Source organism: Pteronotus mesoamericanus, unplaced genomic scaffold (genome assembly GCF_021234165.1).
Source record: "Pteronotus mesoamericanus isolate MK-2021 breed Mesoamerican mustached bat unplaced genomic scaffold, CSHL_Meso_final contig_2, whole genome shotgun sequence".
NCBI lineage: Eukaryota > Metazoa > Chordata > Mammalia > Chiroptera > Mormoopidae > Pteronotus > Pteronotus mesoamericanus.
This window is the reverse complement of record NW_026555084.1, coordinates 657,285-787,503: the sequence shown is the minus strand read 5'-3', so window position 1 is coordinate 787,503 and position 130,219 is coordinate 657,285. Positions and strand designations below refer to the sequence as shown.

Below are 130,219 nucleotides of genomic sequence, written 5' to 3'. Positions count from 1 at the left end.
CACCGTAACTGGATCAGCTTTCACAGACGCAGAGTTTGTCGGGGTTGGAAAGGGCCAGAGAGCGCATCATGTCCAACTTACAGTTGAATATTCAATTCTAACAGCCCCCGGGGCTCCTGTCTGATGGCTGACCTCACCCGAAATGGGTAGAGAGCTTTCAGGAAAAGAAAGCAAGACAGCATTCTATTTAAAATTAAATATTAGAAGGTGCATCCTGCCGCCCCAGTTTCTGAGCGCTCGCTGTTGTCGGTGGTGGCCGTGAGGGTCTGACACATGCGCCGTGGCAGGGGGGCGCCACGAAGGGGGCTGCACGAGGCTGGTGCTCGAGAGCCGGGCAGGAATCCGCGCCCGCCCGCTCAGGTGGTCCCCGGAGCTCGGGGCAGGGGTGTAACTCAGAGACGGCACCTGCAAGATGGCCTGGAAGTGCTTCCAACACCAAGACCCTGGTGGAGGCAGGAGCTCCGCAGATCACTCAGGAACAGCTCATTCCCAAGTCATACAAACAGAGTTAACTAAGAGAACTTGTTGGCCCCTGCAGCGGAGAAGTCCAGGGCGGGAGAGTTTTCAGCAAAGCTCAGTTAGCAGCTCAGTGGAATCTCCAAGCCCTTTTTTCATCTCTGCACGCCGCCTTCTGCCCAAGTCTGCCCAGCGTCAAGGCTGCCTCACCTCCTCGCCACAAGGTGGCTGCCAGCAGCGGCGAGGGCGTCTCGGTCCAGTGAGAAAAAAAGAGCTCCTCCAAGATAGCTCCTACGAAAGGGGAAAAAAGGCTTCCTTCCCCAGCACCCTTGGCCATCCCTGAGACCAGGCTATTGAGCTGTGAGCACGTGCTCCGGGCCGACCAGGGTCTACTTCCTGCAGCTGGGACCTGGGCCTGCTTCCCCCGGAAAGACAAGAGCCATGTGGGAGACAGCCCCCAATCGCCCCCACTGGGATGCCGATGCCAAGACAAAGGGGGAGGGGGCGGCGGACAGCCAAGGGAGGCATGTGCGAATCACCATCAGCACTTCGCCCCCCGCGTGTCCCGCACCCCCTGCACATGCGTCGGCGCTTCTGCTGGGTCCCTGTTCTCCTGTCCAGGGAAGGCAGACGCAGACCCGACTCGCTCACCTTTCTCAGGGCAGACAGGGCTCCTTGAGGGACTGATGTGTTGGAGGAGGGGGCCCAGGCCGCCCCACGGCCTGTGTCTGGGGATGGAGTTGGTAAAATAGGCCAGGCTCCAGGTTCCCTTCTACCGTAAGTTCACGCATCCGACCCTGGCAACCCGTTAAAACGGGTCTGCGACACCCACTCATTATTTGCAGGCTGGACCCTGGTCTTTGACCCTAACCCCACATCCTGTGCAAACGCCGAGTCCTCTGCCATCCAGAGCCCGATTGCCTGCTTGTGAGCAACCTCAGTCCTCAGTCTGTGTCCCTCAGGTTTGCCCCCCTCGGGGCCCTGAGCAGACCCCTAGCCCTTCTGGGTCACAGCAGCACCGCCGCACACAGATGGTCCTCACTGTCCCTGAGCCAGCCTGGCAGCAGCCTGCTGCCACCATGTCCTATCTGTGGGACCTTGGAGGGGGGCGCTCACTTTACGTCTCTCAGCCTCAGCTTTTCTCTCATTTAAATTGCAAGGACGATCTTCAGTTTATACCAACAAAAACGCTGTTCACTGGGCACTGGATTGACGACTACACTTGCAGAATCTCTCTTTTTATTATCAATAATCACTAGAACTGCTTGACCCGATCAACATGAACGTTAACTGTATCCAGGCGCCATTAAAAGAAAAAAAACCAACAAAACAACAACAACTCTTTATAAAGGGAATTCGAGGCCCCTAAAGGCAACACGTGCACTAAGTGGGCCGGGCGGCCCCGGCTGGCTCCCCAGAGCTCCGTAACTTTCCAGAGCCTCCCCAAATAGGACGCTTAACTACGTCCCCGTTCCAAAGCTGGGCCTGCTTACAAACCTGCCTGCCCCTCGGGACTGCTTTCCGCGGCTGCTGCTGGCAGCAACTTTGAAAGCTGACTGTGATGTGGACGCCCATGTCTTTCCGCTGCTGCTCCGACCCTCCTGCCTTGGGAGCCCGACTGCCGTGCTCGACCAAGGCCCCGACAGTGAGCAGAAAGCCACACTGAGGAAACCCACCCACCTATCACCCACCTACCCACCCAGCCTTGCTGACAGCTACGCGGGCGGCCCCTCCGTGGCTGAGGCTGAGGAGAGGAGAACGGGGAGCTATGTGATTGTGTCGCTGCAAGGGACCCCCAAATGCCTGGATCCTGCCTTTTACCCGCACCCCACCCTCCCTCAGCGGGAGCCCAAGGAGCAAGGGCAGGAGAGAAACAGAGGAACCATTTCAGAAACAGCATCTCAGGTGACCCTTAGGAAATGCAGAGCACCCTAGACCGAGGTCGGGGTCAAAGTAAGGCCACCTGTCTCTACTTCACATCTTAATATCATCATATCAATGCATGCTGAGGATAAGTACCAGAGAGAGGGGGAAGGATGGGGGGTGGAGGGCAGAGGGGAGAGAGAGAAAACCACCATGAGAACAAACCAGGCACCATGAAAGGGCCCCACACAGGCACGGAGAGGAAAAGGAAGGCAAGGAAGAATGTGCCCTGACCCCCGGCACCAGGCCAGGCTCACTCAGGAACGTGTGATGAAACTGACCAGGCGGACGAGGCAGGAAGAGCCTCCCAGGACCCCAGCTCAGCACGTGCACAGATGCGGAGGGCGTGAAGCATGCCCAGGGAGCGCACGGGGTCTTGGGAGCTCCAGCAGAGGGGCCGGGGAGCGGAGAGGCGGCCAAGGCCTTCAGGGCCCAGGGAGCAGAGGGTGCGTTCCACAGCCCCGCTCTGCCGTGGCCCTCGGGGTCCCTTCCCTCTGAGGCTAACCCTGTGACTTGCTCTCCCCTGCGGACGCTAGCAGGCGTAAGGGGAGCAAAGCCTTGAACTGTGCTTCCAAAATCAGGGCTGCACTATTTTCCTCCTGCCTTTTGCCATGAGAAGAACACACTTCAGGCAACTACCAGCCCAAGGAGGAGGAGACATGTGAGACAGACCTGGGACTCAACACACAGCCTGGCATCAGGCCCATTCAGGCCCAGCCAACATCGGCAGCATCCCAGCCAACCCCCGGATGCATGAGCAAGAGGAATAAATGCTGCCCTGGCCAGGCGGCTCAGCTGGTGAGTGTCGTCCTGTATACCAAAGGTTGTGGGTTCGATTCCCAGTCAGGGCACATACCTCAGGTGCGGGTTCAATCCCTGGTCAGGGCACATACAGAGGTTGTGAGTTTCATCCCTGGTCAGTGTGTGTAGGGGAGGCGACTGCTCGATGTTCCTCTCTCACATTGATGTTTCTTTCTCTCCCTTCCTCCTTCTCTGAAGGCAACAAACATATCCTCCGGTGAGGATTAAATTAATTAATGAATCAGCGCTTACTGTGGAACACCACGGAGGTTTTGTGGTTATTTGTTACACAGCAAATGCTAAGTGACTCAGCCTTGTATGCTCAGGTAAGACATCTGGAATTTCTCCGGGGTTCAGAAGAAAATCACGTCACAATATTAGGCGGACGGCCCTGTCGCAGCCTTCCCAGTTAACCCTGGGGTAGGAGAGTCACTCGCTACTGCGCCCCGGGAACAGTGCCAGGCCGGTGGAGCCTGCACCCTGAACCCTCGTGAGAAGCTGACCGAATTGTGTGCTTTTGCTCAAGCTGGTCCTTCTGCCCAGAAACGCCACCCATCTCAGCCGCCCAACAGACGCTTTCACCTTCGGCACCCTGTCCGGCCCTCACGGAGCCTCCGCCTGGCTGGGCTAGGAGCTCCAGCTGATGCCACGCTATTGATTTGGCTTCTCCTCTTCTAGAGTGTGAGCCCCGCAAGCGCTGGGACAATGTCTCTTTGCTCTCGGTTCCCCAGTGCGTGGGACAGAGCCTGCAGAGTGTCAGTGCCTGCGAGATGTTTGCTGAATGAGTGAACAGATGAGCTTCCCAAGAGCTCTGAGCACAAAGCTAGGCCGGCGGCCCTCATGCAATGAATACTTGGCTGCCGGGCTGCCAATGTTTGTCCTAATTAATTCCCTCGCCTGTTCTTTCTTTCTTCTCTCCTGCAGAATCACGGACTCCCTCCCATGGGCTCCTCAGCCTCTGCTACAGTAACCTCTTTATTCCATTTTAATAATACCTAGACTATGGACAGAGTGACATAAAGGAAACCCGTGAGTCAAAACATCTATGGTAGGAAAAATCCAGGTGACCTATAAAGTACTTCACCAACTTTCCTGAAGACTTCATGTTTGGACCTTATAAATCATGGGCGCCTGTCCCGCACAGGCTGGGCCAGCGCGCTGCAGCGAGCTGCCCATCTTTAAGAAGCCTGGTGACACAATGGCTTGTTGATGCCGGGTATTTATACAGAATTTCCCACATCAATCTTGGGGTAAAAAGGGAGGTGATGTCATCCAGCGGTGAAACAACTGTCATCTGTAGAAAACGCTCAGCTGTCTCTGGGACAGAGTCACGCCTGTTTATTTATTTAAGGGGGTGTGGATTGTAAGAGGAACACCGAGGCGGGGCTACAAAGACCGGGAGCTCTCTACACGTGGCCATGCCCTCTGACCCAGGAATTAGTCCCCTTCTAGGAATCTGCCCTAATAAAATCGTCAGGGAGGTGCTCGGAGAGTTGTGTTCATGGTTTGATTCTCGGGATGGTAACTAGATTAGGAAAAAGCACGTATGCACCATCTCTACTTAATATGGCCGGGAGGGGTGAGCAACTAGATTGCACCTGCTTCATGCCGTGGTCGGCAGCCGCGAAGCACAATCACTAGGTCCTTTCCCTTCCCTTCCTACTGAGGCCTGTCTAGAAACCGTTAGGTGTGGCTGAGCAAGGCGGGTGTCTTCGGAAAGGCTGGGCAGGGCAGGGGGGTAGTTTCAAAGCTGAGCACCGTGAAGAGTGTGTCTGTGCAGGGTGGTGGCAGTGGCAGCGGTGGCCCAGCCCAGGGTGTTGAGGCACAAGTGTCCATGCAAGAGGGTGGCCTGGCACAAGCTCTCTCGCCGAGCAGGTCAGAAGGGGACCCCTGCAAGGAAGTGGCGGCAGCAGCCTGGTGTGGGGGCTCGGAGCCCGAGGAGGAGGGGAGGCAGGCTCCCTGGGAGCCTGGGGCAGGGCGGGCTCCCGTGCGGGCAGAGGGAGATGAGCCCCGCACATCGGGTCGGAACCCAAGGGCTTAGGACCTCACCTGTGTGACGGAGGGCGAGGAGCAATGGCAGTGATGAGCCTGCAAGAGCATCAGGCAAGTGAGTACATCTATTCGGGGTTTCTCATCGCCAGAGAAGAGTGTTACATATATGAAAAGGCAGAAGACGGGAATGAACCTGTGGTATTGGGGTGGAGGTGTTAGTGCGGACTCATGGAGACAGACGGACAGACAGACAGGCGAGAGAGAGAGAGAGAGAGAGAGAGAGAGAGAGTGTGTACATATGTTTCCTAGCTCTTGTCTTCTGAGAGCATCTAGGAGCAATAATGGCTCAATAGCGAGGAGCATACCTAACAAGCGATCCTCCTGGTTTCTGAACACCGTTCTCCACTAAAAGAGCCCAGGGGTCTGTGGAGAAGTGGCTGCTTGAAAGAGGCCATTTGCTGCAGGCCTGAGCCGCCTCCCCACCCCCGCATATCCTTATGTGGTGGCTCAGAGGGGCAGATGTTTTTAATTGGTCGCCCAGCAGCTGCTCACAGCTCTCTTCTTTCTTGTTTTCCTCTTCTAGCAAAGCTAGGGACAGTTCGCCTTGCCAGACTCCTTTGCAGCTGAGAGCGACCACGTGACCCAATTCTGGCCAACAGAATGGAAGGGAAATTGTTGGACTGGGCTTTGTAGGGACGTCCAACCTTTTGGTGTCTCTGGGCAACACTGAAGAAGAAGAGTTCTCTTGAGCCACACATTAAATACATTGTGACACATAATCACAAAAAGTCTCCTAACATTTTAAGTGAACTTACAGTTTTGTGTTGGGCCGCATTCATAGCCATCCTGGGTTGCATGCGGCCCATGGGTCACAGGTCGGACACCCCTGCTGGGGCTTTTTAAAACATAGGCTCAGCTGACAAAGGAAGACAATTAAACTTTTCCTTTAAAAAATACCGAAAATATTACACCCCAAGCTGGAGCTTCCTTTGACCACCCCTCAACTCTAGCCTCATACCCTCCCCTCCTCTCCTGTTACCAGTTTGACATACACCCTCCCAGACCGTCCTCATGCGCCCTGTACTTTCATATGTTTGTATGTGTGTATATATGATATAGAATATCATGTCAGGGGCTGCATAAATGATCTCATACTGAGAGTATCGTTCCGCAGCTTGCTTTTCTCATTCAACAATATACTGCACAGATATTTTCATGCCATACTTATAGAACCACCTCATTCTCTTTAACCGCTTCATAGTTTTCCGCAACATGGATGCTCCACAATTTGTTTAGCCATTTTCAAAACCGACGAGCATTTAGAATGTTTCCAATTTCACTGTGTACTCCTTGCCCTTAGAAACAATGCTGGAATGAAAATCCTCGTCCGCGGCTCTTCGCGCACACGTGCAAGTATTTCTCTAGGGTAGACACTCAAAAGTGTAATAGCTGGGTCATAGGCTATGCACATTTTTTATTTTTATGTCCTTTTAAAATTTTAATAGATCCTGCCAAATTTCCCTCCAAAGTGGCAGTACAAATTTATAGTCTCTCAGCCGTGCATGAGAATTCCCCACACTCTCACCAACTTAATTTTTTTTTTTCCAATCTGATGTGTAAGAAATGGCTTCTGGTTGTGTTGCCTTGCAATTTTCTGGTGAGCAGTGAGTTTGGCTTCATTTTTCTGACTCCTCTCTCAGTGGGGACTTGTTCTGGCCCCAGCCGCTCAGTGGGTTCAGGTCAAGGATCTGCTCCGTGAACAGGGAGGGCCTCTGCAGAGGGAGCCACCGGACTTGGGCCCAGCGCCTCCGCTGCAGTAACTCGGGGGCGCGAATGAACCTTCCTGGTCCCAAAAGCAGCGCGGGGATGAGACGAGACAATGCCTAGAAGGGACGTAGCCCAGGGCCTGGCACAACGGACCTCCCAATAAGGGCTGGAATTCCCACTACCATCTCCGCTTTTCTGGGGTGGGCTAGGCAGCTCTGACAGGGCTCTCGGCGATCCTCCCTCTTGGTGTTGCATTCACACCCTCATGTCATCTCCTCTTCCAGAGCGCGGGCGGGACCTAGCGACCGGCTCCTGCCATGCCAGAGCAGCCCATGTGGCGAGGAACTGAGAGGGCCTCAGGCCATGAGCCAGCGAGAAACTGAGGCCAACGGCCCATGGGAAGTGGAAAGCTGCCAACAACCGTATGAGTGGCCTTGAAGGCAGACCCCCAGTCAGCCCGTCCGAGGACGACAGCCCCGGATGACACTGTGCCAGGCCCTGCGCGGAGGACCCAGCAAAGCTGCACCCAGCTTCCCAACCTACAGAAACTGTGAGAGAATAGATGCTGCTATCTCAAGACACTACTTTTGAGGGTAATTTGTAGCACGGAAACAGATTCTTAATACACAATATAAGTTTCCTAGGGAAACAGGGTCCATGGACACCCTTCTTGATCAGGAGCAGGAAACGCAGCATCTCCCCCAAAACATGGCGATCATGTGGAGTGGACTGAAAAGAAACCCGGTGAATAGCTCCTGAGATGGGGAGATGCAGTGTGTTATTTCAGAGGAAAAGGCTGCTGGGTGGTTTCATGGCCATCGGCCTGGCTGGCCATCCTGAGCTTACAGAGATGGAAGTCAACGCACAGCCTTGGCAGTCAGATGGGCATCGAGCCCAACTCCGCCACTTCCTACCTGGGCCGCCCCAGGCACGTCACTTCTCCTCTCTGAGCCCCCGTTTCCTCACCTGTCAGAAGAAATTGAAAAAAGGAAACAGCCACACTGACTTCACAGGGTTCCACTGTGGGGACACAGAGATCCACGGCCTGGCTGGCACGCGGCAGGCACGGAAACACTACTCTTCTTCCTCGACTGCTTTGGCCTTGAGATTTCTGCGCCTTCACAAGCATGGAAAACTCTAAAGAAACCACACCACTGTCATGATGAAGAAGACATATCAGCTTTGTCGAGTTTGAATGAAAAGAAGGGAGGCCCAGGAATGGACGGCGTTGTAAGGGGATGTTATCAAAATCGCTGTAGACGTTTGCCCTCTCTTCAGCCTTGGAGAGGGAGAGAGTGTAGAGTGGTACCTAAAAGGGTGAGAGTTGCCTTTTCTTCTAGCTTCTCATCTTTTCAATCACTTCCTAAGTAACCAACGGCCGAGAAGCACAAGTCTGCTGGCTTTGGAGGCACTTATCCGGGGTGCTTTTCCTTCTTTTTTCCACAAACCTGCACCTCTTTCCCTTGATTTCAGGACCCCCCAAAATGATGGGGTTTTTTTCCAATGAGTAGATGCTTTTCTTTCTAAACTTGATCTGAAGCCAAAGCTTGACAGCTAAAATAATTGTTTTCTCTCACCTCCCTCCCTGCACAGAAAGATAAGAAAGAGAAAGAAATGTCCACTCTTCTTACCTTTTGTTCATATTGCATTGTGAAAATGCAAGCTTTTCCTTCCGTGGAAGCACGCAGCCCTTGAAATCGAAGCAAGCAACAGCCCCAGGCTGACTCTGGCGGCGACCCAGTCAGGCGAGGCGGAGGGCGGCTTGGGCAGATGGGCGGTGATGGCTTGGGTTTCGGCGTTGGCCAAAGCCCGCTTCTGCCTGCCCTCCTCCCCGGCGAGAGCCTCGAGCCCTGTCTAGACGGTCGGCCGTGGACTATTTCCATTTCAGCCCAGCTCCTTCCTTCACCTGCCCCCGCGTGACAGGGACTCATTGGTAGGGACTTCAGGGCTCTTTCAAATCGACCCCTGGGCTCTCGGCCTCCAGGATGACCCGGCGGGGAAGGGGGGTGGGGAGGCGTCCTTTGCGCTTTGAAAAGTGGGCCCCGAAAAGGAGTGACCATGTGAGCCATTCCTACCACCCAGGCCCCCTCTGGGGCAAAGCAGCTATGGAAACAGTCACGCAGGTGACTTTTTAAAAAGGGGATGTTTTGAAGAATGGCAGCTGATATTTGCCTTTCCTGGTGATTCTACATCCAACGACACAATCAGTCCAATCACCTGAGACCGGCCTTCTTACCATAGAAATGGAAGAAGTGCCTGCCCACCGACCCCAGGCAGAGCACAGCCCTCTGGAGAACGAAGAAAAACACAGGATGCCGTGTTAAACTTGAGTTTTGGGCAAACAAGCATTTTTTTTTCTACTAAAGATAATTTTTTAAAATCTGAGATTCAGACTTCACTGGGTGCCCTGCATCGTATCCAGCAACCCGGCTGGGGGAGTAGGACTCAGAGGCAGGCGTGAAAGGTCCCATCACTGGGCGTGGGCTTCCCTGTGCCTCAGTTTCCCTCTTCCTGCCCAAGGCTCATCCCGCCCCTCCCTCTGGATTCTCAAAGCTATCTGAGACTCAGCCAAGAAATTCCTTTCCTGAGCATGCATTTAAGGGAAATTAAAGGGCTTTATTTCTTTATTTTTAGAGGGAGGGGAAGGGAGGGAAAGAGGGAGAGAAACAGCAGTGTGTGGTCGCCTCTCACGCGCCCCCTACTGGGGACCCGGCCCGCAACCCAGGCCCGTGCCCTGACAGGGCACCGGAGGAGGGCCTTTCGGTTCGCAGGCCAGCATGCAATCCACTGAGCCACACCAGCCAGGCCTGAGCATGCATTTTTAATTGTAGTTGTCCCAAATGTACATCCTTTCTCAGTTAAAAAAAATATGGAAGACGACGTGCATGTCCACCTCCGCCCCCGGTCAGCAGGGAGCGCAGTCGCCGCCTGGGCTGAACCTGCAGCCCCTCCCTTACCCTCCCCCCACCCCACTCTGTGCTGGGAGACGTCGGCCCTGCCGCATAAATGCCCTGGTTGGCCAGGCCACCTTCTTCTTTGCTGTTTGTGGGTTCACAAGGAAAGAGGCCATTTATGGGGTGGATTATAGTGCAACTGGGCGCTGCCATCCCAACACCAGCACGTTTTATTCGCCTCAGAAGGCCGGTGCTGGCAGGGGCAGGGCGGGCTCTGTTCTCCACCCTCCGCCCGTAAAAAGCCCCTCGGGCCCCCTTGTGACTGAGAACAGGTCAATCAAGCCACTTGCTAAAGAATTCAGTGGGGCACCGAGCAGCGGGGTGCAGCACCCGCCAAAAGCGAGGGGCCCCTGTCCCTGCGGCTCACGCCGGCGGCGGTCGCTCCGCAGCTGCGGTTTGGGGGGCGGGGGTGCATATTCAGGTCTGAATCCAGCCGTACGACTCCCTGGCCGTGTGATCTGTCACTGCGCCTCTAAAACGCAGGTAAGAAACGGATCCAGGCCTGGCTATGGTAAGGACGCGGTGGAATGGTGCCCGCGAGGCGCATCCCCAGTGCTCGGGACACCCCGGCTCCGCCTGCGGAATCAGGGCTCTCCCCAGGTCAGCCGGCTGGTCAGGCCCAGCGCCCTGAGTGAGTGCTGCCTGCCTCAATCCACGAGGCCCTGAGCTACTGCCAGAAGGACCACCCCCCAACATCCCCAGAGGCAGCCGCAGCCTAGGATACGGCAGGCCCCTCGAAAACCCTCCCTGTGAGAATGGCGATCTAGAGAGAACGGCAGCAATAAAAGCCAAGGGGAAGTCGGGGCGTTCGCTTCATGACCGAAGGAGCTAGATGCCCAACACCCTGCTCACCCTCTTCTACTTTTCTCCCTGTTTCTGGGTGGCCAGTGGGGACTGCCTCAGCCCCCCCCCCGCCCCCCGCCCCATGAAGTCGCAGGAAACCAGACCCAGAGGAGCCTTTGTTTGGCGACTCCTGCCTGCCAACTGCTGGAACAAGGCCACCGAGTTCTCTCTGGGCATCTCCCAGCAGCCCCTGCCAACCTGCACAGTCGTGTCTCGGGCTCCTTCTTCACAGTGTTTTTGAAAGGATTTCTTCCATTTTTGAAGGTCATTCTAGGCCCAAACTACCTTCTTACCTTTCCCTGCCAGCACCCCAGCCTGCCCGACACATTCGGGATGCTGGGTAAAGGAAGTTTCTCCAGCTCAGAGCCTCTCGGCTGCGGGGACTCCTGCCACGTGGGCAGAGGCCGGCACCGACTGGGCCTGTGTTGCCTCTGTTTGCTACCTCTAGCTCTTGGGATGGGACAGACAAGTACTATCTTTGTGAGTTGTAATTTAATTACAGGCAGACTATTTAATAGTTTACTAACTGGTTCCCTTGTATATTGCTCAGGAATGTTAGGTGAAACAAGTAACAGAAAAGCAACTCAACTAGTTTAAGAAAAAAGGGGGAGAATGGGGCTTAGGTACTTATTGGCTCATAAAACTCAAGAGAACTCAAGAGTCCAGGATAGTATTAGATTCTCCTTCAGGCACAGCTGGATCCAGGAGCTCAAGTAAGTTAGGACTCAACGTCGTAGTCTGTGTATGTGTTTTCCTGTGTCGTCTTCTGTTACACACTCGACTGTGTCTCCCCCCAAATTCACAGGCCGCAGTCCTAATCCCCGGTACCTCAGAACGTGACTGTATTGGTGATGGAGTCTTTAAGGAGGTGATTAAGGCACACTGAGGTCACATGGGCGGGCCCTAACCCAACGTCACTGGTGTTCTTATAAGAGCTTAGAACACAGACACGTACAGAGGGGCGACCATGAGAAGAAACCGGAAGGAGACACCCATCTGTAAGCCAAGAAGAGAGGCCTCAGAAGCAACCCACCTTGTGAGCCCTGACCTCAGCTTTCCAGCCTCCAGAACTGTGAGGAAATAAATTCCTGCTGTTTCGGCCGCCCAGCCGGTGGGGCTTGGCCATGGCTGCTTTGGCCAAACTAACGGGCAGACTCTTCTCCCACAGTGACAGTGCGGTCCCCACAGTTCCAACTCAGCCACCTCGGTAGAGAGAGTCTCTCTTCCCTCACAGGTCTAATAAAAATCCCAGAGTTGAGTCTCATTGGCCTGACCTGGGTCACATATCCATCCCTGAGCCAATCCCGGTGGCCAGGGGAGTGGAAGGGGCAGGCTGGCTGGTTAGACCTGAGTCATGTGCCCACCCCCCAGGTCCAGCTGGAGTCCCCCAATTCACTGGGCCTGCGAGCAAGGGTGGGCGGTGGTCCCTGGGGACGGGCAGGGCAAGCAGGTGAAACTGCAGGTGCCCATTCTGCCCGGTCCTGATCCACCGCACCCACCTCCATTCTCCGCTGCCCGAGACTCTCCCTTCATTTACAATCAGACCACATCAGCCGTCCTTCAGCACAGCCTCCTTCTCTGGCCCCGCTGCCTCTCCACTTCCCCCCTCAAGGACACACCCGCCCCTGCAGCTCCCAGCCCGTGGCAGCACCCTCAGCTCTGGGACGTCTAGGTGCTTCCTCCTCTAGGCTGACATTTTTTAAATCCCCCCTCTGGGACTCTTCCCCTTTCGAGGCGGGCCCACGTCATTCCCAAAGCCGAGCCGGGGAGCCTGGCTGTAAACGTGAGACAGACTATCACGTGCAGGTCTGTTTGCTGTGTGACCTCGGGCAAGTTGCTTACATCTCTGTGCCTCCACTTCCCCAGCACCCAGCTCCTGGGATTGTTGACAGAAATAAGTGGCTTCATACATGGAAAGTACTTGGAGCACTGTCTGGTACATGGAGGATGCCTAATAGGCGTGAACTATTATTGCCTCGTGTTGTTTGGACACACCCCTATAGGGAACCCTTACAGAGCCTGGGCTGTCCTCGGAAGGAGGGTGTGCCATACACCCCCTTGGGTCCCTGGGACTCAGTAGGAAGGCTGTGTCCCCAGCACATAGAAGGTATTTACGATTTCAAAACCCTGAATGAGTGAAGGAACAAGTAAGCCAGCGAGTGAACGCACACAGCCGAAGAGCTTCCCACAACGGATGGAACATCCTCCCTCCTGCGCAAACAGCCACCTGTCCCTCCCTGGACGGGGCTCCCCTCTGAGCCAACCCCACCCCTTTCTCCTCGAAGCCATCTTTCCTCCTACCCCCTCCTCCTACTTCATTCCGTCGAAGTTCAAGTGCAAACCACCAGGAAAAACCAAAGAACGCTCATCGGATAAATCACCCGATTACTAATCAAGTCCACCCCGGGGCCCCCCCTGTCCCCGCCACCCCTCAACCACTATTTCCCCTGCGAAAAGCAAACACGCCTCCTCCCCACAGCCTGACAGCGAAGCCATTAAACCCAGGAAGGGTGTGGCTCCACAGCAGCCCAGAAACAACTTGAAAGTGGAAAAATACGGTGGATTCGGTGATTCAGTGATCGTTAAGATAGCCAAAATGTTTGGTTTCAGCTTTGGCTCTCCCCTATTTTGTCTCTTCTAAGATCAGAGGGGCGGAGCCTTGGAAGACACCTGAACAGGTTTGACGCCTTTGTCTTCCCCTAGGTGGGTTTGACAAGCCCTTGCGTTTCTTCCTGATTTGCCCCCTTCCCATGGGACTGGGCCTGGAGGTAGGTGCCCAGAGGTGCTGACACGGGCAGATGAGCCTGAACAGCGCCCCCTGGAGGACGCCAGAGAGAGAGGCACTTGAGAAACCAGGGAGCACGGCCCCCAGCACTTGGGCGACACATTTGGCTCTGGCTTCTGGCAGCTAAGGCAGAAAGAGAAACACATTGGGTTGCATAGTTTTCATTTTCCGACAACAGAAAGCATGTTCAGACCTCGGCAGAGACAACATTTTTACTGGAACCAGCCTCCAGAAGGAATGTATTGGGTCGCTGCGGGGATAAAGGACACTGGGTGACAAGGCGGGTGAGCCCGGCAGCTGCGGTTTCACTTATCCCCACACCGGTCCCTTCACTCTCAGAACAAACGCCTGCTGAGCCCGCACGCTGGGGTCCGGGGCCACAGACAGGGCACGGCACACTGCCTGCCGCACGCTGCCCGCTGCCCGCCGCCCGGGGCTTCAGGCTCCCCCTCCACCTTCAGAGCGGAGGTGCCCACCCCCGCTCTCCCATCAGAAGCAGCCAGGACGGCACCACTGCTCTTCGGGCTGGGCCAGACTTCCCGCCTCACTTCCGGGAGGTCGCTCCTGGAAGAGAAGATGGGACCGGGAGTAGCCCACGCACCAAGGCGCTCCCCACGCCCACTTCGTCTTTGCTAACATGACGCCCCTCTCGGTACACGTGCCCTAGCCCTAGCGTACACATGATGGACCTAGGAAAGCCAGGGCGCCCCCACTCCCTTCTGTTGTATTAAATACTCACTTTCCCATCCCTGGCAGCCGAGGCTGACCGTGAACCCAGTTCTGGTCAGAGAGATGTCTACTGGAGTTCTTTTCTCCCTGATCAATGGGAAGCCCCCACTTTCCACCTTATACTTTGTAAAGACTTGATGCTCTGAGCTCTGGCAGCCATCTGGAGACTATGAGGTAACAAGGCTGGATTCTTAAAGGGCTCTGTAGAGGACCGCAGAATAGAGAGTCTGTGGTGTTAACCTTGATTCCCCGAGTCAGCCTGGGGCCAGCTGCCTGCTGGCGGACATCTTCATCGCGCACAGTCTTGGACTCCCAGGTCTCTGCCTAGACGGCCCTTCCCCTTTGCCCTCCCAGTCTCCCTGCTCCCCCAGAGATGTCCCCTTCCCTTTCCCGCTCGTTGCCATGCAGGATCCTGGCCTCGGCGAGTTCAAACTGTCCAGCTCCTGAGGCCGCCCCCACCCCAGGGCCAGCAGCTCGTGCTGGTGCTTCCGTGAACCCCACACCAGGCAGTGCAGGGCGCGGCCAGGCCTCGCTGCCTGGCCAACATGGCTCTGAGCCAGCGCAAAGCCGCAGAGAGAGGTGGCAGCCTGTTTGCATGCAGAGGGCGTGTTTTGGAAGAACATTTTTTAGACATGGGGGGAAAGGGAGCGGGCTTGGGCCAGGCTGTGGGGAGGGGCCGCAGGGATGGAGAAGGGCCACAGTGGCCACCAGAGTCTCTGAGACAGGGACTAGCCTGCCCCACCCTAGGCAAACAGGAAGCAGGCTTTAGGTCCTGGCTTTGTGCCCAAGGAGAGGGTGTTCACACCTGCGCGTCCCATAAGCGACTTCCTCGCCCAAGAAAGGGGGAAAAGCTCTTCTTCCTGCTGAGGAGAAGGGCTCGCTAGCTTTTGGTAGAGAAATAATGACATCCAGTGGACGTCCACGTCATCCTCAGACTCGCGGTGGCTTCCCCAGCCGGAAGGCCTTCCAGGTCTGGGACGGGGACCGGGAGCTGAGCTCTGGGAAGCTAAACTCTGATCCCGATTCTGCCCCCCACCTGAGTGACCTTGGGCAAGTCGCTTCCCCTCCCTGGGCCTCTGGTTCCTCCAGGCAAATTGGGGAGGGGGGTTCCAAAAAGCTTGTCTTCTGAACTGTTAAGCACGTAAGTGTTTTCCTGCTCTCCGAACGTGGGTTTCCTGTAACAGCAGGCTCCAGGCACTACCACCTAGAAACAAGCATTCGAATCAGACGGCCCCCGTTTTGAGGGCCGAACCCCCGACTGAACGACCTGAAGGGAACAACCATCTCCCTGAGCACTTAGTTCTGCAGAACGGGTTCCTGGCTGTGTTCGAGCCCTGGGGCCTCCAGCAGACCTCCAGCCACGCCGGGGGTGTGCCTGGGATCTCACAGGGCTCCGAGGTCAGCACCAGCTGGAGGGCAAGTGTGCCATTTGGTAGAAGAGTCACCAGGCTGGAGAGAGGTGGACCTTCCCCCGACCACCCCCCGGAACCTGGCAGGGAGGGCCAGTCAGGTCTGGAGGGGACTGTTTGTAACCCCCTCAACAAGGCTGAAATCGCTGTCCTGGAGCAAGGCTGGAAAATGACAACATTAAATGGCCTGCGTTCTCGCAAACAGGACTATATTTTCCCGTGCCTGAGTTAGAACCTAAGAAATTAATACTCTTCTTTTTCTGTTTTGACTCTCACCCGAGGACCTTTTTAAACTGCTTTTAGAAAGAGAAGAAGAGAAAGAGAAACATCGACTGGTTACCTCCTACACACAAACCGGCCAGGTATTGTACGTGCTAGGACGAGGGATGAAACTTGCAACCTAGGCGCGTGTCCTGACTGGGAAAGGAACCCGCAACCTTTTGGTTTACAGGACAACACTCCAACCAACTGAGCCACGCTGGCCAGTGCAGAAATGAATACTCTTGATGGAGGCAAAGCACATGGACTTCGCAGGCCCCAAAAGGAGGTGGCCTGCCTCTCTCCTTCCTTCTTTCCGTGAGATGAGCTCCCGATCATGTAGAGCCACCGCCCGGCCCCCCAGTTACACAGGGCTGCTGCCTGTGGGCGTTGTGGAGGCCCCTTCCCATTCATCGACCTCCTGCAGGGAAGGAAACCTGTGTGTGATCCCGGCCCCTCCGGGCCCAACCCCAGCCTGGGCAAGAGACAAGGTCCCAGCACTGACGATAGCCCTCCCTAGGGGCGCAGCCAGCCTGCAAGGGGGTGTCAGCCTCACCCCACCGAGGGCGCGATGTTGCCCACGTCACGCAGGCAGGAAGCTGAGGGGCTGGAATTTGCACCGGCCTCCGGCTGCTGCCTCCGGGAAGGACTCTGGGTGGTGTTTGCAAGACCTCCTGTCAGGACTTCCGAGTGAAACAGAAAAAGTTAACCGTTTGTCCAGCAAGTATTGCATGCCATGCCCCGTGCTTACTGCATCATGTCATTCGCTCCTGCCAAAATTCCTATGGACCGCTCTTCCCTCGCCGCACCTGCTCCCATTGTGCAGATGAGGAAACTGAGGCTTGTGAAGGTTATCTGTGACTCACTATGGGTCACTCATCTGGTCAGCAGCAGGGCCAGGGCTCAATCTGCAAATGGCAATGTCCTCACGCTTATCTGCTCATGATTCCGGGGCGGGGGGGGGCAGGGAGCCGTCAAGCTGTGACAGCAGCCTGGGAACAGGGGGACCGGTGTCCGCGCGCCGGAACTTCCGGGCCGCCACATGCCTTCCAGTCACCATCCTCATCATCATCCTGGTGCTTGGCATATCCTTATGCTGTAAACCACATGATGTATTTCTTTTCTCTTCCCTTCTTCGGTAGCTCTGTGACACTGGACACATGCCTCTGCCTCTCTGAGCCTCAACGTTCTCACGTGTCACATGGGGCCAGTAGGTCCCATTTACACACATGTGTTAAGCTGTTGTTTTTATCCCAAATCACTCTCCTCCCTTAGCACACCTGGGCAGTGCCCTCTACCCACCCCCCGCCCTCAGGGCCTGGAGTCCAGCCCCCAGCTCCTCGGTCCTGGCCCTCAACGCGGGGCCCCTGCAACAGGCCAGGCCATCGGCCTGAGGACGCCCCCGAACCCTGCGCCCAGCCACGGCCCTGCCAGCAAAGAGTTTAAACAAACAGCCGGCAGGACCAGAGTGGGCCGTCAGCTGGCGAGGGCTGCGCCGCGCGCCACCGGGCTCGGGTTTCACGATAATCCTAGCGACGGGTCTCCTGAGGAGGGCTGGGAAGAAAGTGGCCGGGGGCTGGGGAGAGGGGAAAAAACAGCCCTGTACCCAAGGCAAACACCGCCAAGCAAGTGGGCCCCGATGGTCCATAAACTGAAGGTGGGGGAGGAGAGGGTGAGCAGGGCACTCACGGGAGGAAAGAAGTGGGGCTCTCTCCAGGTGCTCCGGTGCCTAAGTCAGAGACCTTCCCACTGAGGCCGTGCAGAAAGGCCACCAGCAGCCTTGTCCCACTGAGGGCAGAGCTGGGGCGGGCACCTTCACGGGGAGAGGGGGCAGCAAGTTCAAATGCGCTCGGAGGCCATGCAAGGAAAGCGCGAGAGCAGAGAGAAGACAGCACACACGCAATGCGCCATGACAATGACGCCGGGCTTCGGTGGCGGGGAGGCAATAGGGAGTGGTGGGAACTGCGGCGCTGGGGACAGCTGGGCCTGAGCTGCCAGCTCCTGCCAGTCTCTGCCCGGCAGGAACGCAGGCCCCATATTGCCCATCTTGGGATGTTTTTTTTTTCCCCCTCAAGAGAAGTTGAAAAGAACCGACTTTGTTTTTAAATGTGCAGTTTCCCAATTTTTAAACATGGGCGACCAGTACAAATGTTTTTTGAAGTGCGGGGTGGGCCAAACAAAATATACCCGTAAGGCAAATTTGACTCTTAGGCCAGAGAGCCCTGTGCCGGTGCTGAGTCCTGCGTGACGGTCCAGGCGGTGGGATGTGCCTGGGTTCAAACCCCACTTCTGCCGTCTGCTGCAGGGTGGCCTAGCCTCTCCAAGCCTCGGTTGCTTCATCTGTAAAATGGGTGTAATAGTAGCATCTACTTGTTATGATATATGAGGAAATTACATAAAATTATGTCATGGACAGTCCTTGGATTAATGCCTAGGACGTGCTAAGTCCTGGAGGAATGTTAGTTCTCAGGAATAACGCACCCAGGGGGACGAGCTAGAACAGCAGCAGCAGCGGAGGAAGAGGAAGCCAGGACACAGCCGAGCAGGCGAAACATGTCCCGGCCTGAAAACGCTGACGAGGCCCTCCCCATCCTGCTGCATCCGAGTGGCCCTCCCTTAAGGGACTCTTGTCACAAACTGGCATCAAACTGACGAGCGGATTTTGGACGGGTTGGATGGTCACCCGGAGGGTGATGGCTCTCCACTATCCCTCTACCTCCTTCCAGAGTTAGCACCAAAGGGACCTTGTGAAAACTTCAGTTTGTTGCAGCGCAACACGTGGTGAGGGAGGGTGCCCTGCTGCACAGGCGCTGGCCTACGGCTCGGAACCGGCCCAGCTCTGCGACCGGCAGTTGTGCCGTTTCTTCTCCCTCTGAGACTCTACTCACCCATCTGCGAAATGGACAATCTGGCCACCTCTCCGGGTCCTCGTGGGAAACAGGAATAATGCTCATAGGGTCTGGTACAGAGCTCACGTTAACAAATGGGGGCCGCCATTAGTGGGGACCGCGGTTATCATTTCTATTAGTCACGGGGCAGTAGAGGTGCTTGCCTGACCAGCTTCCAGTGACCTCTCTTCAAGTAACAGTCCCAATTTTCCTCCAGGGAGCCATCCCTGCCCCTTCCTCACTGAACAGTCCCACCCGACAATCCAGGGACAGGTGCGTGAGTCAGGCAGGACCAAGGAGAGCAGCAGAGCCTCCCAGGCCAGTGAGGGTCTTAGCCAGGACTTCCGTCCAAGCTGCGAGGGATGAGAATCTTTCCCTTTTCCCCTGGACTGGCTGGAGCGACGAGGAGGCCGGAGCTGCTGGCAAAGGTCTCACTCCCACATGCGAAGAGCCTAAGAATGAAGCCAATGTCAGGAAGATGAGAGCAAAGAGTGGGGAAAAAAGTCTTCATTCTTGAGACCCTTGCTTAAGCACCTGGATCCAGCTATGCCTGAAGTTCACCCTATGCTGGACTATTCCATTACAGGAGCCCAAAACTCCTCCTTTGCTTAGGCCGTTTTTGATCAGGTTTTCTGTCGCTTGCAACTGAGACCCGCAGCAGACACCTGAGCCTTAAGGATGCGTTATTTAATGATGCCTCAAAAGAAGAGCGTAATTGGTTGGCAGGCCTTACAGGCTCCTAGGCCATGCTCCCAGCGGGACAGCGCTCCTTTCCTTCTCCCGAGGGGATGCCAATATCCTCTGATAGCCTCTCTCACGTTAGTGAAACATTCTCTAAAGCAATGGTTCTCCCCCGGAGGCCGCTTTGCCCCCAGAGGACATTTGGCAACGTCTGGAGACATTTTTGGTTGTCATGACTGGGCAAGGGAGTCTGTGCAGAGGGCCTTCAGGAGGAGGGGCCAGGGATGCTGCCAAACCTCCCTCTTCCCAACCCAAACGACCCCATCCAAGCGTCAGCGAGAGAGGCTGAGAAGCCCAGAGGGAATCCATCCTCCACTGCTGTCCCCCTACCAGCCCCCCGTAGCAACCACGGCTTCCCGGGGCTCTGAAAGCACCACACACACACTGGGGGACAGAAGCCGGGCTGGTCGGGGGACTTCCCACGCTTCGCGGTGTTCTCTCCAAGCAGGCGGGGCTGTGGCACAAGCACAGCTCCAAGAAGCTGCCCCAAGTTGACACACAGGTCATACATGATCCCCCCCCAGGTCTGCAGCCCCCCATCACCATGACAACCACAGCCCACCATGGCTGGACCACCAGGGAGAGCAGGCCACCTCTCTGAAGACAAAGGGTCTCGACCAGAGACACACGATGTCCTCCCACATCCAGCAGTGGTGGGTCAGACCAGGAGGCGAATCATACCAAACTCGTATGCCTCCTGAAGGGGAGGCCAGCAGGCCCCTTCTGTCTAGAGGAGCATTTCTCATGTGTTGCTCCTTAGAACTCTAGTCCCGTGAGACCCTCTTGGAGGTAAAAGTGATTCCAAGGTCAAACACAAATATCTCCGTGACCTAAGGGCATACAGTAGCACCTTAAAGGCCCTGATAAGTCCAGCAGTAAAAAAAAAAAAAAAAAAAAAAAAATCCTACTTAACTTTTTTTAATTGAGTATTTCCCAAACTCACTTATGATCCTTACTTAATAGTCTATGGAACAATTGTCCTACGGGACACACATCGGGAAGCATTCAAGGGAACTACGGGAAGATGGAATATTAATGAGATGTGAAAATGGATCCAGGGAAACCAGGCGATAGCGCAGGTAGACCAAGGCCCCCTGGCAGAGATCTCTGCCTTCGGCTTTCAGGACGGCTCTCCCTAATTCCATGTGAGCAGCCCTACCCATCTATGGCTACTTCAAAAACATCTCTCAAAGGTGGGCCAAGCATCAGGCACTGGGTTTTGGGGACAAGTCAGAGTCCAGCAGACACTGCAGTGAGGGGCCGGGGCTGAGGAGGCTGCTGCAGAGGGATGGGGGGGCTCTGCGAACGCGGGCCTTCCCGGAGAGCCAGCTCATGTGACAAAGAACGGGGCATTGGCCCCTTCAACCGTAAGACCTCCAAGCAATTTCAGGAGCATGAAATCCCTACAGACCAGTCGGTTATGCGGACCTTGTTAAGTCATTAAGGAGCTGAGCGGGGTTGGGGGCTGGGAGGAGCCACATTGAAGTGCCCTCCTGAGGGAAATCACCCCACCCAAGGCCACAGTGGAGGGAAATTGCTTTAGGCTGTGTTTGAACAAGGGGCAGCCAAGGATTGGACCAAAGATGGGCACCAGACCCAAGGGCAGCCCTTCCATTGGCTGATTGGTGACCTACAAGGAGGCCAGGGCAAAAAAAGTCCCGCCCAATAGTTTCAAGTAATTGAACTGAGCAGGTTCTGTCTGTCCCTAGGGGTTTACGTAGGCAACGGCAGTGAATCAGCAAGTCCGTGGCAGAAGAAAGGGAAGGTGACATTGGAGAGGGAGAGTGAAGACTGGTGACCCCTTGCTGGGACTAAAACCCAAAGCTGTCCAGTTTCTGACCTCAGGGCGCTCACAGGCAGAGGCACGAGTCAGGCCCAGGCTGGCGACCTGGAGACCCAGCGGCCCACAGTCCCGGCTCCGGGGCGGGGGCCGGCACAGGGAGACCAGGATTCTGCTGTTGCGGCCGCAGCCATCCTCGCCCAAGGAAAGGCAGTTTCAAAGCCCACCGCACTCAGGAGAACGGGGACCACAATGGTGACGGAGGGGTCCGAATGCCGGCTGGGACGGGCCTGGCCTCTGGCGGGAAGCCCCCTGGCCTGCCAAGGCACCTTCGCAGCCTAGGACCATTTGAACGTCAGTGTTCCTTTCTTCCCAAGAGTGTGTCATGAGATGTGATGGCTAAAGTCACCCCCGGGGGGTTGACAGGACTGTCCCAGAAATCCCGTGAAGAGCATTGCAAAAACAATACGAAGCCTTGTTCCTGAAATAACAATGCTATGGTGCTCTTGAGGGTTGGGAAGCTTTCTGGTTTTTGGTGGGCAGGGATGGTCAAGGTCATGGCCTTGTCCTGACAACGCAGTGATGCTAACCAAGACTCAGGAGAAAGGGGCCAAGGTCAACTTCCCTTGGCCTGAATTCTGCTCTGTAGCCAACAGGGAGCAGCAGCACTGCATCGCGTGCCCTTGAATTTCACCCCAGGCTTCGGGACCGAAGCGGCAGCGATCCACGCCTCGGGCCAGGAGTGTGGAGCCAGCTTGTACGGCCGCCAGTGGGAGACAGAGGCAGCTGGGCCAGACCTCCGGGGCAGCAACCTAGGGAGCCGGTCTTCGTCGGACCACCGAGCGAGACTTGGGCTCCGTCCCCCACACTCGCGGCGCCCCCACGCCGGGCCGCACGCTGTCCTCGGTGCACTTACACACAGGATCACATTCGTTCTTCCATAACAAACAAGTCTCTTGACACATATTAAAGTTATAGAATAAAGCTGCATACGAAGCCAGAGTGGAGTGAAACTTGCAGGCGATTAAAAATTCAGAATTCACCCTTTTCGCTTCTCCTTTTTCCCCTTCTCGCCTTCCGATAGTTATTTTAAGAGCAGAAGCATCTGAATGACCAAGTGGCTGCACTGAGACTTTTCTCGTCTCCCCCTTGGCCAGCTGGGTGCTTCTTACGCCCTGAGTGGGTGTTAGGACACAGCGCTGGGCCACTGAGCACACGCCCCGTGCGTTCCACTCCCCACACTTCAGAGGTTTGCAGAGTCTTCGACTCTGTGGTTTTTCACCTGAAGTGCTCACCTTGGAATCTGAGGGCCACGAAGGGGGACCCTATTATACCCGGACAGTTCCGGAATCCAGGGCTTTGCCCCTTTGACACGCATTTGTCAGTACGTGTGATGGGGCTGGGGGCACAGGGATGAGCCAGGATGGGCACTGGTGTGAAGGAAACCCCCTGGGGAGCCCAGGCTGGGCCTGCTTCGTCTCACTGAAGGCTCAGGACAGGCCCAGGAGGGAGCAGTGACTAGAAAGCAGTGCCTTGTCCGTGGTAACCCGACCAATGAAGAGCAGATATGAGGTTTGAACCCAAACCATCTGACCCCAAAGGCGGGCGCATGCACTCCCTCCTCTGGGTCCTCAGGTGTGCGCATTAACAGCTCCCACACTGGGGGGCGGCGGGGGAGGCGGGGGAGGCGTGGAGAATGTAGCACCTGCTCGGTGGGACAAGGAGGAGCTGACATTTGAGCTGAGCCTTGAAGGACGCGCAGAGTTAGTCATTTCCCGTGGGGAAAAGGTGTGCCTGGTGACAGGAACAGAGGACTCTGTGTTTTGTCTCCCCACTCTCCAGTCCCCTTCTTTGTGGGCCTCAGTGCCTTGATCTCCCTTTGGGGATCTGCCTCCCTTCCCTTCTCATCGGGTTGGTGTGGGGTGGATCCCAACCCCAGGCTCCACGGTGGCCATGAGACCTGGGCCTGGCCAATCAGAGCTGAGACCTGCACGCGCAGGAAACAGCCAGGCAAACAGCTGGGGCAATGCATTCTAAGCAGCAGGAACAGCACATGCAAAGGTCCTGAGGCAGAAATAATGAACAAAAAGAAAGCCGGGCAGCTGGCCTGGGAGGGACAGAGGGAAGCATGATACAAAATGACTGCAGAGGAAGACAGGGGCGGGGCTACATCGTTGCGAACAATACCAAGCAGTTTGAACTTGATTCTCACTAAGCACCATGGGCAACTACTGCAGAAAGTTGGGCACAGCAGTGACAGGATGTGACATATGTGTTCAAGAGATCTCTCTGCCCATTGTGTGGTAGAAGGATTCCATCAAGGAAGACAACAACATACGTCACACACAGACAGCACCTGGCACAGAAAGGGTGTTCTGTAAACAAGAAACGTCCACTGCTATTCCGATGCCACAACCATGAAAGCGTACCCTCTGTTCCGGGGTTCCTGGCCAGAGCCAGACCAAGAAAGGGGTCGGGGCCCTCTCTAGCTCCCCTCTGCGGACTGTGAGGGTCCGGGTAAAGCCAACAGGCTCCACTCCAGCGGAGGGGGGACCTTCCCCTATCTGACCACAGCTACAACCCAGGAGCAGAGAGAAGGAGGGGCGGGTGGGGCCGTGGGATGGGAGCCTTCTGTGAGATGCGGGGTTGCTCCCAACATACTTTTCAAACATTCGTTTGCTTTTGCCCAGTCTCCTCCGTAAGAGACATGCTTTCGGATGTGTTTTGAAAAATATTCCATATGCTAATGGAATGTCACCATCTGCCAAAGAAGGCAGAGCTGTTTTTAAAGGAAAAACTATTACAGAACCGAGGTATTCACAGAGCGGCACTAAAGAGCCCAAACGTCTCTGACCCCGGGCTGACCTGGGCCGCCTCCTGTTACCAACATGAAAAGGGAGCGAGGAAATCTGAGGCCAATTACCTTCTCTCTCTCTCTCTCTTTCTCTCTCTCTCTCCCTCTCTCCACTCCCCCCCTTCCCCTCCCCTTCTTGGAGACATGATGAAATTTCCTGAAACAAAAACTCACAGCCCGTTCTATAAAATGCTTTCGCCTTTGGTGGAAAAAGCCCCGATGGTCCCTTTTATCTCCTCATTCCTGAGGCGCAGACCTGGCCGCGGTCTGTTTGTGCAGATGGGCTGCAGGGAGCGCGCCCAAGGCCAGAGGGGCAGGGGCGCGGCGCGGGGGTGCGGCGCTGGCCCGGAGGGGAAGTGGGAGCGGGCGAGGTGGCCTGCAGCCTCCGATGAGTGGACCGGCATTGTTCCCCCGGAGGCCCCGGCAGTCGGGGGTGGGGGCGGAGTGTTTGGAAGGAGCGGTTTCCCCGCGTCGGGGAGCCCCACCCGGCCCCGCCAAGACTGCGGGTTATCACGTCCCTACCTTTCCGGCTGCTCCCGCCACCGCCTTCGCCGCTGGCTGTCGTCCTGTGCCCTCTTCCTGAACACGGTGCATGTCCTTCTGGCGGCAGCATCAGGCCCCAGTCAGCGCCCCTCGGCGGTCTCTCTGGCACCTGCGATGTCCAGATCCAAATGCGTCACCGGCGATCGCCTCAACTCACCCTCCTTCCCTTCCTGGGGGTCCAGGTGCCCTCCGGCCACACAGGTCCAGGGCATCCCCACCTTGAGGTCTTTGCGTCTCCATAGCCTCCGCCTGGGACTGCCTGGCTGGCGCCTGCTTGTCCTTGAGGCCCTGGCACAAATGGCCCCCTGCCCCCTGCCGCCATCCACCGTCCCGTGTCCTCTGTTCACAGCCTCATCACGCTCTGAGTTTACCCTGCGGACTCGTGCGTACCTGGCCGCGCGCTGTACGTTGCCTGTCTCTTTGGGAAGGTAAGCCTCCTGAGAGCAGGGGCGGGCTCCCCCCGCGCCCCGCACGATGGCTGCTCCCACCCCCAGCCACCGCGGCACCTGGGAGACACCACACTAAACAGCCCCTCTGAGCCCCTCAGCCAACTCCCGTAGTTCCGCCCTGCTGCAGCGCCCCTCAAAACTACCCCTCCCTGGGACCACCCCAGGTTCTCCTTCCCCAGACCCTGACCTTTCTCTCCTGCATCTCCCTACCTGCTCACTCCCAGCCTAAAGCCCGCAGAGGCTGCCCACTGCGCCTGGGACAGAGGCCCCACTCCCGGGTCAGCTGGGCGCATGGGGCGGCCCCAGGCACCCGACCAGCCCAGTTCCGTTTGCAGCCTGTGCGTTGCCGGAGCCACACCGTGTACACTTATTAATGAGCAAAGGACAGGTGACAGTGGGAGAAGAGAGAGACGTGCAGAGGGTCTGTTAAAGAGAGGGGACTGTCCAGTCGGAGGTCTGGCTCCTCGGGGAGCCTGCTGGCACCTCCGTGCCCACGGAGCTCGGAGAGGTGGGGGCACCCCCCCTTCCCTGCCCCACCCCCACCCTGGCCCCAACGCCGAGGACATGAAAGTCTCTCCTGTCTACTTTGGAGACACTCATTTGCTGAGGGTGGTGGCAGATAGAGGTCTCAATCCCTTCCCAGAAACACATCTTAATATGATTTTAAAACTGGATTATTCTTAATAACAAATAACTCGGTATAAACACTGTTCACCTGGCCCATCTCCCTCTCTCCCACCCACTGAAGAGCCCAGGCCCTGGTCCCTAACTTCAGTCCTCACTGGGACAGGTCCTCGCCGGGGACAGGAGTGTGTTCGCTCAGAAGCTCAGACAAGCCCCAGGCTGCCTGCGCACACCACTGTCTCATCTCGCTCCACCCAAACCCTGCCAACCCTTCCGGCTTTCTCTGGGCTGGACATTCCGTTCCACCTGTTTAAATGCCACCTTTGAAGCCACCAAGTACCTGCTACGTGCCAGTCACTGTAGATTATGTCGTTTAACCGCATCCCCTCGATGAGGAAGCTCAGGTTGAGGGCAGAAAGGCGCTCGCCCGTGGGGCCCGCTGCCCGTGGGGCCTGCTGCCTGTGGGAGGCAGAGCTCCAATCCCCAGCCCGATGGGCCAGCCCCGACGGGTGCTCCTTCCTGCCATCTGCTGGACAGGGACCCCCGCGGGCTGGTCTCCATTCCCCCCCCCACCCCAACAGCTGCAGTGCCGGAGGGGCCTTCCTTCCCAGCCCCCGGAGCTTCAGGGTGTTTGGGAGGAAAACAGCCTTTCGAGAACAGAAAGGTCTGTGGGGTTGAAGGAGGGGAAGGGCGGGATGGGGGGACTTACACTGTCCTCCAAGATGTCATCAGAACAGCCGCTTCAAGCTGTCCCCAAGGCGCGCCCACTGCAGAGGAGCCTCTGGCTTTGTCCCTCCCAGTTTCCCTGCGTACCTTCTCCGAGCAAAACGCTGAGGTAGGGTTTCAGTGCATCTGGTGTGTGGGGCGCACCGTCGTGTCCTCAGGCAGGTAAACACCTGGGCAGTCACCCGCTTAGTCATCCTGCAGATGCCTGTTGGTTATCTCTGAGGTCACAGACCCAGTTTTGTGCGAGAAAACAAGCTGGAGCTCTGAGACCTTGGAGCTCCCAGAGTCCTCTCCAGCCGGAGTCCATTTTAGGCCTAAATCCTGCCTAATGTGAAATCAATTCCAGCTCCACGGCAGGCAGCTGGTCTCTACACTCAGCGATTGAAGGCCAGGGCTGCCAGCTCTTGGCTCTTTCTCCTCCTCTTGTCTTTTCAACCACCTCCCCTTTTAGGCCATTTTCATAAATGTATCGATCGATCAATGTGCGCTGGTGGCTCTGTCACAAGGCACGCCCTTTGTTCCATTTCTCTGGAATCACTTCTGTGCTTCAAGCCTTCTGTCACCAAACTCGGGCACAGTGCTTCAACAGGTCACTACTACAAATGCTTAAAATCGTGTTAGTTCAGAGATAGCAAACGGGTGCCCCGCCATTTATTTAAAAAAAAAAGAAAATCCCAACTTTCCTGAAGTGGGAGTCTACATAATGCAGATTTCCACCTTTTTAGAAAATGTAGACCTGCCACCCCTGGGTCTCCATTCCACAAGGCAACACACTGTCCGGAGCTGGGGCCTGCGCCCTCCAAGACCGAACGAGTGAAACCTTTTCCACGTGAGATTGCTGAGACCCCAGAGGGGGTGTGGCCACACGGCTAATTAGTAACAGCAGTATCGGCCAGACAGCCCAACTGCTTTTCTCCTTAGTAACGGGAAAATAAATAGGCCAACGTGGCAAAGCACCACTGGCTTCTGATTAGAGGTCCAAATCCTCCAAAACCTCTCTTAGAACCTCTGTCATCATTATGGGATGCATTCAGAGCTGTGAATTCCTTGCGGTAACACCTCACCTATCAAGGAAGAAAACTAGTATTTACTGAGCACCAACTCTGTGAGGGTAGAGACGACCAGAGATGTGATTGAGGTCCAGCCCAAGTCTGAGGGTCTTCCCGCTCTGCGGTGATTGTGAACAGCTGCTAAGCTTTAGCCCAATCACCCGGCTTATCTTGCCGAGAGCAAGCAGGGAGGGGAAGACCTGGGCCAATGGAGAGAAAAAGGCAGGGCCCCTCCCGATTCTCCACCCTCAAGGAACTAGCTAAGAACTCGTGGTGCATCCTTATACCCCAATACTAGGCAGCCATGAACAAAAATGACAAGAGAATTAGGCCTACTGACGTGGAATGCTCTCCTGAAGCACATCAGACACAGCAGCCAGGGGCAGCTGTTGCACAGCACACTACCGTTAACGGCGAAAGGCAGTGTGGGGGGCAGGGAGGGCAGGGGGCATGATGCACAAACCCTTCTCTGCAGAGTATTATCCATTGTGGGATACGCCAAAAATTGGTTAACAATGATTGGGGCCGAGAGTCAAGGGAGAAAACCACTTCTAACCTTTTGTTTATGGTTTATAAGTTGGTTTTAACCATATGCAAGTTATGTATTTTTAAAACTTTTTTAACAACAAAAAAAGAACAGGCAGGGGCAACACTATCATACAGAAATACTCTAGGTTCACCCCCGAAGTCCACAGGACCACAGCGGCCGACTAGGGGGTGGGTGGTGAGGGCCAGTTCTCCGGGAAACTCTCGCTACCTCGCAGGGCGTCCAAGCACAGCCTGCAGACCCGGACCCATGTCCTTTCCGACCTAGGACTCAAGCAGTGACGTGTGAACCTGCAAACTTGCAAAAAGGGAGTCACCGTAAGTGTACTTCTCACACCTCCACCCTCTTCACCAGAGCCACCTGGGGACGTCCCAGGGGCCTTTTCCTACCCTTGCAGTGACTTGGGAAGCAAGGCAGTGCTTGTGGGAAGTGGGTTTGCAGGAGGAGCTCTGAGCTGGCCGGCTCCCGCGGCTCCGCCAGCGCTCACAAAAGACCCCATGGGCAGACTGGCGGGACGTGGTCGTCACAGGCCAAGAGCAGTTTGCTTTCAACCTCATTGTACAGAGCAGATGAATTTTTTAATCTATAAACTTTAATTGGATGTCACTGAATTACTAATAGCACACAACAGGGTTTCTTTTTTTATTTTGGAAAAATTTCTTAACAGAACACCGGAATATTGCAACACTTTATTAAGAGTATTGGCTTTGAATTAGTAGCTGAAGTAACAATTGCATGAAGCCAGATTAGATGTACTGCATTAATACTCATACTTGATTTATTGACATTACTTAGCAATTTAATGGACAAAGGTCAACTTTTTGTTTTTTATTAAGCACATTCCACAGTACAAAGCTGTCATGAATAATATCTGTACAATTTAACAGTTTCAATAGCTGTTCAGACACAAATTTATTTCAAACAGATAATTGGCAAACATAATTAATTACAAGTTAGAATCAGACTATCCCAGTGCTTTAAAACATTAATATAGCAGTAATTTACAGTTGCTCAATTATGGGTTAGCAAAATAAAGTCCCGAGTACGGCTGGGAATTACTACTATAATCCCAGAAAGTCTGAATTCCTTGGGTGCCAGAGTCCCCTGCTATAGTTTAGTAGGCACAATTCAAAGGTTGTGTGCATATTCAAAGGCCATGATCTCCCAAGGAACGAGAACTTTTATATTAAACATGCAAAAACAACAGAAAGTCCATTCGTTCGGAACTGCCTCCGCCCGCCCCTCCCGGGCTCCCTAACCAGTCTGCTGGGGGCGCTGTGAGACGCGGGCGGTGAGAGTCACACCGCTTTCGTGGCCGCTGGCAGGCTTACGACACCCGCCTTACAAGTGGGGGCTCACTTTTTTTTTACATTTTGAGGCTCAATTTCTCAGAAACAGAAATTTAGTAACGTGGGAGGGAGGGGATGTATTCAAAAAAGGAAAAAGCAAAGCCAACCCGAGAGACGAATCACATACACACATTGATCCCCACACCGTTCTCAACGCGAAGACGACACAGAGCCCAGGGACCTTGTCTTTAGTAGTAGAGTGTGCTTCCACGGGAAGAGGTTTCGCAACAGGAGGTTCGCATTGGTCCTTGAAAATGCTATCGACATTCCATGATCTTTGGAAACAATGGCGGGGCAAATCAAAACCTGATCGTGGACAAGGGAGACGGAGTGCCAGCCGGTGCCCAGGCCCTTCCCACGCACGGTCAGCACGACAGAGCCGTTCACACACCCCGGCTGCCCACACTCGGAGCGCCCTGAGAGCCTGCCGGGCCGCAGCAGCAGGCAACGCCAGAGACGACGGGACGCGTGAGCGCGAGGCCCTGCGCCCCGCAGGAGCGCCCTTCCGCGCAGGGCGGGCCCCCGGCCAGCCTGCCCTGCACGCGGGCCCCACGCGCGCGCCTTCTTGTTCTTCCCTCCCCAGGGTTACCGATGCACAGAGTAACAGTTCGGACAGCGAAGTCACACGAACACTATGGGAAGTGACTGCCAGTACTGAGTTCTTCTGAGGAAAAGATGAAAACGATGTTCAGGTACCTCTCTATCGTATATGCTGCACAACAAATAAAACATTGTGAGAAACTCGAGGAATTACATTTTAAAACAAGATTCCCATTAAAAACACACACCACACGCACACACAAATGACAATGACAAACTAAAAACACCGTATGAACACTGCAGGAAGGGCCCTCGGCCATCCGCACCGACCCGGTGCCCGGCCCTGGAGCCCCGCCCGCGGCCGAGTGCGCGCACACTCCGAGTTAGTGTCTCGGGCGCGGGGCCCTGACTCCGGCGACCTTGAGGTTCGACTGTTATGTACATTGTATCTACATGCGGATACAGGGATTTAAATTAGGAGGCGAGCGCGCGTGTGAAGGTGTTACCCTACCACATACCGGGAGGCGGCTGGGCGCAGAGGACAGTTAATGAAAGAGCAAGGTTACCTGTGGGGAGGTAATACGACCTGGCTTACAGTCCTTTAAATTAAGAGAAATGGTACAGAAAGGAAGTATAACCCCAAAAATGTTACTAACACAACCCAGAGAAACTTTCCCATAGTCCGGCACGTCCCTAACACGAGTCAGAATTCAGAATGACGTGGACAGTCAAAAGGAAACTTCTGCAAAGGAAAGCCCTGGACATTCTGGGTAGGTGTTTGGCACCCAAAATTTCACCAAAGAACGCTGTGTCTTAGTATCAGATCAAAGTGCAAAGCAATATAAATTAGAGGCCAAGTCTTCTCTTGACTGCCAATTTACTCCTGGAGAACTGCCTGTGTATTCCTTTCACTTGAACAATTTACATGGGAAGCATTCGATTGTTTTCACTGATGGGGGAGGAAATGGGCTTCGCGGTCCTGCTTGGAGTCGGTGAAGCTAAGGTGTCCTTCTCAAAGTGGAGGCCGGAATCGGAGGTGGGGAGGTCGGTGCTTGAAGAGTTAGGCTGCTTTGCATCTACCCAGCGTCTAGAACCAATTCCAGCTTCGTAACTCAGCTGTGAAGAACTCCCTTAGGCATTTGGTAGCCATGTTGCCAGTAGTTCAAGAGGAAGAAACCCTGGGAAAAAAACAAAAACAAACCCAATGTGAGTAAGGATGGCCACACTGGTTAGCCACGGAGCGCACCTCAACCCATCCGCAGACACATACTTGTACACACGTAACATGTTACTGATTTTCAAGTAACACCAAAAAGAGAAGCTGCAAGCTGTTTTCTGTGTACTACATACCAGGTATCTTACTCATTTAAACCGCACAAACACCTTGTCAGGTAGAAACTGTTATAACCACATCACAACTGAGATCCCTGTGGCTCAGTTCAATTTATCAGTCGTTAAGAGAGAGGATTCAGGGCAACGCCTGAGCCTATAGCCTATCATCTCTCAGTGCTGTTGCTAGAAAGTACACCTATAACAAAATATGCTCCATGTCAGACTTCCTATTTAGCATAACCTTTTATGACATCCACGGCCTACACGGGCCTGCCTCCTACCCTCCTGAAGGCGCCATCTATCACTGTGAAAAAAATGTGCAAAGCTAGGGAATAAAGTCACTGTGCTAAATAGAACGCTCATTGTCAGAAACTGCAGTAAGTCACTAGTAAAAGGACAACAGTATAGAGGAAAAGACTACTGAAGGGTCCGTATTTTTAACCGTGACTTTGAGTCAGGTAACCCATTTCAATCAGAGCCTTGGCCTTCACCCGTGTGTGTAAATGCAACGCACATGCCCCACCCTCCCCCGCCACAGGACAGCCAGGAAACAAGGCTCATCCTTGCCGGGCATTACAAGGCAGGCTGGCGTTTTCTCTTCAAAATTTCACCCAAGTCAAATTCCATTAAAACGGTTTCATAATCACGAATGCGTCACGACCCTTTCCAAATACCGCACTAAACCACTGGTCGAGAAGATCTAAAAGTCAGAGGCCTGACATTCTGTTGGGGAGGAGGAGACTGATTTTTTAAAGGGAAACTTTCCTAAAAGGCTGTCAATTTTCATAAATATCAAGAATTCAAATAAGCTTTCTCAATGAGTCCAAGAAAGATTCCATTTCATTTGCCACTGTTTTCCCATGAACGGTATTTAAGAGTGCCTGAACGTTTTTAGATGAACACCCAGCGCCAAGCAGCAGGCCCACTCAAACGCTGCTGGTGCGAAGGAAAACCGAGGACAACGTGACTCTACGTATCAAAAGCGTTTTCATGTCTTATCTTTTAACCCGGGAACTCAAGATATTTCCAGAAGTTCTATCCAAAGGTAAAAAAGGTTGGGCAGAGATTAAGTTTAAAAAAAATCAGTAATGTGTTTTATAACAGCTAAAAGCTGGGGAGAGGGGCACCAAATATCTAACAACAGGATACATCCTAACAATCAAATTTTATTTTGCAATTAAGAATGATAATTTAGGCAAACACTGCCACTACTGACATGCAACCATTTCACAACAAAGAGAAAAAAAGCATTTAAAAATGTGTGGTTATCAACCATATTTTTAAAAGTCTGAAAGGATACATATAGCAGAGTTAACAATAGTGAACCTTGAATAGAATTTTATTTCCTTCTTTTGGCTTATCTGTTTTTTCCCCTAATTTCCTAAATGATCTTATATTGTCTTGCTATAAGAGAAATGGGAACTACTGTATCTATAGCTCTTAAGAACTAGTAATTTTTAAAAATGACTTGGCAAATAAATCTATTGCGGGGCTTTCTGACATAGCAGTGCTCTTACCTAATATTTCAGGGGCGAGTATTTTACTGCAAGGTTAAATCATCATTAGGGTAGTGTTTCTTATGATGCATAAATCTTACAGTATCACATGGTAATAATTTTTTTCATGTTACAATAAATGAAAAGAATTTGGAAAAGAGCAATAAAAACCATGAAGTTGACTGCCAACGTTGTCAAAAGTAATTTACTTTGAAGAGACAAACACATTTGAGGTTTCGTTGCTTGTGCTGCTTAAAAAGCAGATAAGATTTTTCCATTGGTTTATAATTGTGGATCAGAACCAGGCCGTCGTTCCTAGGCTCCCGAAGAGGGCCCGGGAGCAGGGCCTGGAAGAAGTGCCACCAACTTCCTTCCCATGCGGCCAAGGGCAGAAAGCGCACTGCGGGTCCCCGCTTCATCCCCCGGCCGCAGGGCCCGGCTGCAGGGCCCCTTTACCTGCCATAGACAAGGTGCGTCTGACTTAGGAACATTCGCTACCTGCTGCAATTCACCCATTACACGTGCTGGGCGACGGACACACTGGGGAAGCCTTGAACCCTATCCCGTGCCTCTTTCGACACGCATCCACCACGCGGCGGGGGCGCCGAGGCCGCCCACAGCACCCCCGACGCGCCCGAGCCTCGCTGCCCAGTGGTCCGGCTGTAGCTCTGCTTGTCCACCTTCCGCCTGACGTGCTGCCCGCGGGGGGAAGCGTGAGCAGTGGCCGGTCGGCTAAAGCGACGCACAGAAGGAAATGCACAGCTCATAAAAGAAAAAATGAAGAATGGAATAAATTTAACAGAAGGTGTGTGAGACTTCCAGAAAAAGCGTGCAAAACACCGCCTCCAAGAAGGCGAAGACGACCTAACTAACAGAGACAGGCCATGTTTATGGGCGGGAGGACGCAACAAGTGTTCAGAGGAAAATTCTCCCCCCGACGGACTCTCAGAGGCCGCGCGGCCCTGCTCCTGGCCCCAGCAGTCGCCTGCGCGGACTCTGACAAGCGAATTCCAAACTGAATGTGAAAACCTAAAGGACCTAGAGTAGTTACAAAGTATTTTTTTTAAAGTTGAAAGATTTATTATATAATATGGTACTGGCGGAAGGACAGCCACAGAGCCACACAGCAGAAGAGAGTCCAGAAACAGGAGTACAAATAAGTAAACAACTGATTTTTTGACCAAGGTGCCAAAGCAATTCAATGGGAACAGGAAAGTCTTTTAATCAAATGGTGCTGGAACAACTAGCTAACTGCATAAAAACAAGGGCTTTGCTGTTCTTACTTCACGCTATACACACAAGTTAACTCCAAATGGAGCAGAGGCCTAAATGTAAAAGCTAAAAACATAAAACTTGTAACTACACTGGTCCAGAAGAGGCCATTAGAAAAATTAAATGTTTAATATGTTTAAATAAAATATAATTAAATACAATTAAAATCGAATTAATTTCAATGAAAATATAATAAAAAATTCAGTTCCTAAGTTGCACTGGCTGCATTTTGAGACCCCAGAGCCCCTGGTGGTGGCTGACTATGTCGCAGGGCTCCGTGTGGCTCTGCAAAACGGAAACTAACCTCGCGGCGGAGGGCGGGGCTTGCCAAGGCCGGGGTGGGGGTGCGCTTGGCGACACAAGGGAACTTTCTGGGGTGATAGAGATGTTTTCGCCTTGACTGTGAGGCAGTCGCAGGGATGTATACATTTGTAAAAACTTATCAAACAGTACACTTTAAATCGAGACAATCTATTTTACACAAATCACGCCTCAATTAATTGATTAAGAAACCCACTAGAGAGGCTTAGTGAAGGCAAAGGGGCAGGGAGGTGTGCACATCTGGGCACCTGCCTATGGAAGGAAGACAGCCAGCCGGCAGCGGACTCTGCCAGTTTGGACGACTGGTTCCAATGTCTTACTGAGCCATCTTCACGTTTGCTGAAGCAGCTACATGAAGGCGCTGGAGTGCCACACACGCTTCTTAACGGACACGTTCCTGGGGGCCCCACAAGAAAGGGCGCAGATGTGTCCTGCGGCCCCGAGTGCCGCCTGCCGAACGAACACCCACGAGCGCCTGGCCCACAGCATGTGCTCCACTGGACACAAACAGGAGTTCCACGGCCTGGTGAGGGGAACAGGCCTGCAGACCGTTTCAGCACCAACCCCTAAACTAAGCCCAAGGAAGGAGAGGGGGCAGCGGAGCACTGGGCGCGCCTGCCCAGCAGGTGCACCACAAGCCGGGGTGGGGTGCGGGGAGGTGGTGGAGGTCTGCGCTGCCCAGCTGTAAGGGGAGAAATTCTACAGCGCCCGTCTGGCGGGAGCCCCGGGCCTGGGGAAGGAGTAACCGGCAAGGAGGCTAGCTGGCAGGAGGCACAGGGGGGAAGAGGTCGATGCTGAACCCCGTCGGGTAAGTGACGCGTAGCCCCGGGGCTGCGGACAGCAGAGTGCAGCGAGGCAGAGGCCAGCCGAGGCAGGCGGAGGCGACCCTGCTGGTGCAGGACGGGAGGTGGGCTGAGGGGGGCGGAGAGACCCGGAGGAGCCCAGCTCTCATCGGGGCCCCTTCCCCCTTCCCTCTGTTTTCTTAAGCTTTTTGGGAAGGGAGGTTGAGACAGGGAGGAGCAATCATTCAAGAGATTCTTGCCGCCTTCTTCTGTAACTCCCTACAATGTCTATTTTAATACTACACTCAATAAATGTAAAAATCCTGCCACAGGGGTTTTCCAACTGACCTAAGAATTTATCCAGAGAGAAAGCAGCAAGGGAGATAGTCACCACCATAAGACACAGTATGAACACACGAGACCAGGAAGAGCAATTACGTAGTGACCTATCGGTCACAGTGTGGCTCACCTCCCACACCCAGGTAGACAGAACCAACACATCATGGCTCTTACTCATTCTGGGTCCACATGGGGCCCCAATTCCTTCCAAAGGAAGCACCCCAGCCAGTCATTACTGATCAAACTGAGTTGTCATAAAGAAAAAACGAATCCACCATTCCGGCTGCAGAACCCTTGGTTTATCACTAAGAGATGGAACGGGGGCAAGACCAGAGGTCAGCGAACGTTTTCTTAAAGGGCCAGATAAACATTTAAGATGGCCCGGGCCATATGGTCTCTGTTGAAAGTGCTCTGCCCCTGAAGTGTGAAAACAGCGACAGATAATACAAGAACAAATGGGCATGGCTGTGTTCCCATAAAACTTGATTTATGGGCACTGGAATTTTAGCTGCCTACAATTTTCACGTGTCACGAAATATTCTTTTAATTTTTTCAAGTATCAAGAGTATAAAAAAACTACTCAGCTTTCTGTGGCAGGGGAAAATCAGGAGGTGGTTTCCCTACCTTCTCATCAAAAAAGTTCACGGTTCTGCACTTTGACTTTCCTTATGTTTTATGTAGTTGGTGAACAGGAACACATATAATGATAAAAAGCTACTAAGCATTAAGTAATGCTTTTCAATAAAAATGAATTTTATTACTCAGTCTTTACATAGATACACACATACGTACATACATAGTACTACAATTAGGTACCTTCCATTTACAAAGTTTAATATACACAGAATTCACTGGCTCACTCGCAAATTCTCAGAGTTGGGGATAGACTCCAAATAGACAGGTCGTCTGGTCCTAGGGCACAGCCAAGCAAGGTTACTTGTGCTCGAGGCTGGACGCCCTTAGCTGGCAGAATGTGCCACCATCCATGCCCCCTAAGTCTCCCTGCAGACAGAGCAGAGGGCTTGGCTTGCAGAGCATCTGCAGTGTCCAGTAGACGAGGAGGGAGTTTTAGGAGCTCTCTCAACACACACTCGTCTCTGAGGCCTCTGCCAGGGAACAGGGCTTGCCGGGGGCGCTGCGATGGCAGAGCAGGCACTTCTGAATGTTGGTTGATGGTGGGGTTTTTTGTTGTTTTTTTTTTTAAATTAAGGACAGAACTGAAGGACAGGAAAGAAAAAGGAGATTCTTACACCCCAACACAGAGGACTTTACTGGTGTTGTTGGTATGACAGGAGAAATCATTTAAAAACAGTTTTTAAAAATGGGAACTAACTTGCCTGTCATTACAAAAACCAACAACACGCAGGATTCTGACACAGACCTCATTTCAACGAGACCATAAAGATCTAGAGGCATCTGATAAAGATGAGCCCCCTGGGTTCCCACCGCCGAGGCAGAAGCCCACCCACAAAGGCCCCCACGGAAGGTGACCTCCGACAGCGAAACCCCACGTGGGCCGCACTCACCTGAGACGGGTAAAGTGCAGACTGTTATCTGGAGATGTACGTGTACGTTCTGGAGGGAGAGCGGGTCTCGCTCTGGGCGCTGGGAGGCACATTTAAGAAATCCCAAATCAAAATAGTGTCATCATGGGAGCTGCTGATGATCTGAAATTCATCAAACTGTAGCCGAAACACCCGTCCAGAATGTTCCTGTGGAAATAACAGCTGGCTGACTATAGCGAGACCTTCATAATCCCTCCTATCTCGCCCTCAGGGATTCGGCACAGGCAGGCAGTGCCGCTCCTCATCCAGGCTTCCCAACAACCTTCCAGAGCTTCTGAGCTCTGGCCTTCACCCCAGGAACAAATACTCTGCTTTTCCTTCTAGGCCTTTTCTTTCATTAGACTTTGTGTCCCAGATCCCGGTCCATTCATCTGACAAAGAAAAACTATGTGATCATATCACAAAGGATCTCAGAAAGGTAAACTATTTAATACCCATTCTTGATATGCTGTAAAAACTAGAAGCAGGACAGTGTTTTGAATGTGACTAAGGCTATCTTCAACGACAGCCAACACTAAAATCAATGATGACTTATCAGAAGCATTCCCATTAAAATCAAGAAAATAAGAATGGCTGTAACTATAGTCCTGCATGTTCTAGTCAATGCAAGAAGCCAAAATACAGAAATAAAAGGTCTAACTATTGAAAGGAAGAAAAATCTACCAATATTTTCAAGCAACTATCTCTTCAAAAATACAACAAAAGCAAGGAGACTATTAGAAATGGTGTGCTTGGTGAAGTTACGAAAGCAAGATTAACATATAAAAATAAAGTATTCCTGTATGTCAAAGCAATAATCCATAGATTATGGACTATGGGGGAATTCCACCCTAACAGTACAGAAATGTGCTGTTATAAAAGGGTAACATAATCAGATACCCACATTAAGAAATCTCCCCCACCTATGGGAAGGAAATACTTTTTGCTCTACAAGGAAATCAGTCCACCTATAAACGAGGAAGCCTGCTTTCATTTCGTAAGTTGTATAAATACTCCTTAGGGAAGAGCTCACTGTAGTGGACATGTCAAGGACTCTGATTTTGGCTAAACAAAATGACCACACAGACCCCTTGGCGACACACCCGGGGGCCTGTGCGCCCCAGCCACCCCCAGCACAGGAACCGCCTCCCGTGCCCACAGGTCACATACCACCAAGGTGCGCAAACACAACGTGCTTGCTGGGGCTCGGGGGTCGAGGGCAGCTTGCAAGTCCCAAACTTTAATTTTCCTGGAAAGGGCAACAAGATTGCGATGAGCAGACAAGTTAACATTTCAGATGCTGCGGAGCAATCCCCTGACAGAAAGGAGAGCATCCGAACAGCCTATTATCAAAGGCTGGGGGGGGCATGCTGTGTTCTTATCTTACACGTTTCTTAAACCTATTAAACTTAATTTTGAAAAAGATAAGAACCTACGCATTCTAAGACTTGCTGAAATGATAAAGAAGTATTCTAAGGGAGACAGAAAACAACTTCAGGTCATCTGGGTTCAATTCCTGACTGGCCGGCCTATAGCACCAAAGCCACCCATCAGGGGCTCTCTGGGGCTGGGCCGGCACTGCCGACGGAAGCCGGGGCTCTCTGCGTCACTCCACGGGCGCCGTTCCCCAGCCAGGCAAAGTCTCAAGTTAGTCACGGGTGTCAGCGGGCCAAGTGACCATCTGTGAGGCACACAGAAGGTCATCTCGAAAGGTTTACAGATGCCAATTGCTCATTTAGAAGGTCAAAGAGGATTTGTTCAATTCACCAAAAGAGGGAAAGAAATTTATCATGGAACTGGAGAAAGGAAAACATCCATGCCTGGTTTAAGGGCTAGGGCAGAGAACCGAATTCCTGCACAGCCCAGCTACTCTGTTTACGGTGGTCAAAAGCACACGTTTAGGAGCCACAGAGGCTGTGCCACTGTGGCACGTGTGGCCTGAGTGGCCTCACTTGACCAAGCGGTGTAATAGCGTTCGTCATCCATCAACACAGAGAAACCGCCTAGCGCAGGACCTGGCACGGACTCCGCTGCGTGGTCTCCAGTACCCCCCAGCCCCCGACCTCGCTGCGGCAGGGCACCTGCAAGGGGACACACGCACCCGTCGTAGGCGCCGCTGACAATCCTCTTGTTGTCGAACCGGATGCAACGCACCAGTTCTTCATGGCCTTCTAGAACTCTTAGACAGGCGCCACATTCGATGTCCCAGAGCCTGGCATGAAAAACAAATCTCTGTGAGACAACTCCTTGCACGGGATCACACGTCCTTTCCCTCTGTCCTTACGTGACTCTCACTATTCTGGAACTTTATTTCCATCTCACTCCTGGTCCACACTATGCACATAATATGTACACTTATGCCATTTGTGCGTTGAGCACTAACTTGGGAGGGAGCCTTACTTTTCATTTTACATAGTCTGAAAGTTTAAAAATCACACGTGTATATTACTAATTAAGTAAGGTCAAGAAGTAAGAGAATTCCATCCCAGGCACTTCTGGCCTGGACCCCACGAGGCCCACAGAGGCTGGAAGCAGCATAGTGGTCCCTCCCCTGCGGAGGCCCGGGGATGCCCCTGCTCAGACACAGACCGCACCCTGGGGCTGTCCAGGCCACAAGGCCGCAGCGGGAACCCGTGAAGTGTACACACGGTCCTGGAAATACAAACCCAGTATCTAAGTACACACAGCCAGCCTTTTTCTCTGTACACAATTTATGTAACAGTTCTGGAAATAAAATTTCTTCTATCATCATTGATTTTTCCACATTTTTTTGCAAAAAGAAATCATAGCAACCTAACAGGCACGAAACAAAATTAGCAAACTAATGCTATAAGGAACTTTCCTTGGCCTCTCCACCAGCAGCTCCTATCATACATCTAAACTGTGTAGCCACACACGTTGTTATTCTGTAAAGCCTCTAGAGGGTCCAGCGAGGAAGCTCTGAGTAATGCAAAGCATGATGAATACAATAGAATAAAGATTCCAGTACTAAAGTGACTTTTATGATCTCTTAAAAGAAAACTTATAGCAGTTAGAGTACCTCCCTCCCTTTCTCAAATAATCTTGAGCCCAATCTTAATTTTGCCCAAACATTAGGCAGTTTGGTTATTTAAAAAAAGCTACTAGCATGTACTGGGACAGGGTAAAAATGACTTAGGATAGTTAAACAGATATTTAAGGCAAGCTCTAATAAGATATAAAGTGTTTAAGGATGGTTATATTGATTAGAAAGCAAGGACACTGAATGTCGGGAAGAGAAAAGGAATTAAAATACATGACCAAACCAGAGTGGATGATTTTGTAACCCAATCCTGGGAGAGACAAAGTGGCGGCCCCCCCCTCCCAACCTCGCCCGCCGCAGGCAGGGGCTGGGGATCAGGGAAAGCATAGACAGGCTGGAGCGCCCCGGGGCCTACAGAGTTCCGGCACCAGGTGGTCTCGGGCAGGGCCCAGGTCGAGAAACCCTGTGTCCTGGGGGGACCCTGGAGGGCCATAGAGTTCACCACTTGAGTGGGCAGGGCCAAACAGATTAAAGTCTTCTTATCTGAAGCATCCCCAAAGATTGTGCCTTTTGAGCCTTGGGACTGGGGGGCAAGCCAAACTGTGGCGCCAGCAGAGCCGCCCGCCCGCCCGCCCCGCCCCCACCCACCTGATGGTGTTATCTGACGATCCACTGACAACCAGCCGGTCCCTGTACTGGAGGCAGGCGATGCCTCGCTTGTGCCCATTCAGAGTGCGCACGAATTCACAGGTGCTCGTGCTCCAGACCTGCAACAAATGAGCGATGTTTTAAAGGGTGAATGCAGAGCAGTCCCCGCACGGTGTACCTTTTTTAAAAATTCAGAGCTCCTAGGAATGATCACACTACTTGATTACGAGATACGGTTGGGAGGCTGGGGGACAGGCTGGACGGCATAAAACTTTCTGGGCTGCTGAGTGAGAAAACTGGAGTGAAATACAGAGGGAGGCTGTCAAGTCTCCAAACCCTGAGACCTTCACGAAGAGAACATCTCCTGGATGGTTCCGACAGTCAGTTGCCCAGAGGGAAGAGTCTGGGCCAGATTTTATGTTTTTTACCAGCTGACTTGTCAAACCCAATGTAAGTGATGTGAGCGAGCTTCACCTTTCACATCTTCCTCTTTTCGGCAGTTTCTTGAACAGCTCTATTTGCTCTGACACATCATTCCTAATATTATAAATGTGGAATAAATAATCCCTCTTTTGTGAAACCATCTGCAAGACTTAGATGTTCATAGACACACAATATATTACCAGCCGAATAAGGAGACGCAAAGCAGCCACAGTGCCTTGAATTATTTTACTGGCGGCACTTGCAGCTGAATGGGCTAAGTAGGTGTCCACATGCAAAAGAACGAGGTGAACCCCTACCTCACACTCCATACAAAAATTTAATTCGAAATGGATCAAAGACTGAAATGTAAGAACATCAACTATAAAGCTCTTAGAAGAAAACGCAGGAGTAAATCTTTGTGGCACTGGATCAGGCAGAGATTCCTTAGATGTGACAACACAGCAACGAGAGAAAAAAACTGATAAAATGGACTTCATCAAAATTAAAATTGTTTTGTGTTTCAAAGAAAACCATCAAGTAAAAACATTTTAAAAAAAGGAAAAAAAAGGAATGAAAACAACCCACAGATGAAAGAAAATACTTGCAAATAATTATCTGATAAGGACCTTATTATCAGAATACATAAAGAACTTTTGCAACTAAACAATAAAATGACAAATAATTCAATTTGTTAAATGAGCAAAAGACTTTTCCACATAAAAGAGTTTCTCCACATAAAAATGGCCAATAAGCACATAAAAAGATGCTCAGCATCATTAGTCATTAGGGAAATGAAAAGCAAAATCACAGACACACCCCCGCACGCCCGCTAGGATGACTGTAATGAGGGGGCAATAACCAGCACTGACGAGGCCACGGAAAAATCTTCCAGGCTGACATTGCACAACCGCTGGTTCAGGCCCAAACCCTCTCGACTTCCAGGCACTGACGGGTCTTGTACCAACTGGGGTGGGTGAGCGATGGATGAATTATCACATAGGAATCCTAGCTGTTCAGCTCCCAGACCACCCATCGACACTCTGATGCCACCTACCCTGTGATCTGGGGGGTGACATGCTAGAATGCTGCCTAGTGCTGTCACTAAAAGGTTTTTCTGAGCCAAGTCCCAACATTCATCCATTGCTGGTGGGACTGTAAAATGCTGTGGCCACTTTGGAAAACAGCTTGGCAAAATGTTAAACAGAGTTATCATCCAAGAGAATTCCAAATATATGCACACACAAATGTCTACAGGAGCACTATTCATAATAGATAAAAGTGTAAACAACCAAAATGTCCGTCAACGTGAACAGACAGACAAAATGTGGTGCACACAACCAACTGAATCTCATTCGATCATTAGAAGACGTGAAATATTGTTATGTGCTACAGTGTCCATGGATGGACCTTAAAAACAGTAATACACTAAATGAAAGAAACCAGACACAGAAGTCATGTGTGGTACGACTCTATCTACATGAAATGTCCAGAACAGGCAAACCCACAAACAGAAAGTCGATTAGGGGTTACCAGGGAGGGACAGGGGAAGAAAACAGGTTGACTACTAACAGATATGAGGCTTTTTTGAGGGGGACTGAAAATGTTCTGGAACTATTTACTGTCACACAACATTGTGAATATACCAGGGGCCACTGAACCGTGTGGTTTAAAATGATCAATCTTAAAGGTATGTGAATTATAAAGCTGCTATAAAACTTAAGAAAGCAAAAATTTTTTAAATTAGACGGATAATCAGAACTGCATTTGCCACCTCCTGGGGATCACCCTCGGCCACAAAAGCCGCCTGTCGCGCATCTGCCGCCCACCGCGGGCAGGGCTTATCGGAGGCGGGACACCTGCCGCTCAGCGCCACACCTCTAGCACCCAGGCCAGGGTCTGTGGCTGGCAGGCTCTCAAAAATCAGGTGAATCCGTCCAGTCTCAGCTCTGCCGCTAGCCAGCGGGGCGGTCTCCGGTGCAGCTCGTCACCCTCAGGGTCACATCTGTGCAAGGGAGGCACACCTACTCGACAGAGCGCCCAGAGGGGACGCGAGGCGGTAATGGAAGAAGAGCTCCGAGCACCCGGGATGTGCTCAGCAGGTTAGTCCTCCTCCCCGAGTCAAGGACACCAACAGCGTCGTTTCCTGAAACAGGACTGCTCTCTGTCCTGGTCCCCAGGCCCTTTCCTTCTCCCCTGCCTGTAACTCCAGAAGCACAGAGAGCGGGTTGCTTCAAGGGCTCCTGAGCGCACACAGAGGAGAGGACCCAGGCTGGCGGAAGCCGCTTCCACTCCCTCTCCTTCCCGAAGGCACAGGAGGAAGCAGACACACTTACCTTGATGGTTCTGTCCCCAGAGGCGGACACGATGTACTTGTCATCAAAGTCTACCACATTAACAGCAGCACGGTGGCCAACCAAGACGCGGCGCAAAGTGATATCGGTGGCAGAAGCCATGTCCCACACAGCGATGGAGCGGTCCTTCGAACAGGTCACCATGAGTCCATTGCTGAAGCGCAAGTGCAGGACAGCCTCATTGTGGTGGATCAACGTGTTCAGGACTTCGCCCGTGTTCACATCCCAGACTCTAGATGAAGACAGAGAAGCACAACACTGAACTGCTGAGACAGCCGGGAAAAGATCGGGGCACCTGTGCACTGGGCACTCCCCCAACCTTCTTTTGAAAGATTTTTATCTATTTATTGTTAGAGAGAAGGGAAGGAGAAAGAGAGGGAGAGAAACATCCATGTGCAGGACACACATCCATCGCTTGCCTCTCACACACTCCCACCTGGGGACCAGGCCAGCAACCCAGGCATGTGCTCTGACCAGGAACTGGACCAGTGACCCTTTGGTTCGCAGGCCGGCGCTCAACCCGCTGAGCCACAGCAGCCATGGCTGGACCCACTCTTAGCAGTAGCCCGGGGAGGTGTGGACCTGACACCTAAGTACAAGCCTCAAAGGGGCAATTTCTCTTTTTGCTGAGAAGTGTTTCAAAAAAGCAGGCCGAGCCCACTCAGGTTCAAGGCTATTTTTTTTTTAACAGTCAGGTATTCACAGACTGTTTGCCAGCTTGTGCTGATGGCAAAAAAAAAAAAAAGAAAGAAAGAAAGAAAAAGAAAAAGAAAAAAAAATCTTCAAGAGTGGGCTCTGCAGTGAGTTTGAGATGACAGGGGAAAGGAGGCCTGGTGGCTGGAGGACTGAGGACAGTCCAGAGCTTTTTGTCCTTGGACAGGCCTCTCAATCTACAGACTGAAAGTCCTGGTGTCTCACGAGTTCCCACACCCACTATTCGCCCAACTGCCTCACGGGGCGCTGGGGGACGGCGCTTTCACATCACAGCTCCTCTGTGACCCCAGCCTCCCCGGAACACAGGTGCTGCAGAGCCAACGAGGGAAGACTCGGGCTTCTCGGGCTGAGACAGGACATGGGCAGCAGGGGAGGCAGGAACGCGCTGGGCTGGGGACAGGCCACGAGGCAGGCTAGTGACTACTGCGTCCCTTAGGTGCGCCTGTGAACCCAACCCCTTCCGATGACATGCTTTCCCCAGCCCCCAGCAGTCCAGCTACAGCTTCGCTGCGTGACCCCCGGGCTCTGATGGACTCACCACACCCAAACCAAAGCCAGCTGGGGTGGCAACGTCCTTGTCCCTGCATTTTGGGAGTGATCCCAACAGTGTTTCCCTTCTGCTCTCCCCACTCCCACCCAGCAGTTATTGCTTCACTTCTGCCATGGAACAGAGCCATTTTCTGTGTCACCTCCGCCTCGGGGGTGGCATCTGAACACTTGCGTCTCCGTGACTGGAAAGGCTTCATACTATGAAGATGGTCTTGAATGACACAAATTCAAAGTACAAAATTAACTATGTGACTCTGAGTAAACTACTCAGCCTTTCTGATCCCGGCTTCCTTATACATCTATACAAAGGAAGGTACGATCCACCTGCTGAGAAAGGCTGGTGTGAGAATCCAACAGAATGACATTCTGCAGAACCTCTAGCACTCCGTCCCTCAAAAGGTTTTGCGACAATAGCCCCTGATTCCTCTCTATGTGCAGGTGACTGCCCGGCACACCTCCCTGCAGAACCTTCCCCTCCGCTCTGGAGCGCGGGCTCCCAGCGGGAGGGAGCCGGCCGGTACCAGGCCCTGCGCCTTCGGAGGAAAGCCCGTGGCCGTCTCTGCACTACACGGCCAGGGGAATAGGACCTAGGTGAGGAAGGTTAGCTCTCCTACCTACTTAGCTCAAATGCGCCTACACCCACACCTGAGGTGGGTCTGAAACACAGCGCACAGAACCCACACACAGAGAGGACGGCGCGCATCTCGCCTCCTCAAGGAAGGGCCGCAAGTTCAGACCATGAAGCCAAATCACTCACCTCACTGTAGAGTCTGAAGAGCCGGTCACAATGACGCGCTCGTCATACTGGAGACAAAGGACAGAGCCCGTGTGCCCCGTTAACACCTTCAAACATTCCAAGCTGGTTTTATCCCAAATCTATTGAGACAAGACCAACCACAAACAGCGAGTTAGCACATCATGTTCTGATCAATGTTTCTGTCTCACCTTATTTCCTGAATCACAAAATAAAACAAACCTGTTATAGTAAATAAGAGAATTAAACATCACACAGGTGGGAAATGACAAGAAGGGAAGAGGCAACACTGAATAACTTTCAGGACAGATGTACCATTTTGTTTACTGGACTCACACTTAACAGCCTTATAAGGGGAATTTAAAATTAAACTCTATGAAAAGAGTTGGCTTGCCTTCTGGAAAACAATGTGACAGTATCTATTCAGAGCCTTTAAAAATGCATACCCTGAACCCCGTATGTTTGTTTACAAAAATGTTCAACATTTCAGGGAAAAAATTCAACATAAACTATGAAGTTTTTAATGACAAAATACAGTATTTTATTACAGAGATGTGTTTTTTAAAAATCAAAATAAAAATTGTCTATAATGACATAACCACTATGTAAATTTTAAAGAAAAATATTAAAAGGAAGTAAAATGTTAACAATTGCTGATTTTGTAGTCTGAGTGCTCTTTTTCTCACTTCTTTTGGTTAAAAAAAAAAAAAATTCTGTGGACCTGTTTCTTCCCTTGTAAAATAATATCATAATTTGCAGTGTCCCTAACATTTCCTGCAAATGGCCAACATACTGCCGAGTGCTCTAGGCATTTAAGTGACTTTCAATAACATAGCAAGGCTTGCTTTTAATTTCTGACCTAGCAGAACCACAGTGACTTTGAAGAACCGATTAGTGATCAAGGACTAATGCACAATAAAGTACCAAACGTTTCCAATGCCTGGAACGACAGCTGGATCTAGAAACCTTGGATGCTCTCTCCGGAGTGCGTGTCTGCTCTACCATTCTGTGTCTTATAAATCAAGTGTAAGCTAAATTTAAACGTGGGTGTGCCTCTCTAAAGAGAACTCTTCAGAAACACATCCAGTGCAAATGAAATGCAAGCCCATGGCCAGCCTACAGTCTGACAAGGTCCCTATAAACCATTCTTATCTATTTCTTAAAGGAGAATTGCCAAACTAAATGGCAGGATATGCCCCCTTCCTAGAGCACACATGTAGCCACGCGTTAGGGCAATCAGTAACTGTAACATAAAAACAGTTCTGCCGCCAAACACATCTGGGAAGTTGGGAAACACTAGGCTTTTCTGCTGCAGATCTCCTCCGAGCCTTTTTATCCTGTATCCTGTGAATGTCTAAGGAGATAGGGCGTGTTTTCTACACTTCTTTGAAGGGAATCACCCTTAAAATGAACATTCGTTAGATTCACATCCATTGCCAAACAGAGAAAACCAGAGAAACAGTTTCTTTATATGCTTTAATTCAGAGATCTTTCTGCCCTAAGCTATCTGATTTACTGTAATTCCCTATTACTTTATATACTCTCCATATATAAAAAAACAAAAAACAAAAAAGATGCTTTAACTCACCCAAAGTAAAACAATACAGAAAACAGGGCCAAGAGGGAGAAAGTACTACAGATGATCTTCCCAGTTGATTATCATGAAAAAACTTGAGAGAAAAAAACACAAAAGCCACTGGCTGAGGACGAGGGGAGGGGCAGGAGGGAGGGAGCAGGGGGCCGCGCGCCCGCCCAGGCGGGCGCACGGTGGATGGACAGTTCTCCTGGTCCCGCACCTCCGCCTGCCGTGACTCTGACCCAGAGGTGAGCCTGGGCCAGGGCACCGCACAGCCAGCCAGCAGCAGAGGGGTCGAAGTTCTGAGGGAAACTGCTCCTCCGGACAGAAGGGCCAGAGAAAGGGGTCCCTGGGGGCCAAAGAATGTGTGGAGGACCCCATGTCCCCCTCTTTCCTCACACAGCTCAGATTCAAGGACAGGTCCCAGTCATGCAGATGCACCACAGAGCGGTGGCACAGATGACTAAATTCTAAGAGAAACTCCATTCTCCTGGCCAGAGAAAAAGGTAAAAAAGGATTCCCGAGGGCAGGAGAGACATACGAAAATCTAAAAGAGAGAAGACCTGGAGAAAAAGGACCCCTTAATTCTTCATGAAGACCCACACAACGCGGGACTGCGGCACCGGACAGACGGAGCCAGCGTAGCAAAGGCTACAAAAAGCAAGCTGACGCTTAGACCGCTGCTGACGTCTCCGGCCAAGCAGGGCAGCGCAAGCCCTAGACAGACCCAAACTAGGTGACAAAGGCCCTGAGAAGCAAAAGCGATCAGAGTCCCTCTCCACGTTCTAACCCCCACCCCACCCCAGCGCCCTCTGCTGAAGTCACAACAGAACTTGGTTCTGAGCCTAACTAGAGAAATCCCCTGCTTCAAAACACACCACACGTTTTCTCTGGAGGGTTACAACAATGACAGGACCCTTAGTCTTTACTGTAACAACCATAATGACAAGAGAATCTGAAATCGCTGAACACCAGGAAGACCGGTTCTCAGGGGAGGAGACAACCAACAACACACAACCAGCTGGAGATGAGCCAGGTGTCACCGACGTCACAGCAGCTGCTGTAACTCCTCCCGGAAGCACAGATCACTGTGGCTGATGTGAACGAAGAGACGTCCTCGGCAAAGAAACAGACCCTACTGGTGAAGAGGAACTATCTGAAAAAGTAAGAACTGAAAACTTCTGAAATTTGGTGACTGAAAGATACACATTGACCGATTCAAAAAGCTCAGCAAAAGCCTTCTCAGCGATAACATTAAAAGCATGATTAAAGAAAAAAAACTGAGACTTGATTTCATCAAAATTAAAATGTACTATTAAAATGAAAAGACAAGTCCCTGATTGGAAGCAAGTATTTGCAAAATATACTTAACAAAGGACTTGCATGCAGAATATATAAATTCTCCAAACAATATGAAACTAAAAAAACGATCTGAAAAATAGACAAAAGATCTGAACAGAAACTTTACCAAGGAATCTATGGATGGTAAACAGGCACCAATAAGTGAAAAGTTGCACGTTATCATCAGTGCTTGTGGAAATAAAACAAGGCGCATCTCCATACCTATTAGAATGGCTGATATAAAAAACCAAAATGATAACACCATGGCCGGACAAGGAGGTGGAACACAAGGAACTTTTATACCTTGCAGAAGGGAACGTAAAAATGGTACTGCCGTTTTGGAAGACAGCAGTTTCTTAGCAAATTAAAACATAACACTTACCATATGAGTCAATAATCTTACTCCTAGGTTTTTACTCAAATGAACTGAAAACTTATGCTCTCCCAAAAACGTGCATACAAATTTACAGTGACTTTATTCATAATTGTGAAAAACAAAAAACACAAATGTCCTTCAACCGCTAAATGGATAAGCACATTGTGGATACCCATAGAAGGGACTACTGTCCAGCAATAAAAAAGCATCAACTATCGCTAAATGCAACAACACAGATGAAACTCAGGGGGGCTATGCTAATTAGAAGAGGCCAGACTCAAAAGGTTGCACACTACGGGAGCCCACTTATGGAGCATTCTCAAAAGGGCAAAAGGACAGGGACAGAAAGAAAGGTCAGTGGTGGCCAGTGCCTGGGGGAAGGGCGGGAGGTGCTGAACACAAAGGGGCGGAGCCAGGGGACTTTCGGGGACAACCAAACCCTTCTGCCTCTTGAATGCTGTCACAGTTACACAATCGTTTGTGCTTGTTAAAACTCAAGAGAGCTTTTTGCCAAAACGAGGAAATTTTTCCATGTGTGTAACTTAAGAAAAAGAAAAAAACAGAAACAACCACCCTACACTGTTTTCTTAAATGAGAAAATAAGCTATAAACAATGTAAAACACAATCTGTCAGATCAGCTGCCAAACATTAAACACAGAAATAATCTAGTTTATCTACTATTGAAAAGCAGTCTAAATGGCTCTATCATTCTTCTGCGTTATTATCTGACCCTAAAAGGAACCCTAAAAGGTAATGACTTTGATTTACAGGCAAATTAGCAACACTTTCACCAGCAAAGTAATCAAGAGCCCACTGAGACACTGCTTTCTGCGTGCCCTTAATACGGAATATGAAACGTCCCTGTGCTCAGGGAAGGGTAAGAAGTGAGACAAGCCAGGGGTCCAGGGTCGGCGAAGGAGAGCGCTCTGCCCCTAGGTCTGCAGAACCACAGGGGGAGCTGCCCACCCTGGGTGCGACAGACAGAACAATCTGGAGTAAGTGAAGAGATCTGTCACATCTAGCGTCTAACACGTAACCACAATTCTAAAGAGAATACATACAAAAGAGTTGTTCACCTTGATAGAATTATCCCGTAGCCCGCTGATAATCTTCTCGTCGTCGTACTGCAGGCAGTAGACACCTTTGCTATTTTCGGAGCGACACTGAATCCTCTGCAAGTTGTGTCGTCCACACCGCCAGTTAGACTCTATCGTCTGGGGGGGGAAGGAGGCAACAGATGAGTTCCTGTGAACCAACTGGTCCGTTAGGCTGCAGGCTCTGGCACTGCTTCCAGAGCAGCATGCCGCCCAGAGCCCGTCTTGGTTTGCGCGGCTGCCTGTGAGTAGCAATCGTGCTCTTTTGCAGGTGAGACATTAGCCCGACAATGTTTTTCTCTCAAACATTCCCTGCCTTTCTGGCAGCTATCACAGGGTTTCCAACGAGTTCGGGTTGGATTTGAAAAAGAACAGCCTAGACAGAAGTCAGTTTGTTTCAAGAATGCCATTTGCATCCAAAATATACAAATAAATAGTAACTCATTGGGTCACTCTCTAATACCAATTAAAATATTTGGTGGAAGCCCCCGCCCCCAACATTAAGCCTACACTGTGAATCTGTGTATCCATCCAAAGTATTGTCTTGATCACTGAGAAAAGATACTGAACAACTAGTACAGGCTAACTACTACAGAAAAAAATGCACTGGGGATCCGTTCTGATCGTCCACCAGACTGAAGCTCCTTGGAATACGAGCGGCACCGTTCAGCCCCGGGTTCCCAGGCTTTCATGGCTCCTGCAACACTTCCCGATGTGCCAGTGCAGCCCGGCTACTGGACGCTGGGCCCTGGGGATTACGCGATCGGCGGGAAGCGCACTGCCTGTTTCCAGGGGACGCACCGCTCCCGTCTGGAAGCGGACACGCTCCAAACACGTTTATTTGGTTAAATGATCCACACATTGACCTTGGAAGGAAATTCTTATTATTTCCCTTTTTCAAACAAGGAAGGAGTTTAATTTGCCTGAGCCCACAAAACTAATAATTGGCTGAGCTGGAAGTCACATCCAGCTCCTCCTGACTCTGAATCCATGCTTTTCCCACTAAGCTATGCAACGTCTCTATAAAGAAATACAGTCTTAGTTATTGAGGCAGTGAACACAGAATACATGAAGACCAGTAAAAATGTCAGGTAAAATATAAGTGCCAAATGAGTGATTAAAAACTCAGGGATGCGGGACTCAAGGAGACAGACACTCGGCGGCTCGCCCGGGCGCGGAAGTGGGCCGCGCCCAGAGCCCGGAGCCCCGACCTTTGGGAGTGGGTAGAGGGGGTTTTCAGGATCAAAAGATAACCAAGTCTCTACTAAGATCAACCAAAGTGTAAAGTCCTGATCCTTGACAATTGGGGACCAGAATAACTGGTTATACCTGAATTCAGGATATAGTTTAAAAGATTAGCTCTCAGTAGTTAATTATCTGAGTAGCTAAAAGCGTAATTAGTTGCTTTGCTGAAGAAAGGAGCTAGTTCTCATCTTCATGCACGATAAGTACTAAACTACTGCCTCTGCTGACATCTAACAAAGTACACTTCCTCACAGCTTGAAGGCAGTGCACTTCTGCACGCTCTCACATGTTAAAACGCACTGAACGTTATGTGCTAGGTACTACCCTGCTTTCATAAACGCTATGTGCTTATATATTTTACAGCTAATTTAAGCATCACAACTCTGAAGCTGATTTACTGACCTCATTTTACAGAAAAGAAAATGGAAGACTGGAGATATTGATACACATACCCCTAAAAAGGAAAATGTTTTAGCATTTGTGGCCTCGGTCCTTAGCACAGGAGACTGGAAATCCAATCCCTGCCCACTGGCAGCCTTGAGAGATGGTGATCGCCTATTTCCTGGGCCCAGGAGGCACAAGGAGGTGCCATGGAGGCGGAAGAAGCCAGGCACACTCACCTGCCCACCTGCTGCCGGGTCAGAGCTTCTGAGCCAGCAGCATCACCGCCAGTGGGTTTGCAAAGTGTCAAACCTAAGCGCCCACGCCCGAACCGAGCTACACCCGCCACCTCTGCCAGCGCTCTCAAGGCCGGCAGCGTTCTGTCTGTATAAGCAACTTTTTAAAAAAGGGGCCTGGAGAATAAAGAACTTCTTAAACTGAACTCAGTGCTTGGAATCAGAGAAGGAGGCATTTTCAGAGAAGGCTGAGACACTCGGCATGCTACGGCATCCAGGGAAATGCTGGCCTGGGAGGCAGGAGTACTGGTAGCAAGGCTTACTCGTGGCCAGGACCCCCAGCGATGGCCGCCGACATGCAGGCCGCACCTCCTGGGGCCCCGCGGCGCTGCGGAAGCCGTGCCTCCACAGACCCCAGAGTGCCCCAAAAGGGACTAGGTAACGTGTCTGTCTGTCTGTCTCCATCTCACACACTAGGTGTTATACACCTGTTCTTAGTTTTAAAACATCCACATTTTTATAATATTATTATATCGGTAACTAGCTCTGTTAGTCTATATTCCAATGAACAGAAAAGGCACATTTACCATCACATGGGAGTTAAAAAAAATTTTTTTTTAAGAGGGAGTAGAGGGCTCCTCATGCCAGAAAGAATCTCCCACATGTTCTGCTCTCCCTCTGATCACAGTGGTTCTGGACCTGGCGCCCTGGTTACCCTTCCCTGTACCCACGGCCATTCGGCAGAGGAGCGGGACCAAGGCAGGAGGTCGGCGGACACCCGGGCAGGGGCGCCGCCAGCACGCAAGGCTGCGCCCTACTCGCGACCCACAGCCCCCGCCCCGAGGGGAGCCAGGAGCCAGCGTCTCTCCCAGGCTCTGCGGGGCGACAGCCTTTCCTTCTAAGTCGGGTGGGAGTTAAAAAGTGGCTTGGGCATCTCAGCACTTAGAATGAGCCTGATCTCTAATACACATATCGGAATTTTAGAAGAAAAAGTTTCCCGAATAACCCTTGAAGGATCATTGTAAGACGTCCCACTCAGGGCTGTTTCAAAAATTATTAGGTTCCTTAATCCCCAAACAAGTGTAGGCTGTTTCAAACCGCCAGGAAAGTCACACGAACGCGGGTCAGGCGGGGGCGCGCTCAGCTGCGCACCACCCCGGCTACCCGAGCTCCCCCTCTCCGCTCCCAAGGCCGCCCGCGCGCGAGCAGCACTTCCGCGGACTGCATCCGCCCCAAACACCGCGTGCCGCCTGGTTTGAGGACCTCAACTCTTCCTAGAATGCTTAGAAGCCGGGTCTTTTTTAGGAAAACCAGACCCTTACAAAGGGAAGGCAGCCCACTGCGGCAGGAAACAGCCAGGTCCGTCGGCAGCGTTGGCAGGCGACGCGGGGAAAACGGGAGGAAGTCGCGTCTGCTTCCTCACAACCGCTGAGAGGATCGAATGAGACGCGCAGGTGAGCGCTCACCCCAGTGCCTACAAACGGCAGCAGTGACTCAGTGACTCTCGCCTCGGTCTGGGCAGAACACTGGCCAAAAGGGGCAGGCTCGGGCCCGCAGAAACCGGCGTTCCACGCTGGCGGCCCCGCCCCGGCCGCGGCCCCGCCCAGGAAGGGGCCCGCCCTCGCAGGCAGTCGGGCTCCTGGCCCCGCTTCTGCCGCCGGCAGGCGGCCCCGCAGGCGGGCGGCCCGCAGGCGCACTCCCCAATGACGCAGATACCTGCGTCTTGCTTGGATGCCGTGCAGCGTGGCTACTGTGGAGGAACACTTCGTGTTTTTGAGAACCTGTAAAATCCCCTTACCCTGTGCAAATTTTCAAAATACTGGGAAAGTAGCCATGATACACAGAGTATACAGCGGCATTTAAATTGGCAATAGAGTGAAAACAGATGTCTGAGTATGTAGGGATATTATTTTTAGAAGCCTAAACACAACTGGGTGGGTGGGCAAGTTTCAGCATTCTCTGGTCAGGACAATGTTAATATCAAGTTTGCAAACCACAAAAAAGCTCCCCACTCTCCCTGGATAAAATGTGGTTGATTAAAAGGTGCGACACGACACACCGTGATTTCACCAGCGGACATTCCAAGGACAGCGCTTCACAGGCTTCGCTCCACAGGGAAAGGGGGCGGGCGCGCTCCAGAGCGGTGTGTGCCGCCACCCTGAGACCGCAGAGACCCAAGTCCCCGTTCGGCAGAGGAGCCGCGGGGACACCCGGGCTCTGGCCTCTGCCGGTCACTGAGGGACCTGGTAGAGCAAAACCAGCATGGGCTGTGGACAGAGAATCTCAGTGCTGTCCATTTGAGGAGTAAATTAAATGCCTGGTGCAAAGTATCTATTAGTAAGCTCACCATTAATAACCATGGTGAGGAGGAATAATAATAATGAAGACTCTAGCTGGTGAAGGAAGCAAAGTTGCTTCTTTAGGCTCGGGCCTCAGGTTTTCCAGGAAGGCCTCCCCCATTCAGAGGCACCCTACCCCCCCCCCGCCCCCACTCTCTGGCACAGGAACACCCACGAGAGACCACCCTCTGCAGAAAGCTAAGAATCCCAATTCATTCTCCCCAGGCTCCATTTCTCACATCCTCATTTCCTGACTCATAGAGGCTGGCCCACTACGCCAGGTTCCCAACTTTCCCCTGAAAAATGAGGCAGTTTCTGGTGGATCAACGTGGAAGGGCAAGGCCAAGGCCAAGGCCATCTGCTCAAGAGGACCAAACCCGGGAATGGCCAGATGACAGAGGCCAGCACATCAACTAGAGCCACCCAGGCAGAGCAAGGAGAAGAGGGGACAGGGGCTGCGACCTGGCATACTTTGCAAAGTGAAAGGGGGAAGAAAGAGACACTGCCACTGTGTGTGGGCAACAGGGGAGGGGGCACACAAATCCACTTGGCATTCAGAGTCCAAGTCATCTTTTGGCCATGTGCTTCATTAAATCCTTTATAGCACAACCTTTACCGTAACTGGACTAAAACAAGGCCAACCGACCTTATCTCAGCTCGTGCCCTTTTTACAGCGAACGGCCAAGGACACTGAGTACTCACGAACTTGCAGAAGGATGGGTTCCCCCTGAAGTCTGTAGTTCTGTAACAACGTGCATCTTTCTCCTTCACTTCCTGAACTTTCCAGTTTGAAAACGACAATACTAAGCCTAGAGCCAGCCAGACCTCAGCTACAATCCCATCTCTCCTACGTAACTGTGTAGCAAGTTCTAAAACTCTGTTAGTGTCAGTTTGCTCTTATTTCAGATGGGGATAGGTAGCTAGTAGGAATTAAATGCAATTATCTGTGAAGGTGCTTGTAACTGCAATAGTCCATTTATGAGGCTTTCCTATCTGCCCTATGTGCACGAGCCAAGCCCCCCGGGTGTCTCACTGGTTCAATCCACGGGTCACTGACAAAACTCTCTGCCTGTGTGTCCACCGTAAACGGAGCTAAACATATGCCCAAAACATAGGTGTGAAGTGCAAAAGAATACAAGGTTGGTCACAGACTCTCTTTCTCACTGGCTGTGTGATCTTGGGCAACCTATTTAACCTTGTGGAGCCTCCGTTTCCTCAGCTTTACTAAGGCCATGACCTACCTTTCAGGTCTGGTCCAGAGTGTTAAGTGAGAAAAAAGTGTTACAACATGCTTAACAAAGTATCTAGCACAAGCAAACGCACTATACATGGCACCTTATTTTTACTATTATTACTATTAGGGAATATACCAAAGCATAAAACATCACCCCTTACCCTAAGAGATCTAGCCCACAAAAATCTGGAGGAGACCCTCGTGGCCAACCAGTGGGCTTTCCAAACCACACTCGAAGAACCGCTGGGTAGACCACCACGATGTGGAGGCTTTGTGTCAACCAGGGTTTCCCTCACAGCTCTACTTTACCTCACATCTGCCTCCTCCACTGACTTACAAATATTATTTCAGCCTGAGGAAATAGGTATGGTAGCTGGTGTCACGTAATGTCACGCCACAGAATGTTAAGTTCATACTGTCAATTGTAATAGTACTCACGGGGCTTAAATAAAATAAACTGTGTCACCAAATCTTCAATCCGATCAAAGTTCTTCCAAAATTCCTGTTTGTTAATGATTGGTTTTAAACATCATCCTTCTCATAATAAAGGATTTACTAAATCACTCAAGGAAATTTAGAGCTATTTTGAAAAGAATAATGGGGGGGGTAAAGTTTCTAAGATGTATGAAGATGTCTTAGTATCTAATTATCTAACTATCCAAGAGTAAGAGCTCCTCTCCCCTGAACATGCACCAACCTGAGATTCAAGCTAACACTCTGTCTCAGCTACTAACACTGCAGGAGCAATTTGTTCTAAGTGCTGCCAACGGATCAATTAATTCCTAAACTTTATGATTTGTCCAGCAGCAGTTTGAAATTATTTAAGCCTCCCTAAAAGGCTATTTTAATAGCTCATTTTAGGGAGCCGAATACTCAAGACAAGGGTTTGTGCTTTAAATAATGATATTCCAGTCACATTCAGATTTCCTGTTAACAAAATGATTCCATTAGTTCACATCTGCCTCCAAAAGGGGAGGGGGGGAACCCTCCAAAAAGCACATGTTGCTCCATTAATGAATTTTGGCACAATAACTTTTATGTCTATCACCTGGGGGAGAGGGTTACTTCACGTTGGGGCAGCCGAGTGTAACTTTATGGGTGATACAGCACTGCCCAGAGAAGGCTACATTTTTCTGCCAAGGAGGAAATAGTGGAATAACCAGGACCTGCCAAGAACACATGTGAAAGAGTTAATGAGAAATGCCTGTGCGTGTCTTTCCTGGTTCAAGGAAAAGGGCTAAATAATAAAACTGAACCAATTAGAACACATGAACAATATCAAACACCTCCAATGGTCCTCATCAAGTTTACAGAGTTTTACTGGTCTGCTGAAGTTACATTCACATCCAAAATGGTCCAGAAGCATAATTTGCTCTATAAAACCCACTTAATTATTGCTTACAATCATATTTGAGTCATTTTTATGAAAAAATATGGGAAATTTACAGAGGAAACTGAGACTGTGCCTTCTCTAGTTTGCTAGACATGGCTCAAAAATATAAAATTGCTTGCCTAAAACTCTGGGCCTTGGATTTTGGAAATTTTATCAAATTAGAAGGAAAAGTTGATTTTGGATCAAGTTTTAATTACAGCAGCCCTGCAGAAGCACTTCATGATTTAGAGAAGTTAGGTCACTTTTTACAAAAAGATGTGATATGTTCTGAGGAACAGCTACAGATTCTTCACTGATTGCGACACACTTGCTCCAAGAGTTCAACTTGAAAAAAAAAAACACTACTTATCCCATGATTTTAGGTCAACAGAACACTAAGGCAACATAAAGAGTTGAGAATGAGACACAAAGAGCCCATAAAAAAAGATAAATCATAAAGTTACCTCTATATCCTGGATGATCTTTGGGTATAAGGACCTGTAAAATGAATTGGGGGGGCCATCTGTGGGTCTGTTTTTAAACAGGTACTGATCCCTGGCAAATAAAAACAAACAGATGTTATGTTTTTGCACATAAAAGGGTGAATTTTATTTAAACATGGTCCTTACAAAGATATTGTATCACTCACGTTTTTTGGCTTGCATTGAACTTTAACATTTAACAGTTGAAAAGTACGATTTCTGCATCTGAACACCTCTGACACAAGTTTACTTCAATGTACAGCTCTCTAATAGGATCCTGCCCTTTTATTTTCTGAATGCTCAACACACAGCCATCCAGCCCTTCACTCCATAGGTTAACAGGAGGCGCTAATGCGGCCTCGTGGGAAGCCCAACGTGGCCCACGTCAAACTCCCTCCCCCACAAGAGCGCAAGGCCCGGCCTCACACCACCTTCTCCCCGCAGCCCCTTCCCTGAGCTGGCCGTGCCCGCGGAGCTGCATTTAAGTTCATGCGTTTTCCCTGGGGGGAAAAGAAACACACACACACACACACACACACACACATAACCCCGCAAGCCTGCCGGCGGTGCCTCCCCTTATCTTCAACCAGGAGCAACCGCCAAGAGCCAAATGGCGTTATTTGATTTTTCTCATAGTTTCTTTTTTCTTATCTATCTCTTGGTAATGGTATTATCACTTAAGACAACGTGAAAGAAAAAGCATAAAAGCACAGCTTTGAAAAAGCCAAATCACTCAAATACAAAGCTTCCTAGAAGTTAATAAATATAAAGAAAACATGCATTTCAGAAGGAAACATTCTAACAGCTTTAACTGCCCCCACCCCCTTCCCCGCTCACTTGCAGCAGGCCAAGCGCCTGGCAAGTGTAATGGCTTCCTGGGTCATCACGCAGACCCCAGGTCAGAGACGCTGTTTCGGGGACGAGCAAGCCCAGCACTCACCACCCTCTTCTTTCTGAAAGGCCCTTCCACAGGGGGTCGGTGCGCACCATCCGCTCGATCAGCTTCTTCCACAGCATCCCCTCGGAGATCACGCGCTGCCATTCCTTGCACACCAGCTCGGCCGCGCACAGAGACCGCGCGTCCAGGTACGAAAGGATGTTTTCCGCTATGTGATCTAAGCCTTGCTCTACAAGACAGAAAAAGCAATGAAAGGGTGGGAAGGGCAAGGACACGTCCCAGTCACCGTTCCCTGAGGACACAAGGAATAAAGAGGCGCTGAACCAGGTCACGTGCTTGAGCAACACCGGCTGTTCTGTAGATGCACACGTGCTTGTAAACAAACCTGCTTCTTTTTGTTTCTGACTTTTTAAAAATAAAGCCATTCACAGTGGCAGTTATTGTATAAAAAGCTGATCCCGGACAATTCGGAATTTGTCAGAAGTTACAATGAAATCATTTTACATAACTCAGATTTTTAAACCACTAGGGGATAATGACTTCCCAAATTTTACAGATGAGGCACAGAGAAGCTGAGTAAAGCCCTCAACCACAGAGCAGTAAAGCCAAGACTGGAACTCACATCTTTCTCCCAAGTTTGTGGTCTTTCTCCTCTATTTACTGTCTCTTGCAACAAATCGTCCTAATCCCTGATCTATGTGAATCGCTTGGCAGATAAGGAAACAAAAAAGTAAAATGCTGACATCTTAAAAAGCTCCACGTCAGTACTTAGATACACTTTTGTCACTAATTTCTTCGTCTCCTTCTTGTGGAGGTAAAGTTCTCAAAAGCAAGAGGTACGTGTCTACAACTTCTAGAACCTTAGCAGGTTTACCCCACACATGCGAAGGTCCCCTGAAAGACCACCAAGGTCAGCCTCTGCCTGCGTGAGCTCACTATGGCCGACCCCGTGGCCCCCGCAAACACCCCTGCTGTGGCTGTCGGCGCGTCCCCTGTGGTCTGAGGAATAAAGCCCTTCCCCGGGTCCCTGCAGTGTGGCGGTGGGAACACTAAACCTACGGGCAGAACGGTCTGGTTTCAAGTCTAGGCTCAACACACAGTAGTTCTATGACATGAACCAAGTACTGACATATCCTGTCCCTGTTTCTTTTAACCACACAAAAGGGTCATTCACCAGTAACAAACTGTCCTTCCCCCCTCTGTCTGTAGAAATCAAATGAACTTCATGAAAAGATTTTAAAGACTACAGGGCAGGCTCACTATCTCTTCTCCTCCCCGGGTGAACAGACGCAGCGGAGCGGCGGCAGGGCGCAGGGCGCAGGGCTCAGCCCCGGGACTCCCAGGGTCCTGCCTTCCTCATCCGCCTAACACGAGGACAGCCGTCTCTGCCCTATTTATTTTAACAGCATCGACATGAGATGATACATAAAAATGCTTTGCAAACGAAGGTTTTCTTCAACTCTAAAATGACTGTTTGCACTGTGGATTACGGTGTGCAGGCCCTCGTACACTGCTTCTCCTACTCTGGCCTCGACCTCTCACTCGAGCGATGACCGAGACGGGGGGCTGCACCGGGACCGCGAGGCTTTCTCGCGCGCGTCGCTGCGCTGCGGCTAATGCAGGCAACGGTGCGCTGCCTTCGTCCAGTCGTCCCACCACAGTGCGTCCCTGCGTGGCAGGAAGTTCAGGTCTCCCCTCCAAAACATCTGGTAAAGCTGCTCCCCGCGCCTGCCCGGCACGGTGGGTTGAGGAGGTGGGGGCCGGCTTAGGTCAGGGGTCTGCGGTCACCCTCACTGTTGTTCCCCTTTGAAGCTGTATCTGGCGGCGCCACTCTGGCCCCTGGAGTTCTGACTCGTCACCCGGGAGGGTGGGGGGTCCGCACCAGAGCTGCACGACGGGCAAACGCAGTACGTCTTTACCCCGAGTTTGTGGGCAAGTGCTCCACGGGCCAGAACCAAGGACAGCACCCTGACTCCAGGTCTGTCCCTCCAGGACGCGCTGATCCCCGCGCTGAATGCTCCCGAGGGACCAGCCCTGAGGCGCTGTTCTGCACCCGCCCGGCTGCGCGGCCCTCCACGCCTCCGTTCAGTCTTCGGGGATGTCCAGAGAGCCTCTGTCCCGTGAGGACACTGCCACGTTGCCATCATTTTTCTGAAATACTAGCCGGGTAGCTTTATCCAAAAAGGAACTGAGGTGAGTCTGGTACGGTTATTATTCTGTGTGTTCCCTTGCTGGTGCTTACTACATAAAGGTGGGATTGCGTTTTTTCTTTACCAGTTGGCACTTGCTGCTTTGTGTCCCTTTCTAACATGCAAAGCCCGCGTCCATGACAGAAATATGAGGTATAATAAAGTGCACACAAGCATTTAAAGCCCCAAATCCCACCTCGCAGGGACAATAGCCTTGACCACTCTACGGACACCCTTCCAGGCTTACAAAACCTACAGTCTTCTCAGCGCTCACCAACTTTCGATAACCCATGTAAGAATTCTGCTCAAGGGTAGTGGCACCTTTACCCACTGCGGTCTGCCAAATACACCACCCCCGGTGGTTGAAAGCAGACACTCTGCTCACCACTGTCCCAGGGCAGGGACGCGCGGGGCCACCAAACGCGGCAGCAAGCGGTGAGGGGCACAGGGGTGCCCTGTCACTCTGCCCACGTTTCTGGCGTCCTCCAGCTTCGAACATCACCTGCGGGCTCTGTCGCTGTCCTGACTAGCCCTGCCTTTGGTCTACTTGTTTATAGGGGCTACGTGTTTCCTAATTATCTTCGGAGCTTTCTTGAACTATAATTTTTCTATCCTTCCTGGTTTTAAAGCCACGCTTCTCAGTGGGAAAGAGCAAAAGGTTAAGTGAAAAAGGGAGCGAAAATCTGCCACCCCCTGCTGCGATCACTGCGCTCCATGCCCAGGGCGCCGCCGCCTCCAGGCGCGGCTGTTTGTGTCTGCTCCCAGCTCTCCTGGCCGACCTGCCCGTTCGGGCAACTTTCCATTATTCAGGGTTTTGCCTTCTTGATACATTCTCAAAGGTTCAGGCTACCTTTTTGTGTATCTACATGATTATGCGCCCCTTTCTTCCATCTTTCTGACCTTCTTTATTTCTAATCAGGGAAATCCACGGACAATCAATCACGTGGGCTTCTTCTTGTGCCTCTCCATTTCTAGCACCGACAAAGTATTCATCAGAACTTCAAATTTCAGGATCTCCCAGCCCACTTTAATCTTATTTTCTTGTAGAATCCTATCCATGGGCTAATAAACAGGTTTTCTCTGACTCTTTTTCCTGCCGGAGTACTTATCTACCTCCTGGTTCCACACGTGATGTTAGCACACAGCCACGTTGCAAGGTCTTTATGACCTCCCTGTCATCGACCAGCTCCCAGCTCGAGTCGCCTGCTCTCTGCAAGAGGAAGCGCACGGTGGGACCAGCACGCACTCGATGCTGCCTCTCCAGGACTGAATGGCCGCGCCATCCCCCTGCCTGTGCAGTTTCCAAATCTCCCACCTGGCGGGGCACCCTACGAGCTGGCTCTCAGAAGCCTGTTTGTCGTAGATGAATCACTCAGGGTTACCGATTTAAAAACCAACACAAACAACTGCAACAAACACAGGAGCCTCTGGACATTCTTCCGGTCTACTGCTGCATGCGCGTCTTTGGGGGCCGGGGGCCAGGAAGGCACTGTTAAGAAGCCCCAGCAGGCGGCTCTCCTGTGCCGGGCCCTGCTGCTTCACACCACGCTGCCCTTAGCCCTCGGGCTCTGCCTCCTCGACCGCTCACCCGGGCTACCCGTGCGTCCTTGCGTAAGGAAATCTCTCCCTAACACACCCCCCTCCTCTTGCAGACGCCAGCGCTCCAGATGGGCAACAGGTCAGTGACACCGTGAGATCTGCTTCCTCCGGATAACACTTTAAATTCCCTTCGTCCTTCCAGGAGGCAGCATGTTTTATAGTCTCTTGGAAAATGCGCGGGCTGCAGACTCAGTTAACCTGGGTTGAAGCACGTCAGCTTTCCTTTCTGGACCTCAGTCTTCATGAAACAGACACGCTGTTCCATGCCCACAATGGATCATCTCCTGCAAACTGCCCACTAGCCCCTGGAAAGGGTGCCCTCCACAGCCCTAGTTTAGAGAGAAAGCACTTCCTAGGCTGGCTGGGAAGGCTGCTACGGAGAGGCTCTCAGGGGGCCGGACACAGGCCAGGCCCCCTGCCAACACCAGTCTGTTATCGTCCCCTCGGTCCCACGTCCCCTAAGGCAGACGCTGTTGGCCAAGGAAGCCAAGCAGTGTTCCTTGCCTTTCTGTTATTTTGCATGAAAAAGTATTATACAGTCCCTCTAGCAAAGTGCTAGGTCCCCCTTGATACCCTGGTTATACGTCTCAGGCTCCCGTGCGCGTCTGAAGACTAGCGCTCACACAAACTCTGCCTGTGCCCCAACGAGCAGCCACTCCCAGAAGCCATGCAGACCTCCCGACATTCTGGTTTCAAGCTTATTCAGGACGAAGAAGTTACTGAAGAAGGTGGCCCACTACCTGGGTTGAAAAGTGGTCTGAGGTGTTAAAACTAAGCATTCTCTTAAGCACCAGTCCCTGGCTCTCGTTCACTCTGTCGTGTGGAGACGCCCCATCCCTCCCATCCCCACCCCCGCAGGGCAACAGGAGGACGCACCACCCCGCTGTCTCGGACACTCAGGCCAGAACGCTGCACTCCCGGTGCCGAAGAAGGACTGCTGCTGCTAATTACAGGCACCAGACGAAGGTCTGGAAACATTTCAACAATAAATTAAAACAATTAAAAGGCATGAATTTCAAAGCTCAATATGTAAATAATGTTGTATCAAAATGAAACTCGAATGTGTAATGTCAGTTCAATGCCCTTGACTACAGCCAATTCTAACACAGCTGCTTAGATCATACAGTTACACTTTTATTTTAGAAACGCATTTCAAAGAGCAGCTGCGAAGACAGGGCCTTCCCCACCCACCTCTGCTGGCCCTTCCCCCTTCCGAGTCACAGAGAGCTGTGCAGTTGTAAAATCTGAAGTCAGAAACCCAAACAAAAAAGCAACGCAGTTGCCAACAGCGGTCTGTCAATGGATGCCCTGACCTTGGAATATACCGACCAAAGGAACCAGGGAGAAATGAAGTGACATGATGCTCAGGTCACAAAGTCCAACATTTTGTTGGGCCAACAAAGTGCCACACACACCTACCTATATGATGTCAGGATGAATCAATTCGGAAATTAGTGGGTGAATAATAAAAACTTCCTGGCAATAAATCTTATTACCTCTGGAGAAGCAGGTGTTTCCTGTCTCTCTGGGCTTTTTTTTCTTTTTTAAAGCTGCCACCCTCAGAATACCCACCAGATGCCAGGCATATTATACACATTCTTTAATCTTCACAATATCCCTTTAAGTCGTATTATTCCTATTATTATTAGTCCCACAAAGATAAGGAGACTGACAGCCCAAGTGGGCTCACGTCCCCACTAAGTGCGGGGCCGGGGTTCCCCTCGAGGGGCTGGCTAACTCCAGCGCGCGCCCTCTTGCCACAAGGTTGTGCTGCGTGGCTCCCAGCCTGCAGCCTTAGCTTTCCTCTGGCTCTTCCACACCCCGAGCCCTTTGCTTTGGTCCCTGTCACCCTGCCAGTCCCTAACGATGTATCACCCTTTCTAGGGGATATAACCAATGAATAAACCACAGCCAAGGAGTGAAATGTTTCAAAATTCTTAATTGCTCCGACACCTCACCAAGTGGATCATCAACGCTTATCATTCTTTTTACAGTACAATCCGCCTCTACTTCAAATGGTATAAATTTCCCCTTTAACAACAGTTCTTACAAACCACAAACTTAGCCTGCAGAAATTGACATTGCAGACTAAACAGTTACCGTGATTTTTAGAAAACCATGTCATAATTATCACTTTTTCCACTGAACCAAAAGGAGCCAGAGACCACAAGCATTTTTCCATTCTCCCCATCCTAACAGGTATGATACGGTAAGCATCAAAAAAGCAAAACTATAGACAATTTTTATAGAACTAATGGTTTTTACAATCAAAAGAAGTCTTGAGTTGACTGTCAATTTCAGCAGAGAAAAAAGTCAAACTCAAGATCATCTACAGTAAAAGCTGAGCACCGACGCAGAGCCATGATTAGCGAGTTGCTCCACACGCTAGTGAAACAAAGCGTGAACACACACGTGGACCTGTTTCTCCCACGCCACTGTTAGGTCTGTGGGGATGAACCAGCGCCAGGTTTAATCCAAGCCTGCTAGACAGTAACTAACAGAATCCACTCGGCCAGCTTGTCCCCAGCTATTACGGTCCTATGTATGATATACACTGACATATGTATATATGTTCAAATCAAATCCTGTTAAAAAAAATAGCATTTTAACAAAAATATTTCCCTGTCCCAGCCAATGGTCCATTCCTTTCATATAATATTCAGTACCACAAAATTTCACTTTTAACAAAGATATGGACAATACCTTTAAATTCACTGTAATGAAAACTGAACTGTATGCGATTATACTAACCATATTTATACACATAACACATGTTCGTCCGTTCTTTCCCTTCTCCAAGACTGTACACGCCCCAAGGAAAGGGGTTGCCTCTGAACTATACTCTACAAATCAAGAGAACAACACTGCCACCTTGTGGACGTTCTGTAGACAGCAGGTCAGTTCCCCAGCTCTCTAAAATGTTTAAGCAGCAAATTATAGGGCACAATAAAATAAAATCCAACAGTAGAAAGCAAGCAAACAAACAGAAATCAGTAGAAAGTTTTGCTTAAGGAAAATGGAGGCATAGCTTCGTTTAGTTAAAAGCACTTTAGGGAGGAACAAGTCCAATTGTCAGTTTTTAAAACCACCCTAACTTTTCCTGGTGAGAGATGCAGCCTGAGTCAGTGGCGAGGCTGCCCTGGGGGCTCGAGTTCTGACGCTGCGCCGGCAGGAGACCCGTATCCTATCACATGTGTGCTCATCTTACTTGATTCCACCTCTAGATCTCAAACTCCCCCCCTATCGTAGTTAAAAATCAGTATTACTGAATTGTGTTGTAAACCATGTAGTGTACACTTCAGGCCAATGAAAGGAATTTCCCAGAGTAATCTAACCTAGAAATGACTTCTGCCTTTGCACCAACTTTTGAGCCACCCGGCACCGCCACCCGCACAATCGCCACAATTCCCGAGGTGAGAAATCTTGGGCCTCTCACCCATGTTCTCTGATCCTTGGCTTCCTAGTCTACGCAATGACAAAGAGGGCTACGTGACGGCTACAGCCCTTTTTGGCTGTTAAATACTATGATTCTAGAGAGGGGTCTGTTTTGCTCTCCTAGAAATACTGATGCACTGGGGCAAACAGTGCTGTATTTCAACAGAGAAACAACAGTCAAAATTTGCTCAGCTAATTCTCAACATCCTTAAAGGCTCCCTTTGTAGAAAGGAAACCTACAAATTTGGGAAGAGGAATTAGACATCGGAAGCTGGGCTGTCAATCTGCAGCCTCAGGCTCCACCCGAGGCCTGAGCCCGGAGGGCTTTGCCGTGGGAGCACGTGCAACATGCGCCCCGCTGCGCTGCTGCTCCCAGAGAGGCCGGCGAGGGCTGCCTGGCGAGGCGCCACCCGGGAGCCCCGACGGGGCAGAGTTGGCGGCAAGGGCCCTGGCTCGTCCCTGGCTCTTTCTAGGCCTCCCTGGCATGGCGGCTGGGGCCTCCGGGCTGCATGGACCCTGGCAGAGGACCCTGTTCTGACCAGCATTCGCTTCCGCAATGAGGTGTTTCTTTCTTACCCCACCAGATATAAATCAAAAATTTAAAAAAAACCCCAAAAAACCCAAAAGAAGACAGAAAGAGATGGAGAGAGACAGAAAAAAGAGAAAAGAATTAATGAGTGATCAAAAATCAAAGGAGGGTGAATAAGCGGAGCACAGGATTTTCAGAGCCGAGAAACTGCTGTGTGATACGCTAACGGTAGATACATGTCATGATACATTTGTCAAAACCCTCCTAATTAAAACACCCAGAGTGAACCCTAAGGTCAAGTGTGGACCGTGGGTGACAGTGACATGCCAATGTAGGTCCGTGTGTCATAATGAATGTACCACTATGGTGTGGGATGTGGAGAGTGGGGACGGACGGTGGGGGGGGGCCACAAATAGCGGAACGTTCTGTACCTGAAACTATTCTAAAAAGTAGTGTATTTAAAAATGATTCAAAGCAAACTTAACCAGCGGGGTGAGGGTGGGGAGCGCGCGTGCTGGCAAGCAGGGCATGGAGGAAGCGTGCATAAGTTTTGAAGTGAAGACAAGCTATCGGTTTTCCCAGCAGGTTTTTGCCTATTCCCTAAGTGTCGCTTCAGATACCAACGAACACTCTAAACTTCCCAAGCACAGAGTATAGGAAAAGTTGTTCCATATTTTAAAAAAAAAAATTAATTATAAAGGCAAAATGCAGATTATACATAGACTACATCCAAAAAAACGAAACAAAACAAAAAACCAAACCCAGCTTGGCATTCATCATTACACAGATTAAAAAAGCATGATGTTGACCACCGATCCACACCCTGCATCACAGAAATGGCCTCCACTTCCTAGACAGACGCTAAGGTGGACCCGGTCTTCAAGTGCCGTGTATTAAAGGGGGCGGCGGTGCCAGGAGAGCCGCCCCGCTCTGCCCTCACGCCCTCCTCTCACAGACACCCAGCCGGCGCCACCACGGCCCTGGGGCAGGCGTCCCCCCGCTGCTGGGCCGCGGACGGCCGCGCCGCGTTACCTGGTAGCGCGGTAATGAAGTCCCGCTGCAACATGGGCTTCAGGTAGGAGTTAATGTGTCCATGCTGGTAGTGGCACATCCGGGAGATGAGGTGCTCCACGAACTCCACCTGGTCGGACTCGGACCACTGGTCGAAATACTTGATACACAAGTCTTTTTCTTTTTGATAGTTTCCTTCTGACGGCCTCTTCCTGGAGACGATCACAGATGACGTTCCATTACTTATCTATTTTAGAAAAACAAAAATATAATTAGTTTGACAAGGAAAAGAAATTCTAATTGGTATTTCATTAGCAACATTTTTCACTCTGTGTATTTAATCTTAAAGTGCCAGTTTTACCCTTAAGCCACTCATTCCTTTATTAATTCATTCAAGAAGTAATTAAAAATGTACTCAGAGCTCCTGTCCTCAAATTAGTCTCAAAAGTAAATGCCAAAGTTACAGCTATTTCTAAAGCTTAATGATGTCTTAAATCACCATTCTCCAATGCTTCTTCCCAAACCACACTGTTCTAGATGACTAATGTTGGAGAGGACCTTCTGGGGGAAACTGCTCAACCTGGCGAAGTGGCAACTGATAGTTCTACTTCCCCAAAGCTGAAGGTCAACGCTTCCCCTACACCAACGGTTCTCGCACTTGTGTGCCTCAGAGTCACAAAGGGCTTAGTAACACACTGATGGGCAGGCCCTGCCAGACACGCCGGCTTCTACTGGCCCGGAGCAGAGCCCGAGAACCTGCATCGCTAACAGCTCCCAGCGAGGCTGAGGCTGCGGACCACGCTTTGAAAACCACTGGTCTCCCAGAGAAACTTGAAGGCAATTGCACCTAAAAAGCTTCATTCTACCCACCAGTTCTTATCTCCCCATCGTTTCCAGGGCTACAAACTGCTGGCAAAACACTTGAGCTTTTCACTCCCTTCTTTGATCACCTACTCAAAAGGTGATCGAAGGCAAAACACAGGTGTCTGACAAGTCCTTCGTCTTATACGGGAGTCTTACCGACATCCCACTCCTATGCTAACTGCATTTCTCATTAAATCCACATGGTCCTTGTATAAAACCAGTAAGTTTTTTTTTAAAAATCGGAAACTACATACACTGCATCTGAACAGTAGCATCAACAAAAAAAAAATTTGCATCCCTAGACTGAAACCACAACTGCTACTGATGCCATGAGGCTGAGTAATCTTGTTTAAGAACATAGTAACCTCAATGCTCCTATCAAACGCTGGTAAGGCTACACGGCCAGCACTCTCCTGACAGCCCCCTGCCCGGGTAATGCCGGAAGGAAGACCATGTAAGAGACTCCTGGAGACTGGAGAGTTGTATTACAAAAACCCCATAATTCCATTAGGAGCTTCCCTCAGAAGCCTCCCACAGAAGGAGCCACGAGCGTCTCTGACCAGTCTGTCCCCTGACTGAAAGTCGGCTGACTAAATCCACTTGAGGAAGCAGGCACCCTTCGTAAACTTCCCCAGGAGTCTCTGGCCTTCCTAGGCAAAAATCCTATAGGCCTTTCCTGTCTGAAGAAAGTCCACACTGAGTGTTGAGGCCCACACTGAGAGGGATGAGGTCGGAAGGCATCGACCTCCCACCCGGCTTATCTTATCTGGGCCTTATCTAGGGGTGTGTTCCGCGTGGTGGGGGTGAGGGGAGCGCCCCGCCGCCGGGCGCCGCCAGAGGGCAGCGTTCCACAGCTGTTTTCATGCTGGCGAGCCCTGCAGACCTCAACAAACCAACATTCCAGGCGGGTCAGCGTATGAGAAACTCCCTCGCTGTGGCAAACAGTGACTGGTGTAAGAAGCACCTTTGCTACTTTTAGGCATAAGAATATTCATCATAATGTTTATAATACAGAAAATGAGAAATAATGATCAATTACAGGCAACTGGTTAAAGCAAATTATAAATACATCAACATGAAGCATTACAATGTAGCCATTAAATTAGGTTTATAAAAATAAGATTTCAATAACAAGAGACTATTTTTATGAAATAATGTTAACAAAAGATGAGATGCAGAATTTTATACAGCATAATCGCAATAATTTGTGTGAAGGGGAACACCCCAGGACAGAGTTAAGAACACACATGAATATGTCAGAAGTGCTTCATCCTGAGAAAGAAAGCTGTGTTTTCCTCCCACTTTTTACTGTATTTTTCATAACTTGCCAAAGTACTGTATAATTGTTTTCATGACAGGTTAAATATAATGATGGTAAGAAAGTACATTTGTGTACTGTTTTATAATTTACAAGATACTTCCATAGCCGGTATCTCACTTGATAAGCAACGGCTCCTAACCACTCACCCTCCCCAGAGCAACGGCACACCCGTAACTAGCAGACGGAAAGACAGAGAAAGAAAAACTGACAGCCAACGCGTGTGCGAAGAACCACTGCGCGCAGCACAATCAACTGCAAAGGAAGAGAATCCGGTGGCAGACGCCCAGCCCGAAGGAGGGAGCGGGAGGCAGGCCGCACGCAGACCCCGCCCGGCAGCGGGGCTGGGCCCTGGAGCCCCCTTCTGCCCCCGCTGCCAAGCCCCTGCCCAGCCCAGGAAGGTCTTTCTGGCACCGGTTTGCTTTTTTGTTTCATTTCATCTTAAATTTGCTGGGGATACTTTATTCTTGCTAACTACTCTACCCTTTTGTTTCAAATCAAATGGACCTAGAGAACTTTTTTTTAACATTATTCTCTTCAGATATAGATGTGTTCTGCCTTTGTATCTTCATGAAGGGAAAAATGACTTGCACCATAATGACTGATGAAAGCACGAAATCGCGAACCTTTACATCCTCCCGCCCCAGAGAAACCTGGGGGATTGGGAGGAAAGGGGGCAAGCTGAGGGAGAGCCAGGAGAGAAGAAAACGGAGCTGAAAAGGGAAAAGCAACAGGAAGTGAGGAAGAGGGGTGGGACCCGGGAGCGTCACTGACGCGCGTGCACTGGTGTGCGGCGCGGCACCATTCTGGTGACAAGGGACACCGCCACGGTCCGTCCTTGGCCTAGACAGTGGACCCAGAACACTTCAGGCTACAAGCACCTCAGAATCTTTGTGAAAACCCCAATGTCTTTACTACTGTCCACAGAGACACTTCTCTAGGGAACAGAAGATAAACTGAGGGTGAGTCTTGAAACCAGCGACTGCACGCGTGCACACCCCCCGGACCCCGAAAACCAAAACAAACCAAACAAAAGCACCCAAACTGCTTGGCTCTTGTTTTCCTTGAGGTCATGGGCTGCGGGAACATCTCATCTACAGTAAGTCAACTGCTATCTCATCTGTGCGCAGTCATTCCTACCTGCCAAAGAGTATTTTTCTTGGGGGACTCATCTTCATTTTGATCCTCCATAACTGAAGTGTTCTAAGGGGGGAAAAACAGGTTATTTGAATTATGCCAAGTTTTGCAAATCCTAAATAACTACACCAAAATGTAAGTTTGAAAACCCACACTGGAGCGCGCCAACACAGACCCGAGAGCTCCTTGGCTGCGGCCAGCACGTGCTATTCTGGGTCAGGAGGCCGAGCTCATCTTTCGTAAGTCAATACGGTCAGGGGTAGGATAGAAGTCTGCCTCCGGCGAAGGTCGGACCCACTCAGAGAACAGGCTGAACTAGGGCCGCGGGGCTGAAGCGCCTCAGTTCTCATGGTTACTCTTTTACTTGTGGCAAGCAGCTCCGGAGACCCGCAAGTTCCTGACGCCTGCCCAGAACGTGTGTGATACCATCTGCGGTCTAGGGATCCACCTCAACCAGCAAGCAGCAGTCAGAGCCAACGAAGCCCAGGCAGTGCCCCGCCCCCCCCCCCCCCCCCCCCCCCGCCTTTCTCTTGCCCCCCGTGAAGGCCTTGTTTTCCTGGCCCGCCTCTGCCATCTCCCCCGGGGGGCATGGCGGCCGCCCCCACCTTTTCCCTGAAGAGGAGGATGCTGTTAGCCGGTAACAGTCTGGCTCGCCTCAGGAATGCATTAGCTTTTGATTTTGTGTTTACTGCACAAAGAGGCACTGTGTAATTATTCTTCCTGGTGACCTAGTCGTTCAATAGATGCCCATTAACTGGCGATTACACACGATTGGATTTCCCCTTCCGAAGCTCCTATCTAATAGCTAAATGGAAACTTAATGAGAAGGGGAAGTGGAAGAGTTGTGCCCAGAAAGGAGTAACCGCTCATTTATGGTCGGCAGTCCCTGGTAGACTCCTTCCGAAGCCTCAGATCAGAAGACTGGGGTCCAAACCTTAAACTACAACATCTGTCCCATAGCATTATTCAAAGGGGCCCTACAGGTCTGTTGAAGTTGCCAGGACTGACATGACCCTGTTTACTGCCTGTAGGAGAGCAGCCCATCTCTCATTTTCCTTTCTGTTCCTCAAGCCGTACAACGTGCGGGCCCATACAGCATCTCCAAGCCCCCATCTGGAAATGCCCAACGCAGGGCGCAAAGCGGCCCATCAGGAACGGGCGGGATGCAGAGGGAAAGCCGAGGCTGCGGACACCCGAGCGGAGGCGGAACCCTGACCCTCGGGGTGTGCGTGTGATCTTGGGCAAGCTGTGTCACCACGGACAAACAGAAACCACACTGGGCCTCTGTGGGGACTGAGGGCCCCCAGCGCAGCGCCGGTGTGTTCACCGGGTGTTACATCTGTCCACCCCCTGCTTCAAAGATGCTACTTTCCCCCAGGTGGTACCTTCTCACACTTTTTAACCTCAGACTTTGAGAGAACGGCTGCAGACGGCTGCCGACAGAAAACTGCCGCTTGCTCAATAAACTCTCCTAAGCCCGAAGCACCGAGGTCTGCGGTGGGGCAGGGGCCGGAGAGCGGGGCTGCGGCTGTGAAAACCAGCGATGAGCCAGTGAGGGAGACAGTGTGTCCAAGTGTCCAAACCAGGCCTGGAGTGGGGCAGCAACAAGTCATCCTGACGGGAAGGAGGTGGAGATGAGGGAAACAGAAGTAGTGCTTTTCTCCCCAAGTAATTTTCCTTTCACTGGTAGCTGGAAGGACTCAAGAGATTAATAAAGCTGGCAGGTTTCATCAGGGAAACGAACAGAGTGGGAACAGTGACTCAGTCTGTCATCTCCTGAGCCTGACTGGCAGCTACAAGGCCATCCTTGCAACGCCACAGTGTCTGGGGTCCTCAGGGAGTGTGGCCAGAAGAAAGAACGGAGGCATGAAGAGCGGAGCGTGTCAGGCGGGAGATGAGGAGCTCCGCCTCCAGGCCCCCGGGCACCCCAGGAACCGGGAGACAGATGTATGCACGCGCAATGTTTTCAACTAAAAACTCCTCAAACACAGGAGCCTGAACACACCCAGGCTACCTTCATCTCTTCCTCGGAGAGAAAACAAAACAAGAAGTCCCTGTAGACTACACAAGAAAACAACTGTCTTTGCAGTAAAAAAAACTTAGTTCTTTTCATTCATTCCAAAACAGAGAAATGGCTTTTATGTATATAGTTGAGAAGGAAACCCCTCCGATGAGCGCAGCGACCATTCGCTGGAGGCTTGATAACAGCGGATAAGGACGCACCCGTGACGGAGCTGCGTCTCAGGAAGCCCCACGGGGCGGGACAGGTTCCCGCAGCACCTGTATTTTTCAGCTTCTCTCAGAGCCTTCTGGAGGCGACGCCGCAGGGAAACACTGCTCTCAGGCAACACTGGGCAGAGGGCCATTTCCACAGAGTCTCCCAGGCGACACCAGAGACACGAGGAGAAAAAAGGGTCCCAGGGCCTAATTAGGAAATGCCACTCATGGGCACCTGCCCCCTCCCGCACCCACCACCATATACTTTATTAACGCACTGAAGGCTCTGAAGGCTTGCGAGTTAAAAGTCAGGTTAGGGTGGCTGAGCCTGGCTCCCCTGAGTCTGTGGGAGATGGACACCCCCATTCCACAAGAGCAGCTCAGGAGGTGCAGGCCAGCGCTGGGCAGGGCAACTGCAGGGCGAGTCCCTTCCGCCTCCCACTTCCCGGGCCAAAGGCTTCTAGGAAACAAGAAATGCCCACTTTCGGGAAATAAAACATACACCTTTCCTATCCCCATCTTCTTTCCTCAACAGCTATGTGGGGCTGTGGGAATAAAACTTCCTAATAGGGGCAACAATTTTAAACATTACTCTGGCATTTATTCCTTAGAGGTATGACAGACAAAAAGGTCACAGCTTCGAGACTGAGGTAGAAAGAACAATGAGAAAAAGAAGGTGGTTTCCTACATCCAAGCCCTCAGGCGGAACCTGAGGTGAGCTGACCTCAGAGCTGAAATCCTCCTTAAGTCTCCAGCTCTTCCGTGAAAGGAAAGTTCTTTGAAATACCAACCTGGCTTATTCACTTCCTACCCATCTCATCATCATCTCTCTCCTCCTACATCTCTACCAAGAAGCATCGCACGTAAATAAAAATGCAGACCTTCTTATTCTGATATCACTACTGGTGACAGATACAATCTAGGAGGCGGCGGCTCAACTCTACGGCGGCCCAACCTCGGCACCGCCGTCACTGGGACCAGGCCATCCTCTGTCGTGCGGGACTGTCACGGGCGTTGTAGGATGGGGAGGAGCATCCCTGGATTCTACCTACACGAAGCCAGTAGCATTACCCTCCCCTGTGCTAGTGGTGACAACCAAAGATGTCCCCAGATGGACAAATGTCAGAGGCGGGGAGCAACCTGCCCCCTTTCCTTCAGAGCCACGCTCCTAGGGCGTCGGCCCCTCAACCTGCCGCCTTGGGAAGACACACTAAACGACCATGGTCTCGGGACTGGCCGTGCCGCTCCTTCGGGCTCCTCTGGCCCGTGACAACGTGCAACTTCCTGAAACACGGTCTCATCTCCCCACAGCCAAGCAAGTCACGGGGCGCACAGATATCTGCATTCTGGGCTAACATGCTGCTTGGCATTCGATCCGTATTTGGGGAAACTTAATTCAGGAGTTCTTTGCTGAATTAGATCCATGGGCTTGGGGGTGTGCGGTGGGGGCTATCAACATCATGCAGGCGTGGACAAAAGTTGGCACGTCCGTGTGCCTCCAGAAAGAAAACCCAGCGCCCTTACTAGGTTCTCACAGGTGTCCCAAATGCGTAAGACAGCAAACCACATCTTTGACCAAAAAGCAGACCAGAGTGAAAAGAACCTCGGCGTTATCTTCTTTTTAAGTTCCCCAGGACATTTTTTACGGGTATCTGTTTTAAAATCAGTGTTTTGGCAAATGATGTGGCCTATGTGGTGGTGCCGTCCTCAGTAAGGAATCCGCACTGATCCCACCACAACAGGCTCCATCCAACAGAAGATATTTAAGAACCACCGAATTCCGCGAGCGCCAAGGCCTGTTCCCCCCTTACAGAGCCTTCAAGAGAGGCCACAGGGGGGCGCTGCTCTCAAGTGACACTGACCGGAGGGTCACTTCCACAGGGTCTCCAGGTGACACCAGAGACACTCAGAGGACAGGGCCCAAGGGCCTAATTAAGTCTGACAACTGCTGTGTACTGAGCCAGTGCGCCCCCGCACCCCTGACCACACCCCATCCCCACCCCTATTTATAACACACTCCATGTAGACAGCAGAGGCTCTGCAACAGCTCGTGAGTTAAAAGTCAGGCTAAGGTGGCTGGGCCTAGCTTTCCCCCATTTGGTGGAGGGGGACACCCCCATTTTATAATTCTCTGAATTAACAGCTCAGCACCAGACAAACGCTGGACTAGGGCAACAGCACAGTAGAATTTCTTCCTTCTCCCACTTAACCAGACAAATAAATACTTCTGGGAGGCAAAGGAAACACTCACTTTTGGTAAATACAAGATGAGCTTTCTCACTCGCCACGATCCTTCCCAGGCTGCTCCGGGGCCACACGCGTGCAGGCAGGGCAGGCTCTAAGCAGGCAAGGCCCCCTCTGCCCGTGGGCGCCGCCGACCAACACAAGCCACACTGCACTTAGAAGAGTGTGTGCTTGAAGAGTCATGTGAGAGGAACAAATGTCCTACTTTAAAAATGCTATTAATTCTGTATCTTGAGTTTTATGGTGAGAAATGCATATACGTGTAAGATTTTCCAACAAAGAGCATCTTTACCTCTGAGAGGAAGCAAAAGGAAACCTACAAAGGATCTGGAAAACACGAAGGCATTCTGCCATTTCGTCTTGTGTTTTTAAACTTCTGGACTTAAGACACTACGGATGACAGAGACATAATGCAAAATGCTATCAGCTAATTTTATTGAGACTGTAGTAGGCCTGTTCATACATTGTCTTTTAATCTTCAGGAAAAAAATAAAAGGAGATATTCCAAATCTACAGAAGAAACTGAAGGTCAGAGAAGTAGGCAATGATTAAGAGTCACAGTAAACTTGACACTCAGATCTAGGTCGGTTCGACTCAGAACTCCACGTACTTTCCATATTGAAAAATACATCTCAGGTGTTTTCCAACTGCTGGCTATAGCCTAAGAAATCAACCTAAGAGGCTGCAGCCAGCATTTTTTAATAAAATGAAATTGAATCTGGGCATTCCCCTGCCCACAATGATAAGCATAAAACAAATCACATAAAAAGACTAAAAGGAATGAGCAAAAACATAACAGGAATATTCAAATTAAAAGGGGGGCAAGTCATTATTGCAAGGAGAGCAATATTGAAGTCAAACCACTGAATAGCCTAAAAAGTTCTTTAAAATTACTAAAAGGCAAAAGTTACAAAGAGGATAATGTGTGCCTGTATGTACTGAATAAAATACCACAAAGTACATCAAGGAAAAAAATGTTTTTCATTTTTTAAAATACCTTTTCACATTTGACAGGTCAAGCAGACCATCAGATTTTCCATGGACCACTTTAAAAACCTGATAGCGCATCCTAGGACACATAAAAATGATCTCAAATACAGTGAGAGATCAGGAAGAGATTATTATATATTTAAGATCAGGCCAAGCAGAAAGTCTAAATCTGGTTTGCCAACTTTGACCTGCCGTAACTTCCAAAGATAAGTAAGGACACAGAATAACAACTGGCTGAGGGAAGCCAAACACCTTTGTTTTGTTTCTGTTCATTCCACCAAGGCCCCTAATTGAGCCTAAAATTCTTTCCCCTTAAAACTAAACCTTACCGACACATTGCCGAGAAAAATGAGATCACTAGAAAGCCAGAAGCATTCATTTGGAAAAAGAGATGAGCTTATAGCCAAAAAGGCAGCCAGTCCCGAGTTCTCACACTAATCCTGCAACGCAGGAGGAGAAAGCCATGAACACGCCTCTGCACACATGGCTTTCTACCACAATGGTCCTGGCCACCGCGAAAACACAGCGTAATCAGAAATCATCTCTTCTCCTCCCTCCACACCAACGCTAAAATACAGGGAAGAAACCGCTCTTTCCTAAAACGTGTTCTCTTCTTAAAATGTGGGAAGAAGAAATGGATTTTAAATCCATTGGGAATTGGATTGAACTCGCTGCTACATGATTTTTATAATGTAGTAATAAGTTTTCTTCTAACTTATCTAACCTGTAGTTCCACTCAAATTTCCACTCCTGTCCTCCAGAATGTAGTGACATAAGCAATCCTCACTATACAAAAAAAGAGAGAGAGAGAGAAAATTCAGCTAATGAAACTCCCACACATGAAAGAACAAGTGAAGATAAAGGGTAGAGAAAAAGAAGAAAATTAAAACACTACCTCACATCAACCTTTCTTAACTGGAATTCTGTAAGATAATTAAGAGTGATTCAGTAACTATTTCCTTACTTTTCTTAAGGACAGTATATAGATGCTATCATTCTAGTTACATACGAGAGAAGTTAACTTATTGTATACTATGTATGCCTTGGTGCATCACGTTATACTGCTCTTACGGCATCCGACTGAAAAAAGTTACTCCAAACTGAACTAAATATGCTCAAGCAAGCATTCAATGTTATTTTTAAATGCTTTGAGTCTAATATTCAAAACTTAAGAACAGAAATGTACCAAAAGCAGAAAGAAATGACACAAGGTCTAGTTCACACAAGAAAAATAAGATTAAAACGGAAATGAAAATAAATTACAATGTCCAAGAAGGATAAATTCAAATGAAAAATATAATGAGGCATTGAAGAAAAGCAGGAAAAAAATCTAAGAGTGAAAATGAGATAAAGAAAGAAGCCAAATGGGACAGAGATAAAGTAGTTGATATGAAGACAAGGTAGATCCAACCTGTGTATATCTACAGTTTCTAAAAACACACACACACACACACACACACACACACGTATGCTCACACGCACATAAAGAAACAGAAATAACATTCAAAACTATAATCCACGTGGTTACCAAGGGCTGCATAAGAGGAAACAGGGAGTGACAACCAAAAGTGTTCCATTTTGGGGTAATAAAAACGTTCTAAATTGATTGAAGTAATAGCTGTACTGCGAAAAACTGGCTGACAGCAATTCCTTCCAGAGATATTCTTGGAAAATTATTAGATTTTAAACATTAAGAAAAAAACTTAGTCTCTAGTCCCAAGTATGTTAATTAAAATAAAAAGAGAACGGGAGCGTGAGCGCATTAGTTAAAGTGATATCAAATGACTTTAAAATAATGTACCAAGTAAGGCTTTGATGGAACAGCGTTCTACAAAAACTGTAGTGAACAAACTGTGAATCAACAATTTTATAACCAAAGACAACAGAAAATAGTTTTAAATAAGTAACAGGAAAAGGGATTTTTGTATCCATGAGCCAGCCCTTCTTGAGTAACCAAGAGATGACTTGAAAAACCTGAACAAAAAGATTAAAGGTAAAAATTTACGATAATTACAAACCTAGGAATAAAGCAAAGATGAAAATGAGGACAGAAGAATATTTAATACATTCTGATAAAGTGCAAATGATTCAACTTAAAAACTGCAAGGTGAAGGGATCAGGAAGAGGAAAGAAAAATAAACTCTGATTGTTGTATAGGCAACAGGTGGGCGGTAAAGCGTACCATTCAAGATCGATAAAGTTGTTAATAAAACAGTAAGAAACCAAGAGTTACAGACACTTAAAAAATTATTAAGGTTAATAGAACAAAAATACAAACCTGATTTATAAAAGAAATTTCAAAACTTAAAAGAGCAAAGAAAACACAGCATAAAAAAGAGAAAAACAAAAAATATGTCAAGTGACACAGACTAAAAATACACTAACACGCACTAATCCCAATAAACGGATCAAGAGGACACAAAATAAAGTTCAGAAAAGTGAACAAGATCAAGAAGGAAGGCAGATCTTAGAAGTGTCAAACTTTTACACCATTAACAGAGACGAAACCTGCTTTGCATGCACACATGAAAAATTAATAAAAATTGGTCATAGATTAGGTCATAAAGAAATAATAAGTTCCATAGAGGGCAAAAGTCAAGTAATAGTCTCTGATCAAAAGATAATAAAACTCGTAATAATTCCTATAAAGAATTAAAAGTTTTCCTCCAAAAATCAATGCTATGGAACAATTTATGAAGCTTCTGGCCTGTATGTCCTTTCAAGATTTGGTGGAATTCCCCTGTGAAACCATGTTGGTTTGCTGCATTTTTGTGGATTAGTTAGTTCTTTGATAACTTTCTCTATTCTTTCTTCAAAACTTGTTCTTCAGTAAGACAACTCAACATTATAAAAATGACAATTCACCCTAAAGTGTAAGTTTAACACGTACCAACAATCACATAGAAAGCTCCTTATGGAAAAAGCCAAGCTGCTACTCAAGTTCACATGGGAAAACAAACTTGTAAGCGGACTCAGAAAAAAAATTGGCAAAAAAAGCTACAAGGGGTGATTAAGCCCTACAAGAAGAAAAATACACTGTAAGACACTCTAACTAAAAATGAGGTACTTGGAGGGCATATAAATATACAGTTACTTCAGTGTAGGGGTCAGCAAGCTGCTCCTGCCAAGAGTAGGGGAGGGGGTATGTTTTAAGCTCTGCGTGCCTCACAGTTTCGGACACAACGACTCAACCCTTCTGCTGTCACACTAAGGCAGCCATAGGTGACACGTAAGCGAACGAGTGAGGACGTGCTCCAATTCAACAGTCTTCAAAAAACAGGGCTGGGTTTGGCTGGCAGACCACAGTCTGCCAAACCCTGGTCCCATGGAACAGAATGTCCAGAAATAGACCCAAGGAGATACGGAAGTTCAGTACATGACAAAAGTGGCATCTCAGATCATTGGGGAACTTTTTAATAAGCAGCGCTGGGACAAATGGTTAGCCATTTGAAGAAGATAAAATTAGATCCATACTTAACACAAATATACACGCACAGACTCCCAACTGGTCAGAAATGTAAAGAGCGAAACCGTAAGTACTGGAAAGAGGCATGTGAATTTCTTTAAAACTTGGGTGAAGGGAAATGTTATTTAACTATGAGTCAAAATTCAGATGCAATGAAAGAAAAGATAGAAAAATCTGGCTTGACAGGACTGTTAAACTTTTACACACCAATATTTTTAAGAACAGCATGAACAAAGTCAAAGGGTAAGTGAAAAACGAGAAAAAATATTTGCAATACAGGTCGCAGATAAAAGGACTTATACGCCTAAAAAATGTTTTAAATTGAGGGAGGTAAAAGTCACCAAAGTCTCAATAGGAAAATGAGGAAAAGACATGAACAGTTTTTAGTAGATAGAAAAATGACCCTTAAATAAAAGCTGCTCAGACTTATAATTAAAGAGATGCAAATTAAAGCTAGACATTCCTCGCCCAACACTGGTAAATCTCCAGAAGTATGACTACACATCCTGTCTGGGAGCCAGTGCGGAGAGGCCCCCTGGGCGGAGAACCTGGCGATGCCTAACAGAACTATCTAAGCAGCTGCTCGTCTTCATCCGGCGTTACCTTTAATCTAGCAACCCCACTTCTAGGAATTTTCCCTGAAGATACACTATAATTTAATAATATGAAAATACATGTGCACAAGGTTATTCACTAGAACACTGTAATAAAAAACACACACACACACACCCCTGAACAACCCACATCATCATACAGAAGATACTGGCTGAATAAACTATGACATGAACTCAATGGAGTCCTTTGCAGCCTAAAGCAAGAATAAGGAAGGCCACTAGGGACTGAAATAGAGTAATTGTTCGGGGTACATTTTGGGGTGAAAATAGCAAAGTGCAAAAGAGTATACCTGTTCATTAGCGCATTAATAAAAAACCCAGGAAGGATAAACCAGAAACCAATCAAACTGGTTACCAAGTAGAACAGGAAGGGAAGGATAAAAGAAGGGGAATATGAGAGCAAGGGTGACTACGCCTTTCTGTGCTGATTTAATTCCGAAAACTCCATTAAATGCTTTGTATACTCAAAAGTAAAATCAATAAGGACTGGGAGAGAGCGATGGGGTATGAGCAGAAACAAGTAGACCTAAATGTGTTTCAAATGATTAACATAATCACACTTATTGGTAGAGGTAAGCTAACCGAAATGACTCTTGAACTCAGTAGTTATACTACAGAGCCACAAACAGATATATTTTTCAATTGTAAAGAAATATTCAGTGTGGTTAGTACATTTGCTTTTCAGCGCTGTATGTGAGCAATTCTAAAATTAATCAGTATGTATTTTAGAACTGAGCAAGTATATATATTGTGGAACCCAGACGCCAGGGCTCTCGCTGTTGGAGAAGGGAGCTGCGGGTATGGAAAGGGCTACCTTACAGAGGGCTGGGATGGAGGCGTCATGATGAACTCGGTTTTCAACACATAACAAGGGAGGGAGACAGAATTAGACCAGCAAACCCGCTGGGGAAGAGGGCCTGGAAGCAAGGGCCTCCCAGGAGCACACTAGGCCCACCTGCCGCCCTGCCAGATCTAAACACCGTTCTTCCGGGAAGAAGCCCGCCAGCAGGAGGACTGAATGGCCCCAGGGCGGAGCGCGGGGAAGCGCGAGATAAGCCTGGGACGCCTGCCTGGCGCAGGAAAGAAGTGCTTAAAGAACTGTGAGGGCAGATCACAAGGACACAGGAGCCAGCTTGAAAGGGCGCCCACTGGACAAACTTCGCCCATTGAAACAAACGATAAATACAAATTATATACCACCAAACAAAACAGGACACCACAGTGACAGACCAAATGAATAAAATGAAATTTTAATGAAAAGAGAACATTTGCAGTTTCAATGTACCTGTCCACAAAACCAACCAACCAACCTTAATTACAAAGGGAGAAGACATAACTTCACAGTTAACAGCACTGCTGGATACCACCTAACGCAAGGAACCAGAGTGATCACCCTTAGAAATGAGACAAATCGCAATCGTGCACCACCAGATAGGATGCAATGAGAACACAGCATTACTTTTGTGACATTTCCATCAAAGATGCGTAACCTGAATCTAATCATAAGGAAGCAACAGACAAGCCCAAACTGACAGACATACCGCAGAATAATTGATCTGTAATCAAGTGCCTAGGTCACGAAAGTCCAGCAAAGGCTGAGAAACCGTTCCAGGTTGAAAGAAACTAAAGAGGTATGACAAGTAAAGGTAACGCATCCTTCTTAACTGGATGCCTTTGCTATAAAGGACGTTACTGGGACTTCTGATGAAACTGACTAGTCTCATCAGAAATGTAGAAATGGCAATTTACTGATTTGCTTCTCATATTATGCTTACGTTAAACACCCACCTTTGTAGAAAATACATATTAAAAAACATGAGAGGAAGCATTCACTCCACTTTACATGACAATTATTTGGGAGACAAATATTTCTTGGCATCGTACTTACAACTAAGCTTGAGACTGCCTCAAAATAAATAAAAAACAATCTTTCAATGGCTGGTTCACATCGATGCCCAACACTTCAAATTGCGGGATCATAGCCCAAGGGAAAAATGTGCTGCAATTTTTTGTGTCCCTTTTCCCCGCTGCTGTCAGACTATCTTAGCGAGTACCTCGCACTAGTGCTGGCTAGTGTGTCTTCCCCAGGCCATCCGCTACTCATTGGATATCAGGGGTTCATCCATCTACCCCTTTCCTGAGAACACCAAGAGACCCCCGAGCAATGTTCCTTTCAGCAAAGTCTTTTCAATGCAATTAACTAGGTAGGTGAGAGTCTCTTCTGCCTACCCTTACTCTAATCCCTCATTCTTCATTTCCTGCGGGCTTAAAGATGAAGGCTTTAAGACTTGCCTTCTTCTTCAAATTAAACAACTGGAAAGCATCCAAGGACTCCGATAAGTGATGCCTGGTTTTCTAAAGGGAGGATGGGGTAGCAAGAAGGATCCTTGTAAGAGGGTAATGAGTCTTCACAAGCGCCCCCCTCCCCAAAGGCTGGCAGCTGCTTCCCTGCACTCACAGACCATGGCGGAGTGCATGGCGCTGGGCTGGTGGTCAGTAAGCACGTACAAGTGTACGAGTGATTCTATGCTTTAAGTGTTTCCTAAAGAACCACATTCTAACCGAATGATCTCGATTTTGGACTCTGGTCACAGCACGAGGCAATTCGATAGGGAGCATGGGCGGTGCAGTTGCTCTGTGCCTCTCGAGCTCTCGGCCGAACGACCCAGCAGGGTGAGGCCTTGCGGGAGGCCCTGCCGCAGCTGACCCAGCGCACGCTCAGACTGCTCAGAGGAGAGCTGCGTCGGCGAAGGGGCTTGTGCGTTCAGAAGGGCTACTGTAGTATCAGTCAAATACAACCCAAAATGCGAGTGTTCGATTCTAGTGAGAGTGCAAGCCCTCTGGGAAGTAACTGGACGAGAGAGACGCAGTGCACCCCCTAGAGATGCACCCTTGCTAGTTCAAAATGAAGGCGGGGAGCCAGGCACAAAGATAGCGATTAGTTTTTTAATAATTAAAAGTGATTCCAAGCACCCAGAAAAACGACAGATTTGGGGATGTTCCAAAAAAATACATTATATAGTACTTTCAAATGAGAACTTTTAAGAATAGGAAAATATTAACTCAACCATCCTGAACAAGTGTACAAAGCAAATAAAGTAAAATACAGTATATAAAACTACAGTGGGCCCTTGAGTAACACAGGTGTTAGGGGCACTGTCTCCCCCGCACAGTCGAAAATACATGTATAACTTCTGACTCCCCTCCCAAACCTAACTGTCCCTAAGTACTCACAGGGAATTGGTTCCAGGACCCCTACAAATACCAAATCTGAGGATGATCAAGGCCCATATAGAAAACGATGTATATAGATTAATGCATATGGTTTACCCTGTGTATTTGTGAACTCCAAACCATGGGTAGAAAGCAGTATTTATTGGAAAAAAATCCAGGTATAAGTGGACCCACACAGTTAAAACCTGTATTGTTCAAGGGTCAACAGTATGTATGTGTGTGTGTCTGTGTATACATGTGTATATATAAATATATATATATATAACATTCTCAGCTATGTAAAACATTTGCATAGATTAAAAATGAAAACTATGCCAAAATATTGAGTGGCATTCCCTAAACTGGAAATTATTTCTCATTTTCCTTTCCACTTCTATCCAACATTCTACAATATACACATGTTGTATAATCAGAAAGAGTATTTGATAAGCGAAACGAAAAAAATACAAGTTAGTCTTCAAGTCACACTTATTTTAACTCAAGGTGCTCTTTCAACTCACATGAATACCTGGACGCAAAGAACCCAGAGGACTAAGTCCAAAGCAGTTCTGGCTACGACAGCAAATGCCACCACTCCGGCCAGTCCTGACAAAACCCAGAGGCCGCCGGCCATCCCCTCCCACCCCCTGTACTGCGCTGACTCAGGGCCTGTTCTAGAAATGAGTGCATTTGACGTGCAGTGGGCAACAGTCCCTTTTCTCGTGGAACTTGCATTCTGGTGAGGGAAAAAGACGGGAGAAAGCAAACAAACACGGAACACAATTTCAGGCAGTGCTAAGTGCCACGAAGAGAAAAATAAAGCGGCTAAGAGAACTGAGGGAAAAGCAGAAAGCTATTTTAGATTGGGTGGTTGGTTAGAGAAGGCCTCTAAAGAGATATTTGATCGTGTAAGCTACTGGTATAATAACATAAATAGCATTCCTGTTGCGTCATTGTCCTAAGATTTAGAAAACTCTGTTTACGACTTAAAATAATCACCTCTATGAAAATAGTTGCCACTGGAAGCGGCAGCAGGGCACACTGGCACCGAGAGCCCAGGCTTTAACCCCGGCTCGGCCGCGTCGCAGGCCTGTGCCCTCAGGCCTGTCACAAGCTCCCCTCCTCTCCCGACTCTGAATGTCCTCATATGTAACACAGACATAATAGCAACTAGGTTATGAAGCTGCTGGGAGGATTAAGAAAGGTAAGGTATGGGAAAGAACTCAGCAAATGTGCCTGGCATAACTGTTCGTCACCCGAGTCCCCAGCGCGCTTACGGCGCCCCCACACAGCGGGCGCTGTAAGCGGAGTGATGCCTCGCGAAGATCACTACGGCAAGCAGACACCTGGCGTGTTTTCATCTTCTGATCACACCAGGGACCCCCAGCCTGTCCACATGCTTGTGAGATAATGGTAACATAAACGCTATCAGCTTGACAAGGTTGGTATCAGTTTTACTAATGTCACACTCACCTTTTAATTCCTCACTTGGTCACGAACTGACTTTGATCCTATCTTGTACCCCTAACTCCAAAGTTTGGCTGCTTTTCAGTCTCAACGATTGCGATGGTTAATTTTACGTGTCAGCCTGGCCATGCTATGGTCGCCAGTTTTAGTTAATTAAGCGTGAGCCTAGGTTTGCTGCGAGCATGGTCTGTAGGTGTGATTAGCATTTATAACCAGTGGGCGCGCAGTAACGCCGACTGCCCTCCTTAATGTAGGTGGGCCTCACCAATCAGCTGAAGGCCTTGAGAACAAAGGCTCTGCTTCAAGCCCCCCAGACAGAAACCCTGAGTTTCCAGCCTGCTGGCCTGCCCCAACTCCCACACTCGCCAGTTCCCAGAATCCCATGAGCCAACTCCCTGAAATATCTAGTTACCGACCTGCCTGCTATTGGTTCTGCTTCTCTGGAGAGCTCGAATCCCTGGTCAGGCTTCGAGTTGGGCTCCCTGCCTCCCTCTTCACTCTATCACCTACACGGCAGCGAGGGGTCCTGCTAACACGAGTCAGACAAATCACTTGTCTCCTCAGATTCTCTGCAGACCTCCCGCCTCATGAGAAATGATGCCCCAAGCTCTGCAGAGCCCCAGCCCCCTTTTCTCTGGGGCGCTTGTTAATACCTATTATGGGTTTTACTCATTTTCTTCATTTCCCCACTAAAATTTAGGTACAGAGTGATTTTTAATTTATTCTTTGTTCCTTCCTATGTTTTCCAGTTTTCTACATGGGATGTGATTATTTCTATTATAATGATATATTGCTGAGTATAAATAATGTAAATTAAAATGACCTTTTTGGCCAAAGTTTAAAAGCCTTAAGAAAGTTCATATTGCCCTGACTGGTGTGGTATGGGTCAGTTGGTTGGGCATCGTCCTGCGAACTGAAAGGTCACCGGTTCGATTCTTGGTCAGGGTACATGCCTAGGTTTGTGGGTTCGGTCCCTGCTTGGGGCGCCTATGAGAGGCAACCAATCAATGTTTCTCTCTCACACTGATGTTTCTTTTCCTCTCTTTCTCCCTCCCTTCCTCTAGCTCTAAAAAAATATATATATATAATAATAAATTTTAAAAATGTTTCATATCCTTTGCCTCAGAATTTTTCAAATAATCTAACCTAAAAAATCAATCATAAGCATACAGTGAAATTAAATGATCTAAATAAATGTCCATCAGTAAGAGACCTATTAAATTACTGTATGCTTAGAGAATGAGAATATACAGTTATTAATAATGAAGATCTAAGTTTATTGGTATGAATTATATTGGTAAAAAACAGTTTGTAATTCAGTGTATAGAGTATGAGCCTATATACAAACACACACAAATACATATACATACATATGTAGAAATGTCAAGAAACAACAAAGAATGGACACTAAAATGAAGTGAGATTATGGCTGGATGGTTAATTTCTGTACTTCTTTACTGTCCAAAATTTTTAGGATGAAAAAGTGTTACTCTAATAAACAAAACAATAGAAATCAATAGAAATACATAAAACCTAGAAGCAACACAATGAACATGGGTAGTATGAGCTATATCAACATTTTTGTTGAACAATGTATGAAGACATCTTCTAATGTGGTATGAATCCCATTTACCCATTTCCCTATCCTCAAATTACACCATTAAACCTCATCCATCATACGCACTGGAACCCTAAGTTAAAACTGTTCATAAAACCAGGTTTTCGGTTTAACTTTCCCATGGCGTCCCCTCCCCCACAGGAAACGCATGCGATTTCATGAGTGCTAGTACTGCACGTCGGCCATGGCGCTGCTGTGAGAACTTTCGACAAGACATGGGTTTACTTGCTGATCACTGCGTCAACCCTGTTTTCAGAATATATGACATGGAAATGATTTTTAAAATTCCCAATTCCTAATAAGTATCCCTCTTTCAGAAAAATGTTAAAATGAATCTCTGGCACTAAACTTCCAAAGCCTACTATCATTAGCAAGACTCGTGGAAACTGGTCTTAGGTGTAGAACGCAGCGCAGCGTAGGGACAGCAGGCCTACTGAGGCCAAGGACGGAAGCTGACGCTGCGGAGAGCAAGAACGGCCAAAGCCTGGAAGAGACTCTATGAGCGGGCACCGCTGCATGCAAGGAAGAGAAACAGGAGTATGGCCGCAAACCCATGGGATCCCCAAAAGACTAGATCACAGAGAAACTGTGAGAATTAAATGTAAAAAGTAAAGCCATAAACCACTAGAGGAACGGCAAAGGAAAGTAGTAAGTATGACTACATAAAAGGTAAAATTCCTTTCAAAACTTTCTTCAAGGCAAAAAGCCTTATAAACCATACTGAAATGCAAATGTTATTTAAAAGAAAAATAGCCAGTTCCCAATTTAAGGAACGTTAGGGTTCAGGTTAATTAAATTACTACTATACAGACAAGTTTAATAACCTCTCCCACCCACCCCCCAACCGATGTAAACAGTTCGTTGCCTCCCACTGCTTATTTGCTGTCCTTGGTCGTCGGAGGACACGTAACTCTACGACTGCAGGCATCCCCCACCCACTTTGGGCTCCCCCCAGAAAACCCACACTGCAGCTTCCTTTACCTGATACTATATTGCACGCATGTGCCAATGTAAACTGGGGGGAATATTTGCAGTAAGAGTTCCTACAAATCATACTCTTAAAAAAAAAATAAAGCCATCAATTTAAAAAAATGGAAAAAATGAAGAGATGACTCATAAGACAAGAAATAGAAGTGGCCAATAAATATATATGCATGTATATTCCATCTCACTAGCAAGCAAATAAATGTACATTATCACATTATATTATTTTTACATTTTCATCCACCAAAATGGCCAAGAAATAAAAAATTAAGATATCCAATGCCATCTAGGGCATATGAAAAGGGACTCATCCACTGCTTTTAGGAATGTAATTTGACCAAACATCTCAAAAATACAATTTAGCAACATTAAGGTGTTTTTGTTTTTAAAGTTAAATCCTCACCTGAGCATGTGTATTGATTGGGGGGGGGCGGGGGTGTGTGTGTCTGTGTGTGTGTGTGTGTGTGTGTGTGTGTGTGTGTTTAAAGTTAAATCCTCACCTGAGCATGTGTATTGATTGGGGTGGGGGGGGTGTGGGTGTGTGTGTGTGTGTGTGTGTGTGTGTGTGGGTGGGTGTGGGTGTGTGTGTGTTTTTAAAGTTAAATCCTCACCTGGGCATGTGTATTGATTGGGGGGGGGGGGGTGTGTGTGTGTGTGTGTGTGTGTGTGTGTGTGTGTGTGTGTTGGGGGGAGATTATCAATCAGTTGCCTCCCATCCATACACGCCCTGATCAGGAATTGAACTTGCAACCCTTTGGTGTATGGGATGACACACTCCAACCAACTGAGCCACCTGGCCAGGGACCTTAAGTGTTTTAATTGTGCATACGCTTTCACCTAAGGAAATAATCACAGAAGCATACAAATACTTAGGTACAATAACGTTCTTGTCAACTGACTTAAAATGTTTTAAAAACTGAAAGCAGTCTTTTTATATAGGAGAGTTTCTTAAAATAAGTAATATAACGATTAGGTGGAGTGCTCTGCAGTGTTTTAAAATGATGGTAGAAAGTCTTAAGTCATGTTACCATGTCACATTTTATTAGTTTAGTTTTGAACAGTATTAGGTTATTTTGAATAATATTTTAAAAGTAAAACAAACATTTTTTAAAGTGATACCCAGAGCTGTAGCAACAACTGGACTAACGGGTCTACCCTCAGGAACGCGATTCAGCCACAGATGAAGCGCTGCAGCTTTGTACTCATCGCTGAGCTTCATACGTGTAAGATGACTGCTGCACTTTTTATCTGTTGTATTTCAAGAAAGAGAAAGAAAACCACTCCTCTCCCTCACTCCTTCCAATCTACAAATGATAAAAAGTACCACTGGTGAGAGAGTCAGACTTTATGAATCTGGAAACATGCGTGCAATGTAGTATCAAGTAAAGGAAGCTGCAGTGTGGTTTTTTCCGGGGGGAGCCCAAAGTGGGTGGGGGATCCCTGCAGTGGTTACGTATCCTCCTACGACCAAGGACAACAAATAAGCAGTGGTAGGCAACGAACTGTTTACATCGGTTGGGGGGTGGGTGGGAGAGATTATTAAACTTGTCTGTATAGTAGTAACTTAATTAACCTGTAGCCTAACGTTCCTTAAACTGGGAACTGGCTATCTTTCTTTTAAATGACAAAACCATATGATAGGATACTATTAAATAGCTATAAAAAGGGGTTTTATATGCTGATATGAAAAAACAATCAATGTATATTATTAATTGAAGAGAGAGAGAAAGAGAGACAGAAAGAAAGCGTGGTTTTATTTGTATTTTTTAAAGCCTTTGTCTAAAATAATGGGAAACAATTACATGAGACCTGGGGTCGAAGGAAACTTTATATGTCTTTTATAACTTTCAGTACCAAGTGTATTATTTTTAATTCTTTGAACCTTGTTTAAAATGTTTACTTGCTGACACAAAACAGTGATTTCTCAAACTCCTTTTTTTACTTAAGCCATCTTACATTTGCTTTAAAATGCCCCAGGAAAAAAACAAAGTTGGAGAAGGAGGAAGCTGAACTAAGAACAGCATAATTTTAAACACTGTTCAAGGTTGACTTGAATGTTTCTCTTTAATCTTGTGTGTATACGAACATTTCCATAAGAGCAAGAGTTTTATGTAAAGAATTCTAAGAGCGCTACCACATAAAAGAGATACACGCAGAGCCCCTCCGGGAGGGGCAGCAAGCTCAGCCCCTAGTGACTCTGAAGTCAAACTCGGAGGCTCCGCGGGGCACTTCAGCAACCACTGCTACGGCCAGGACGCCACCGCCACAGCAGGGAGAGCCTGTGCAATCTGAAGGGCCCTGCCCTGCGCAACGGGCAGGAAGCAGATGGACCGCACGGCTCTCCGGGTCGTGATGAGTGGGGAGATTACCAGTGGGTTGGGTTTTGGTTTTTTTGTAACAATATTTTGTAAAATTTCTTACAAAGAGAAAATACGTATTTTTTAAGATTCACAAAATATTCAAGACTCTACCATTAAATGACCCAAAGGGTTTCTCCAAGCCCTCACGTGACTAGACCCAGCGTGCAATAGGATAACCGACAAGAAGTGAAGAAACGCCAGCGGTCACTGGCAAAGGAGACAAGGAGCAGCCCTGTTGGCCTGAAGGAGGAGGCCCTGAACGCGAGAACACGCCCCTGGCAGCAGCGGCCACACCAAAGGCACGGCCTTAATTTTTAAAGTATTAACTTTATTTTACTCATTGATGTACTGATGTGGGGGGGGGGGGTCGATTTGTTGTTTCACTTACTGGTGTATTCCCTGGTTGCTTCTTGTGTGCACCCTGACCGAGGATCAAACCCGCAACCTCGGCATATCAGGATGACGCTCTAAACAACCTAGCTCCCCGGCCTGGGCCACAGTCTCAATTTTCCCATCCCTGCCCTGCCCTGCCCTGCAATCTGAGGATCTAAGGCTGAATCCCCTTTTCTTGAATAGAGTAGGAGCAAGCACTGAAAGAAATAGATTTCTGTTCCCAAGAGTAAGGCAGTCAGTAGTAAGAGGTTGCTGTTACCGTCCCCTACTTCATAAAACCCTTTAGGGCAGATAAAGCCACCTCCATTTTTGAGGAGAGGAAACTGAGGGCCAAGAAGAGTAAAGCAGCTTTCCGAGTGTCGGAGCTGCGAAGCGGCAGGCACAAGGCTCGAGGTGAAACGTGTGCGCTCCCGAGCCAGGATTCTTTCCACCGAGCTATCTCCCTCTTCTAAAAAGTATCCTTCTCCGTTAGTAGCTACAGGAAGTTTTGACTGCAGTGTTCCTGAACTGCTGTGGCTGCTGTACACACTAAAAGTAAGAAAAGAAACAAGAAAAGCAGCTGCCAAGAAGCTGTATTACTGTCCAGCTCGATGTGCCCTGGAGCTAGGAAGGAGGCACTGAAACTTGATTCCCATGACCTGCACTGTCATTCCAAGTGATCAGTCCTACCCTTGAAAACACTATCACCGCCCCCGCAGCGGAGAGCCCGCCCGGGGTGCTCCCTGGCAAAGCTGTCAGCCCACCAGCGCCGGACCTCTGCATTCAGGAACAGTAGCTTTAAGCTTTTAACACTAAAACAGTAGCTTTAAGCTTTTAACACTAAAAATAAAGCGGGATTCGTTTCAACCTAAAAATGGCAGTTGCCGAGCTGATGTCACTACAGCATGGTGACCAAAGCTCTGGCTTTGCAGTCACCCAGACCTCGCTTCATTACTCAGTCCTGCCACTTGACATAAATGTGTAACCTCGGGCAAGTCCACTCAACATCACACATAAAACAGGCATGACAGGCAACTTCTCCATGAAGGAGTAAATGAGAGAACCTTGAGTCTGAAGCCTGGCACACTGGAGGGGGAACAAATGCTCGACCCTGTTGGTAACACTGGTATCACTGGTGCCAGGGAGTCCTGGAGCCTCAGCAAATGCGTGGTCTGAGCTCTTGATTATCTGATGCTGATGATCAACTGGCTGAATCTGGATACCTGAACCAACTGAAATAGTCAGTTCAGCTTAGTTCACATACATCTAGATATTCCAGTTCAACTGTTCTAAAAAATGTTGCGGGTTTGGTTCTAGTTTAAACTGGTTCACATTTTTTTAAAAGCAGATATAGGTTTGGCTACCTTTCGAGTTTTACTACTTACACACACACACACACACACACACACACACACACACACACGGACGGACGGACGTGGTGATTCAGTCTGGACTTTTGTTCACAGGTGTCCTTACTACTACAACAGGCTCCTTGAGAGCGGGTAATGAACTGTATTGATTGTTTTTATATGATCAGCACCAGCACAGGCCCTGGCACATACCAGCTGCTCAGAAAATAACCACGGCATTTAACCTGCAGAAAAGCCACTGCGGAATCTCACTGGCCCGAAGATTCAGAGAGCTCATTTTGGCAAAGGGAATGCAATTCCCTGTCCCCTTCCCCCATAGGTATTTGGTAGGTATTTCTTTTTTAAAAAATTGTGAAATAAATGATGACTAAACAAGCTATATACCAGATTATCAATAGTAAAGTTTTCATGAACAAAACGAAGGTGGCAAACTCCAGAAGTGGCATTCCAGTGAAAATTCTGGAACCGGGCCAACCTGGCATTCAAATGCCAGCCCAGCGCTTCACACCTAAGCCAACATTAACTTGGGCCCAATCATGTATTTCACCTCTGAGACCCACCCTCCACATCTGAAAAATGGGGACAATAATGCCTACCGGACACGGTTATCACAGAACCAATGTATGTGATGCACCAAGTACAGCTGGTGGTGAGCGGTTGTTTTTTTTTTAACATCTTTATTGAGGTCAATGATTTTTATTTTTAAAGCCTCTTCCATTCTCACCAACAGCAGAAACTAGAGGGACCGCATTAGGCCTAAGGGTGTCTCCATCTTGACGCCCGTTTTTCAGGAGGCACCTTAACTCAGCCACAGAAGTAGGCTCATTGGCTAAAGGTGCAACTGCCGTTGGGTCCAGCGTGAGAGTTTTAAGGGGACCCTTTCGTGAAACTCAAAAGCCCAGGCACAGTCAAGCAGGCTCTTCAGGCAGGCCGCTGCCGCTGCCGCTCGCCTGGAGCCTGCGGACAACGGGCCTGCTGGGGGGTGCGTGCAGTGCCCGGCAAGAGGAGCCTCTGCGGTAGCCCAGGTGCGGCACAGACGCCGCGGGCGTTCTGGGAAAGCTCAAACCCAGGCAGTCACTGAACTCTGGCACCGGCTGCAGGCTGGCGATGGAAAGGGGGAACGCTGGTGTTAAAAAACATGGGGAACCAATGGGGAGAGAGAAAGGAAGTCTCCCGGGTTCATTCATACACGTTTACTTTCCATTCACAAGTGGAACAAAATAGACTAATGATTTTCTCTTTTCAATCAGGTGAGTACATATTTCACTTTATACACTAAAGATAAAATAACAACCTAGGTAAACAAAAATCCCTACACACCTCAAAAGACAATATTTGCTCCATTCACATTTTAGCGAGTATCTATCATGCCGTATTTCACCTTATTCCAATCCAATCAAGGAAAAGTTTCCTTTTTTTTTTTCCCTCTTAAATGATTTTTCTCTGGGAGAGATGAGTCAAAGACAAATTTTTAACACATTTGGGTTTCCATTTTCAGCAAGGTAGGAACCCATACTTCCTCCCACTCACCCCACCTCGTGACTTCCCAACACTGTTCAAAATATATCGAGTGATACCTTCCACTGGTCAATTACTTTAACTGCGTGCAATATTAAGACTCTTCATTTCTAGACCTCATTAACTGCTCATGCAATTCTCCCCCTTCTTAAATTTCTGGAGGAAAAAAACAAAACTGAGAGAGCCCACTAAAAAAGCAACTGTAACATTCAAATAATAAGCATTTTTCAGAAAAATCGAGACAAAGATGCACACCATTACTATAATGCAAATATCCATTATTTAGCACCAAGGAGCGCACATGCAATAATGCCAGCCCTTCAAAACCAGTTGTGTTCAAGTTACATCGCATGCAGAGAAGCTGCTCTTCCAAAGATAACACACATCACACAGGAGCGTCACCGGAACACCTAGCCCCTGGGCCCTACACCTTACAACCCACCTTTTTATGGGGATGCTAAGACAGCTGGACCTGATATGGAATTCGCTCTCCAGTTAATCATGTTGGTGAATTACAGTACAATATTCTAAGGAAAGCAATTTGAATCAATAATCACACCAACATTAATCAGAGTGTTTGCCAACAAAGTAAATAAAATGCACAATCCCAATATGAAGGAAGCTTTCCTCCTTCCTGGCTCCCCAGCTCCGTTTAAAGACCGGAACATGAATAGGAAAATAACCTTGAAAACACTAGAGCCGCCCCTGACGTCAATAGTATCCCTCTCCCTCATTTCCTGACTTCTACTGTGTTTCCCTACAGCGGGGCAGCCGCGCCAGGACGCCAGGAATGTAATAATGCTTCTTAAAGATATATCACGCTGGCTGGAATACGCAGTGATGAAAACTGAGCACTGCCACTGAAACCATACTTAATTAAATGCATGCTTCCTCTACACAGAGCTGCCGCAGGACAGCCACCCTGTTGTCTGCCTTGGCGCCCGAGAGCCCGTCCCCGTCGCTGAGCTCCGCCCGGCTGCGCTCCTGCTACCAGTTTTCTGGTTGTGCTCTTTTTTCTGAGCAGCCCCGCCCCACTCCCCGCGAAACGCTTTACTGTTATCTGTGGAATTCTCTGCCGGCCTCGGCCTGGAAAACCGGGTGGACCCAGAGGACAGGTGTCAGGTCTGGCCTTTGGGAAGCGGCACAAACTGACAGCTGTTGGCAGCGTAAAGCTGTGATCTTTATAAACTTCAGTTTGAGGCTTTCTACCATTAGGGTTCTCTCCGCCCGCTCCTTTTTTGAAGGAGGGAGAGGAAGCAAGCCAAAGGGATGAGTTTCAAAATAGAAAAACAACCACTTTAGTTATAAAACCCTCCCGGACTCAACAAAGAACTGTTAGAAGTAGCCAAATGGAAAATGTCAGGGTTTTTTGGGCACATGCACAACTATTAAACATGAGAATCACAGCTTCAAGGTGGGGGTGGGGGTGAGAATTAAAAGCAGGAACAGAAAAAGAGGAGCAGAACGGGGCCCCGCCGGAGACCCATTCTGCTCAGAAGGGCCCGCTTGGCACCAACGCCCCGTGTGGGGCACCCAGGCTGGAGGAGAGCAGAGGGTTACACAGAACATTTAGCAGACTTAACATCGGATTAAACACACTACTGCAAGTTTCAACAAATGTTCATGGCATACGTAAAAACACATTTACAACAAGAAAGAAGAGAGGCACCTGGAGACATCTGACACTGGGCATGCTCTGCAGGCAACTCAGTGCGCACATGCTCTCTACCAGGTTGGCGCAGCCTAGCCACAAAGACCTTGGCACAGAACACTGCAGGATGACAAAAAGGAAGGAAGAGAAGAAGCAGTTAGAGGCCGCAACAAATCACTCCTTCACACAGGCAACTTGAATGTTAGTGGGGCAGGGGGTGCACCCTGGGCGGTCTGGAGGTCAGGGAGGGCGGTCATAGGCAGCAGCGTGCTGAAACCTTGGGAGAGGGCCCGCTTTCTGTCCTAGTCAGAGGTTTCTGCTGCCAACCACTAATCCTCTGGATACAGGAACGGGCTCAAGAGGGAGAGAAAGGATGATTAAATGACAACCCACTAAAGGGAACTGTGAAAGTTTGAGTGCAAAACAAGATTAATGGTGAGACCGTGACCATTATAAAAGTAAGCTTCATAAAAGTAAGTTTCTAGTCCAGGTCATATAATTATAATTGCCATCAGTACATCACCTACTATGTGCCAGGCACTTCAAATGTGTTCTCTCAACCCCACACCACAGTGTCAGGGAAACTGAGGCTCCGAGGTTAAGTCGTTTGCAAGGACACCCCGCAGAGGGACAGCCAGGGTTTCAAACCCTGGTTTGTCTGCTATTAAAACCCACATTCATTCCACAAGACTACTGCCTCTTTTGTGAAAACTTTGATCATCTGAATTTTTGTCCTGTGGTTACAATTTTGCACCTCCCTAAGTAAAATCACAGGAAACCTAGAGACATAAAGCAAAAGGAACAAGAAAGATGAGTGATAGGTTGATTAAAAAAAAACAAGAGCTGATTAAAAAACACATCTTGATTTTCAGGGTCACGCACACCTTGGCCTTCCCAGGGGAAAAACTCAGGAATAACACAATTTTCATTTTGGACTTTGTTGACGAAGTTCATTTGACATGAGCAAGGATTAAAAGCTTGTTTCATTTATCTATTCTCATTCTCTTTAAAAAGCTTGCCAGTTTTCAGGAAATTAAAAAAGAAAAAGGTAAATTATAAAAATAAGCATACACTACAGCTAGTATTTTAAAACCATGAGGTTACCTATGGTATTCATAAGTACTTTTTCCAATCTAAGGTCAATTAACTGACTATGGCAAAATCAATAATCATGCAAATGAATTAAAAGGTGGATGTTTGGGTTTAACCCAAATATTCCAGAAGTCTCAGACCCGACCTCATAAACCTGTCTGTCCTTGCTGTAATTAGGATGGTCGAACATCCTCATTTTCTTGGGACAGTCCAGGCTTACACTTACTGCCCCAGCGTAACTTCCACCCGCCAAGACCTCTGGTTTGGCAGGTAGACTCTGTGGCCCCCCAAGTGCACTGCAAACGAAGGCTGCTCCCCCTGAGGTCAGACAGACCCGGCTTCCCAGCCTGCGTCAGCCACTTCCTACTCAGGTCGCACCTGCAGTGTAACTGGACTCCTGAGATTGTTTTGAAAAGGCAGTTAAACAACATAAAACCAGAGGAGTCAGATGGAATAAAAGAAAAAAATAAATAAAAACTAAGCAGGTTGTTGTGTTTTTTTTTTTGTCACAATGAAAATGCCACGCATTTCCAATGAGTACCTTTATTCCAAAGCTCGCCATAGCCAATGCGCATGTACGCGCCAGGCACGCACCGCTTTGGGAGAGCCACAGAAGACGCCGAGTAAGGGTTTGTGTAACGAGAACAGCCGCCATTTACCAAGTTCTTGTCATAGGCCAGACAGCTGACACAGGACACCCTCACAAAGCCCCGGGGAAGACGGGTATTATTCCGTTTTACAGAGGAGGAAACTGTGGGGACCAGGGGAGGGGAGCGTGATTTGTTAAAAGGGCAACTTGTCCAAGGTGCGCGAGAGCAGGAGCAACCGGGGACTACAAGTTAGTCCTGTGCGCCTCTCAGCAAACTTGTTTTCTTTCCACTACAACAAACTCTATCCGGAGAGATCTAGCCAACGCCTCCTAAAAGAACACTTACATCGGCGTGCATCAGAGGGAGATGGGCAGAGAAAAGGGCCGGCCACATCCCATGTGTCTCCATACATTACACAGATTACTTGAGTTAAATCAACGCCCAACATGCTCACAGTTCAATGTAAGTTTCTTTTTGGAATCTTTGGAGTCCTCCAAATCACAGAATCACTCGGCTCTGAGGACGGAGTTTAAGGGTTACACACGCATTAGTCAACGGATTCCACGTTAACACTGAAGTCGCCTGCAAATGGCCTCACTTGTTCAGCGACAGCAATCAGGTTCATCTGAGAGGTTCTGCCTGCGTTTGCCTCCAAGGGCAAAAACCCGCCAGGGCGTGAGACGCTGCGCCCTGATTAGATTCTGCTACTAACTGGGATCCAAAGCTTAAAAAAATTTTTTCACATTCAATAAATCAAAGCATCATAGACTATAAAAGCTGGAAGACTATTTAGTTCAAACTTCCACCCTGATTTTAGAAGTGAAGACAATGAAGTCCAAAGAAAAATGATGATCTTCCCAAGGTTTCCTCATCATCTAGTGATATAAACAATACTTAAAAAATATGGACAGCAATTAAAGAAACTTTTGAGAACTTAAGGAAGTTCTAAGGACTTAATTTCAAAATATTAACTGTTACGAGCAAAACTGTTGCTAACACTTAGCTGAAGGTAGGCAGCTGGGGTCCGCGGTGCAAGGGGCCCTCACACCTCCCCCCAGCAGGGCGGGGGGTGGTGCTGAACACCAAGCTCTGCCTCCTCGTCTTCATGCCACCCCAAGACACTGGGTCTGGCTCTCTATCCTACCCTACCTATCTTTGCTTGTTTCCTCTCTTCCCTTCAGTGGTAAATAAAAATGTCTTCCAAAAAAAAAAAAATTAACCGTTTTTCAAAGTTTGATATTGAACTTCTATATTCAGGAAGAAAATTTTTAAAGGACCCTGTGAGGGTCCAATTTCCAAGAATTTATTGCTGTGCTGCCTGTAGAAAACACTGTGGGATACGCGGAGAGAGGCCAGCGCTTCTTTGTAAGAGGTGCTGGCGCTGCCCTACTTTCGCACGCCATTACCTGGAGGCTAAGTGACCAGCCACAGCGCCTAAAAATAGTCTTTTCAACAGAAAATGTCACTCTAGGAAACACGCCCATCTTTTAACAAGGAGGGCTATATTGTTGGTCTAAACAAGGCTTTTCTTAGGTCTAAAAGACCAAGAGAAAGTAGATTTCATTTTAAAATAGTAGATAAAAATAAAAGTTCCACATTTATCACCTAAGAGCATTAAAATGCAACTAGGACCACAGCAGTAATTGATTCCTGAAGCTTCTAATTTTAAATTTAGGGAACTAGTTGGGAACCCCTGTTGACCATTGTGGAATAACTGTTATTCATCATTCTTTAACTGAATAATGCAAAGATTCTTCATAGCGGCTACATTCACAATGTAGACTGTTGTCTCTTTTTCTTCCTTTCTTTCACAGCTAACTTTTAAGTAGTCTATATTCAAACTTCTAGAACACTATCTCACTGTTAAATATGTCTGAAGAACTGATACCTTGGGTATTTACCAATTTTAACAAATACTTCTTGACCTACTTATTAAGCCAACAATACAAACTAAGCCTCTTTCCTTTTGAGACTTCAGCCTTGAGCTCAGGAGAAACCCAGGAAGATTACAGTGGAGATACTTAAGGAAGGCCTTTCATGGGCAGAAAACCCCCCAAGAAATGCTTGTTATAATTTCACGTTTAGCTACTTGTAACAATCAGTATTCTGATTTAGGATTGTTCACAGAGAACGGGAAATGGTTCACACAGGGTCCTAATAGCAAACTCCCAATTAGACGTGATTCTATTTGTAGGTTCTATGGCCAAAGAATATAACATTAGCTAAGGAAACCAGGTGCTTATTGATTCTGTCATCCCCACCGCACAACCAAAATTCAAAGTCAGGGCGGCCGCGCTGAGAAACACCCCCAGTCAGCACAGGCAAGGAGAAGAATCGCTTCTGGCATTTTTCAAAAGCAGAAAATTATTAAAAGAGGTAGGAGAGGAATATCCTAGGCTCTCTTCGTATTGCCATAGGAACCAAAAATCAAAAGGAAAAAGCGGTTGCAGGCACCTTGCCTTCTGATTGGCTGGCTTGAAGAAGAACTCACAAAAGCTAACTTTGGTCTGTTTCTAGATGGGACTGTGTTGAATATTCTGCCCTGATTCCTTCTCAAAGAGGCAATTCTTTTAAAAGTTAACCAAAGAGGTATTTTCTGTTAATTGTTTCTCTAATATCATTCTGATTTAGAAATGTGTCTTATTACGGGTTTTCTATAAATCCCATTTTTTTCTTTAAACCATTTCCCACAAAAGCAGACAGTACCAGTCTCTTCTAACTCCTATTATCAATGCCTGAGATAACCAAAGTGAAAGGTTTAAATACTATTCCATTCAACAAAAAAATTTATATGAACTTATATCTATCTGCAGACAGAAGAACAAGACATTCTCTCCATTCTCTCTTGTCTACCTCACAGGAGGGAATCTTGAGAATGTGCAGTGTGTACACACACACACACACACACACACAGGCCACACACAAACAGACTTAACTACCCAAAGGAGGAGGATGCTGACCTAAGCCATGAAGGACGAGCACGAGGCGGCCGGGCGAAAAAGAAAAACATTCCAGGCAGAATATACAGCATAAGCAAAGCTGAGGAGCTAAAAGACGGCATATCCTATTCAAGGATGTGCCAAGAATTTAGCATTATGAAGGTATTTAAGTGGCAGATTTTATCGACGTGTAGCAGGCCTTTCCCCTGCGACTCAGCGAACATGCTGTTTCAACAGTATCTGTCAAAGGAATGGAAGAGGGTCACGCAGCGCACGGGCAAGGGTGGAGGTGAGGTTCTCTGGCTAAGAGGTAGCGACCAAAGCTTACTATCGAGCCAAAGCCTTGCCAGGTCAAGCCAGCACAAAAGAAAGATCCTGAGTTTCCTAGGACGCATGGAGAACGTCTGCCACATGCAAGACAGAAAAGGAGTCTGCTCAACAGTCACCCAAAGATAAAGAGAGGAAGCAAGTAGGACAAAAACCGTGTATTTTTTATAGATAGTATGAAATAAAATGTTTTGAATCTTTTAATTCCTTCCAGTGAGACGTCAAAAACTTTAATATCCCAACCACGGCTGGAGGCAACGATGAGACAACTGCCGAGCCGCTCCAGCAGAGGACGGCCCCTGGCAGCTGGAGCGAGGGGCACCCCCTCGGGGAGGGGGAGGAGACGCACAGTCCCTCCTCCGCGTTTCACAGCCAGTGCGAACGCCCTCCAGCAGGGCCACCCACAGGGGCCCTGAGCGCCAGCACTTACCTTGGGGAGTGCGTGTCTAAAGGCAATTTTTATCCTCGGCCTCAGTTCTGTTCCCAACAACACTTCCCCCATGCCCTCCGGACAGACTACAACACAAAGAGTGCCGTGACAATGACACGGGGGCTGCGCAAAAGCTCCACTTCACGGTAACCCCTGGGCACTAACTCGCTCGGCGCTGGGACTCAGTCTGGGGCAGTGACTCGGGGCTGAAGAGTCGCACAGCGGGCGGGCGGGCCGAGGAGCTCACACAGCCCGCTCTCCCGCTCTCCCTCCCGCTCTCCCGCTCCCTCGCTCTCTCTCGCTCTCTCTCGCTCTCTCACCCTGGGCGTGAAAGCTGCAGAGCATCCCCTCTGTTTTTACTGGAGGCTGTCCTCGCCTCAAAGCAAACGAGGCAGGCAGTGAAGGCGATCCCAATCGGGGGCTATCTATCCTGTGGTGCCTGAGTTCGCACACTTGCTTTCCAAGAAGGAGCAGTAGCCGTACTGAAAACAGGGCCACGGAGCTTTAAAAAGATTCAGAACGGAGGCTTCTGCTGTTTAAGTGTTTGATGGCAACCTGTAAGGAATAGCAAGCTCTCACCAAAGTAACTATTTTGTTTTAAAAACTAATCGAGTTGTAAAATAAAAATTCACAATTTAAAAGTATCTTCCAAGGCCTTTTAAAGAACTGAATAGTGGTTCACTGCCTTCACGTATAAACAGCTACGTATAAACAGCTTTCTTTTTCTTATGATGGTATTTTACTGTAATAGTGTTTGACAGCAACCATGTGACATATAACTAAGAAAGGGAATATTCTTTAATTCTTAGCAACTGTACTGTAGAACTACACAGAGACATTACACCATAGGGTATTTTCTTCAGGCTAGAATTTATGGGAAGGGAAAGAAGGGCCTGAGAAGGAAGCAGTGGAAGGAGGCAGAAAAAAAAGAGTACGAATGAGGAAGACTGAAGTTTGCTATTTGCCAAGTTTTAGGGATTCAAACAGAGCCAAACAGTAGTCAAACCAGAACTCAAAGCCAGAGCCCAAACTTTCCTTAAACTCTACTATTTAAAATAAAACAAAACTTTTAATGTCCAGACAATTATCTCATCTTGAATGATTATATAAGATAAGATACCAGAACCCAAATGTTAACAAAACTAAAATGAATCTTTGCAGTTACTTATCTTTGGTAGAGGATGAAATATAATTTTTCTTTTTAAATTTTTATTCATCCATATTACCTGATTTTTCTCAAATGGACATCTGGTGCTTATAGGGATATTTTAATACTACTTGGCATAATTTTAACTAATGCTTTATTTTAATTATATAACTAATTAAATAAGTTGTTATAAGTCATAAACAGTAGCTTCACAAATTAAATAAAAACAAATTCTTTTCCCAAGAATTGAGTCTATCTTAAACACCTATAGTTTAAATTTGTTAAAATGCTGGATACTAGCAATATATTTTACCTAGGTAACCCTCAGAAACAGCGGTAAAGGTCAAAATAGTAACAACTTGTTCCTGAATAATTCCAAAGGAGAAGAAAAAAAAAATTCTGTCCATTTCATGACTATCACCCATGAATCAAAAATGTCACCAGGTTAGAAGCTGGAGAGGGGAAGGATTTAGATGTATCAGGGGAGAAGCGGAATCTCTATTCTAAGCAACATGGCAGAGAACAGAATGTAACAAAATAATCTATTTCTGGCACAGGCACAAAGATCCTCAGTTGTACTGGGGACCAGCGTGAGGTTCTGTTGCCAAGAAGGGACAGATTCCCCCAGCAAACTCCAGACCAGATCAGTCTGAACCCAGTCCCAGCGGGACTGATCCAGGATCCACAAATCCTGAGACCAGAGAGAATTAAACAAACAGTTCAATTAAGTACATCTGAGCCTCTGTCAGTTCACATCTGCGGCCCCATTTAGAAATGCTGTTCAGGTCTAGGGGAGACCACTTCACTCTAAGTTTAACCTCGTTTTCAATGAAAATGATATACGTAAAGGAAAATTTACAAAAACGGAGGGGCTGCAAATTGATCTTGTCCGAGTGCCTACTAGGTGCCAGACACTGTCCAGCCATGGTGCCTCATCAACCGGCACACCCCTCTCCCCTGGCCAGACAGGCACCTTAGTCCTACAAAGCAAGAAGCCGAGGACGAGGGGTGTCAATTAAGGTGCCAGGGGTCAGAAGTGGCAGATCCACAATTCCATCTGACTCCAAATCCCGACACTCTGCTCCCAACTGCACTGCCTGTTGCTTCCTTTGCTTGACACTAACCTCCCCAAAGCAGCAGCAATTTCCTCCGATTTATTTCCAAAGTCTACCTGCTTGTCACTCATCTGTTCTGCTGGCTGAAGTGTGATTGGTACAACCTCTTGCATGCAACCTCTCAACAGATATTCAAGACTTGAAAAACATGCACCTCGTTTGACTCCGCAATTTCATTTGTAGAAAAGTATACTAAGGAAAAAAACAGATACATCCAAAAACACAGCTAAGAAGATGTTCATCGTACCACTGTCATAACAGCCACAGGGATTGGTTAAATAAATGATCCCAACGACAGGGTATTATGTGTCCACCAAATAAAAACCAAGGTGGAGTATATTTATTGACCCAGAGGGAGTTTATAGTATATAAAAGAAAAGTCCCAATACCCTGGAAAAGTTCAAGAAACATTAAGTGAATCAAGGCTACAAATCAAGACATATCACAATCCAATTTTTATTTATTTATTTTAAAAAATCCACACAAAATATCCCAAACTAAATACAAGCGATTTTTAGTTGATCCATTTGCCTTCCCTATTTTTTCCAGATGCAGCCAGTACACAGCTGCCCACACGGCACTCAAGCCTCCCCCGCCTCCGCGGGCCGCCTCCGCGGGCCGCCTCCACACAGAGAACCGCTATTTCCACACTGTCGCCCGGGGGTCTGGTCACAGCACCTGGGCCCTTGTTTGAGGCTGCCTTCCTTCAATGATGTGTATAGTTCGATGGCACTCTGAAGTGACAAAGGTACTACCCCACATTCACTTCAATGCCTGTGGCTCCTGGACAGTTACCTGAGGGTACTTAGAAAGCTCTTAGGGGATGGTGGTGTGTCTTAGGAGGCTACAACTTCTAAATACCTGTCAATCCACACTCCACACTGCAATACACCCGAGGGGACGTCCCGGAGGCAACCAAAAGCGCACTTGTTTTCAGACATCACCTGAGACCTAGGAGCTGCCTGCTCTCGTTCCCACAGCAGGGCACCCAGCCCCGCGCCAGCCCGGCCTCCCCTTCCCGCCGTCCCGCACCGGTGCCGGCTGCGCCCCGCCCAGCCCTCTGACCCATTCTCACAAGCCAAAAACGGAAACCAGAGAAGTTCTGCACATGCTGACTGCCCTGCGATGCACTGAGCAAAATACCCTACTTTCCTGTAAGAGAGTACAAAGGTCACCATGGTTTAAAAAGAGCGTTAGAACATAGTGAAAACTTTTATTCTGCCACATAGTGAAAACATCCTCACTTTTTCTAGGAAGAGATATCATTTTCAGGAAAATGACTTGAGGAATATTTTTACACCTACTCTCTATGGGTTTGACTCAGTTAGAGTCAGACCACATCTTCCTATTTTAACTTTATCATTTTAAACTGCTTATTCATTCAGAAGCTTCCTGAGCACGTCAGGACACTAAATGCTTCAACAGATAACCCAAGAATTCTCAAAGCCAAATAATCTGGTATGAAAAATTGTTTCAGGAAATAAAGCCGTATTCCTTCCTGGTTCACTAAAGGGAATGAGATGACGACATTCCTCAAAAAGTACAGAATATTTTCAAGAATGCAGTCTCACCATTTTCAGAAGAGTTAAAGTTAAACTCGGCAGATGGCATTTTAAAGATGGAACCAGGCCCTCAGAGCTTCCCCTCATTACGCACCTGCCGAGGGAGAGCGGGCGCCGACCTCGCCGCGTCCGCGGGCCCGGCTCCTCCGTAAACCCCACACCCTACACCCTCCTCACAGGCGAGCTCGCCCGCAGAGCCTGAGCCACACCTGTCCCGGAAAACGCCTGTGCTAAGTCCGTGACGCCCCAGTGTGTAAAGTTTTACACACACGCACACAGGGGTGAGGGGGGAAAACAGTGGTAATCAAAATTTTGCTTCATGAACTAGGAAGAGGCATGAAAAAAATGAGTTGTCAAAGCTCACTTCCATCAAGGGGCGCGTTTTACCAGCCCTTAATTAAATCTGCAGTAACTTGAACGCCTGCTCTGCTTTCTCCGCTGTCCACGGCGCTCCTACACTAAGCTGCCCTTGTTTCCACAAGAGACTGAAGTCATGCGCCTCACAGTCCGCGGGGCCCTGAGAACAAATGAGAGAGAGAGAGAGACAGAGAGAGACACACACAGAGAGAGACAGAGAGAGAGACTGTCTGTCTGTCTGCTGGGGGCCCGCGGCCCAAGGAAGGGGCCGCTGCCCAGCAAGGATGGCTCTGATCCCCTTCCCACTGTCTGTCTCCTGCAGGCAGCGAGGGAGTGGAGTTTTCTCACCGCTTAAAGCCGGAGATTTCATTACATTCTGGAGCTGAAAGGGACCTTTCAGAGCATTCGGCCGGTCTCCTTCCAACGCTTCCCTAGCCAGGGTCCTCCATGTCTCTCGCGTGGTGTGTGCAGTGTGGCCCCCTTGAAAGCACCTCATCTCAGCCATAAACGGCTACTGCTAAACCCAGGCAACAGAGGCAGCCACCGTGGGACTCCCACGCCAAGGAAGCAATGCGGTCAGGACGTGGAGGCCCAACACACGTTTAAGAGACGCCAGACTTCTTCCATCAAAAGCCCTAGTCAACTCCATTATTTTAATAACTTCATCAATAACTCAGCTATAAGCAATCAGTTAAGATGTACAACGCAGCACGGAACACAGGTGGCACCCTGCGAACACAGTTTTCATTACTGCTGGCGAACACGGAACTGAGGGGAGGATCTGAAGGCAAACCCCACGGGGACATTTCCTGCCACGTTTAAGAGAAAAATGAATGTGAAGCGCACATTTCTTTCCATCAATGAGTTTAAAGTATATAGGGAAACAACAGAAACAGCTATCAAAACTGAGATACGAGTGAGGAAGTTCGAAAGGGTGACCCTACTCTTTCTTTGAAAATAATCAATGCAAAACCGAACACTGGTCTGCAAGTCGCAGGAAAATGCCTAAAGTAATACACTTTCTTGTAAAAATTGTACTGTATCTCCAAATCCCTTCTATGTTTTATTTCCCAAGTAATTTATTAAAAAATATCACAAGCAATCAGTAAGGCAATTCACCAGTTTACACTGTCTTGCGTTCAGGCCCTTGGGGTGCCTGTACACAGCGGAGACTGATGAAATGTTAGATTATGAAATAATTAACATGGAAAATCCAGAAAGTCTACACACAGAGCAAAAACTAGATTCAAAGGCTAAAGAAGAGTGTATGTTACATTTTCAGGGGAGGGTGGGCACCGGTTTGGCCACACGGCCTCATCCCAGTGACTGATTCAGGGATGGGCACATCCTCCAACCTGAATGCCAGGACGTCGACATGAAGCCTCAAGAGAAGAAATCGCCGGGCCTGACACGAGCGGGTGACAGCTGGAGCTGCTGACGCCGACGTGCTCCCACGGGGACAGTCGGGAGTGGCCCTAGGAGGTCCAGGAGGAACCCTGAACCCACAGCGAGCTCTGCATCTTTGAAATTCTAAATTTCCTTTTTTGACGCAAGCCAGTTCTGAATTGGGTTTTCTGCCACTTTCAACTGGGAAAATCATAACAAACCTTAAATATTTAGTTTGAATAAAATACATGAAACTCAAAAAAGGTATCTGGCATGGCCATGGTCACAAAAATACAGTATTCGGATGAAATACAAATGATTACATTTATATTTACTTTCCTATAAGCCTTTTTAACGTCACTGACAAATAAAGGTATTTAAAGCTAATGTTTCCAAGGACGTCCCATTCGTGCTATTCCAGGTGCTGGAGAAAGAAGAAACAGGCGACAGGATAAACGACTCAAATCTGCGACTGCAGAAAGCGAGCGCCGTCGAGGCACGGGAGCTCTGACTCTCCCACTGGGAAGCGGGGGCTGAGAGCCCAGCCCACAGCTTCACGGCGCCTCTGCGCACAGCGCGGGGGCAGGGGCACCCGGCGGAACGCCGAGTGAGCACACCACACCTCCGCAGAGAAAGGAATATACTCATCACCCAAAGCACAGAAGCCCCGCACACGGCTGCAGAGACAACGCTGCTGGGGGCAGAGCCTCATTTGTGTCCCCTCCCAACCCCCCCTGCCCCGGTGACCGCTAACCTCATTCTGGGCGTGTCTGCAAACTTTGTCCCTGCCCTCACCTTATTTTTCCTTTCATCTTCATTTTCCCACTTATTTTCTTTTTATTTCCTTACATTGTACATGTCATTATAATCACTTAAATCCTTTTTGAGAGGAATAAAGTAGCAAAAGTCATTACAGAAAAAGAAAACTAAGAAAAAGAAAAAAGTTAAAAATACAAAATAATGCACATGCCTAGGAATCCTGTAATTCTTCAAGGATCATTTACTTGGAAGGGATAGAGAATGTCACCAAAATACGAGAGCGCACCAGAGAGAACATGGGCTGTGTTTCTGTTTCGTTTCCTTTTCTGAGACAGAAACATACTAAATCTGAATTCAACAAACTTCTGGATGTAGTTACCAATCAGCAAGAAATACAAAGGGAAACAACATGTAGACCCATTGAGAATATAATCAGAAAAATCCAGAATGCGAGAAGTTATACTGAACAAATGACCAACCCCATTTCTTCAATAAACACATGGCAAAAAAATAAACTACTACTACCAATAAAAAAATTGGAGAGGCCATTGTTACAGAGTAAAAGAGATTTAAAAGACTGTTAACTATATGCAATGTGTTGAACAAGTCTGGCTGCTGAACTGAAAAAACTAGAAAAAAAATTGAGAAAAACAGCAAATTCCCAGAGGACAATACAATATACCAAACGAGGCAGTACTCCTCAGAACCAACACAGGAAAGGGAAAGGGGAAGGGAAAGGGGAAGGGAAAGGGAAAGGGAAAAGGAAAAGGAAAGGGAAAGGGAAAGGGAAAGGGAAAGGGAAAAGGGGAAAGGGGAAAGGGGAAAGGGGAAAGGGGAAGGGGAAAGGGGAAGGGGAGGGAGGGAAGGAGGGAGGCAGGCAGGCAGGCAGGCAGGCAGCCTGAGACACCAGACCACTCGGGAAGAACCTGACTAGGGTAGCATCCTGGGATGGGATCCTGGAACCAAAAAAAAAGGACATTAGGTAAACACTAACCCACAGTTTCATAAATTTTAGCTGCTTAGTGTAGGTTTCCTTTACTAAAACCACTGAGGCAAAACTACAACAAAAACCCAAATAAATACTACGTGACCTAAGCAGGTCAGACCCTTGCTGGGCTAGAGAGGAGCGGCACCTGCTCCACCTAAAGCAGGCGCCCCATAAACATTAGGTGCCACATCACTGCTAAGAGCCGAGCTGCAGCTCCAACGAAGACGCCCTGTGCTGACAGAACAGGCTGGAATTATGGGAGCCGAGTGCAGCCTGGACCGAGGGAGGGCAGGGCCCACGAGGGCCGACAGAAGCCCTGCTCACGATGGGCGTCAAGGCCTCATTCGCCCGTCTCTTCCCGATCGCCCCAAGTACTGAGGATCTGCCCCTGCCTCCTCGACCCTGGGGTCCCTGCTGCTCCTGAGCCCACACTGCCACCTACACTCCTCCAACTGAGGTGATCGCGATACGTGTGGCCTCTAAAATAATCAGAAGAAATCATCCCCGCAGGCAGGGATGAGAGAGCCCAGGAGACTTCGCAGAGACAGACAGGGACAGAGTGAAAGATCCAGACAGACAAAATCACTATGTGACTGGGAGCAAAAAAATAATTCCCTCTCAGGTCTCCATCTCCCCACACATTAAAACGTGGAAAATACGCCTACCTTTCAAGGTCAGAGAGAAGGCTAAAGGAGTAGGTGTAAATCGGGGTCACTGAGCGCCAGGTCCCTCCCTCCTTATTTTGCAGGGTGACTGAGGACTCTTCAAAGGAATTGGGGTGCAATGCACAGAAGCAGTAAGAGAATGACCCTCGGGTTGCATTGGTTTTGAACCAAAATAAAGGAGGAGAGTAATTCTGGGGTCAGAAAGTTTTGAGAAATGCTGGGAAACACATCATTAAATTGACAATTACCAAGTCACTTTCCAGGAGAAGATTACAAGCAGCATTTCCTAAATTCACTTGACCTGAGGAAGCACTATTCACAGGCACCACGATCCTCTCAATCACTGACACAAACACACAGACAAGAAGGAGAGGGGGAGGAAGGGAGGGAAAGGGAGAGAGACCGAGAAAACACAAACAAAGAGTAGCGGCTGACAACTCCTTCCAAAGGGCAGTGAAAGTATTAGCGAGATAAGACTATCTGGACAGATTACAAGTCAATGACAGGGTTTAAAACCTGGTTTAAAGGGAGAGACAAGAGATGCTTTTTGATCTTCTGAAAGGAGTTTCTGACGTCAAAGCTTAATTTTCAGGATCAAGTCATTTTAAAATTAAGAGATAATACTGAGAAACAGGAGCAAGAGTTTAAGAAGTGAATGTATTCCTCTTACAAGCACAGACAGACTTCTGATATGAGATGGTAATTCTCATTTGCCCTCCCAAATCTATTCGCTCAGTCAACTGGGCAACCGTAAGGCATGGACTTACTGTGCTAGATGCGGAGAACATGCTACAGGCTGAACATGACATGACAGACACCGTCTCCGTCGCCACAGAGATTACCTTCTACCGAGGAATTATGCAATACATGTATAAATTATAATTATGTTAAAGCTGCAGAAACAGACTGAGCGCTCTAAGGATACGACAAAGGAATCTGACCCGTCGGGAACTCGGGGGACCCAGAGACAACCCCTGAGGAACCCACACTTGAGCACGGCTCAAGCGTGCACTCTAAGTGTGCATCGCAAGGACGCGATCCAAGATTTAATTGAAGGAAAGAGCAACCCAACTTTAAGTTGCTATGAATCAGACTAAATTAAATGTCAAATAAAGGAGTAGTTTTAACTGGTTAGCCTTTTACATGTTTATTATATATCAGACGCCCCTTCAAATTATAAAGAAATATATAATGGTTCAGAAAGATGTCACAAATATTGGTTTTAAAAGCAGTCTGCAAAACAACTGTAGGTACAAAAAACATATATGAAATGTACATGAAAACATGTATATGAAGAAAAAGAAGTATATCAAATATTAAGTCATCAAGGAAAACTTTTATTCTTTTGGTTTCTTATTTACGTTATTTTTATTTTCAATAACAAACAATTACCTCTGTAAAAAAATACAAATTTCTTATTCAGCAATTTCTCGATAATTTTTTTAATGTATGTGTAAATGGCGCTAGGCTAACTGGATAACCATATGGGGGAAAATAACCTTGATCCTCATCTCAACCATTAAAAAAACAATTATCTTGAAATGGTAAAAGAAAGCTTCTAGAAGAAAACAGTATCCTCAAGACCTTAAGGTAAGCAAAAGTTTCTGTAACAGGACACAAAACAACAGTAACTATCAAAGTGTTGAGTAATTGGACTTCATTAGTAATAAGACATTCTGTCTACCGAAATGATGAGAGAGAGAGATCTGATGAGACCACCGTAGGAGGGGCCGCCCTCCTACCTTACGAGGCAACGGTCCACAGTCCAGGACGGGCCTGGCACGCGGCCTGACGGGCCGGAAGATTTAACACGAGCGCGCAGAGGCTGGCTCGGGTTCCCCTCTCCCTGGAGGGCGCCTGCAGGGCCCGGCAACAGCGGCCGCCTTTCCCAACAGACAGGGACTGGGGTGGGCTTAGGCAGGGAGAGGACGCTGGGCACGGCCTGGGCCAGGCTGGCCTGGCAGAAGGCGGCAGGGCTGTTTCTCCCTGGGTGCTCTCGAGCCCTGAGGCAGAAGCCTGCCATTCCTCCAAAACTGTGCAGCTTCTGTATCTTGTCGTGTTTCAGTCTGTAAACTAGCCCTATAGAAACAAGATAATTAAAAACTAACAGAGAATGATAGGAGAACTAGCCTTAACTGACAGGCTTAAGCGACTGACGCATGTGCAAAGCTGTTATTCCAAAATTGTGTCATTTCTGAAGACAGACTCCTTTCCTTTATCAGCAAACCTTTGCCTCTGGAGTTCTGCCTGGAGGCGGTGGCGGGCAGCAGGCCCCAGCCGCTGTGTGGTAACACACACACAGTACGGAGACGCTGGAAAGCAAGCGCCTGGAGAACAAGTGTGCGATACGTGCATGTGCCAAGGGACTTATTTCCACACTCTTACAAAGAACTCCCACAAATCAATCAAATAAGACAACTTAATTTTTTAAAAGATTTCATTTATTTATTTTCAGAGAGAGAGGAAAGGAGGGAGAGACACATCCATGTGTGGTTGCCTCTCACACACCCCTTACTGGGGACCCGGCGGGCAACGCAGGCCTGCGCGCTGACTGGGAATCGCACCGGCGACTCTTTGGTTCACAGGCCGGCGCTCAATCCACTAAGCCACACCAGCCAGGGCGACGACTTAATATTTTTAAGGGTCAAAAGATGTGTCCCTAAAGAGGACAGCTAAATGGCCAATAGGCACATGAAAAAAATGCTCAACAGTCACGGGGGAATCAGCGAGGAGATACTCCTTCACACCCGTCTGAACGCTGAAATCGGATGACAACGCCACGCGCCGGTGCGGACGCAGGGCAACGGGGGCGCTGAGAGCGGCAGGGGGACCTGCGGGGCGTGCAGCCACTTTGGGGGAAGATCTAGCAGTTCTCTGAAAAAGCACACGTGCCTCCACACTCTACCCCAGCGATTCCCCTCCTGGGCATACCCAAGAGTCCAGACAGAAATCTGAATACAAAAGGTTCGTGCGAGCTTTATTCCTGACGGCCGAGCGCCTCCAACCCAAATGCTCGTGCACAGGAGAATGGATACACAAAACGGCTGTGTACTTGTCCAATGTGATCCTGCTAAGCAATGAGAAGGAACAAACAACTGACAGGACAAGAGGGAACCTCAAAGAGTATGCCGGGCAAAACAAGCCACGCAGAACGAGTACACGCAGCATAGGCATACCGTACAATTCCATCCACACGAAGTTCTAGACCACGCACGACAAATCCGCAGTTACAGAAAGCAGGGTCCTCGAGGCCAGGGTGGGGCGGGGGACCACCAAGGGGGATGGGGGAAGTTTGGGGGAGGTAGAAATGTTCTATCCCTTGATTGTGGTGATGGTTATATGAGCGACGTGTATGGTTCTCAAAACTCAAACGGTACGCTTAAATGAGTGTGGTTTATTACATGCTGATTAAATAAAAAACAAACAAAACCACAATACAGATACTACTACACACCCACCAGAATGGCTAAAATTAAAAGGACTAGAAAAACAAGTGATGATAGAACTCTCCACATTAGAGGCACAAGCACTTGGAAAGCAGCTTAGCAATATCTGCTGAAGCTAAACATGCCTATCCCGTGACCCAGTAATTCCACTCCGGGGTTTTTATAACCAATGAAACGAAGTGCTTATGTCCACCTTACAGTGTTACTCATAACAGCAGCCCAAACTGGAAACCACCCAAATTCATCAAAAGTAACATAAACAAACCATGGACTCTACATGCAACGAGATAACAGGAAAAAAAACTAGCTAACAAAATAGGTGAATTTCACAGATACATTAATGAGCAGGGGAGGGGTGTACACAAGAGTATGTGCTATGTGATTCCATTTATATAAAACCCCAAAAGAGCCACAACTAACCTCCAGTGAAAGAGGCCAGAACAGACCTTTGGGAGGGTCCCTGAGTGGGGAACAGACATGCGCACACCCTCAAGGGCTCTGCAAACGTCCTGTATCTTGATCTGGGTGGCAGTCACACAGTGTGCTGTACACATGCACAAAGTCACTGAGCTGTACATTTAAGATTCGTGTTCTATACCATATGCAAGTTTACAATCACACACACACACACACACACACACACATATGCCCTTTCCCCAAACTTGGTTCGCCCCTCGACACTGGGAGCTTATTACACAGTGTCCAGGTGTGGCCTCTGTCAGTGAGTCACTCTCGCCTCTGCTCCGGTCCCGCACATGTTCCTCATGACTCTCAGGCTGTCTGAGCTGGTGGCGCTACCGACTGTCTGTAGTAATGGCGCTGCCGGTGGGACTGGATGAAGTCGCGCCCCAACCAGACAGGGAAGGTTTGCAAAATACTTATTAACGGCACAGACAGTCTTAACGCCGGCGTAATTTTAAGTGTACGGGGCAGTCCCTTGTCAATTCACTATCCTTTGATTAACTTCATGAAGAGACTGTGGGGAAAATTAAATACAAGTAGCCAGCTCTTTGAGAATAGGTATGTAGTACTGCTAATATTTTTGCTTGAAAACTTAACTCGATAATTAGAGTCAGGTGCCACTTAGTGATGGGGACACATTCTGAGAAATGCGTCATTAGGCGATTTCATCACTGTGCAAACATCATGGGGTGCACTTACACAAACCTAGACTGTGTGGTCCACACACACTTAAGCTAGATGGTATCACCTACTGGTCTGCAGGAGGAAAAACATTCTCCCTCTACCTTTGGGTTCTTGGCCTGCGGTGTCCCTGAAATGAAAGGCAGACTAACAGGAGAAAAACAAACAAGAGTTTCATCACTTGTACGCCTCCTACGTAATGGGAGAAACCCAGGAAAATGGATAATTTTCCTTATATACCTTACATACAGCACCATCTTCATCTGAAGACGAAAGATGCTGGGGGTGCGGCAAGTTTACCAGGAAGAGCACAGTAAACAGAGGCCAGGCTGTGGAGCAGATTTAAGTCCTAGCCTTCCGCATTGAGCACTCTGTAGAGAGGAAGTCATCCTCATCTTCCAGGTAAGGCCTGGGGCACCCTCACAAACGTAAATGTCTTTTACAAAAGGTAACTTCTATTTGGTTTTCAGAGCTTCTCCCATGTCCGCAGTTTCTTAAAGTTAACCAGCCTAAAATAACCTTCTGACAGACATGTTTGGGTGACAAATTCTGTTCCCCTACCGTTTCTAAGCTACAAACCTGTACAGCATGTTACTGTACTGAATACTTGTAACAGTAACACAGTGATACTTGTAGGTAACTGTAACACAGTATTATTATTTGTGTAATGTGTTGCATTATAACATTACACTGGCTACAATGTGACTAGCTGACAGGAATTTTCCGGCTCCATTATAATCTAATAGGACCACCTTCATATATGTGGTCATCATTAACTGAAACATTGTCATACGGCGCATGACTGTATAAGGAAAGTGATTTTTAAAACACCACTATGAATTTTCACTTTATGCACAACTTTCAGAAATGGAACCAGGTCAGAATTAGAGCCTTTTTGTCAAAGCATGTCATTTGCATACTGCAAAACTAAACTTTGCACAATGACAACCATGAAACTATTACTACTGTTTTCCAAAATTAACCAGTAGATTACAAAAACGTGCAGTTAACGTCTAGAAACTGATTATGAATACAAAGCTTTTCAGAAATAGAACTTAATGCTTCAATATAGTCTGACTTCCATTCCTGCCAATACACACGCGCACACTCCTATCTACTAATACAGTCTATGCATTCTATATTTAAAATGCTGCATTTCCTCCTCTTCACGTCATCGGTTACTACCTTGTCACTTCTCCCCGGAACAGGCTAACAGCCTGCTGCCTGGGGTTGGTCTCCCCGCATCAATCAATGCGCCCTCCAAACTGACGACAGGACAGGTCTTGCTCAAACGTTCACAGTCACCTCCCTTCTCGAGCCGTGCCCTCCACCTTCCCTCCTCCAGTCCCTGCGCAGCGACCACGAGCGCCGGCGACCAGGAAGCGCAAGCCTGACTCTCAGACAGCAGCCACCACTCAGCCCCAACCTTCAGGTGAAACCAGAAATTTGTGTTTTGAAATAAAATGTCTCTATTTTTAAAATCTATGCAGACCAAATAAAATGTACTTGTGGAGCTCCATCTAGCCACAGGCTGCTACTTTGTAACTTAGAACCTAAAGGATAAAGCCCACGATTTGGCTATAATCTACTTTTTTAAATTTACCTCAATCCCCTCACACAAGCTACCCTCCAACAACCTAAGAACTACTTAGCCTGTCCCTCCAAATAGACAGTTCTCACCGCTGCCTGCCAGCCACTGTTCACGGGGCAACGAGGAAAAATGAGCAGGCTAACAATTCAGGGAACCTTCCCTGTGCTATATCACACTGGACGCAGAACTAACATGAACTCCTGGCTCTTTTTAAATACGCTTCTTAGCTCTCTCCATTGAAAAGATTCCAGGAGCAATGACGGACAACCCAACTGCAATCATTGTGACCATCTTGGTTTCTAAAATACCATTCTCCACTAAAAGGAACGAACGCTTCTTGGAGAAATGGCTGATTCCTGTTATACAGGCAAGTGAAAAGTCCAGAGACACACAAAGACGGATGGGTCACGTCACAAGGCAGCAGAGGCCGCCCTGACGGGGCTCTCATGAGCCAAACCTGGACAAGGTGCGCATCAGGAAAGGCTGTACTGCACTGGTAACACACACTCAGTAAATAAAAGTCCACAAGAGCAGGGCGATGCACAGAGGCGGGAGGAGAAAGGGTGCTGGGCTGTGTGCTTGCGAGCTAATAAACACAGCTGGAATGACAGAAGACCCCAATTTTGTAACTCCTATTGTAATAACTGATTTTAAGATCAGGAAGACGAAACCACTGGGTGAAAGGTTGTGATGGAACAGGATATTTACAAGGTGCCAAAACATCCCAAACATTCCTTTCTAATGAGCTATTTCACAAGCACAACGATACCTTTTTCATGGAGAATGAAAGAACCCGTCATTAGGGCCTCCCAGTGTGACTCAATGCAAGGTACACTCAACCTGTGACAAGCATTCTAGCCCCAACGTTTCACCTGGTCGCAATCAAGCCTCTCACCTAATTTCCAGTTTACAGGAAGTATGGGAGTTAGAGAAACAAGCAGGAAATAAACAAGTGAAGAATGCTGTACAGCCTACCGGACAACTAACTCAGCTGCCCTCCTCCCCCCAAATATCAATGCCGGGAGAAGGGGGAAGAGGGTGGAGGGGCACTTCTAAACGAAAAGAAATTAAGAAAACATAAACAAATATAAAGGGTGTATTTTGTTTGGTCGCTTGTGCTTTGGGGTTTTTTTTTCCCCAAGGGGGAAGGGGAATACTAGAAAAGACATTCTTGGGACAATTAAGAAAATTTAAATTTAACTGAATATTTGCTATTATATTATGGAATTAGTTTCATTTTCTTAGATGTAAAAATAGTATCATGGTTTTATATGTAATAGTATTGTGATAAATGTAAAAAAATATGACTATGGCCTTGGCCAGGTGGCTCATGTGGTCGGAGCGTCATCCCGTACACCCAAAAGGGTTGCAGGCTCGACCCCCACTGGGGGTTTGTACAAGAGGCCAAAGATCGCTTTCTCTCTCTCAGATCAGTGAAAAAATGTCCCCGGATGAGGATTTTTTAAAATGCCTATATATTATATATGGTTATATAAAGATATATACTCACACATGTATGGTTCTGTGTGTGTGGTTTAAAAGAAACACACTGTCCTTATTCTTAGGAGATACATGCTGAAATGTTCAGAGGGTAAAGTATCATACTTTCAACTTACTTTCAAATTTTTGACAACAAAAAAGAGTATGTATCTGGAGAGAGAAACATAGGAGAGGAAGAAGAGAGAGGCAAGATGGGAGTAAGAGGAGGGAAGGAAGGAGGGAGGAAGAGGAGAAAGAGGGGAGGGGAGGGGAGGGGGGAGTGGAGAGGAAAGAGGAGGAAAGGAGGGACTTGGCGGAGAAGAGAAATGATCCAAATATGGCAAAAATGTTAGCAATTGTTGAATCTCAGTGGAGGGTACATAAGATTCGTTGCACTGGTTTTTTCCCCCAACTGTTCAATATATATGAGATTTTTAATAAAAAAAAGTTATGGGGGATAAAAGAGAAGACCAATTAAAAAAGCAATCAGCTTAAAATCCACAAAACACCACGAGGGTGTCAGGATGTAAGAGTGCTCTCAGGCAAAGGCCGCGACAGTAGAAACTGTCGCAATGTGACTGGAGGGCAACGTGGTGCTGTCTGTCATATCTCCGAAAGCGCTAACCCAGCGAGGCTTCCGGGTAGGAACCTGTCCTGCTCACTCCTCCACGTGGCATGACATACACACTAAGTTATTCTTTACAGAATTATGTGTAAGAACAAAGAGACGGGAAATAACCTATACATGGGTGCATCTGTCCAGACAGATTTCACAAATTATAGTGCAAACAATAAATCAGCATGCATCTTTTAAATTTTTAAATCTATTCAAAAAATCTGAGAGCTCTTTGGGAACTGATATGAAAGATGACCATGTCATATGTTTCATTTTAAGAAAATCAAGGTTCAGAGTAATGATGTTGAGCAGCTGGAACCACAGAGAAGAAATGGCAGAGTTTATCTTCTGTGTACTTCTTTTTGTACCTTATGAATTCTGTACCACAGATGTATATAATGCATTCAAAATATTTTTCGTTAAGTATTGATTGGCTGTAGCTGTAATGAACTCTTCATTATCTCCATGCTTTTACTACCAAAACCTAATTACAGTGGAGTCACAGCTCACCTGGGAATTAGGAGCTGACGTCAGTGCATACGGTGAAAATAGCACATAGTAAAAATTTGCCTTAAAAATCCCTTAAATATATGCCGCACTGGACCAACATACCATCTCAGTAATTCCAACACAGCTAATTTTCACTCCAGCACATGAATAGTTCACTGTTTCTTCAAATGACTAGTGGATAAAATATCTGACTTGCACTTACACCTAATGTGACGTTACAAATGTCAGTCTTTAAAATACCATACTCACACTCGTCACAGCTAGATCAGAAGCCTTCGGGAACCAGCCGGGAGGAGAGCAGGTTTCCATTTCTACCTCACACGTAATTCACAACCTTCACTGTTTAGGATATTTTTCCCTTGTTTTTGTTACCAGATGCATAGAATTGAATTTGCATAAATGTACATAAGATGTACAGTGACAACGTGGAATATCTTAAAAAACACTTCAGTAGGGCAGAGGAGCGTGATGAGGGGGTTGGGAAACGGGGACAACTGTAATTGAACAATTTTTTAAAATACAAAAAAAAACCCCACTTCAAAAAATGGTACCTCCACTAATTAAACAAACCACCACAGTGGAAAAGAAAACACAACCCAAGCGTGACGGGCTAACGTGCTGACTGGGAACAGGTTGGACAGAATTCCCAGACCAAGATGGAAAAAAAGAGCTCTAAGTTCTTCATCACCATCACACAGGATCTCGCAAGGTCACACGACCTGAGCTGCGGCTCACTGCTTTCTGCTGGCGACCCCGTACGCCGATATGCAGACTCCTCAATCCGTACACTGAGTAACCTTCCAACTCCAGCTAAGGCTGGCTGCCACGGAGGCTACATAAAAACTCCCAAGCCTTCCTGTCCCTGCTCTCTCTGGTGACTCCAGATTATTATTCCTACTGGACACTTCCGCTCTTAGAGGAGTCGGCCACTGGGCAACTCAAATTCATGATAAACTGAAAACTCATTCTTTCTCAACTGCCAACCCCCAATCTGCCCCTCTGGTATTCCACGTCTTGGGAAAGAGAAAAACATCCAGCCTGGTGCCCAAGCCAAAATCTAGCCTCATGCTGAAGGGCATCTGTGCCCCCTCCTACAAACAGCCCCTGCTCTGCAGACCCCACCCCTCCATCGCTCTCAGCCCCCTCCCCCCGCATCCCTCCCACTGTCAACGCCTCATTTGCCTTCATCGCTGGCTCTTGAACTAACTGGTCTTCCTGCCTCGGTCTCTTCAGTCCCCCTTGCACACACCTGAGAAGGTAACAGCCAAATACAAATATATTTAGTTATGTTACATTTTCTATTAATCCTTTAAAAACAGAGGCGAGAATAAGTCCCACAGTAATGACACAGTAAGCTAAAAACAAGCTCAGTGAGTAACATGTGTAATGCTCAGGGAACGCATCACCAGGTGTATTTTTTATGCGTGTCTTCCTATTCTAACCCACGCTGGAAAACCGAATTAAATAAGCTATTGTGTGCGTTTTAATAGAAAGAGGTCACAGGGAAGCCAGGAAAATTCAACTGCCTCCTTAGAGTCAAAAATGTACACAAAATGGAGCATGGCAGTGACAAAGTCACCTTAAGGAGAACAAAGGGCTTCCCAGACCTACAAGAGTGCACTCAAGCTGAATTTACTAACACGTCTAAAAAAGGAATGCCTCATCGGGAAAGGATTTGGGAAGTGAAAGCAAGCAGAAGAGGTTCTGCCTTAAGGAAAAACCGTCCACCCACAAAGTAAGCTGCGGGAGGCTGCCTCGGCCCAGGTCCGGCAAACACCTCACTTCCCTGGCTGAGTCCACGCTAACGAGCCTGACGTGGCAGGCGAAGTCTACCTACATGAAGAGAATGTGCCAGTCAATCGGCTTGAGTCTCAGCTTTCTTACTTGAAAAAATTAAACTGGCATATTAATGACAACCAAGTAAGAAAACCTGCTTATCAGAAAAGCTTCTATTACTCATGACAACAAGTACATATTATAAAATAATACACTGGGATTCTGGCTTCACGCATCAGTCCTGCACAGATGGCTGATGCGAGTCCAACCCCGGGACAAGAGGCGCTTGAGCGTGCTGACCAGATCAGATTTCTAGGGGCTCTAACCAAGGGCCAGCCCTGGGACAAAGACAAATTCTAAAACTGTATGTCTGGCTATGTGCATGTAAATTAAAATGAAAAATTCAGTTCCTCACTTACAGAAACACATTTCCAAATGGCCAACTGCGGCCGGCGAGTGGCCACCGTATGGGACAGCGCAGACACTGAACACTTCCATCGCCACAGAAAGCTCTGCGGGACAGCACTGCTCTGGACGGTGACCTTCAGCAACCCTATGCGAGTCCTCCTGGAAACCAACCGGACAGACAGAGTCCTGGATGGCTCACAGATTCCGAGAGCAAGGCTGTTTCTACAGAAGATAAGAGATACTCAACAGCCATTGGTCCCCTGCCATGATTTCTTCCAATCAGAATGCACAGGTTAGTCTTCAGGATTTGTGCCCCTCCTTATACCGCTGGGTGATGCCCTAAACTCGAAGCAGGTGGCACAGAGGTCAGAAGCACATTCTCTGACGCCAGACTGCCTGGAAGCCTATCTCGCCCTTGTCTCTTACTAGATGTGTGACCTTGAACATATTATTTAACTATTCTATGCTTCCATTTCCTCATCAATACATAGAAATAATGGTATGTACCTACCTACCTCTCATGGGTTACTAGGAAAATGAGTTTAGAATAGAAAGTGCCTAGGACTGTGCTCAATACAGAGTCTGTGCCCAGTGACCACTGACTGCTATTATCTCTACCACCGCCGCCATCCTGACATCTCTTTAGAGGACAAGTGCTGAAAATGCTCACCTGGGAGCCTTGTTAGCAAACATAAAGGAATTACACTAAACAAAAGTCACGAAGTATCAGTCTATGATAAAAAGAATTTTTTAAAGACTAAAAAGAATGAGTAATCTGGAGAGAATATTAAATACTGAAAGAAGTCACATTTTCAAGAGAGCTGCGTGATGATGTCCTACTTGTAAGACTGACTAACCAGACAGAGGTCAAAAGAAGTCTGCATGATAATAAGCTTCGGAGCTATTTAAATAACCAGTAAAAATGAAGGAGGAACTGAAAAAATACAACTTTGAGCTCACTAGACCAAACGATACTTCCCTGTGTAGAACGTTTTGACCTTTAAATTCATCACCTCTTTTATACTCCCTAAGTAACCTTTGGGTTTGCTCAGAGAACTGACTGAAGATCATCTACTTTTCTCAGTAAGTTGGGAGTGCACCAGATACAGCTACCTTGCTACACAACGATCTACCGTGGGTTCTCCCGGAAGAAGTCTGTTGTAAAACACCGCAACTTGCTCTTGCAGACAGGCAGTCCTGAAAACCCAAAAGTCGACGTACACACACGGTCCCAAGCTTAAAGCTTGGCTCTGCCATCTCCCTGCTCTGTGACCCTGGGCAACGTGCACTCAGTGCTTACGAGCTCCACGTCACTCTCTGTAAAACACAGGTACAGCGTGTGCCCGCTGAATCAGAAATAGACGTAGAGCCCACCAAGTACCTGGCCCTTAGCAGATGCTCACTAAACAGCTGTTTTTTAAGACTTTCCAAGAGTCCTGAGAACGAAAGGCCACTACTTTAAACAGTAACTACAAAAATTACTTTGACGAGGTATTAACTATAAATCATGAGATAAGTCCTCAAAGTTATCCTTTGTTTTCCCTATTTTACAAGCTATTCCCCAAACAAAACATAAACCCTTCAAGCCTATAATAAAAATAACTGCACTTCTCACACTGCAACAGAGGTTTTACTAGCACCTCCGCCACGTCACGTGCACCTTCAGGAGTCCACATCCAAACATGACACTAAAGCAAAAAAAAATTGTTTTTAAGTTTCTTTCAGAAAGTTGAGTTCCACAAAACAAAGCAATACAGGGTAATCGCTTACCTGGGAAATATTTTGTACTTCAGATCCACCAATCCAGAATGAATGGGGGTTCCCTCTCAGACTAGTCTGAGAAAAGACAGCAGTCAAGCAGCTTCCAAGATTCTTTCCGTTTACTGTATCCAGCTTTCTTCAACAAAATCCCAAACATGCACTTCGGTAACTGTTGAAAGACAGAAAGCAATCCATACACCCACCATGGCACCAGTGGCAAAGGACAGCCACCGAGAAATGGAAGGCGGGGTCAGTGGAGTGGTGGATCTGAGGCACGGAACAACAGCCGCAGCCCCCGAGGACGCTGCCTGGCACGGAAGGTCCGCAGCAGCATCCCTCGCCTCTGTGCTGAGAGAAGGGTAAGAAATGCTACGTGGCAAAGGCTTACATCCCTAATGTTAATGTTGGCTATGATAAATAACATGCAACTTCCAAATGAGAACAGCTAAAAGCTTACACTATTATCCAAATAAATTGTCCCAGACCAACGCACTTGCTTAAGGCATTTTCTAAGACAGCTCCTCCACCTTTACAAAGAGGTGGTCAGCGAAAACTCATGAGAATAGGGGGCTCACATACCACTCGGTAAAGATACTTATTTAAGCAGCTGACAAGAAGTCTTTTGGTTTGCTACATTTAAGGCATCACATCTGCACACTACCCAAATCTTCCCTCAGCTGAAGTACAGACACTCTAGAACACACAGCGTAATTTTAGAGTGTGCTTCTGATTCAATAAAAGCCAATCCCCACAATGGCCAATCACTGAGTAAACTAAGGAAAATAATAAACAACACTAATAAATAATTTACTAGATGACACCTTTAAAAACATAAGCCCAATCCGCATTATATGAAAATCCATTCGCTACTGTACCAACTTTTCTGTTCGATTGGATATTCCAAACAAACTCTAAGGGAGAGAGAAAAGGGCATTCAACCCTTTTCACAACCCTTTGTGAATGACACAGATAAAAACTTAAAAGTCAAAGACTGTGAACTTGCTTGCACAGACATTTTTTACTTCCTCAATTGCCACGCTACTGCAGAAGTACTCCTGCAGTGATCGCAAGGCCTGCCTTTGCTGAACGGCTAGTAATGGGCCAGGCCCTTTCCAGTCATGGCTCGCGCGATTCTCAAAAACGGGGAGAGGAAGTAACTCGCCCAAGCCCCACGTCTCCCAGGTGGTACAGCCCCGGACCTCTTCCCGGGGCACAGCTGCACCCAAGTCTAAGGCTCAAAAGGGCCGAGGCTCCGCGGCAGAAGAGACCAAGCTTTACTCTCAAAGGTCCCTACGTTAATCAACATCGATGGAAAAAGAAAGAAAGAAAGAAAGACAGAAAGACGAACATAAGAGTAAAGGTTTCAGTCCAGCTGAATTAAAAGACCACTGAGCCCGGTAGGCGCCCTCAAACAGCTAACTCCCTAGATCTTGCCACTTAAAAAAGCACTTCATTAACAAAGAGCCAGGGAAGCAGTCTATGGCCTACAATGTTAATGTTAAAACAAAACCCAGTGTAATGTTCCCCAACTAGTTTCTGGGTTTTATAAGCCAAGTGTGTGTCTCTGATGGACGACCTCAAATCTAGTTGAAACTGAGGACTTTTTATGTTCTAAGATTTGTTAATAAATCATAGGCAATGACTTAAGATGCTCTGATTTTTCAAGGTATAGGCAGAGCAGCCAAAGTGAATGAAATACCGATCCACGATCAACCTCTCCATAACAATCAGATGGGAATATTTTAAAACCCAAAACTTAAAAGAGATCACGTAAGTAAAATCTCAAGCAAAGAATTAGTGCTCACATATCCCCTGTTAAGTGACATTACTCTGGGGCCTTAGAATAAACTAGAAATGCAACCCTGATAAAAGCAGCCATGGCGAGCTATGTCTAGTGGCTAATTACCAAGGCCACAGACTCCGCTTTCCAAAGCATAACCTACCGCTGTAAGGAAAATGCCGAACGGTTCCTGCAAAACACAACCATAACAGTTTGACTAACGCACCATTTCCGAACCTCCTGAATTGCCAGGCCTCTTCCCTGTGCTGGAGAGTTCATTGTCCCCTCTTCCCTTCGAATTGACACGGACTGAAAACCTAGCCGGTGGAAGGCCTCACGCTGGGGACGGAGAGGTGGGCAGATGCCGGCCCGGGGGACCGAGGCCGAACTCTTCCTGTTCTGGGTCCCTTTCTCTGTGAGTCTCCCAAAGTGATCATTTCACAGAACCAAAATATATTTGATTGTTAGTTCTTGTAGGTGCTTAAGTGTTCTCAGTGTAACTCAAAAAAATTAAAAACTTCTCAAGTTCCTTTTTTCTCAGTAGTACAGCTCTCACTTAGTTTTTCTTTTCCTTCTGTGGATCAGAAGCTTGCTATTAGAGAATGGTTTCCTATATTCATTATACTTCTGTATGCACAGCTCTCTACTCAGAGAGACTTTTTGTTGTTTTTTCATTTTACATGTTAATGTCCCACTATATCCACTTCACAGTTCTGAATTCGGTGAAGTCCTCCTTGTTAACTAAGGCTGAGGGGGAATTTCCTAAAAATGCCTCCTGCTGACACCACACACAGAACTTGGTAATCTTTGAATTTCGTTAAAACAATAGTAAGAGCCAGTTAGAGATACCCCGCTGGACTGTCAGGTCTTCCTGGTTTGTCTCTCATTTGCCTACAAAGACAAACTTCCTGTTAGGCAACTGCAATCAGCAGAAACTTAACCGAGGGGAACGAGCTCATTCTTGATCAACAGGTTTTTTCCCCCTTTGTCAACTCATTCAATGAACAACTCAAATACAATTCAGGGAGGAAATCTTGCATGATACTCACTGCTTATTCTGTTAAAGGGCAAAATCAGCAGCTTTGCCAAAACAACAATAAGAAGTCAGAAATCCTAAACCTATCAAACATAAATCACAATGCTCGGTGTTAATACAACTGATCACCAGTCTCTACCAGGAAAACCTAAAACAGGGTTGGGTGGGTTCTGTCTAGTTAAGAGTAAGTTCTAATTATGTCTAACTGTTAGTTCTTAGTGATTTTAACAGTACTGCCCAGATTTCCGAGACAATACTGATTCTGTGTTAGGGTCATCATTTCCCCCAAAGATCCCTGAATAAAGGTTTGTCTAAAAGCAACCGAATTTAGGCCTCTGTAAAGCTTCACGAATAAATACATGCACAACTTGGGGGAAATCGCAGCCTCTCCACACTGTCCATCCTGACTGCATTTTCCCAAATGGGGTCTCCGTGCCCTTGGAGAAAGTCGGCATGGCAAGCAGGCTCGGTATATCGCCCATACAGCCCCGAGTCCTCCTGACAACTCGCAGCAATAACTGCATTTTCTTATCTTTACAGATAAGAAAAATCGTACCAGAGAAAGGCTAACTTTCTTAAGCTCACACAGCTGGCGAGTAACAGAGCCTGGACACAAAATCACGTGCCTCACTCTACAGCCCAGGCCTTTTTGCTAAATCCCGCTTCCATAAGGCCGCAGAATTCTCAGCACTGGTCAACTATTTGGCAAGTTCACATCCACAGATATAAAAGGAACCTGGGTTTCCTCAATACTTTGCTATCAGCCACGCTGTGGGATATACAGAAATCGATCTGTACGTATGTGGAGCTCTGTAAATACAGTTAAAATGTCTACAGAGGCCTGTGCCACACACCACCGGCCTCTTCCCCTTTACCATCTTTTCTCCTCTACTCATCTCTACCCTTGTCTTAAGGTTGTCAAAAGGAAATCTTAAAAAGGCTTCACAGCACGGAAAAATAACCCTAACGTTAATTTACATCAATAAATATCTATTGCACACGTAAGTGCTAAGCATTATGAAGGACTGATTCAAAGAACAATGGGATACAGCCTCTGGGAGGGAAGCTTAGACATGATCACAGGCTTTTGGTACACGGGAAGATGTAAGTATTATTAAGAGTCAGGAACAGATTACTATGAGAATCAGTGATGTACGTGGGAATTTCCAGAAAAGAGGAGGGTTAAGATACAGGCAGATAGCAATAACTCATGTTATTTAAAAATTTAACATAACATTTACCAAACACCTACAACGGGAAGACTATGAGGAGTTTATATTTTACAGGGGACACAAACAGGAAACTAGAATACACGCCTGGAATATGTGGAGTGCCACAAGAAAAACATGAAGTGCCAGAGTGTGTTCATTTCATTTGACAATGATTATCATGTAGGCAGCGCTAAAGGTATAAAACCAAAGTGGTATCTGCCACCATAATACACATGGACATCAAGAAGTGGCACCTAAACTGTTTTGAGAGGACAGGACTTTATCAGTACAGGTAAAAGGGAAAATTGCTGAGGTCTGACCTAAGCCAATTTAGCCAGGGAGCCAACTATTATATTAGGTCCTTCGCGAAAATATGATTAGCCTTCAAAACATGGGCATAGGTCAGTTCATATCGGCACTGACAAAAGAAACAGCGTGACCGGAATCAGAAGAACCAGGGCTCTCCGTGCTCTGGCTGGAATATAAAGTGAGAAATGTGGGAAGAAAAGCCAGAAGGGAAGCTGGAATTAGAATTAGAGGACTTGAAACACTTCCTTTCCCTTAAAAGTGTAACTACCATCAAGTATAACTCAGGACCTTCGGCATCTCCCAGCACAGAGCAGTTTGTTTCTAGAACTCATAGACTCAGGCAGCACAACCCAGAGGACCCCTGCGTAAAGGGGCCCTGGGCCAACTCTCTCCAGCTGAAGGTACAGCAGGCAGGGGCCAAGGGCGCCAAGACTTGTGTGCGGGATCCTGTTTCTCCCTGTCAAATCTCAAAGGATGGCTACCCTACTCCAAAATCTGGGGCAAAAAATTGGTAGATATGAGCCATAGCCTCTTGAGGCAAGTCAATGAGGTCTATAAGTATGTATCCCATTTATTTCATTTGGACCCTACTTAAACCTTTGTCTATTTCATCTGCATCTGGTAAATCAGCACAGGCTTAGACTCAGATGTGGCTAAGTGATAGTGACATCCAATTTCATAAAGGAGTTACTAAACAATCCTGCTTACTCCACTTTGGAAGCCAATGATAGGAAGAGGGCGGAAATCCAAAAAAAAAAAAGTTTTTTCCAGTAGCTTCACTTGTTACTTTGATCTCTGTGGCTTTGTGGCCTGCCTTTCTTCAATAGCTCTGAAAATAGCACTGATATCACACCTTCTTAATAAGGTCCCATATACTTTACCTATATTGCTACATTCAACAAGTAACAGGGCCGCTTAGAGATAACACAGAAGGGAAAAGGCTCACTTAAGGTCACTTAGCAAAGAGGGGAGTCATTCAACAGCTAACAATAGAGTACAAACTGCCCTTTGATTTTGTAAAGGTGGGGAGAGGGACGAGTTGACACCCGTGGAGGAGGCCGAATTACCTTTCCTACACTTTTAACATCAAGTTCTGCCATCTTCTAACAGAAGATTGGCCACTTTCTGTCCCAATTAGCAGCTCTGTGAGTGCTTTCTAGTAATGAGGGCCCCATATCCTAACTCAGGCTTTAATAAATACCATGTGATATACAATGCACGATTTTCACTCTTTCCGGCGAAGTCCAGGGCAGTGCACCGGACACTGCATGAAGACCTTGGCATAGATGGAAATGGTGACTACTCTCCAACCTCACTAATGATAATGAAGCTGATTTTACCAAAGCCAGAAGTTTGAAAAACAGTCCCACAAACAAGGTGTATACTGGACAAACATAAGGTCATAAAAGTCATTTGGTGGATAAATTATTCACCAACAGCAACTGCAAGCACAGCTATCTCAATCAAAAGTACACAGGCTGTATTAAAGACTGAATCCGATGAGGCAGGTCTGTTGGGGAAGGACTCTTTGTGGATCCAGCCCTAGGCAGCGGTAAGAATCACAACAGGGTTATATTTTGGGAATTTTAATTGCTCTGTCACCAGCTTTATTTCCTAGTAAACTAAAAAAAGTGCAAGAAAAAATGAGGAAGAATCAAAATGAAAGACAGTAAAGGGTCGAAGAGTAAGAAACTGGAGACACCCAAGAACTCTTGTTTCCTCTCTTTAATATAGCACGCTCTGAAATACCAAATAGAAGTTATCCTGTTAACCATGAAGTACCAAGCTGGTACAGGCAGCACAATCACAAATACTTGAGTATTGAATCTGACTCATAAAAATCTAAAAATATTCCATGCTTTAGGCTTTCGAAACACCATCAGTTTAACCCCTTCCCCTCCTTCAATCATGTTGTTTTGAAACCAATGTAAAAAATAGTTTTTAATTTCTTGATTTTGAGACAGAGAGAAACATTGATTTTTGTTGTTCCACTTATTTATGCACTCATGGGTTGATTCTTGTATGTCCCCTGGCCGGGGATCAAACCCGCAGCCTTGCTGTATCGTGACAACGCTCTAATCAACTGAGCAGCCCAGCCAGGGCTGTAAAAATTATTTTTAACCTACTTCTGCACACTGTAATGAAAATGCAGTGAATACAGAAAGCCACATGCAATTAGATTTTAAGGCTTTATCATTCCTACATCTAATCCCAGATTTACTAAATCAGTTGTTAAGTATCTGTGCTACCTACTACATTAAAATAAATACATATATGTTTATGAAAAGGGCTGCCTAAGAGTCTTAACAGGTCCTTTGAGGGAATATCAAAATCCGTATATAAAAAGCCATTTTTAATTGATCTAAATAATTACTAAACTCTTTGTTAAATTTCCCAAGAGTCCCCGTTTATAATGTCCTTAAAAGGCTGAAATATCTTTTCTGATCATAGACAAATACAAACATGTAAAATCAAAATGTTTTTAAGTTACAAGGGTAGAAAGCCAGTAAATTCAGGCCAAAGATTTTTTTTTTTTAACCATACACCCACACTAAATAGATCACACTGTATTTCTTGTATTTCTTTTGAAAATAAAGACATTTAGTTATTTTTTAAATGAATAGAAATGAGAGGGGCACAGAACAGCCAAAGTCAAAGAGGTACCAAGATACAATTTTTCAATTATGAAGTACTCCTATGTTGTAAGTACATGTATCGTGAGCGTCCATAAGATATGTACTATATTTGTAATGCTAATTAAGATAATTTATTAAAATAATCTACAAAAGTTGCAGAATGTCAAAGGCTTGCTACATTAGTGAAAAGAAAAAAATTACTTAATAAATGAAAATCAAATAAAAATCCACAAGTTACAGTATCCCTTAGAAAACAACCACACTTGCACGTGCGCGCGCCCACACACACACACACACATACATAAGAAACTAGTTACTAAAGCTTTTTTTTTCCATAGTTCTCAAGAATGCTGGAGAAGTGTGAATTAGAAGAAGGACAGCAAATATTAACCTGTCTCCCTATTTATGCTACTGCACTTCCATTTTTAAAACATGTATCTCAACCCCCAGATACCATCATCCACGGAAACCATGCGGCCATCCAACAGACTTTCAGTGTCACCATTTATTATTTATAGCATTAAACGGGGGAAGTGGCTCTGATGTCACCGACCCTACCCAGTGGAATCACTGACTCAATAAGCATTTTCACACTGGAGAAAATCTGGCTAGGAAAACATTTTGCTAGGTCAAGTACATTCTTTCACCTTTCCTCTCAATCCTGGGTAGAAGTTGTTACCTTGTTAGGAGAGATACAAAGAAACTGTCGAGGTTTCCACAGGAAGAAACCCTGGGCTTGTCCATTTGCTGGAGCAATGACTTCCTCCACAGCCCAGTCTGATTTCCCTAACGTTCAAATTGGCAGGTAATAGCTGCCCTATTTCACTTCTCCCACCCAGTCATCCACCCATTAGCAAATCCTACTCGCCAATCTCTCACGGACCTGTTTCTGAAAACCCCTTCTGGCTCCGCGACCTACGGGGGCAAGGGGTTGGGGGTTTCTGCGGGGCCGAGGAAGTCTGGCCGGGCTACGGGCTACCCGTCGTTTCTAACAGAAGAGTGATCGCTTCCCCAGGGGCTTAGGATTCTCCTTTTCTTTTCTTTCATTTTTTCCTTTTTGAGAAGAAAGAACTGGCGGCAGTCATGGGGACAACCCCTCCCCCGCTCCTCCCCAATTTCCCAAAGCAGCTCTGGAAAACGTGAAGTTACGGCTTCCCTTTCCTGGGAGATGGAATCCAGAGTACCTAGGGCCTTGCTGTGCGAACATCCCTTTCGGCCCAGTAGGAAACCCTTTGTCCCAGAGGCTGGACATCACCGGGGTCCGGGAAAGGGGCCCCTAATCCGTCACAGTCTCAAACCCCACAGCTTCCCACCTCCACCCTTGCAGGGCCTATCCCGGCATCTACACAGCCCCAGGTTGTGGGGGAGAGGGTGCTGAGACCCCTCCTAGGACGCGGAGGCCTGAGGCCCGGACCGATCCCCCCCCCCGACCCCCTCCCACCACCGTCTCACTCGGCCTAAGTGGGGCTTGCAAGAGCGGTGCAGGCCTTGGCCGAAGAAATAGAGGAGAAAAATAAATAAATAGATAGATAGGTAGATAGATAGATCTACTTCTAAGAGGAGAATGAGATGCTAGAGCGAGTGTGAGCTAAGGCCACAGCGTTAGCGAGCGAGGGTCGCTCGAGAGATGGGCCCGGAGACTGTACAGGGGGAGGGAGAACCGAGGGGCAGGGGGGCGCCGGACCAGCTCCGGCCTGAGATCTCTAGGGATCCAAAGAAACCACGCCGGGCCCGAGGCCAGGGAAGGCGGAGGGCCCAAGTCCCGGCCGAGACGGCAGGGAAGGGCCAAGGGCCGGCCTCGCGCCGGACGCTGTAGTGGGCAGGCCCGCCCGGGGCCGGACGGACAGAAGAACAGACGGTCCAGCGGGCCGCACTCACCATGAGCTCGATGGTCTTGTCCTCAATCACCGAGTCGGGCTCCATGGCGGCCCCGGCGGCCCCGCCTCGCTCTCCCGGCGCAGCAGCGAACCGCCCGGGCGGAGGAGGCGACGGCGGAGGCGGCAGAGGCGGAGGCGGTACTCGCACCCACTCTAGCTGCCAGCCCGCCCGGGCCGCCGGCAGCTCCGCCCTCCCCCTCGGCGAACGCAGTACGCAGAGCGAGGACTACAGCTCCCAGCAGGCGCCGCGTGCTCCGCAGGGCGTTGTGGGAGCGAGACGCCGAAGCCGGGCCTTTCCCTCCTGGCCGCGTGAAGCTGAATTCTCAGCCGAAAGTAGCATTGGAGAGTGATTGCGGGACGGGCAGACCTAAAGAACGAAGGGCTCCCTTCCGGTAGAGCCTCGAAAGTTCCACAACTACAAGTCCCAGAAAACCCCGGGCTCGCGTTCTCTTTCCGCCACTTTCCCTCGACTTCCTGGCAGCCCAAGGCGACTCAGACAGGAAGGGAAACTCAGAGGCAACTCTTCACTTGTCAGAGACCCTGCGTGTGCGACCTATTTCCGCACATGCGCCGTCGGTGGCCGCAGTGCTCATTAGACGCCTAGATAGCGGCTCGGCTGGTCCAAGGGTACCTGGTGGTAGGGACCCATGTTGGAGACAGGTGGGTTCTAGGTGCTTTAGGAGGGGATGGTCTTGGGCCCAGGTGTGGAGAGGCCGGCGCGCGAGAGAAGCTCGGGCAAGGGAAGAGAGTCCTTGACGGGTATCCCTCTTCGGCATCCCAGTGAGGTGTTTGGGGATTAAGGTGGAGAAAAGGAGGTTTATGGAGATAAGCTGCGGGGCCGTCTGTTTGCACCACGAACTGGAAGGAGCAGAGAGACGCAAGGGAACCTGCGTATAGTGAGCCTCTCTTACTCGCTCAAAAAGTATAAACCTCCCATCAGCTCTGAACATCACAGAAAACGTCTCTGTTCTCGGGGAGCTTAGTGCTAGTGGGGGTGCGGCAGGGGAAC

General features: G+C 48.3%; 1 protein-coding gene across 5 annotated transcripts; it reads right to left on the bottom strand.

Moving 5' to 3' along the window:
• Positions 1–28,916: 28,916 nt before the first annotated feature.
• Positions 28,917–129,545, bottom strand: FBXW11 (F-box and WD repeat domain containing 11). Of its 5 annotated transcripts, none has more exons than XM_054568049.1 (14): positions 129,212–129,545; positions 94,293–94,394; positions 70,194–70,256; positions 66,893–67,118; positions 58,151–58,337; positions 57,193–57,283; positions 49,904–50,041; positions 45,537–45,655; positions 43,499–43,748; positions 40,743–40,861; positions 39,195–39,305; positions 38,264–38,342; positions 37,076–37,261; positions 28,917–31,185 (listed from the first exon to the last, which is right to left on the bottom strand). In XM_054568049.1, the coding sequence occupies exons 1-13, from the start codon at positions 129,254–129,256 to the stop codon at positions 37,100–37,102; spliced, it is 1,692 nt and encodes a 563-aa protein (XP_054424024.1). In that variant the 5' UTR covers positions 129,257–129,545; the 3' UTR covers positions 28,917–31,185; positions 37,076–37,099. The 5 variants fall into 5 exon arrangements, with proteins under 5 accessions (XP_054424024.1, XP_054424027.1, XP_054424025.1 ...); XM_054568052.1 differs by lacking the exon at positions 94,293–94,394 and adding an exon at positions 120,371–120,530 and having other exon boundaries at positions 129,212–129,544; XM_054568050.1 differs by lacking the exon at positions 70,194–70,256 and having other exon boundaries at positions 129,212–129,544.
• Between the last annotated feature and the right edge of the window lie 674 nt (positions 129,546–130,219).

Bases quoted from the DNA above. Each gene is read 5' to 3' on its own strand.
- FBXW11 (XM_054568049.1), bottom strand. From the start codon at position 129,256: ATGGAGCCCGACTCGGTGATTGAGGACAAGACCATCGAGCTCATG. The intron at 67,119-70,193 runs GTAGGAATGACT...TTTCTAAAATAG, and splicing joins AGAAAAATACTCTTTGGCAG to ATAAGTAATGGAACGTCATC. The intron at 38,343-39,194 runs GTGCGTGTGTCC...TGCCCTTTCCAG, and splicing joins GTCAGCGGCGCCTACGACGG to GAAAATTAAAGTTTGGGACT.